This window comes from Lampetra planeri, chromosome 54 (assembly GCF_965212315.1).
Source record: "Lampetra planeri chromosome 54, kcLamPlan1.2.h2, whole genome shotgun sequence".
NCBI lineage: Eukaryota > Metazoa > Chordata > Hyperoartia > Petromyzontiformes > Petromyzontidae > Lampetra > Lampetra planeri.
Window position 1 is genome coordinate 7,662,791 of NC_136160.1, and position 141,979 is coordinate 7,804,769.

Here is a 141,979-nt window from a genome sequence, read left to right on the forward strand (position 1 = left end):
TTACAAACACCATGAGGGAAAAAGCCAATCGAAATTGTCCCTCCACCCATGGCACTGCTCAGGACAGCGTTACTGTCTGGCACCCAAGAGGAAATAGGGGGTTCTTTTGCCGGACTATAGACTCGCATAGAGACCATATAGACTCACAGAGACTGAACGCTGCCATGGCGGTAGCCGAACTCACCATCGGGGGTTTACAACAGCCCGCACCGGACGAACATGCACAGCTAGACGATTGAGGCAACCGGGATAACGTGTCAGCGTTGCAATGCCGAACCCCTTTACGATATATCACACGGAACGAGCAATCCTGCAGAATTTCAAGCCAACACGAAAGTTGGCCAGAAGGTTGTTCAACCTTCAAGGAGTACTGAAGGGCCGCGTGCTCCGCCGTAGAGGTAAGGCCTGTACTGTTGTACGAAATAAACCATGGCCAACAGTTCTCTGCGAGTAACACAACAACGCCGTTCAGCGGGGGACAGGATGCGGCTACCATACGCGACTACCTTCTCCACACCGTTCTTAACGTGGGACAGGACGGCGCCGATGCCCTTATCGCTCGCGTCTGTGTCAAGAATAAATGGCAGGGAGAAATCAGGGTACTCAAGTGCGGGTGCATCGGACAACCACTGTCGAAGGGCTAAAAATGCAGCCTCTTCTTCCACTCCCCACTGGAACCTCTGGTTTTTAGCTGTCGAGGCGTGCAAGGGCTTAGCAACCGTGGCAAATTGCAGCACGAACCTGCGGTAATACGACGCTAACCCGACGAAGCTGCGCACATCTCCCATGGACTTGGGGGTCGGCCAATCACGCACACAAGCCGTTTTCTCGGGATCCTTCGCTATGCCATTCGCGCTAACAATGTAACCAAATAGCGCACACAATTCTGCAGCAAATGACATTTCACTGGTTTAATTTCAAATTGGCTGATCGCATTCTAACAAAAGCAGATCGCAGCCGCTGGAGATGTTCGTCAAAAGTGCAGCTGAATACAATGATATCATCCAAATAAATGAGAAACGAGTCCCACTGCAGGGCAGCCAAAACGAGTTCCATAACCGTGGCCGAGGCTCCCGTGTCCACCAAGACACGAACCTCAACACCCTGAATAAAGCCAGATACTACCGAGGAACCCGCAGTCGCCGTGACCACTCGACGCACCAATTTCCTCCACTGCGTCCCCGAGCTAGGCCACCCATGCTTAACAAGATTTCGCTGCCCGGTGTCAATGTGTGTCATGTTGGATGGAGATGACCCCTGAATCCTTAGATATCTGAGATTGCAATATGGGCCGGGTGTCTGATGTGTCTCGACTCACCTGTTGGGGTTGAGATGTAGCTGTCAGTGGAGCTGTGGGCGCCGGAGTCGTGGTCGCTGTCCGAGGACGGTTCTGACATCCTCGCATGAAGTGCCTTGGCTGGCCGCGGCGGAAGCAGGTAAGTGAGGGCCTCCGCGCCATCCAATCTTCTTGCTGACGCCGTCTCCAGCTCCACTGACATCGCGCAGCATCCATCTCTCGTCCGATTCCACACCGGGTGTTCAGCAGCAACGTCCTCCTCCAAAGTCGCATCATTAGGCGGAAGCACCACGACTTTCCATGGCGACCACCCCTTTGGCTCCCCGCCTCGGCTGGGATCCCCTGTTCACGCCACCATTTGAGCCCATCGCTGCAGATTCTCGTGGGCCTAAAAACGCGAGAAATAGGAGTTGTCTTACATGTGTGTGACGAAGATGTACAGACGTTCCACTGGGACACGTCATGTAGAGGGGACTTCTTATTTTATTTCCCACACTAAGCACAACACAGGCAAACACTTATTCTTCTACACACAGCCGATCACTCGGTATGGTCCCACTGCCCTAACTTGGCTACGCTGCTGGCTGTCGGCGTAGACCCGCATCGAGACCCAAGTCTACCGTGACCCTTGACCCAGTTCCTCCGCCCTGCCTGCACACCCTGCGTACATGCTCAGCGGCGTGAGCGCTATGTCACTACATAGAGACCCACTGACTCACATATATACAAATAGACTCACATAGAGACCCAAAGACTCACATAGAGACCCATTGACTCACATAGATACAAAGAGACTCGCATTGACACCAATAGACTCATATCAAGACTCATTGACTCACATAGAAGCCCATTGACTCACATTGAGATGCATAGACTCACGTATTTACCAATATACTCACACAGAGACCAAATGACTCACATAGAGATCGACAGACTCACATAGAGACCCATTGACTCACAAAGAGACCCATAGACTTACATAGAATGAGTTGTAATTAAACTGGGTTCCCATGAACAGTGAGTTGATGGTCTCAGCTCGGTCAACAACGACTTACATAGAGACGCACATCAGAATCAAAATATTTATTTAGACTGGAAGAATCCGATGAGCTATAAAGCTATTTTTCGCAGATGTCAATTCGGGGCGGGTTAGAAAGTTACAACAAACAAGTCTAAAAAAACGATAGGAGTGCAAATTATAGGAAAGCTAAACATGTCACTAAAATAAAAAAAAGTATTTACGTGCGAATTGCAATTGCTGCTGATTTTTCAACAGCAAATGCAATCTTTGGTGGCGGTGTTACACCCATCCACTTGTATACCAATACCCGCCATTCGCCACGAAGTGGCTGTGACGTCACTACGGCGCCTGTGCCAGGCCAAGTGCACTGAGGCCACGTAAAGTGTCGAAGGCTCGCTAACAGGAGGTCATGGGACAGACCCAGCAGGTGCCATGGGTTGGTTGACTAAGAAGACTGGTAGATGCACCAGCTGTACTATGCCAACTTGCTGCGTTTTATCCACCCGGCGCTCCGCTCGTTGTGAACGTCGCTCCTCTGCCCTCTGTTGTTGCTGAAGCGGGACTGCCTTCAACTGCCAAGTAGCAGCGTCCTACACGAGCCTCCTCCGCCACTTGAATAGGTGGGGTTACATACACGAGGGGCGGGGCTTGCCACAAAGGGGCGGGGATACACTCGCGAGGGCGGGGCTTACTACTCAGGGGCGGAGCTTACTAATCAGGGGCGGGGCTTACTAAACAGGGGCGGGGCCTACTAAACAGGGGCGGGGCTTACTATTCAGAGGCGGGGCTTACTAATCAGGGGCGGGGCTTGCTAATCAAGGGCGGGGCTTACTACCCAGGGGCGGGGCTTACTAATCAGGGCGGGGCTTACTAATCAGGGGCGGGCCTTACTAATCAGGGGCGGGGCTTGCCAGCCAGGGGCGGGGCTTACTAATCAGGGGTGGGGCATACCAATCAGGGGGCGGGGTTTTTACTAATCAGGGGGCGGGGCTTACTACTCAGGGGCGGGGCTTGCTAATCAAGGGCGGGGCTTACTAACCAGGGGGCGGGGCTTACTAATCAAGAGGCGGGGCTTACTAATCAGGGGGAGGGGCTTACTACTCAGGGGAGGTGCTTGCTAATCAGGGGGCGGGACTTGATAAGCAGGGGGCAGGGCTTGCTAATCAGGGGGCGGGGCTTACTACTCAGGGGCGGGGCTTACTAATCAAGGGCGGGGCTTACTTATCAGGGGCGGGGCTTACTAATCAGGGGCGGGGCTTACTAATCAGGGGGCTTACTAATCAGAGGCGGGGCTTACTAATAAAGGGGCGGGGCTTACTAATAAAGGGGCGGGGCTTACTAATCAGGGGGCAGGGCTTACTACTCAGGGGCGGGGCTTGCTAATCAGGGGCGGGGCTTACTAATCAGAGGCGGGGCTTACTAATCAAGGGCGGGGCTTACTACTCAGGGGCGGGGCTCACTAATCAGGGGCGAGGCTTGGTGAGCGAGGGGGCGTCACCCCAAAGGAAGAGTAATAGAACTACTTTAATGCAATTTAGCAATTTTAGCCATTGCATAACTCAGATTCCACACGGGATTTAGGATAAAGACATCGCGTAAATTGCGTTGAGAGCTTAGGGGCCGGTGGGTCAAGACCACCCTTAAGTCTGCTCTATTAGTGCTGGTTATAGTCAAAAACGCATACCTGTCAACCCCTTTATCAGTACTGTCTACTTATTATAGACCAATTCAGGCTTGATGGTCACCCCGTGCCCTTATAAAGCTCTACCTTCATCCTACAGAAACACAAACAGACACTTTTTTTTGGCCGTATTGAAACGACTGTGCGCCGCATGGACCTGAAAACTCAATTTACCTGTACAAGAATTCTGGGTAAAACGTGTGGGTTGACACGGTATGCAAATGTGATTTGTAACTTTGATCCTTACCCGTGTAGTATCGATAGTTCAATGTTAATGTGCCATTGTGTTTAAGGACTGCTACTGTGTGGTGTTATCTTGGTGTGGTCTGGGACTGCTGCCTTGCCCAAGCTTGATAAACGGGATTTATTCAGTGCCGGATTATCCTCGTGGGAAAAGTAACTACAAATGCTACGGGCCCACACTTTCAAGGGCCCCGCGCTAAATGCTTTCAAGCTATCAATTCCGGTTCAGTGATTCTGCACTTGCTCTATTACTATAGTACTATACCGCCTTCAACTTGTATGAACGACAGGGTGTTTAAGGTTAGCGATTTGTCGTATTATCTGGCTATATAGTAATTGAAAAAATACAATTACAGTGGTAATAATAATGCAATTTATAACGCACGCAAATTTGCGGACATAACAGCCGCAACTCAGAGGCGCGGAGCCAAGCTCAGAGTCGCTCGAAAGCGTGGTTATAGAGGTGAGTTTTTTAGTGTCTCTTGAAGGAGGCAATTGAGGTGATGCTGCGAATGTGCAGAGGGATAGCGTTCCAGACTGTTGGGGCTGCCACCGAGAAGCGGTGCATAGACATGACCATCCTGGATCTTGGCATCAAGAGGAGGTTGTGAGTCGCGCTGCGCAGGCATCTGCCATGTGCTGAGCTGCAAGTTGTCAATAATGAAGAAAGGTACGGCGGGCAGGCAGATGTGAAGGCATGGTGGCAGAGGCAGGCGATCTTGTATATGACCCTGCTGGCGATGGGTAGCCATTTGAGGGCACGGAGACAGGCAAATGAGTCGAGACGGGGATGGGTGTGGCCAATGACGACGCATGCTAGGTTGTTTTGTAGTCTTTGAAGTTTCTTTAGGTTGCCAGTGGAGGTCCGGACTAGGATGGAGTTGCAATAGTCAAGGCGAGACCCAACTATGCAACATGCCAATGTGTTGGCAATTTCAATGGAGATGAGAGGACGTAGGTGTCTGTGAGCCCGTAGGTAAAAGTTACATGAACTGATGATATGGTTGGTTTGACGGTCGAAGGATAAAGTTGAATCTAGGATGACACCGAGGTAGTTGAAGTGATCGGTGAACCTGGTGCTGTGACCAAAGATGTGTATGTGTGTTGGGAGTACTGATGAGTTGAGACGTTGCTTGGTACATGATGGCCACTGACTTTTTCGGATTAAGGGCTAGGTTGTGTGCAGTGAACCACTGTTGCAAGGCGGTGGTACATTCCGAGAGCCTCTCGAATCCAGATGCATTGCTAGAATCGATGGCGGTGAATAGAATACTGTCATCCGCGTATGAGTGGTGCTTGACACCGAAGCTTGCGATGAGCCGGCCGATCGGGGAAGTGTAGGCTGTGAAGAGCAGGGGACCTAGTACAGAGCCCTGGGGAACCCCGCATAATGCTTTTGTTTCAGGCGATGTGGACGTACCCACCCTGACTGAAGATTGCCGGTCAGAAAGGTACGAAACTATCCACTTGAGTGCTAAGCCACATATACCGAAGTCGGATTTCAGGAAGGGAAGTAAGGAGCGAATGGTTGATGGTGTTGAAGGCTGACGAAATGTCCAGACTTACAAGTGCAACAATGGAGCCGGAATCAATAATCGTTAAAATGTCATCGATCACTCTAGTGAGTGCTGTTTCTGTGGAGTAGTTTTGACGGTAAGCTGACTGGAAGCAGCAGTAGTGGTATCTCGGTATACGTCGTTAATTCGTTCCAGAAGGTAAGACTTATTCCGAAAATGCCGTATACCAAACGAATTTTTCCCATAAGAAATAAAGGGAAAGGAAATAATCCGTTCTAGAGTATACATTTTTTTTATATGGCATATACATTAATGGGGTTATATAAAATAATGTAGACACTACTTATTACTAAAATGCATACATAAATTAAAATGAATGCATAAATAAATTTAAATAAATTGAAATGAAAATAAAATTTTACGTAACTTTACCTTGCTGAGAGGAGTTGATAGCCTACGAGGATGGTGGTGAAGAAGGGGAGGAGTCGTGAACGGGGTCTACGCGGGTACGCGGTGACTCATCCCGACCCATATAAGTTCTGGCAAGCGCGTCGTATCCCAAGCAAGACGTCGTATCCCAAGACATTTTATTCTCGTCAAAACACGACGTATACCAAATTCGAAGTATTCCAAAGCGGTCGTACACCGAGGTATGACTGTACCTTACTATGCAAGTGTAGTGTACTAATTCAGAGACACGAGTAGGGGGCACTCTCTCTTGTTTATTCCGGGCTTCATAGCCATAGGGGATAACTACATACCTGGTCAGGACAGCCAACATGCTTCCAGACCCACAGCTTGAAGAGGGGAAGACCACGACAACGGCAGCACGACAAGTTCCACTCCAGATGGCAGCAGCCCCGACTTTGAGTAGGAGCTCGCCTTTTATCCTCCCCAGCGTGGCCAGGCTCCGCCCTCGGCTCCGCACCCCTCTGGATCCCCCAGAAGGCTGCGTGCTTCGCCCACAGGTCCAACTGGTAGAACGGGCTGCTACCCCCAATCCCATTGTCTACCAATCTCCCAGGGTCACGCGCTACAGTGACTCATTCAATGTAACTACATCACACCCCCCACCCCCCCCCCCCATGAAAAAAACAACCGTCCTGACTGACCTTCATACGTCGCATAGCGGGACAATGAACAGAACAATATCCACGCAATATTCGCAATGCATGGCAAGAATCCAGCCCCCAAAATATACAGCAGCCAAACGACGAGTAGGGGCGTCATCTGAACCGAACCATCTTGGAACAGGTCCTTGTCGCCGGCTTCTCGTATGGGCCCAGAACGGGTCCTCCGGGGACCCCGGGGGTGACTTGAAGATGGCTCAATGGGCGCGGTCCCTCCCACGACGAAGATGGAGGAAAAGAAGAAGCGGGTGGCGGTCGTACCGTCCACCCCGGTCCGCCTGTGGTCGGCGCCACCGGCGGTTCCATGGACGTCAAGCCCTGGGATCCTGCAGATGAAGGAGCAGAGTCTCTCTGAGGCACAACCTCCGAAATCGTACGTCCGGCTCCGTCGGACACATCAAACACCTGGCCATCAGATGGTGAACATGAAAAGACCTCATAAGGTGGAAAATAGGGTTTCAGTCGTGACTGGTGCACATACCAACCTGGATCTGTACGCACTGCGGCCTCCTTACCTCAATTACCTCCACCGGGCCCTGCCATGCCCTATGTAATTTAGGAAACGTGTCCAAAGGCACCTGGGGGCAATGCAGTCAAGCTCTCTTCCCCAGGTTTACACGGTTTTCCGGATTCCTTAAGCCCAGCCAGTTTTTATTCGCAGCCTGCCGCTTGGCCGAATTGCCACAGGACACCTCCCGCGCTTCCGTCACAGTGACTTTCTTCTTGCTTGGCTCAATATTTAACTGGGCTTCCATGGGGGGGGGGGGGGGGTCACATTCTCTCCCGTACATTAGAAAAATTGGGAGAATCCGGTAGAGGCATGAGGTGCCATCCTATAGGCCGAAAGAACTCCCGGAACGTGTAGGTCCCAATCGGACTGTGCCTCGTTGACTTGTTGGCACAACATGGATGTAAGAGTCCTATGTAAACGCTCTACCATTCCGTCAGTCTGGGGATAGTAGGGCAAAGTTCAAATTTTCTTTGTATCCAACCAATCACATACCTCTTGTAACAATTTTGAAGAAAATTTTCGACCCTGGTCCGTAAGGAGACGTTCCAGGGCCCATTTATCCAATACATAACCATGCAGGAATGCGTCCGTAATGGACGCCGCCGACTGATCCAGAAAGGGCCATGCCACCGGCCACCATGACAGGAACTCTACCCCTACCGGCAATAATTTATTTTCTCTCGAAGTAGTGGGAAATGGCCCGAGGATGTCGAGGGCAACGAGCTCATTTACATGGGACACCCCAATAGACTGCAGCGGTGGTTGGGTCATTCTCAGCGGGGGCTTCCGACGGGCACATTCCACACATGCCTTAAGCACGTTGTGAACGTCTTCCCACATCCCGGGCCAAAAGAAATCACGCTTTTCTGTACCCCTAGGTGCATCAATCGCACATGGGCAGCTCTCGTTTCTCTACCCTGCAGAATAGTTGGCACCACGATACATTACCACTGTACCTCCGTATCCCAGCGCATCAGTAGCCCATCTCGGAGGACCATGGGGGACATACCCCCTGGACCCTTCCAATCGCTTGGCGTACCAATGCGGCGCCGTTTTTTCAGTAAGGAGGTGTCCTCTGCCTGGAAGCGCCCCCATTCCTCGTGTGCAAGACCAATAGTATTATCGCGCGCCACCCCTGGTACGGGTGGTGGAGCATCCACCAATACTACAACAGCGCCTGGCTCCCTCGCATCCACCTGCTTACAACGGCCGGTGCCCACCACACACGTGCACTGGCTCTTCGGCGATAACCATGACAAAGCGTCCGCATTACAATGGCGCAACCCTTCCTATAGGTGACTACGAACGAATAATCTTGCAGGATTTCTAACCATCGTAAGAGTTACGTGGACGGCTAGTCAAAGCGTAGCGCGTATAGCAAAGCCACGTGATCTGTGTGTACCATGAACTGCCTACCGTAAAGGTACGGGCGGGACTGCTGCACAAAGTGTACGATAGCCAACAACTGACGGCGCGTAACACAATAGCGCTGCTCTGTGGGAAACAGTACTCGGCTACCATAAGCGACCATGCTCTCCACCCCATACTCCACCTGCGACAATACGGCGCCAATCCCGGTATAAATGGCGTCCGTATCCAACGTAAACGGCAAGGAGAAATCGGGGTACCGAAGGGGGGGGGGGGGGGTGCGCAGCATGACAAATGCGGCCTCCTCCTCCTTCCCCCACCAAAACCTCTGGCCTTTCGCCGTGAGAGCGTGGAGTGGCTTCGCAATCGTCGCAAACTCGGGCACGAAGCGGCAGTAATACGACACGTATTACTGCCGCTTCGTCAGCCACTCACGCACTGCGGACCTCACCCACCAACGTGGGGGTCAGCCACTCACGCACACAGTCTTTGACGGGTCCGTGGTGATCCCGAACTCGCTAACAATGTGACCCAGGTAGCGAACCGACTTTTGCAAGAGGTAATATTTTGCGGGTTGAATTTCAAATTAGCCGCCCGCATTTTAACAATACCGCACGCAACCGCTGCAGATGTTTCTGGAACGTGCGTCCAAAGACAATCACGTCATCCAAATATATCAGACATGACTCCCATTGGAGCCCCAACAGTACCAACTCCATAAGTCGCTGGAACGTGGCCAGTGATAGCTGAGTGAAGCCCCATCGGAAGCACGTTAAATTGAAACAGCCCTTGCGGTGTCCGGAACGCGGTTTTAGGTTTGGAACTTTCATCCATGGGCAACTGTCAAAACCCCGATAAGAGATCCAGGGTGGAGAAAAACTGCGCCCCCGACAGGGCATCCAATGAATCGTCCATCCATGGGAATGGATATGTGTCCGCCATGGAGACTTTATTTAATTTCTGAAAATCCACACGAAAATTTTAACTCCAGTCCTTTTTAACCAGGACAATTTGAGCACCCCATAGACTGGTTGACGGGGAGATTATATCGGCGGCCAACATCTCGTTGACCGCCTGACGAACGTGGTCCTTCTTTTTCAGACTAAACCGAAATGAGTTCTGACGAATGGGAGCGGCGCCACCCGTATCAATATGGGGATGAATCAAGGACGTGCGGCCAACATCAAATTTACCCTTACTAAATACATTGGAGAATTCCCGAAGCAATGCCCGCAACTCGCCCCTCTGCTCCCACGACAAATCCGGATTACCCACACACAACGGTTCCATCCACGAGTCATCCGACCTCGCTTCCCGTTCAACCGCGGCCACGATCCTTGGTTTCGGCGCCGAAATTTGGCAAATGGCCTCTTTCGGCATACTTTCGGTTCGGCCTAAAGTCAATTTTTAACTTTCGGTCTGGTTTCGGTTTCGGCCGAAACTGATATTGACTTTCGGTCGTCATTCGTCAACTGAAGATCTATTTTTAGAATATAGCGCTAGTGCTACGTCTATCACTCTGCCTATCGGCCGGTCAGTCGGCGCTAGGCAATCCTATGCGATAGGCTGCAAACACACACACGTCAGCAGCAGCTTGGGAGCGAGGTTACAGCCGCAACCATGGTCTCTGCTAATGTGTATACGACCGGTCAACAGACGGCAGTCTGTCTGGCTGAATGCAGAAAAACTGTTGTTTCTTAACTACAACATTCGTTTGTTTGGATATAATTACTAAGCAAGTAACACCTAAAGATTTGATATTTAGCGACTCTTACTGCAGGCTCTGAATGATTAGTTCTAGATTTATTTTTCATTAAAGTCGCATTGCATCATGACATATTTCATAAATCTTGTGTTCGGTAATTTCGGTTATATACCTTTCTGTTTCGGTCTCCGTCGAAAGTCTAGTTAAACTTTCAGTTTCGGTCTCGGTCGAAAGTATAGTTAAACTATCGGTTTCGGCCGAAAGTCAATTTTTTACTTTCGGTCTGGTTTCGGTTTCGGCCGAAACCAGAAATTTAGTTACGGTCGGCCTCTAACTCACGTACACACATGGGCTCGCTCTCAGAAACACAACAACAACAACCATTCGCCAAGAATCAAGTGGTAGTGATGTCACCACGGCGCTTGCGCCAGGCTAGGTGCACTCCGAGGCCACGTCAAGCCTTCTTCTTCCGCAGGGCTGATGTAGATGCAGAGCAATGACTACAATTTCACAATTCAGGTTGGTGAAGCCCAGCCAACCATGTCAAGAGCAGCGGAGTCCATCATCGCTGTGATGTCTCCTTCGGGGTCATTGCGTCGTTCCGGTCTGTTCTAGATGACCACAGTCGCACACTACTACTGGAGAGTTTTCCATTTTCCATTTGTGTATCAGGTATCCGCATCTGCCATCGTGAGTGCAGTGGATGCTGTTTACCGTAGACCATGAACAGCTTCGTGGAAATTTAAACCACAAGGATCTTATGGGTCTTTCACACGTCGAGGAATGCTCGCTAGCAGGTCACGGGACAGACCCAGGTACTGTGGGTTGACTGAGTTGACTAACAGATGCACCACCTGTGCTACCAACTGTGCCACCTCACTGCGTTGTATCCACCCCACGGAACCGTTCGTTGTTGTGTCAGTTCTCTGTCCTTAGCTGGGGATGGGTAATTGCCTCCGAACGTTATATATTTAATTTTAAGGTCACGGTTAAATGTTACGTGTGCTTGTCCAACACTGCCAACGCAGCAGCAGAATCAGCAAATTAAGGTATTGGCGGTATACCGGTGCACGATATAAAAAACATTTATAGCAATAATTATTTATTTTACAAAACAACCGAAGCAGGATGCTTGTTGTAATGACTGGCGAAACGTCGTACTCGAATTGTACATGTTGTGGGTTTACTCTCCACACCGGTGTGCTGAACTAGTAACGAAATGGCACGTTTTGTTTACGTGACAAACCTTACTAATTGTTTGTGTCAGGTGGTGGCAGGTTTAACGACACATTTATATTTGCGCGATCTAACAAGCAAAGCCTCATGATATAATTCCCTTCACTCCTTTACTCACTGCGTTGACTACAGACGTGGACACGTGAGCTATCTTTATTTTGTCTTCAGTAACCTTAGTTATATTTTTAGTGGCGAATGCGGGGGGAGAAGCGGGGAATAATACCAAAAAGGTTGAGGCAAGCACGATTTTCGAGCACTTCGTCTTCGCCACGGTGATGGCAGCGCGCCCCGGTTGCCACCAGGTGGCGCTACCGGTCGGGACGAGGCTCCGTTTCAGAACACAGTGTGTGCGAGGCCCACCATTCCCCACGTGTGTGTGGGGGGGGGCCACCACCCCAACTCACTTGCGCCTCAACGTTCATTCCACTCACCACCAACCACAGGTGTAAGCTATGGCATGTTAACTAACACACGCCTTTCTTTCTGCTTTTAATTTTCGCTTCATTACACTATGCTTCAAGCGGCTGTTGGAAGTCGAAGGCAGTGGGTAAAGGTTCGTGCGCTCAATTTCATTTTTAGAGATTTGTTTCGTTAGGCAAGCCACGGTCGATCCACTGCTGGATGGAGGCTTGTCATCATCATGAGCTATCGTCCACTTAGGATGACGAAGGCCTCACCATTTGTTTCGTCATTCGCCATTGTCTCTTCACTGCGTGATAAATGACGCGCGCACGTGTGTTTGTGCCTTTGAAGTCTCGCTCCACGTGCTGGGAACCTTCAGCGAATGGAGCGAAACGTCGGACATCATAGGGAACAACACGCGGTCATGGGAGAGAGGCACACTACAGCCCAAAACAAACCACGTTTAATTTCTGTGCAGCAGCACAACCGAGAAAACTCCCTGCGGTAGTAACACGTCCAGGACATTTTATGCAACAAAGATTCTAGTTTTTGGTGGCCACTTTGGATTTTTTTGGGCACTGGCGAATTGCCTCCAAATCTGCGTCCCTCTCGTGCCGTGGCGGCTCGCGTCCTTTGCTGTTATAAGTTGGGGGGGGGGGTCACTTAAGGGATCCTTAGAGCGCCACCCCCGCCACCTCCTCCTCTTTAGCAGGGGTCGACAGGATCCTTTGAAACGAATTCTTGTTCAGAGTTTGTTTTGATCAACTCGTACTGACCGGCGTGGTGAAGAATGATAAAGGAACCACACACGACCCGCACAAACTTGTGTGAGGGCCTCATCCAGCAGTGGAGTGGCAAAAGGGGCTGTGCATGGTACGCGTTCAACGTTGTGCCACTGATGGCGGAAGGCCTTCCAGTAGAGGGAGCTCTAGAGAGCCCCTCTGGAGAGTTATTCTATCCCACAGTGAGTGGAGCGAATGGTGGAAATTCTAAATTTTCATGGCGGGGATCAGTGTTAAATGTTGTTCGTTGCTGGCACGTATTGTTGCTACCAATGCCTCTCTTAATGAGCAGTCAGTAATTGGCAAATGCACGTGCAAGTCAAACATAATTGGGCCACACATCCTCTCAGGGCTCTTGCGAGGATTTTCTGGATACATTTTAGTGACGCACTTTCTCAACCCACTGTTGGATGAAGGCATCTTCTACGTTATTTACGTTCATGGGGCTGGTTAGTGCGAGGCGGTGGGGGGAGGATGACACGCAGAATTGGTCCAGATGTCACTCGCTGGGATTAGCACATAGATTGATAATTATACGTTGCTTGCAAAGCCCTTTGTTGTCAATTACTTATTGTTATTGCGAGATACTGTATCATCGGGCATGTTCCGTCGCTTCGGCGTGAGAGGCGGCGGCGGCGGCTTGGAGAGGCCTTCATCACGCAGCAGATCCACCGTGGCTGCTGATGAGTTCGAAGGACTTCACTTGCCATTAATTCCCCAACACGTGCTCACAACAATGAGCACTTTAAATCTGCGACGCACGTGTGAGGGGCGGGGTTCCGGTTGCAGACTCCCCCCCCCCGCTACTACCGGAACCCCGCCTCTTAACGCCCCCCCCCCCCGCCGCGTTCCTCCGCCTCTCGGCGGACCCAAATTAAAATACCCTAGAGCGCACGCGCACCCTCGCTCTCACCTCGTCCAATCATCTCACGTTTCGCCTTACCACGTGATCGGGGGACGTGCCGGCCGCGGCGCCTGTTCGCTCTGGGAAATTAAATTAGATCCGAGCCCCTCCCACAACGGCTCACGTGACCACGCCCACCCACCCGACTCCTCCCCCACCCATAGCCCCTCCCCCTCCCCACAGCCCCCCCGCCCCTCACTCCCCGCGGCCCCTCCCCCCGGCTCCAGAGCCCGCGTCCAACTTCCCGACGGCGCGGCGCCTGGGAGCTCTGTCCGTCGGCCCTCTCGCCCTCCCGGGGCCCTCATGGGTAAGCGAGCCGGCTCGGCGGGGGGTACGAAGGTCCCTTCGCCTGCGGGGACAGTGAGGGGGGCCCTGGTTCCCCGGCCCCCCTCGGACGGGACCGCTGCCGTGCCTCTATCCCACCCCGACCCGGAGTCTTCTAACCCCATCTCATCCCGCTTCTGTTCTCCGTGTGGTGTCCCATCGTCTCCCACCATTGCCGCCTCCTGCCCATGCCGAGCCTCTCTCTCTCGACTTGCTCTCTGCTCTGTCTCTCTCCGTGTCCTCATCCTCTTTTACCCCCTCTTCGTCCTCCTCGTCACCATCTCCTCGTCCTCCTCGCCCGGGGTGTCCCAAATGGCGCTCGCCTCGACCGCCGCTCTTTTGTTGCCGTCCGCGTCGCTCCGCTCGCTCCGCCTCGCGACGATCTCGCCGGGCCCCTGAGCGGCCACCTCGTCGTGCTGCCTAGCGGCTCGCCTCTCCAATGGAGGGGTGTGTGGGGGGGTCCTCTACCCCCTCGTCTCCCCTGCGAGGGGGTGGAGAGCGCGACGAGAGAGAGAGGCGAGGGGGAGTCGCGCTCTGACAGACGCACGTGTTCGGGCCGCCACTCCACTCCTCCAACTCCCCCCCCCCTCCTCTCTCCCCACAACTCTCTAAGCCCCCCACCCCTGGTTTGTTCGTGCCCATGGGGGTAGAGTGCGCATTGAGGGGTTGTGGATCAAGGGGGGTACGGAGTTACAAGTGGGGTCGGCTTCCCGCGGACGGGACGACCCTGGCCTAACCCCGGCCGGGCCGGCATGGCCACCACCACCCCCTCCTCTATCCGAGGCTCGGCGTGGTGGCGCGGGGCCTACCGGCCTTTGTTCGCCCCCGAGGGGACACGAGGGGACCCCGGGGACTGGGATAAAGGGGGTAAGGGGGGGTTAGAGACGATACGAGGGGTCCTCTCGGACGGACAAAGACTGTAGGGGACAGACCCTCGAGGGCACGAGGTGGGGGTGGCGGGGTACTCGGGCGAGGGGGTAGAGTGACGAACCTCTTGGGGGTACTCCTGGGAGTCGGGAAAGGGGTGTGAGGGGACCCCAGGGAGTGAGGGGGCCCCATGGAGTGGGTCAAATGGGGGTAAGCGAGTCGGCACGAGGCGGGGGGGGGGAGACGATAGGGGACGCGGTGAGCGGGTGCCGGTGGGCAGACCCCAGGGATTGAGTCAAGGGGGGTAAGGGGCGAGTCGGGGGGGGGGGGTCCCTTTGGAGCGACACGGGGGAAGAGAGGGACCCCGGCGGGACCAGTGGATACCACGATCCCTCCGGAGTGGGGGGGGGGGTCGTCTGCCTTTGTAGTCAAATAACAAGACGAACAACAAGACTCGAGGTGACATCGTAACGGCGACGGTTGTAGCGGTGGACGACGCACACGGACGCGTTGTTGTGAGCGCGGCGTTGAGTAGGAAGGAGAGTGGCGGTGGTGGTGTTTGTTGTTGTTGTTTGTTGTTGTTGCTGTCTCTGCGCGCCGCGCTGAGGGCACTAAAATGGCAGCTTTTGTTTGCGCCGCCGCCTCCTGCACCTCGCCGCGTCCCCCTCTCCGCGCTCTCCCCTCCGTCTCTTCCTCCCGCTAAACACGGGGGCCACACGGCAAGCAGCAGCAGCAGCATTACCCCCCCCCCCCCGCTGGCTGATGATGATGATCACGATGCTGATGGACGCGGTTCTTGCTGATGATTGTGGTGATGGCGGTGGAGGGTTGATTGAGGCAGCTGCTGCGTTTTTCCGCTGTGTTTGAGCGAGTGTCTCTGTACGTGTGGGTCGCATGTCACACACATTGAACGGATCCGAATCTGAATGTTTATTTCTACCGGAGGAATCCGATGAGCTGTCAAGCTCTTTAACACGGATGACTGTGGTGATGTGTGATCGCGCTGATACGAGGCTGCTGTCGCTGCTGTGTTCGGTGACTTTGATGGCCTGTCTGCGTTTGAACTGGTAATGGGGACCATGACGATGGTGGTGGTGATGTCCTTGCCGATGTTGGAGATGGTGCCGCTCATTGGCGATGGTGCTGCTGCTGGTGATGCATCTTTATGGCCACGGTAGTGACGATCGCGATGGGGGTCATGCTCACCGTTGTGTTCCGACCAAGTGTTGCCGGCCCCTGCACACCGACTGATAATGATGGTGATGGTAGTGATTGTGATGCCGCTGATGGTAATGATGCTGATAGTATAGTTGATGGTGATCGTGTGGAGGTCTCCACACTTAACTGGTGGTTGGTGGTGGTGGTGGTTGTGGTGATGATTCTGCCGATGCTGACAGTGGTGGTGGTGGCTGATGGGTGATAAGGCTGCTGCTGTGGCAGCTGCTGTTCCATCGCCTGTCCACATGAAAATGGAGAGATGGTGACGACGGTGATGGAAGTGACGCCGGTTGGTTTGGTCGAGTGGGGACTCGACCTCAAACTAATTTTGTTGTTTGAGACCGGCCGAGTCGTCGTCATATTCGGAGAATCCTAGCCAGCTCGGGCCGAGGGGGGATTGTGACGAGGGGCATGGGATGTGGTGGAACACGACGGTCCGTACTTCTTGTGGTGGTTGTTTTGTAAGGCTTGGGGGGGGGGGAGGTTGCAGATCCCGCCTCAACACTTTCCTCACAAAGTAATGCTACCCCTCCATTTAAATACAATTGTGGGTGCCCCCCCTCGCAATTTTAACTTGCCCCCCCTACCCCGCCACTCACTGCCCCCCCCCCCCCCGCCACCATCTCTCGCACTGGTCTGGCGGACCCCGTTTAAAATTTAATTTAAATGCTCTTTGTTTTACTCCTTCCCTTTCGATGGCCGCCGCCGCATCAAGGACACCGAAGTCTGTGAGGCACCCTTCTAGCCGTGCGTCTGTTTACGAAAGAAAATCTGTTGTGTGTAAACACGCCTTGCCTGTGCCCTATCGGAACCAGCCCGCCACTTAAATATTTCCATAATGTCCCCCCAAAGTGGTAAGTTATGGGACACTTTTTATTATTCATAAACATTTTCCTTATCTTATGGCTTCCTGAGCGAAGGAAGAAGGAGGGGGGGGGTGGACGGTGATGTTGTTGACGGGGGAAGATGCACAACAACAAATTAAATTAAACCACGGTTGTTTATTTGTTCTTCCTCTTTCTTGTCTTTTCAGGAAATCGGTGAAATAGATGAGGGATTCCCCTTCCCCATCCCCTCCCCAAAAACATAAAAATAATAAATAACCTCCTCATCCTCCTCCCCACACCACCTCCCCACCTGCCCCACACACCCCCCCGGTCACCTCTCGAGAAAGTTTGGCCAGCAATGATGGCTTAGCGGCGGCGAGCAGAGGGGGCCTGCGCGCTGGCGTTGATGCCGTTGACTCGCAGAGCCAGCAGGAAGGCCAGTCGAGACGCGGACGAAGGAAGGAAGAGGAGGAGAAGGGAGAGGAGGGAGCCGTCCCACCACCCGCGCGGACGTGGGGAGGAGGAGGAGGAGGAAGAGGGACTGCGACGACGACGGGCATTATGGCCGACCCTATGATGGATCTCTTCGAAGATGGCAACATCTTCGACTCGGAGAGCCTGCCGGGGCTTGGCGCCGAGGCCTTCGCCGATGGTGGAGGTGCTGCTGCCGACCCCCTAGAGCAGCAGCTGCAGATGGAGCAAGGCTACGGTGGGATGCAGCAGCAGCAGTCTCAACAGCAGCAGCAGCCTCAGCACAAGCTACACCACTACGAGCAGTATGCGCAGTATCAGTCGCCCAGAAAGTACCCGCAGCAGGGGGAGCAGGGCAACGGGATCGCGGGGCCTCAGGGCCCGCAGTACCACCCCAACCCCCCCACCGGCCAGTACGGCCTGTGTCCACCCTACATGGATGCAGACCCTTTGTGGGGGGGGCAGGGCCCGGCCAGCGGGCCCCCTGCTCCTCCGCCAAACTCCAATGCGTACCACCAGGTTGGACATCCGCCACCGACTATGCAGACGCAGCAGCTTAGCTACATGCAACCTCACCACGACTATGCCTTACACCAGCAGCAGCAGCAGGGCCCAATGCAGCCTCCCCAAGGTGGGCCTCATCCGCCTGTGGGGCCGGGGCCACCGCCGCCACCCCCCCCAGCAGAGGATGAACCAGTACGGGCCGGACGGCCGCAACCCGTACATGGGCAGCGTGGCGGTGCCGCACTCGCATGGCATGATGCCGCCCCACCAGGCGTGTGGCCCACCGGCCTACATGCAGGCCCCGGGGGCGCCCCCGCCGCCACCGCAGCAGCAGTATCCGGTCAGGGGTCAGACGAACAGCATGCCTCCGCCACCCCCTAACCACGGTGCGAGCAACTCAGGGCAGTTCCCTCACCCGTACCAGTACGCCACGCAGCCGCAGAGGCCTGCCAACCCGGGCGCAATGGGCCACGACGGGCCGCCGGCGGGCCACGGCTTCGTAGGGGGCCCCGGGAGCCCCCAGTTCCTGCGGCACGCCCAAGGGGCCATGAATGTACACCCTCTGAACCCAAACCAAATGAACCAAATGTCGGCTATGCAGAACACTGCGAATCCTCAGAGCCAGCCACAGTCGCAGCACACTCAGGGAAACTTCAGCGCGTCCCCCATGAAGGGAGGAGGCCTAAGCCAGCAGCCACTGGGACCTGGCCAGCAACCGAGCGGATTTCCCGTTATGCAGCAGCAGTCTCAACAGGTGAGCTCCTCCCGTGATTGAATGGATGAACGAATGGAATTAATTAATGAAATGCTTGCGAAGCGTGGCTGGGAGAGAGAGAGCACACGGTGATAGTTTGTAACGTCCGGAAAGTGGGATCTGTGGGGCCGTGGATTGGTTCCGATGGCTGATCACTCCGCCCCGTGTTGAGGACTACCAAACCGACTGTGGTGGATGAGACAACAGTGTTCAGCCACCACCGCAGTGCAGGTCACAACAGCACGCTCGCCCACCCACTCGCTCGTAATTGTATACACTCGCCCACACTCATCCACGCTGCAGGGGTACAACCGCACACTCAACCACCCACTGGCACTTACACACTCACCCACTCATCCACACTGCAGGGGTATAACTGGACACCCCCTCACCCCCTGGTAATCTTGCACACGCACCCACTCTCTCATCCGCACTGCAGGTCACAACTCTTCTTGCTTGTTTCCCTCACGCTGTCCTTATTTGGAATTCCCTCCCATTGTCTCTTTCCCGAATTTCCATTCGTAACCTTGCCCAATTCGAGAAACTGTGTTCACTCTTATCTGTGACCCCTGTGGGCGTGATATTTTATTGCTGGCCGCCGTAAGGTGTGTTGGATAAAAAAAACTGAAGGCAGCTTGTATGGCACTGCACTGCTCAGGTGTCGATGAGTTTTTTTTAGCAAACATAGGCAAACAATTTAAATTCACGGCACTGGCGTTACACTCACAAGTATTGTGCCGCACCAACGTCACAGTTTTGTTAAAATATCCTGTATGGATCTCACTTTTAAACGTCTTGGTGCTGAATAACTTTATACCGTTGAGGTCCGTTTTTATATCAAGTTGGTTAAACTTAGGTTTTCAAACTTTTGCTAGAAATCTTACTTAAAAAAAAAATGCACGTGCTAAAAATCATCTAGATTTATTTACAATTGTTTATATTCGAATCTGGGCCCGTTCTTTTCATGGGGTTTTTTTTCCCCGCTTAATTCGGATTTGTGCAGCGTCTGAATGCAACGCTCCCGTTTCACACTGCTGCGGTCATAGATGGGTTCCAAAAACGTCTTCCCGGTGTCGCTAAAGTTCTACAGATCTGGTCGTACTTACCTATCGGGATTGTAAGAGTCACTCCCCCCCCCCCCCCCAACTTGATTATACAATTCCTTGGGGTAGGGAGGTGTGGAGGGCAGTTGCGTCTTATAATCCACCAGAGATTCCGGTGCCCGTGGGAGTTAATCAGCGGAGGTTTTGACTTCGGATGTGGATGCCGTGACCGGCGGAGAGATAGATCACTGGGGGGGAGGGGTGGGGTTGGAGGGGGGGTCGTTACCGGTGTCCCCAACCTTTGGCGGTGCTCGTGTGTGCCAGGTGACAATGGTGGGCACCGCTGGGCCTCAGCCTGCCTCCAGCGGCGGTGGCATGGTGGCGCTGTCGGGCCAGCGATTTGTGCTAGCGCCGGCCCACTCGGGCCCACCTCATCAGGGCCCACCTCACCAGGGCCCACCTCATCCTGGGCCACCCCATCAGGGACCTCCTCACCAGGCTCCCCACCCAGGACCTCCTAACCATGGTCCCCACCCGGGCCCTCCTCACCAAGGCCCCCACCCGGGCCCTCCTCACCAAGGTCCCCACCCGGGCCCTCCTCACCAAGGTCCCCACCCGGGCCCTCCTCACCAAGGTCCCCACCCGGGCCCTCCTCACCAAGGTCCCCACCCGGGCCCTCCTCACCAGGGTCCCCATCAGGGCCCTCCTCACCAGGGTCCCCACCCGGGACCTCCTCACCAGGGTCCGCCTCACCAGGGACCCCCCCATCATGGGCCTCCTCACCCAGGTCCACCTCACCCAGGACCTCCTCACCCAGGACCTCCTCACCAGAGTCCTCACCAGGGATCCCCTCACCAAGGGCCACCTCATTCGGGCATGACTCACCAAGGCCCACCTCACCCAGGATCTCCACATCCAGGACCTCATCCAGGTCCTCATCAGAGTCCTCACCAAGGACCCACTCACCTTGGTCCTCCTCACCAGGGTTCCCCTCACCCGGGACCCCCTCATCATGGCCCACCTCATCAGGGTCCTCACCTGGGACCTCCACATCATGGCCCACCTCACCAGGGGCCTCTACACCCTGGGCCACCTCACCCCGGCCCCCCTCACCAGGGACCCCTCCACCAGATGTCACCTCATCAGATGTCACCTCACCAGATGTCTCCGCACCAGATGTCACCTCACCCTGGCCTACCACACCCGGGCCCACCTCACCCGGGCCCCCACCACCAGGGTCCCCACCACCAGGTGCCACCTCACCAGATGCCACCTCACCCAGGCATGCCTCACCAGGGCCCTCTGCATCAGGATCCCTACCACACAGGCCCACCCCACCAGGGACCCCCTCACATGGGGCCCCTCCACCCGCACATGGGCCCCCACCACCAGGGGCCCCCCATGCAGGGCCTACCCCACCCGGGCTTGGGGGCAGCGCCGTCTTCGGCGGGGCCCGTCAACCAGCAGCAGCAGCCGCCCCCCATGCAGATCAAGCTCCAGATAAAGCTGCAGCCTAAACAAGGCCCTCCAAGCACGCAGGTGGGTTATCCGCGCATCGCGAGCGCCGGCGGTGACGGTGATGGAAATCTGCGCGGTCGTCTCTTCTTACGTAAATCTTCCCGGCACTATTTTTTGTTGTTGTATAAGTGAATATCAAGAGGGGAAAAATAAGCAAGTAACGGCAAAAATTGGTATTTGGTTTAACCGTTTGCGTGGGGGGGTTAGCGCGGTTGCGCCGCGCGGCTCTGAATGTTTTTGTTTTCTGGGCAGTCTACCGCGTGGCGCGCCGACGTTTCGACCCTCGTACGCACAGTTGTTGAAAAAAACCTGCCCTGCCCCCCCCACCCCCCAAAGTGTCGGTGTGCATTCCTCGTGAGCGGAATTCAGTCTTTTTTCGCTCGACGTTCTGGAATTGGGAGCTCCTTCAGGAACCGAACGGCGTGCGGCGGAATGAGCTGCAAGAATGATTTGCTGGGGTTTCTTTGTAATTTATATGAATATATCCACCCCCCTCCCCCCCTGGTCTTTGCACCTGATTGGCTCACAAGTGATGACATCGCATTTATCCCTCTAAGACTGAAACAGGAGGATTTCTCCAAAATTAATGGCTGCCGCGTGATGATGCCGGTTGTAATTACCGGCGAAACATTGTACTCAAATCGTAAATGTTGGGGGTTCACTCTCCATACACCGGTGTGCTGTACTGGTAATGAATTGCCATGTTTTGTTCACGTGACAAACCTTACTAATTGGCTGTTTCGGGTGGTGGTGTGTTTTACGACACATGTATATTCACGCCATCTCGCGTAAAATAAAGCTCTTATAGTTTGAGGATTGAATTTCTTCAGCTGCGTGAACATTTCTCAAACGTTTTCGGTTTTTAACCCAAAAGAAAAAAGAAATGTTTTCTCTTTTCCCCCATCGGTTGGTTTGTGAAATCTAACGCGGCGTTTATTTCGTTGAAGAGATTCTGCAGATTTCTTCCTCGGAGTGCTTATCACACTGCTGCTGCTGCTGCCTTGGCAGAGAGATTTTCTTTCACGATCAGCGGACAGCGATAGAAGGTTGGGGTGGGGTGGTGTGGGTGAGGGGGGGGGAGGTTTGTCAGCGTTTGGTTTCACGGCGGGTATGCAGCACAGCTGGCTGAGAGCGCAGCAGCGGCGTGTTTTTGTTGTGCTTAAACCACCTCACCCTCCCCCCCGTTTTTAGGTCACTTGTTGTCGTTTGTTTTCGCCAAAACTTCGGACGTTCCGTTCCGCCAGAGAGAGAGACGGAGAGACCTACTGCACAACGTCGCGTATCCGGCCCGGCCAATTATCCGCTGCCGCCCGCGCCCTCAGTGCGTGCCGCCACTCGTCCTTCTGTCGGGATGTTCGCAAATGTGACCTCGTCACGTGCGCTGCCATGTTGCTGATCTCGTGTGCATTGGCTGCTAATGCACAGCGAAGGATTTCCCGTTACCCCCCCTACCCCGTCCGGCGTCCGAAGCGGCGCACGCTTTATTTGTGTCCGGTAACCTGTTTGTTGTGCATGGCGGCATAAACCGTCGCATTACATGGATGTTCACGTGCACGCGGACCTTTCCGCATATTCGCCTATAACCCGTCCAACCTTGGATGACCAGTGGTGTGGGGGGGGGAGATGTAATGATGCGTCGAGCAACCGGCAGACGTAGCACGCCAGGGCGTGCGTGCGGATGAACGTTTTTTTATTTGAGTCGGATTTCACGTCCCCGTCGCATGCGTATGTGTTACGTTCAGGCCGTCGGAGGGAGCAAGGACTGTACAAACGGGGCTTCGGAGACTAAATGCTAACCAATCGAGTCTTGACTTGGGTTCGCGTGGTCGTGCCGTACGACCCTCCAATGGGGTCGTTAACCGCGGTTCGTTGCGGGTACCATGTCCGACTTTTTGCTTCCCATGCCCTCTCCCCGGTAGCTTCTTGCAGTGCTCAGGGGGGGGTGTGGGGTTCGATGGGAGGGGGGGGAATGTCTTCAGAAATGTAAAGAAGCTCCCGAGCACGTGGAGTGCAACGTTAGACGTGGTGGGTTCGAAATTGCGCCAAACAACGACATGCGCTCCAACGTGAGCCGCTCGCCTCGGAGCTGCGCGCGTCGTATAAGGACCCCTCAAATAGTTCTCTGTTTGCCTGGGAAGGCTTCACTGAGTCTCAAGGCTCTTTCAGGATGGGTTCTGCAGTGGCATGTTGGGACAGTTCCGTAACGAGTGTGTGCTTGCGTGCTGGGTGTGTGCGTGACTGTCCGGTGACCTCCTGTCAGCAGCGAGCCTTCGACACTTCACCTGGCCTCAAAGTGCACCTGGCCTGGCGCAGGCGCCGTGGTGACGTCACCGTCGCTTGGTGGCGAATTGCAGCTGTTGCTATTGGCGTTGTGTGTGTGACTTGTGAATGAGTGCGCGTGGAACTTTGGTTCTCGCGATCGGTGGTGAACCTGAACCATCGCGTGGTGCGGTGGAGGCCGGGAGATCACAATTGGCCGCTCTCTAAAAGAAGTTTAAATTTTTTATGATGTGAAACCCAGACAGCGACGTCCTTCTGGCCTGGTTTGTTACATTTTCGGATTTGACCGTGCGTGCCCAGGCCGGTTGTAAACAAAAAAGTTATATTTAAAAATACTTTTTTTAAAACACACTTTAATGAAATGTACCGTACGAGTAATGGCAGAACTCCACGACTCCAGGAAGTGGCCCCGAAGCTTGCCATAACGTAAGGGACTGTGGTGATTTATAGCCAACGTCAGTTGAGCGTGGACAATTAGACCCAAGCCAAAACATAACATATAAAACAGATGGTTTAAAAATATTTGTTTTATTTTTAATGATAGAATTTGTCATCAGTATGACGTAAGTATACCAAGTTTGCAGTCTACCACATTGGGAAGTGGGTTAAAATTGGGTTACAAGATTTGAGGATATGACAACAACAACAACAGAGTTAAATAAAAGCGTGTAAAAAAAGGGATGGTAATGTGGACGTCCTCCGCTGAGATGATTAAATCAATCCCCTATGCAGGTGCTAGATCTGCTGTTGCATAGCTAGATCCGAGAGCCTTGGGAGGAAGCATTCATGCAGCAGTGGATTGACCACGGTCTACGATTATAACAAAAAATGTGGATTAGACAAACACGGTTATATAAACAGATGCTGGTCACTGAGTGCTGTGAATTCTAGTGATGTTCTAGAAGGGAGAGCTGACATTTGCCAAAATTACAGCTGCTTAATTGGTTTTACTCATGGGGCAGGGTCAGCCTTAAGTTCTACACTGCTTAAGTCGAGTAGCTAAACGCTTAAACGTAGCAACCCCCATCATCACCAGTGAACCAAGTAATTCGCCTCCCGTGCAGTGTGACGCTGAAGCCAATGGAAAGCAAGGCTACGCTCACATCCGGTTACCAGTAAACAAAAGCAGCATGGGTGGGGGAAGGAGATTTTTGTTACCTGACCTCACAACATTTAAGTTGGCTGCCCGCTTGACCCCCTCCGGCACGGGGAGCGAAACGTCGGACACGGTGCTGGGCAACACGCGGTACAACCTGGAAACCCATCGGCGGGGGGGGGGGGGGAATGTTATAAAAAATAAATTCATTTGGCAGTCGGTGACACGCACACGCGCGGAGTGGTCTCGGCGTGTCCCCCGTTAGCTCCGTGTGCCTCGGGCGTGGAGGGCGGGAAGGCGGAACGGATAGCAATCGTTTCCTCGGGCATTCCAGAATCAGAATGGTTTTTTTCTTTATCCTGGAGAAATCCCGATGAGCTATGAAGCTCTTTTTCCACAGATGCCCAGGGGGGGGTCACCCTGTGTTGACACGGTCACTCTCTGGAAATGGCCTCCTCCTGGCACACGCTCGCAGAGCCTCTTTGTGACGGGCTAAGGGCACTTGCGCGTGCGTGCAAGTGGGTTTTTATTTTTTATTCCAGCTGTGGATGCGCGCGTTACGCATTTAGCACCCAAAGTCAATTAAAATTAAAAAAAATAGTGAAACGGTTCGCATTTCATTACGGGATTCTCACATTAAGGCCCTAATTAATTTACAAGCGGGCGCATGCAGGAGTGCTGCTGATTTAAAGGGTTTTCGCTCCCGTTATTTGCATTTAAATTGTGGAAGGGGGGCTCGCGGGAGGGCGGGCGTTGGGGTTTTAGCGGGAAAGTGAGTGTGAGAGGAAGGGGGGGGGGGTACGGTGTGCTCTCGTTATTCGTGAGGAATGCTTGAATTAATTACTTAATACGTAAATAAGCAATTAAATATATGGGGAATTATCGTAACGCAAAAATAAGAATTGGTTGTAAGAAATATAAAGTAAATAAAAATACATATTACATGATGAAATAATAGTTTTTGAATGAATTTACCTTTATCTCTCATCACTTTATCCCTGATCACTTTATCTCTCATCACTTTATCCCTGATCACTTTATCTCTCATCACTTTATCTCTCATCGCTTTATCTCTCGTCGCTTTATCTCTCGTCGCTTTATCTCTCGTCGCTTTATCTCTCATCATTTTATCTCTCATCGCTTTATCTCTCATCGCTTTATCTCTCATCACTTTATCTCTCATCACTTTATCTCTCATCGCTTCATCCCTCATCATTTTATCTCTCATCGCTTTATCTTTCATCGCTTTATCTCTCGTCGCTTTATCTCTCGTCGCTTTATCTCTCGATACAGCAGTCATGTAAAGTTCCATATGGGATTTGTGGATAACTGAAATCGCAGGTAGCCAAGTTCGTGAATGAATAGGGGAATTCTGTTGTCGTTTTGACAACTCTGGAGCTGGTTTTAAAGCTTCGGGTAATGACGGCAAACGCTTCGCGATTTTCAGAAAGCAGTAAACCGTTATTTGCATTTAAATTGCGGGAGAGTGCGCAGGTCAAACGGATTGAGGAGACTGAATGTGGAGCACCGTTTTGTTTTTGTCTTGGGGTGGGTGGCTGGGGGAGGGTGGGGAGTCAGGGGGGGGGGGCACGTGGGAAAGCGCGTCGGCGAGCGGCTAAATTTTTGCCAAATGCCGCCGCGTGTCGTTTGGCGTGACGTCCCGACGGCGGTTCGCTCCGCGTGCCGCCCCCCCCCGCCCCCCCAGGAGCTTTGCCCAGGAATTTGCTTTCCAGAAAAGCTCCCCCCAGCGCGCGGAGCAAAACGTTTGACTTCGCAGCCGAGCAAACGGGGGGGGGGGAGGGGGGGGGACAGCAGGTTGCACCCGAACACGCGATCAGCACGGTGCGAAAGAAGTTCTACATACATGCCTACACTGGAGCTATGGCCTTTTAAATCGGTTAGATGGAAAACTCATTTCTTAAGAACTGAATTTTGTGTTTAGTTTGTTGTCCTTCCCTTTCACCTCCGATTAGCACGGTTGGCCAAGTACGGCGTGAAAGAAGTTCAGCATACATACATATGTACGGCACAAACGCAAAACGTGTACGCCGGTGCTTCTGATTGCCCGATAAACGTTGTTGGTCTCCGTTGGCGGGAACGGGGAACGTTGACTTCGCGTTGCTTGGTTTTGGGTGAATTCTAACGTGGGGTCTCGTCGCTTTAACAGCGCGGTGCACGGTAACACCTCGGCACGGTCGTGCCACACACTTGGTGTGACGGTCGATAGGTCCCCGTGTTGGCGGACAGTGTCTGTTCAGTGCCGCCCCTCGCCGTTCTGAATTTGAGTCGGCGTGTCTCCGTAATTGGCAACTGTCTCGTTCAGGGCCCGTGCACGCGCATGTGTGCGTTTCGCAACATCCTGTGGGAAATGTTACATCGGATACTGGGGCGACCAAACAACGGGGGAACGCGTCTGACAGTGCAAGCTCCAAATATACAGCAGGCGACGGGGTCGGGATCGAACCCATGACCACCTGCATAGCAGGCGAGGTAGTTAACATCTCCGAGCCACCGCAGCACATCCAGCAAATGAAGATTTCAGCAGTAGCATCTTCTCACGTGTCGGCAGGCGCTCGCCCGGCTCCCAAGTTTTTTTCCTCCGTCAATCCTCCCCATGCGGCCCACTCCTCCCCCCGCTCGACTCTGCTCTTCAGAGCGTGCTAATTGGCATTCTGTCTGTCATTTGCACATCAAAGGGCTACGTCGCCCGTGTGTCCTCCCTGAGCATTCGTAGTGCGGGGGGGGGGGGCCGCTATCGCTGAGCCTCGGTGCCTCCCTTTGTCTCCCCCCCCCCCGCCAGCCTCCCACAAACTTCCAGTAAAAAAACTCGATGCCAGCCGTGGGTCTTGATGGGAAGAGGAGAGAAAGTGGAGAGGATGGAGGCAGGGGGAGGGGGGCGCTGCTTCCTCTGACCCAAAACAAAAGGGAGCCATAGTGCGCTCTAAGTAAAGGCAAAGTTGCAGCCCTGAAATTGCTCGCTGGCGTGTGAAGGTCCCTCCGCTCCGGGGAGCCTCCGGGGAGGGTATTTGGTCTACTCTTCCGCACGCCGGGTAGACGGTATTGTTGAAGAGGAGGGAGGGCTCCCGCTTCACCCTCACCGCGCACGACTAACCTGCCGACCGACGTAACCCCGCATCTGTGCGCCCACAGTTCGCACTGCTGGGATCAACAGAGGCACGGCGGGGGGGGATGTGGCGGCGGGGGGGTGATGAAAGTAACTCGCAACTGTCGCTTCGTCGCGCTGCGTCAGATCAAATCGGTGACCCTCCGCGTCCCAAGTCCAGCGCGTGCCAGCCACGGCCATTGCACCCGCGGCAAGCCTCTCGTGCCGCACAAGCGGCTCGACGTCGCTTGGCGTGAACCCGGCGCACGGATCCCGGCGTGTTCCTGAAAAGCCTCGTGTGTGGGGGGGGGGGTTTCTTTTTCCTCCTCGGCCGTGTTTATTTTTTTTTCTCGGAGTCCGGGGGCTGCCCGAGGTGCGTGGGCGATGAAAGACTCCACGGTCGCCACTTGGCGTAGCCTTCACCGCGAGCGCCGCGACCGCGCGTGCCGGCCGCGTTTGGTTTTTTTTCTCTACCTGCCGACCCGCGCTTGCTCCGCGCTCGCTCACTCCGTTGCGAGCTTGGCGGTGGACCGCGAGCTGTTGCGCTCTCGCGAGCCAAATCCGTCCTCGGAAGATAAACGGAGAGGAAAACTTAAAGCGGGGGGGGGGAGGGAGAAAAATGTAAAAACCCCAGGATTGATGTAACCGAGTTACTCGCAGTCAACAGCCATTTCATTTGGCCGTTTGGATCGTGATTGGAATTGGCGGGGAGGGAGGGAGGGGAACGCCGCGATGGCTCCCTGGGCGGCCGAGTGCGGGGCGAGCGGGGCGCGCGGCTGTGGGTTTGGCGGGGCTGTGGGTTTGGCGGGGCGCCAGTTGCTCGCGCCGCTCGTCTCGGGATTTGTATCGGGGTGCGGCGGGCAGGCGGTAGCCACCTCCGTCAGCGCGGCGTGTGTGTTCAGCGAGCTGGGCCGACGTGGGTAACAGGCTGGCAGGGAGGTGAGAAGAGAGTGGCACCACTGCGGGAAGATATCCGTGTTTGTTCGGCTGGCGCTTGAGTTCACTCGCGTTGCTGCTGCTGCTCAATGCAGGTAATCGGTGAGTGTAGGTGTGAATGTGTCTTTGTGCTTATGTGTGCTGCGCTACAAACCCAGCGACCCGAGTTGGATTCCCACTCACGGCCGATACAAGTGACTATTATCTGAACCAGTCCTGGGCCTCCCCTAGGTCGACTCGGCCTCAAATGAGTACCTGGTGCGCTGTGTAAACATCGGCACTGGGGAGACAAAGGCGGTCGGGCGTCGTGTTGGCCACCCACCCCCCTCGTGTGCCGTGCCGGCCTTCATAGGCGCTACACGCTCACAGCACTTGCCCCAACAGTCTGTTAAGGCTACACAGGGATCTTTGTGTGCTGATGTGAGTGTCTGCTTATTGAGTGTAGGTGTGATTGTTTTTATGCCAGGGGAGTGTATTTGCTAGGTGGGTGTAGGAGTGTGTGTGTGCTAAGTGAGTACAGGTGTACGTGGAGGTAACTGCAGTGCAGTGTGTCGCAGGGAGTGGTAGTATAGTGATAGAGGTAGGAACAACAGTTCCACACTGCCCACCAGGGTTTATTTGTCTGTCTGTCGTGCATTGCCACGCCCTCGATTTGTATTTCATAGAAGTCTTCGGGCGGGCTCGGCACCACGTGACGCGCCGCCCCACGCAGCTTGCGCCGCGTGACACGGATCGCACGGAATGTGCTGTCCAACCAAGTTCCTACCTGCCCACTCTGAAGGAACGTGTTTATCACACTGCACTACCAACCTGATGACACAAGTTGGATTCCCGCTTATGACTTACCTCGATGGCGAGTGATATTTCAACGTATCCTCCACCTCCTGTAGGTAGGCGTATCCTTAACTTAGCCTTAAATGAGTACCTGGTGTAGCATGTAAACATCTAACGGCGAGAGAACGGTGACCGAGGCATGCATGCATCGCACAGTAAAATGCAAGTCGCAAGTGGCCGCCTTCGTCGACGAAGTGTTTCTTCGTTGTAACCGTTGTTATTGGTCTCACTTGTGAGATTAGCCTCGGCTGGTAAACTCAAACGATGCCCTGGGACTCGTTGGTGCTGCCCTGGCTGCCCCGACTGTCCCTGGGGCCTGTCATCACCATCGTCGTCGTCGTCGTTGGTTGTTGGCGCTGGGCCCCGGTTGCCGCATGCCGCGCTGTGCCGCACTTTTCCTCCCCTCTCCTTCCGCCCGCGGTTCCTGCCCTTGCCGCCACCCCCTCCATGACCAAATGTCGACATTTGTTTTTGTTCGTGAAACGTCTTGAGATGCGATTGCATTTTGGCAGCGTGGACATGAGAACGGTTGTTGTTTTGTTGTCGTGAGAAGCCTGGTCTGCTTTTAGGTTTTTGAACACGACACCCACGACTATGGGTGTGCGTCTCATTTTAAATTTAACGGTTGTGCTGCGATGGAGCGTCGCACAATGTAACGTTAACTTGGCGCTGCCCGTGTGCCATAATAACAACCGGTCGTAGTCCGCGGCGGGATTACTCGGCTCGCTGGCGCTTGGCGTCGTATGGTCGCGCACGAGCGCTCGTGTGCCGAGCGCATCTGCCAGCCATCTCGGTCGGTCAACCCACGGCACCCGTGTGGGCCTGTTCCGTGACCTCCTGCCAGCAGCCTTAGCCACTTGACACGACCTCCAAAAGCGCACCGAGCATGGCACAAGCGCCGTGGGGACGTCACTGCCACTTTGTGGTGAACGGTTGTCTTGAGCGCGCGACTCGGAGCAATGTAGAACTTGTGCCCAATGAGTCGTGCTGCCCCTATTTGCGCCACAGCCATTCCGAGGTTCGCACGCTGAATTTGAAAATCGAGAGCTCCACCGGTTTGAGTTTTCAGTAAATCTCCCGTGCGCGGCAGTTTGAGACGATGATGTTGCAAGTGTTCTTAAATTCCCATCCCCCTCCTCACCGCATCTGTCCACCCGGCGGCGTGAATGTGTGCATCGTCGGTCGGTCAGTCGGCAGGCCGCGTGTGGTGGGGTAACGAGTGGATTATGCCAACCTCTTCCAAGGCTTCTGGCCATCGTGGAAGAGTAGGCCACACTACCCACCGACAGCTCCCTCCTGCCGGTAGGTGTTTGAGCAAGCAATCGCAGCGGCTGTGCCTTTTACACATTGGCTCCACTATATTTGTGGCAAATTGAAGCCTTCTCGACCATCGTTACAATTTACTTGAGCCAGTCGCTCGTCAGTCAAAATGGGCTGTCCGTATTCAGTCCTGTGTGTGTGTATTTAATGAACGATAGTGCGTGCCCTGTATGTAACTTCGTGAGCACGGAGCTGCGGTAGTGCCCTGTATGTAACTTCGTGAGCACGGAGCTGCGGTAGTGCCCTGTATGTAACGCACGTGAGCACCGAGCTGCGGTAGTGCCCTGTATGTAACGCACGTGAGCATGGAGCTGCGGTAGTGCCCTGTATGTAACGCACGTGAGCACGGAGCTGCGGTAGTGCCCTGTATGTGACGCACGGAGCTGCGGTAGTGCCCTGTATGTAACGCACGTGAGCACGGAGCTGCGGTAGTGCCCTGTATGTAACGCACGTGAGCACGGAGCTGCGGTAGTGCCCTGTATGTGACGCACGTGAGCACGGAGCTGTGGCACGGTGGAGCTGCGCAACCAGAGTTCTATTCCTGACCACGGCCAACGTCGGTGGCGAACGATATCCGGACCTGTCCTTGGCGTACGCCCCCCCCCCACTGCCCCTTGACCAACTCGCACTGACCCCCACGTGTGGTATTGAAGTGTGGGGCGCCACATCAGCGAGATGTTAACTACCTTGCCTGGTATGCAGGAGGTCATGGGTTCGATCCTGATGTCTGTATATTTGGAACGTGCACGTTCTCTGTGGTTGCGTGGATTTGTCTCCGGCTCCTCCGGTTTTTCCCTCCACGTTTAGAATCGTGCATTTAGAGTATTTGGCCGTTTTACATTTCCACGTGAGAAGCCGCTTCGTCGGGCGTTCATGTGTGGCCAGGTCCCTTCCGAAGAAGAGCTGTAGAACTCGGTGGGCCTTACCTGGTACAATAACAAAATATAGTTTAGTTTAGTCTTGGTCGGACAACCCCTACGAGTGGCAACGGCGTACGGGAAGAGGCCTTCTTCACCCAGCAGTGGATCTATATCGGCTGTCAATTATTTACTTTTTGCTTAAATGCTCGCGAGCGAATGGTGTTGGCGTTTTCGTTGGTCGCCCTGCGGTGAGCGCGTCATCTGGAGGAGGCGTCGCGATCTGGCACCGGTGACGTCCGTACGCGTTCGGCTGGCTTGCTCTACCCCGAAGTCCAACTTTCTGTGGCCACGTTTAATTTAAGCTCCGTTTAGCATTTCCTGCCTTTCGGGAATTCACTTCGTCGGTTCTTCGGATAACCCTGCCATCGCACAAATATGTTAGACGTGTTCATGAACATCTAAAGTGTATATTCGGGCCTTTATTTTTCCAATCTAGTTTTAGGAAACAACATCTGACGGGTCCATGAACTATCTTAACTAAATAACTACTAACCATTTTTATTTTACCAGATGAGGCCCACAAAGCTATATAGCTTTTTCAGAAGTAACCTGGCCGCAAACGATAGCTCAACGTAGTGGCTTATCACGTGGAAATTAATAGCAGCTAAATACTCTAAACACGACCACTAGGAGAACATGTAAATTCCAAATATACAGGCGTCAGGGTCGGGATGGCACCCACGACCTCCTTTGTATACCAGGAGGTCATGGGCTGCTTTTACATAGCCATCGAACAAAGACGGTCACTGCATCGTGTGCTTTTTGATGCGCTTCTGCAGCCGTCTGGAACGCTCTTCCTTCAGATATTAGGAAGCCACTGGAGCTATGCACTTTTAAATCTAGATTGAAAACTAATTTCTTTAGAACCTCTTTTCTTTTGTCCTTCCCCCGCACCTCCTGACGAGCACGGCTGGCTAAGTACGGTGCGAAAGAAGTTCAACATACACACGTACCAGGCGAGGTAGTTAACGTCTCGCCACCGCAGCGTTCCTGAACAACTCCTCCTTGCCCGACTCTTAATTTGCATTTTGTTATTCCCTCCATGTGTCGTCATTCCATTTTTAAAAATAGTTTTTGCAAGTTCTAGATATGTTTTTATTTATGTCTGGTGTTTGAAAGCTTGGTTCACTGCATCATTTTCCATCGAGTCATTCAGTCGCCTACAAAGACATTGGCATCGCGTGTCTGATTGATAGTCCGGCTGCAGAGAAACCTTTCTTAAACCTTCTCAGTCGTGCCGTTGGTTATCCTCAACGTTTTCTGATATTCTCTTGCTGATAACCTTAAGCGATCAGAAATACGTAAAATGTTAAAAGCGAGTAAGTTGGTGATTGTCAAGACGAGTCGAGCAAAGGGAGGCGGGGTATTATCCGAGGGCACGTCCGCTGCGGAGATGGAGCGATGATGGATCGTCACGTTGCCGTGAGAGATGGTGACGGCTTGTGGGGGGGGGGCCTTCATCCAGCAGTGGACTGGCCATGGCTGATGATGATGCTGACGATGAATGGATGAGCAATCGCTAATTAAAAAAAAAATGGGCATTGTTCATACGCGACGTGAGTCACGCACGGAGATGGACCTTCGGCGTTCGTGCAGCGCGAGGTCGCGGTGACCTACTGCTCGTGTTCCATCTTCACATGTAGATGCGCGTGCCGCGTGTGTGGGTCTCTTGTGTGTGTGATGTTTGAATTGGTCCTGGGCCTCCCCTAGGTCGACTCGACCGTAAATGACTACCAGGTGCGGTGTGTAAACATCGGCACGAGTCCGTCGGGACAAAGGCAGGCGGGCGGTGTGGGGGTGTTGCTCGCAAACACCCCTCCCCCTCGAGTGCCGTTCCGGTCTTAATAGGCGCTCGCTAACAGCACTTTCCCCGAGAGTGTGAATGGCTATATTTGTCTTTATATAGTGGGGCACTTCTATAGTACGGCAGGATGGAAAAGCAACGGTTTTGAAAGTTTTTCTTCAACCAATCAAAAAAAATAATGCGTTGCGGGGGGTTACGCTTGGCGTTTTTATCCGGCACCTGAATGCGCCTGCCTATCCAGATGCGGTGCCATGCAAGCGAGACGCGTGGAATTGCACGGTGGATGTGTGGTGAATGTCCAATGTTTGAAACCCCTTCATAGAAAGGCAACAGTCAAGAGGCCTCACAGAAGTCGTTCGTGTACTGCATTATGCAAAGTTGCGTTTAATGTTGCATTCGCATTGGGATGTTTGTAGTCTGCATTAGACACGCGGTTATGTGTGTGTATGTACGCGCGGGGGGCCTCTCCCGTAACCTCCCACCGACGAACCTCCCAACAGGTGACTTGGAGTGCACCTATCATGGCGCAAGATCTGCGGTGGATGGCGGCTGCTGCTGTTGTTGTTGTTGCTGCTTCTGCTGTTGTTGCTGCTGCTGCTTCTGCTGTTGTCGTTGTTGCTGCTGCTTCTGCTGTTGTTGTTGCTGCTGCTTCTGCTGTTGTTGTTGTTACTGCTGCTTCTGCTGTTGTTGTTGTTACTGCTGCTTCTGCTGTTGTTGTTGATACTGCTGCTTCTGCTGTTGTTGTTGATGCTGCTGCTTCTGCTGTTGTTGTTGTTGTTACTGCTTCTGCTGTTGTCGTTGTTGCTGCTGCTTCTGCTGTTGTTGTTGCTGCTGCTTCTGCTGTTGTTGTTGTTACTGCTGCTTCTGCTGTTGTTGTTGTTACTGCTGCTTCTGCTGTTGTTGTTGATGCTGCTGCTTCTGCTGTTGTTGTTGTTGATGCTGCTGCTTCTGCTGTTGTTGATGCTGCTGCTTCTGCTGTTGTTGTTGTTGATGCTGCTGCTTCTGCTGTTGTTGTTGTTGATGCTGCTGCTTCTGCTGTTGTTGTTGTTGATGCTGCTGCTTCTGCTGTTGTTGTTGTTGATGCTGCTGCTTCTGCTGTTGCTGCTGTTGTTGATGCTGCTGCTGTTGTTGTTGTTGTTGCTGTTGTTGATGCTTCTGCTGTTGTTGTTGCTGTTGTTGTTGCTGCTGCTGCTTCTGCTGTTGTTGTTGTTGTGGTCACCGCAGCCTTTTGGTGCCAAACTCTCGCCCGCTCCTTGCATCACCCACCGGTTTTTAGCGTTGCCCGAGCACAGAGGGCATGGAGAAATTTCATCCCGCGCCCTCCACTTGGCGGGATTTCTCTCGGGCCGACCCACTGCGGACGTTTGGGTTAAGTCCCTGCAGGTTTTTAGGGATGTACAAAGTAGAATCGATCGAGCTGAACCCTCCCCACGCTTCGTCGAACCGGGCACGGGCAGTAGCGGTGGAGGAGGAGGAGGAGACGCCTGAGCGAAACCGATGAGCGCAATGGACCGAAGGAAACGGCGTTAAAAGGGTTAAAAATAGCGGGCGAAGGTTGTGTGCTTGTGCGGTGGATGAGTTGGGATTTGCTCGAAGGCTCTGCTGTAAAGCGGCTTGCTGGCTTCTCCTTTGCGGTGGATTTGCGGTGTCTCCCTTCCTGCCTCCCCCACTCCCTCCCAAATCCCTCCTCGCAGGCCTTCCTGCTCTTCACCCCCCTCCTCCTCGCCACCCCACCCCGTCGTGCCCCCAATCCTTCACCCCAGCTCGGCCTTCCACCTCCCACCTTCCCCGCCCCCCACACACCCACCCAACTCCACTCTGGACAAATCTGCTGTAATGACCACGTTGGTGTGTGGGGATGGGGGGGCGGGCTGGTGGTGGGGGGGTTCAGATGACTCGCTTTTGTCAGACAAAAGATTCCCCCCTTCCTCCACCACCCGCCTCTCTCCTCCTGCTGTTTGGCAGATTCCGCCGTGGAGAACAGCGGCCCGTGGTCTATCGGCAAACGTTGCTCTTGCCGCACGCGCGTGGACCCTACAGAGCCAACGTGCAGTGTGCGCGCTCCCTTCCTTGTTCTGGTAACCCTTCAGAATTATTCAAGGAGAGCAAGCGGGCGCAGTGCTTTGCGAGCTGTGATCGCAATCCGACAAACCCCAGTTGGATTCCCGGCGAGCGTCATCTGAAACGTGATCCTGGGCCCCTCCCCCCCCCCCCCCCTGCTCTTCGCCGTCCCCAGCTCCCATGACCGACATGGCATCGTTTGAGGCCTTCATCGAGCAGTGGATCGGCAAAGGGACTGTAGGCTTGTGGTGTGTGTAGGTTATACGAGTGTAGGATGGAACGATACATCGGTTAATCGATTCGCATCGATTGGTCAGCTCATGGTAGCACACAATGGGATGGTGTGTGAAAGATGCTTCTATTCGAATTTGTTGTTGCGCTCAGTTGGGTTTCACGTGACCTCTGCAGCCACGAGAGGAGCTGCCGCTTCGCCGCGGCGTTCAAGAGAATCGATCCTCGGGTGGAATCGTGAGAATCCATCGATTTACCGGCGGGGGGGGGGGGGTGAATCGTCACGCCGCCAGTCACGAACAACCCACAATTTCGATATCTGAACGACCTCCAGAGAGAGAAGGAGAGAGAGAAACCACCAGCGGCAGATCCTCCAATTTCCCATGCTTGCCGGGCGGCGTGTTAATTTATCCTCCACGTGCTGGGCCGGGGCGATCCATCCCGGGTTTAGCCTCCCCGCCCACGTTAGGTGCGTCCAATACAGTTAATTGAATGATAGATGGCTGCCCATGCAAAACACTAAACATTTAACCTTGACGCTACGCGCCGCACACGCACGCTTTGCAGTGCGGGTACGGGCGCCCCGGATTACGCTGGCTGGATCCGAACCGACGTACGTTACGTGACGATCAGACGGGCGGGCAGGGCGAACAAACGTTACGGAGCAAATCACCCGAACGTTTATTTTAGAAGCCCGATGAAAAGGCCCGTCGAGCGAGGATCACGGTGGCCTCTTTAGCGAGAAGGGGAAACCTGGGGGGGGGTGGGGGGCTGAGCCCCACGAGCGTTGGTGGCCGTAGCAACAATGGGAACGAAGGGCCGGGGGGGGGGGTGAAGAAAACCCACCGGCGTTGACAGCGGAGTGAGCGAAGCGCCGGGTCTGATTTCCCGTTGTTTAGTAAAAAAAAAATAATGGGGGTTGGTGTTGGGCGGGGGGCGGCGGGGGATGGTATCCCTCCCAGCGTCGCCCTTGACGGCCGGCGCTGGCTGCGGGCGGGCCCCGCTGTACTCCCAGAGTGCACTGCTGTAATTGACATGTGCATTGAATTGTGCCAGGATTTATTTGTCGACCCAGCGAGGGGTGGCGACGCGGCGCGAGCGCCGAGCGGCGCCCAATTCCGTCCTCCGGGGCTGGAATTCCCAACGAGTCGCTCGCCTGCACCCTCTCTCCCTCGCTCGCTCCTGCCTTCACACGTGTGCCGCGTTCGTTCACTCGCTCACTTGCTGCCCCTCCTCACTTCGATCACGCCCATCTTCACTCACCGCCTCGCTCCCTCACTCGCTCACTCCCTCGCTCTTAGATTCCTTCTCTTTTTCGTTCCCCGGTTTGATATTTCTTTCTTGAACTCGCTCTCCCTCCTTGACTTGGTTGCCGACTCGTTCCCTCCCTCTCGCTTCCCTCATCTCCCGCCATCGCTCGCTCACTCCTCTCATTTACTCCCTTGCTTCTACCTTCAGTCGCTCCTCTGCTTTCTCCTTTTGTTCACTGCTGCACTCATCGGCCTCGCTCGCTCTTTCGCTCACTCCCTTGATCACACCGTCGCTCGCTCGCCAACTCATTTGCTCCGTTGCTCACTGCTGTGCTCGCTCATTCATTTGCTCGCCCCCCTCGCTCCGCCGCCCGCTGTCTGGGCCGGTTAGGCTCGGCGCGGTTCCCAGGGGACCTCCGTGGAGGGACAGGAAGTGGTTGTAGGTCACTGTTTGACACGGGTCCTGTCTTGCTGCTCGTGCCTATGTGCTCAGTGCATTGGGAATTTTCTGAGGATTGGGGTGGGGGGGTCCATAATGGCCAAGTCGCAGCACTGAAATGTCACTGCTGAGATCCTGGGTTAGGAATATGGATCTCACTAATCACTGACGTTTGCCCTGCCCGGGAATCGAAGTCGGGTCGGCGGACTAATAGCGCGGCCGCGCTCTAACTGCTGCGCCATTGCTCCAGCCGAAGTACACACGACCCTACTTAAAACACACACACACACGGTGGAACAACGGCATGCGAACGAACAGAACGAAACCCACGTCTCAATTGCGATTCTTCTTAGCTTCCACACCAGGCTGCATCCCGCCAAGCGGAACGTCCACGGATCTCCTAAGGTCTCTGGCAGGGCAGGGGAGGGGTGGTAGAGGGGGGTGGGGGAGGGGAATGGGGGGAGGGGGGCAACAGAGGAGGGGAGGGGGGCGGTGGGGCGAGGGTTGGGGGGGGGTGGTCGCTGTCTGTTCCTGTTTATCCGACTTCGCAAGATCTGTTCGGAACCCAGCTCACGCTCACCGCTCACTGCCCCGGCACGGGGCTAATTTGTCAGCCTTTGTCCCCCCCCCAAGCCCCCCACCAGCCCCCCCCCCCCTGCCGCCAGCCCCCCAGTAACCCTCTCCCCTGCGCCACTGTCACTGCCACCTTTCAGCACCCATCGTCCACCCTCCAACCTACGCCCCCCTCCTCCACCCGCCCTCCCGGGAGGCCGCCCGCTCACTCCCTCCTCGTTCCATCCTGCGTCGCGCGTTTACGAAATGTGTTGTGCTCGGCGCACGGAGCTGAACGTCGCCAGGCGCTCACTTGCTGGGGCTTAATTCGTTTGCGGTAATTATTGCGTAGGAGGTGGGGGGGGGGAGCGGTGGGTGTTGTTGTTGAAAAGCAGAGAAGTCCGTACAATGGAGTTGGAATAATGAGTGCCGTGTAACCCCGCAGACCCGTGCGAGTTATGGCATGGGCGTAACGAGCATTATTCAGCTTCTAAGCATCGCGGGCGAAGAATAAATAAATAAATAATAATGTAATATGCTCGCGACTCGCGATGTTCTGCGCTTCAACGTGCGTGCCGATTTAATGCCAAATTTAGTTGAGCCGCGCTTCCCTTGCCAGGGTTTAGAGGACGCCAGCGTCGCTGGCCGCTGGTGTTAATCCGAGGGTCCCAGATTCAAGCGGAGAAAAAAGTTTGGGACGAGCAGAGGCTGCACGACTCGGGACCTAAGCCGCGTGCGCGTGTTTGTGCGCGTGTTTGTGCGTGTGCTTGTGCGTGTGCTTGTGCATGTGTGTGCGTGCCTGTAGGGAGCGGTAGTGTAGCGGTTAGCACGCTGCGCTATGAACCCGGTGACCCGGGTTAGATTCCCGCTCATGGCCAACACCAGTGACGATTATCTGAACCGGTCCTGGGCCTCCCCTAGGACGACTCGGTCTCAAATGAGTACCTGGTGCGGTGTGTAAACATCGCCACTGGCGAGACATCGGCAGTCGGGCGTGGTGCTGGCCCCACCCACCCCCTCGTGTACCGTGCCGGCCTTTATAGGTGCTCGCTAACAGCACTTGCTCCTACAGTCTGTTAAGGCTATATGGGGGATCTTTGTGTGTGTGTGTTGGGGGGAGCGGTGATGCTAGTTTGAGTCCCGCCTCACGCCTACCGTCGGTGACAAATATCTGAACTGGTCCTTGTCCTCCCGTATGTCCACTCAGCCAAGTGACAGCACTTGCCCCAAGATGTATGTTTGTAAGAGCCTCTATAGGATACGCGTGGTGGTGGTGGGGGGGGGCTGTGGTGGGATCTTTGTCTTTGTGTGCGCGCGCGTGTCGACATGCCCGACGAGAAACCCGCACAAAAACTCGCTGCAGCAAAATCCTCGTGGTTACACTTCTCCGTTGGCTCTCGAGCTCGCCCCCCGCTCCTTCTCGTGTGAAACTAAACTGTCGAGGCACAGCGCTGGCAGCAGTGCACAAAGCGCAACCCAATAAGAACTCCCACGGCGCCCGCTACCGCGCGTGGCGCCGCGCGCGCGGCATCCGCAGCCAAACCCCCACGCCGCTCGTTTTTCTCTCGCTTCCATATACCCCCCCCTCTGCTCGGGAGGGGGGAGAGGGGGGATCGCTGTGGGTGGGGGGGGCGAGCTCGGGGAACCTCGCCAGCTCCGGGCGCGTGTGCGGCTCCTGTGTTGCCTCTCTCCGCTTGACAAATTGCGCAGCTGGGAAACGCCGCTGCTCGCGCTCGTGCCGGCACCGCGGGCGCCGCCGCGATCGCGTTCAACTTTCTGCCAAAGAAAGTACGGCGGTCCGTTTTTTTTACTTAAATTTTTTTCCCCCTCTTACTTTCTTCCTCTAAACATAATGCCGCTGCAACGTTACTCAATCGAAAGCCTTCTGCGGCGTCGTGTTTTGTGGTGAGTTGGCCGCGGGCCGGCTTGGCCCCAGCCATACGCATTGGGGAGACGCGGAGAAACGCTTCCTGGCGTTGCTGCTGCTACCCCCCCCTTCCAGCGCCGCCTCCGGTGGTGGCTTCGACGGCGTCAGCTCGTAATCGCTCGGTGTGAAAGCCTGGTGGTGGAGGTGTGTGTGGGCGCGAGCGGCTGTCATTGTTGCTAGGACTAGGCAAAAAAAATTAGGTGGCAACAATGCCTTTATTTAGACTCAGGTGCGAGCGTGTTGACACGTGTCCCCGTGTTTTCGCGAGAGCGACCTCACTTCCGCCGTGACAATCGGAGGGCCTCTCAAGTGTTTGGTGGTGCCAAAATCCGTTCCGCCGCCGCTGCTCTGCATCATTTGGCGATGTTTAAATTTCGAATTGAGGGCAGTGTGACCGAATCTCTTGCACACAATGCGTCCGATGTCATCGGAGCTCGTAAGCTAAGCAGGGCTGAGCCTGGATCGCGCTCGGGACAGGAGACCCCACCAGTTAGATTACGGGTTGTGCTACACAAATGCTGAACGAATACATTGAGGTCATGCTCATCACACACACAAAGTGCTCGCCACAGATGGGGCACAGTACCTTGATGATCTCGTCAAGGAGCATAAACCATCATCACGCAAACTCTGGTCATCCTCGCAGCAGTGACTTTTGGCTAGCCATCGAACAAAGACGCTTTCAGATGCGCTTCTGCGGCTGTTTGGAATGCTCTTCCTTCTGATATTAGGAGGCCACTGGAGCTTATGCACTTTTTAATCATCTAGATTGAAAACTCATTCCTTTAGAACGGCTTTTTGGGTTTTTAGTTTGTCCTTTTCCCTACACCTCCGATTAGCACGGTTGGCTACGTACGGTTTGAAATAATTCAACATTCCTACATTTTGGCAGACTATACCTTGTTGACGCACACCGCTTTCATAGCCTTGCACTAATCTGTTCTTGCGCCGTGCCCAACGTGTTTCAGGAGCTCGATGCCAATGTCGAGGTCTGCTGCTCGCCACGACGGGAGGAGAGAGTTTGTGTAGTTTTGCCGTTCCTCTTTTGAAGCAGCGCAGACTAGTAGTAGTATCCTGTAGGGTCCATAGTTTGCGTTGCATTGCCACAATCGCACGACTGTGGCTCGTGTGCGTTTACTTCTCCAATTATGGAGCTGTTGCAGTGCACAGAGGCCTACTGTTGATGTTCCCATGCAGTTGCTGGTTCCACCAGCGGTGTCTTCGGGGAGGAGGAATGTTAAAAGTGGTGTGCGATGTTTGTTTGGGTCTCGAATGAGGTGAGGCTTCCACTATAAAAATGCCGACCGCAATGAATCATTTTTCTGAAGCATTTTCTTGAGAATTTGAGACTCGGTCTCCTCGCCGCTTTGAACTTAACATCGAGGCGTATTCGGAGCTCCGAATCCGACTTCCTGCACGTGTTTGATGGGATGTTAAGAGAGCCTGCTAGGGTGCTAATTGCTTTGACCTGTGATATATTACGTTCACCCGTGTGGTCCAACCTTCTGAAAACTGGTTCTTGTATCACTCGCCACTGGTGATAGCCGTGGCCAGGAATCTAACGGTGTGCCAACCAGGGCTCCACCGCTGCATGCCTTGTGAGAGAGAGAGAATTGATGTCGGTGCATCGTAGAGCGGTAGTGCTGCGGTTAGCGCGCTGCGCCACAAACCTCGCGACCCAAGTTTGATTCCCGCTCTTGGCCAACACTGGTGACGATTATCTGAACTGGTCCTGGGCCTCCCCTAGATCGACTCCGCCTCAAGTGAATACCTAGTGCGGGATGCTCGCTAACAGAACTTGCTCCAACAGTCTTTTGAGGCTATACGGGGGGATATGTTCTTTTCTTTGTTTGGTGTATCGTAGATCCAGCAGTAGCAGCGTTCTCCGAATCTCGCGCGGACTCTTGGTGTGTGTGGTGTGCGGGGATTACTGAGGCTCCGTTATTGAGGTTTCCAGGTGCTCGAATTGGATTTGAGTAAACGAGTTGATCCGCAGCATCAACTGCGATGCATCCACTGCTGGATGAAGGCCTCCTCAAGCTGGCTCCATCACTCACGGTCCTGCAAACACAACGACAAAAAAAACGATAAACGATGGGAAGGTTGCGCATTCAACTCTGTCCCATCAATCCCTCTGGGGTCGATTAAATGAATCCAAACTTTTGGCGGACGTCAACCGTCGTTGGCCTGTGGATGGCTCGATCCCCGTCATGGGGATGTGGAATTTCCACCACCGGCTCTTACAGGGCCGTACGTAGAAAATGAGCACCAATGAGCCTCGATGCTCGTCGGAGCAGGGAAATTGCTTTGGCTTTGAATGCGTGTGCGTACGAGCGTTGAAGAGCGTGTCTGTGCATGTTCAGCCCTTTTGTCCACTCCGCTGCTGGATGAGGCCCCCCCCCCGCTGCCCGAATCGTCGACAACTCTCACGGCGCTGCGATGCAATAAAAACTGCACCGTTGCTTCGATGAGAGAGCCGTGAGTGGGCAGCCCCCCCCCCTCCTCCTCCTCGGCTATTGACGGCGGAGGGCAGATGGACTCCTGCTGCCCCCCCCCTCCCCCGTGTTTGCCTCCGTGAAAGCCGACCCCGAGCTCGCCTTCCTCACTTCCGGTTCCTCCCTCCCCCTCGGTGCGAAATTCAAAACTCTTGAGCTCTGGAGGGAAATCCTCTGCCTTGGCAGCGTCGTGCGGGGCAGCCTGCACCGGGCGAGGTGGGGGGGTGACTGGGGAGGTGGGGGGAGGAGGGAATCCCCCCCCCCTCCTCGCAGCTCGCGTCCCACTTGCGCCGCCCTACGTCACGACGCTTGGACGCAGTTTCAGTTCCCCCCCCCCCCGACTTGAGCGACTGCCAGGGGCCGGCGGCGCCACGCGTGTGCTGGGAGCGGTGGTGTAGTGGTTAGCGCGCTGGGCCACGAACCCGGCCACCCGGGTTCGATTCCCGCTCACGGCCACCACCCAGTGACGATTATTTGAACCGGTCCTGGACCTCCCCCCTAGGGTCCTAGGGTCGCGGTTTAGAGGACGTCAGCGTCGCGTGGCGCTGCCGTTAATCCGGCGGTCCCCAGATCCAAGCGGAGAACAACGTTTGGGGGCGAGCAGAGGCTGCACGACTCGGGACCTAAGCCGCGTGCTTGGGTGGGTGTGCGCGTGTGCGTGTTGGTGCGTGTGCGCGTGGGGAGCGGTGGTGTAGTGGTTGGCGCATTGGGCTATGAACCCGGCGACCCGGGTTCGATTTCCGCTCACGGCCAACACCCAGTGACGATTATTTGAACCGGTTCTGGGCCTCCCCTAGGTCGACTCGGCCTCAAATGAGTACCAGGTGCAGTGTAAACATTGCCACTGGGGAGACAAAGGCGGTCGGGCGTGTTGCTGGCCACACCCCCCTCCTCGTGTACCATTCCGGCCTTCATTGGTGCTACTCGCTAACGGCACTTGCCCCAGTCTCTGAAGGCTTCACGGGGAATCGTTGTTTTGTGTGCTGCGTGTGCTGCGTTGCGCCACCGCACCGCAGGGGGCACCCCCCAATTCACAGGGAAATAAAATCGACTCGCTCCTTCACTGCAGCACGCGTCTCGGCTCACTCCAGCACGCTCGCTCACCTGCTCGCTTACTCGTTGGCTCATTCACCCCCCCCCCCATCGCTCGCTCACTGTCACCTGATCGTCCCCTCCTCGCTCGCAGGGCAGGTGGCTGTGGGCCAGTTGTATGTGCGGCCCTTTTGCCCATCAAGTGCTGGACGGGCGATGGCCTTTATTTGGTTCGACGGAGACGACAAACGTTGCTCGCAACTCGAGCTGTGAAAAAACAAAACGCGACATCGGGCGGTTTGTCGTGAATTGTTCCGTGCGTCGTGATGTGAATCGTTCGGGTGCGTCGCTAACGCGAATTGCTACGTGCTTCGTCTAATTGCGTTGTGAGCGCGCCCACGAGCTGCTCGCGTGCGATCAGGCGAGAGAGGTGGCGCCCCTCCTGCTTTTGTCCCGTCTTGTTCGCTCACTCGGACGCTGTCGGGGTAGGGTGGACAGGGTAAGATAGCTGGGGTGGGTGGGTTGGTAGGACAGCGTGGGTGGGTGGGTTGGTGGGGTGGGTAGTGTGAGTTGGTTTAGGTGGGTAGGGTCGGGTGAGTCGGTGTAGTGGGTAGGGTGGGGTGTCGTGGGTAGGGTGGTTGTAGTGGGGTGTAGTGGGTAGGGTGGGTGGCGTGGGTGGTAGGGTGGGTGGCGTGGGGTGTCGTGGGTAGTAGGGTGGGTGTAGTGGGTAGGGTGGGTGTAGTGGGTAGGGTGGGTGTAGTGGGTAGGGTGGGTGTAGTGGGTAGGGTGGGTGTAGTGGGTAGTAGGGTGGGTGTAGTGGGTAGTAGGGTGGGTGTAGTGGGTAGTAGGGTGGGTAGTAGGGTGGGTAGGGTGGGTGTAGTGGGGTGTAGTGGGTAGTAGGGTGGGTGGCGTGGGTAGTAGGGTGGGTGGTAGGGTGGGTGTCGTGGGTAGTAGGGTGGGTGGCGTGGGTAGTAGGGTGGGTGGCGTGGGTAGTAGGGTGGGTGGCGTGGGTAGTAGGGTGGGTGGTAGGGTGGGTGGCGTGGGTAGTAGGGTGGGTGGCGTGGGTAGTAGGGTGGGTGGCGTGGGTAGTAGGGTGGGTGGCGTGGGTAGTAGGGTGGGTGGCGTGGGTTGTAGGGTGGGTGGCGTGGGTCGTGCTTGCCGGCTGTAAACGACGATGGATGACGTCCATAAGCCCGGGCTGCTAAACGGGTTTTGATGTAAACACAATTGATTTTTTTAAACGAGAAATTTGTGGAATTCCAAAAACCTGACATATGCAGATGTTTGAGCGGGGTTCTCTCGAAATGCGACCGTTGAAAAAAAACCAATGGGAATTTAAAGGGTTCCATCAGAGTTTCTGTAGGGGTGATGACGTATTAAATATTGTATTGTAACTAGAGGGGCAATGATGCATCGATTCATGGATTGACATTGACACTCAAGTTCACAGCGCATTGTGTTTTGAACAATCTGTCATCCATGTTGGGCGTGAGTGTTTGTGCTTGCGGGTGGTTAGCGCTACACTGTGCTACGAATTCGACAGCCCGAGTTAAATTTCCGCTCACGGCCAACACCAGTGACGATTATCTGAACTGGTCCTGGGCCTCCGCTATGTCGGCTCAGCCTCAAATGAGTACCTGGTGCGGTGTGTAAACATCGCCGCACCGGAGACAAAGGCGGCCGGGCTTGGTGTTGGCCACCAACCCCCTCGTGTGCCGTGCCGGCCTTCATCGGTGCTACTCACTAACATCACTTGCCCCAACAGTCTGTTAAGGCTCTCTTTGTCTTTGTGGTGTGGTAGTGTAGTGGCAAACGCACTCCACAATGAACCCAACAACCCGAGTATAATTCCTACCCACGGCCAACATCTGCAAATATTCGAACCAAGTCCTGGGCTTCCCTTAGGTCAACTCCGCCATAAATGAGTAACCCGGTGCAATGTGTAAGCATCACCTCTGGGGAGATGAAGGCGGTCGATCGTAGTGCTGGTCAGCTAACTTCTGTCGGCCTTCGTCGATGCTCACCGACAGCACTTGTCCCAACAGTCTTGAGGCGATGGGGGGGAGGGGTGGGTGTGCATCTTTGTTTGTGTGTTTGTGGGGAGCGGTGGCGTGGGTAGTGCTCAGCAGATTGCTAAGAACCCCTGCAAACCTGGCTTTGATTTCCGGCCATGGCTAACCACGGTGGAGAGTGACCCCTGACCTCGTCCAAGGGCCCCCCACCCCTAGGTCGACTCGGCTACAAATGAGTACCTGATGCGGTGGTGCGTAAACATCGGCACTCGGGAAACAGACAGCCGCGGTGTGGTGCCGACCTCACCACCTCCTCGCTAGCAGGATCTTGGTGTTTCTGTTTGGGTGAGCGTGCTGATGTGTGTATTCTAGGGTGTGTGTGGTTGTATGATATTTGGTGCGTGTTAGGTGGTGTGCGTCTGGGTTTGTCTTTGTATGCTTCGGATGCATTGTGTTGTTTGGGTGTATGTGTGGGGAACGGTGGTGCAGCGGTTAGCTCACTGTCCTACAAACCCGGCCACCCGAGTTACTTTTGTGCTCGTGGCCAACATCAGTGATGAATATCTGAATTTGGTCCTGATCTTCCCCTAGGCCGATTCGCCCTGCAATGAGTACCTTGTGCGGTGTGTAAACATCGCCACTGGGGAGACAAAGGCGACCAGGTGTGGTGCTGGCCACCCACCCCCTCGTGTGCCATGCCGGCCTTCAAAGCTACTTGCTGACAACACTTGCCCCAAGAGTCCGTGAAGGCTATATGGGAGATCTTCACCTTTGAGTGTGTGCTCACATGTTCTCTGGTTTAGCATGCGCTGTGGGCGTGATGGGCTCGGGTGTGTGTGTGTTAGTGTACAGTGTATGAGTGAGCGTGTGCGTGTGCAACACAGAGGCCGTCTGGTTAGCGATGCGATGCTTTGGGGTGGGGGGGGCGTGATGGGTTAGGGGGTGGGGGGGGCGCTGATGAAAGTGGTTTGCGAGGCACGTATCCGACATGTAAGCCCCTAAAGCTGCGCTTCGCCAAATTAAGTGCAATTACCAAATTAATGCGATGGGAAACTCGTGACCCACCCCAGCTGAGACCCCCCCCCACCACCATCACCTCCCCCCCCCATACGGGAGCTCGGTTCAATCCCGCGTAAGGATCCGAGTCCTTTGACCCCCTCCCTCCCATCGCTCTCTCAGCAGCAGTCGGCGATGCCTCCACGTCCATCCAATCGCTGGAGCGCAGTGCACAGAAGGGTTTTTTTGCATTCAGGGCCGGTTCTCAAGGCTGGCCCCTTCTTCCTTTGCCGTGTCCTGAAAGTGGCGTGCGGTGGTTGGAATTTTAACCAGTTTGATTCCTGTCGTTTGCTTTTGCTCGGCGTCGTTGCGATGGGACAAAGAGTGTTCCTCTTGGAACTCTCTTGGCAATAAGTGCGTCAACCCCCATGTGTTCAGAGAAAGCCCCCCCCCCTCCCGTGGAGAGAAATATCGCAGGAATATCTTCAGAGAAGCGATTGCTTATGCTTTACACGGGGGGGGGGGGGGGGGACAAACGCTGCACTTTCCCATGCGCCCCGATGTTGGGATGTCTCTCGCACGACGGTCAAACTGGTGTCTTGTTTTTATTCTTAGGCCTGGAATTTAGCCAAAGAGGTGACCAAAGAAAATGCTATTCTGGGCTTTTTGTTCATTCATCGGTGATGAGGCCCAGACCAACTTTCTTTCATGCGAGATCCCAGCAGAGTGGCAACTCGGTCGTCTGTGTAAGTGTCTTTGTGAGGCTGTTTCTGTGTCTCAGTGTGTCCACATGAGTCTGTGTGTCTCTCTGAAAGTGGTAACTTAGTCTCTACGTCTGTGTCTGCGAGTCTCCGTGTCTCTACAAGAGTCTGTCTCTCTGAAAGTGTTATCTCAGTCTGTGTAAGTATGTGTTGTTTGTGTGTCTGTGCGAGTCTCCGTGTGTCTCTCTGCAAGTCATTGGTGATCAGACTGACACCATCAACCAGCTTCTCATGATATCACAGTGGAATGGCAAATCCGTCAGTCTACTGTGAGTTTGTGCATTGTCTGTGCGAGTCTCCTTGTCTCTACATGAGTCTCTCTATGAAAGTGGTAACTCGGTCTCTGTAAGTCATTGTTGTCTGTGTGAGTCTCTCTGTGAGTGTCTCTGTGAGTCTGTGTCTCTACGTAAGTCTCCGTGTCTACAATCGTCGGTGTGCGTCTCCCTGCAAGTCGTTTGGCGATCAGGCTGACACACCATCAACCGGCTTCACTTGAGATTGCGATTGAATCCACAGCTGTGCAACCGAAGACCCAGACTCGAACCCAGCGTCGTCGGTGGCGCCGACTCTGCGTCCCTGACCACCCCTCCTGCCCGCCCCCCCCCAAGGCCACCTGGCCGCCTCGTCAGCCCCACGGGTGCGGCGGGGAGGGAGCTTCAGCCAGGCCTCAGCTACCCCCCCCGGGGTTTCCGCGGGAAGGCCCCGTGACCTACTAACCCCCAGCGCTGCCCGCCGCCACGGGGAAAGGAAGCTGTTGGGACGGGGAAGGAGGCCTCTGCTGCCTGGAGGAGTGGGGGGCGGCATGGGTTGGGGGGGGTGACAACTGCTCTAAATTATGCATAAATCTCCTGGGGTGTGTGGGAGAGTGGGGGGCAGCCCGGGGTGGGTGGGTGTTGTGGTGGTGGTGGTGGTGGGGGGGTAGGGGTGGGAATGCGGTCAATGTATGAAGCGCACTAAGTGCTGTGCCTCGTTTTAAATTATAAAATGGAGGCCGTGGTGTTTGTTTTTGTTTTGGGTTCTCCCCCACGCCTCGCGTGGTGAGTGGCGGCTGCTGCTGCTGCTGTTGTTTTCGAGAGCGGCGATTGTGTTATCGATTTCACTTTAAAAAAACAAAAAAAACATTTTCTTTTAAAGTTACGGCCCGTGTGGTGAGTCGTGCTTCGGGGGGGGGGAGCCGGGGGGTGGGGGAGCCGGGTGGAGATGGGGGGGGGCAGCAAGTCACGGATGGACAGAGCAGCGGAGCGGTGGTGGTCAGCCGGTCGTAGGGGCCCCGTTTAAGCATTTCCATCGTGCTCCCCCCCCTCCACCGCCACCCCCTCCGTTAATTGGAAAAGCATGGCAGGGGCGCGGGGGTCTCGTTGTGAAGAGGCTCTGGGGGGCGGGGGGGGGCGGCAGGGTGTGGGGGCTCGCTGCTGCCGCCGCTTGCTTGCTGGAGGTCGTAACAGCTTGCTGGATTGCCCCCCCCCCCGCCCGCCCTCTCCAGCCCTCCGTGGTGAGGGTGCCCGGTGTTGACTCGCACAGCGTGGAGTAGTGGCGCTCGTGCCCCCCCCACCACCCACCTCCCCCGGCTTGATGCAGAGAGAAATCAGAGCATCTCGTGAACCGTGGTGCGAGTGGTGCCTCTTAACCGGCTGTGACCGGTTTCTGGACCCCCAACCCCCCTCCTCCCTCCACCCCCACTTCAGCTCCCATCTCCCTCCCCCTCAATCGGAGCTTCCCTCCCCCTCCCCTGCTCTCCTCTTGCCACCACCACCTCCCCCACCACTTCCACTACCGTCGCCACCACTTCTCCCACCACTCCCTCCTCCCATCCCGTTTGCTCTATTTACATCATAATCAGCAGTAACTGCTCCCCCTTTCTCGCCCGGCCATTGGCCGGTTTCCAAGTAGCAGGTACCCTATAGGAACGCGCGCCTCGATGTGGTGTGTGGGGGAAGGGGGAGAGTTGGGGTGGAGTGGGTGGGTGGAGAGAGGCAGGCAGAGAGAGAGGAGCTTACAGGAGAGCGACGGGGGCGGGAGGGGAGTGTGTGTGTGTGACAGGGCGCGTTCAGGCAGGCAGGCGCAGTGGGAGGAGGAGGAGGGGCTCCGGGTGGTTGTTTGCGATGACCACATCTGATTACAGATAACCCGATTTTCGGTTGGTGGCTTAGCTCTGCGGCCAGGCCCGACCGGACGAGACTCCAGCGTCATCACGAGGACCCTAACAACCCCGACCCAGGGGTGGGGCCCCGATCCAGGGGTGGGTGGGCCCCCCGCCCACCCCCAGTGGGCCCCCCCGGTTGGCCCCCCCCCACGCGTCCGCACCACCAAGGTGTCCCCCTGCGTTTACCCAGGGGCGCGCGGGTACGGGCCTGGGCCCTTGCCCACCGGCAGGGTCAGCGCAGGTCACAGCAGGGTCTCTCGTCGCTAGCGGCGATCGGCCCTTTCCCATGTGCCGCTGCTGGATGGCGGCGCCGCTACTGGGATGATGTCCGGCGCCGCGGTGGGGCACGGAGGAGGGAACCGCTGGCTCGCTCGCAGTCACCGCGGCCACCCTGTTCGCCTGGTGTAGAGGTCGCTGCTATCTGCTCCCTGTCGTGGCTGCCGTGGCGGAGCTACCCACCACGGCTTGGAGATGTTGACTACCTCGCCTGGTCTACAGGATGTCGTGAGCTCGATCGCGAGCCCCAAGCCTGCTGTATATGTGCAGTTTGCATGCTCTCTCTCCCCGTGGTGGTCACGTGGATTTTTCTCCGGGTCTCCTGGTTTTTTCCCCTCCATTTATAAAAACGCCTTTCGAGTATTTGGCTGCAGTAAATTTCCACGTGATCCGCCACTTCGTTTAGCTTTCATCTGTGACCAGGTCCCTCCTGAAAAAGAGCAATAATATAGCTCAGTGGGCCTTACCTTGTAAAATCAAAATAGTTCAGTAGTTTAGGATGGCGGTGGTGACGGCGGTGATGGAGTGCCCTACTCGACTCCGCGTTACTTTGCAGCTCATCTCAAACACGTGAAAGGGCCCCCCCCCGCCTCAAATTGGCAGCTGTCCCCGCGTGGCACAAGGTGACTCGCACCTGGCCTGTACGTGGGGCATTAGTCTGCCTGAAGGGGACGATGATTGCTGCTATGTGTAATTCCAGTTGAGTAGCGTGCGTGTAATTTTCTGATTTGGAACATTTGAGTGTGTGTGTGTCTTGGTTTGGTGTGTTTCTGTGTTCAATGCACGCGATCTGATTGTGCATTTGTGTGTGAGGTGTGCACCTGGATCTCTCCGTGTGTGTTTTGCCTGTGTGCAGTACACTGTGGCTGCGTGTCTTTGTGTTAGTGTGTGGTGTTTAGTATGTGTGCTTGTGCCTTCGTGTGGTCAGTGTGCGTCTTTGTGTACGTTTCCGTGTGTTCGAGTGTCTTTATATTGTGTGGTGTATGTTTGTGACTGTCGTTGAGCTTGAGTGTCTGTTCTGGTCTACTGTGTGTGTGTGTTTGTTTGTATCTGAGTACCTTTGTGTCTGTGTGTGTATCCGAGCGGGTCAATGTCTTGAGTATCTATGTGTACATGTGTCTGTTTCTGTTTGTCTTTGTGTGTGGTGTATGCACATATCTGTTTTATCCTTGTGTGTCATGTGTGTGAATTTGTGTGCATCTGTGAGTGCCGGTGTGTCTGAGCGTTCGTGTGTATCTGTTAGTGTCTGTTAGTTTGTGTTGGTGAGTGTCGGTCTGTCTGAGTGGTCGCTATGTGTGTGTGTTTGTGTCTCTGAGTGCCAGTCTGTCCGAGTGGCATGAGTGTCGGTCGGTGTGTGTCGGTGAGTGTCATGTGTGTCTGTGAGTGAGTGTCTGTGATGTCGTGTGAGTGTCTGTGTCGTGTGTGTGTCTGTGAGAGTGCGTTTTTGGGTGGGGTGCATACACCACGCAATGCGCGCGTCCCAACATCTCATCCCCGTGACTTCCAACTCCGCCATCACTTTGCGAACGTATGGACCGACCGGCCAACAAACCGAATTCCCTGTCATCGACCACGACAGCTACAGGGATAATAACAATAACGACAACAGCAGCAGTAACAATAATAATAATAATGGCAATAATAAATTTTAATTGCGTATGAAATGGAGCGTAGGGGAATGGCCGTTATCGATCGCAGCCGCGATGGAGCCATTGATTGGACCGGACTTGGCGATATGAGCAACACGAGCACGATCCGCGACATCCCGGCCTTTCGGACCCGCGCCGATCAGCGCCGATCGGCGCTCGCTCATCGTCCCTGGTGGGCACGGCGGGCGCCACCGTGAAAAAGCCGTCACCGGGGAGCCGGCTGCGACGCCGATATTACTAAATCGGCGCTGTCGTCGCTTGCAGTGCTGCCGTCCTCCCGCTGTCCGTGCACTTGCGCCGATCATTTTTAAATCGTAAACATTTTTTTTCTCCTTGGGTAATGGCGACGGTTTGCGTTGATTAATTATGCAGGCGGCTCCTGTTTGCTGCTGCTGCTTGTTGTTTCCGCTGCGATGAAGGTAAGGGACCATGCGGATGTGGCGCGGGACTCGATGTTCTGTGTGGATACCGGGGGTCTGTGTGTGTAGACTGGGGGGGTCTGTGTGGATGGTAGAGGTCTCTGTAGATACCGGGGGTCTATGTGGATACTGGGGGTCTGTGTGTGTAGACTGGGGGGTTTGTGTGGAGGGTGAGGGTCTGTGGATGATTAAGATCTGTGTGGATACTGGGGGTTGGTGTGGATGGTAAGGGTCTGTCTAGACACTGAGGGTCTGTGTGTGGATACCAGGGGTCTGTGGACAGTGAGGGTCTGTGTGTGGATACTGGGGATCTGTGTGGACAGTGAGGGTCTGTGTGTGGATACCAGGGGTCTGTGGACAGTGAGGGTATGTGTGGATACTGGGGATCTGTGTGTGGATACTGGGGGGGGAGGGGGGTCTGTGTTAATGGTGGGGTTACCGTGGATGGTCAGGGTGGTGCCGATCCGTTTATGAATGGGGGGGGGGATAATCTGTGGGTAAAACAAAACAGTTTTGTTGTCTTCCTGCGTCGGAAGTGTCACACGAATATCAAACTCAACGTATTCGTTACCAGCACTGCCTGATGAATGCAAACTATGGGTGACGTTTCGGTTGATGGCCCTTCTTCATAGCGCAGAGGTCCGTGGGTTCAGCGCTCGTGTGGGGTGTGGCTGAGATCATCGGTCCCATTTGCCAAAGACGTCCGGCCTGTGGGAATCGACTTTTAAACTCCCGTTAATTAATCTCCGTTTTCGATTCTGCTCTCGCCGCCGCCTCTGCCACCGTCGATTGCGAGCGGGTCGTGCACGCGCGCGTGAGAGGGGGCCCGCGGGATTGATTTTCCCTGTCCCGACCGGGGGAGCGGAAGTGTCGTACAAAGCAAAAAATATTCCCAAAAATTTTTTTGGCGAAGTGGCAAATTTGTGCAGGGGATCCCACCCTCCTCCTGAAGATGAGTTTTGAGACTCGAGGCGAGAGCCTTTCTTGAGCAGGGTGGGCCGTGGAGATCGGTGGTCGATCCTTGCCGTCGGAAGGTTAAAAGCGTGTTTGTCTGTGACACGGGTGGGGGGGGAGCGCCACAATCGCTCTCGTAGCGATGGTCTCATCTCCATGAGACGTTAGTTTGGCATCATGTTTGCCGCATAGGGACTTTGCGTTTTCGGAGGAAGCCGGCCGCATCGTTGAAAAAAGGCCGTCGACTGCAACTCGGGAGACAAAACAAAGCCAGAGCGAGAATAATTCGGCAATAACCGCGTCATAGCGCGCACCGCGCTGCAAACGATCTTCTCCTCCCCCCCCACGCCCCTCGTTCACGACGAGCGTAGCTGCAGGAAACGCATCACCCTCCTGTCAGTTTGTGCGTCCGTCAGCCGCCCCCCGCGTGTTTCGATCGTAAGCGCCGCCAAACACTGTCGTCGTTTTATCACGCCGTACTGCACTGTACTATATTGTACAGTACACTAATATAAAACTGTATGGTGAATGCTGTGCACATGCACCCGTGTGTGTCGGTGGTGACGGTAGTAGTACAACTTTGTTGTACGACCCGGAGACCCCGGTACCCGTGCAAGTTTCTCTGCGACGTGGCGATGGTGCGTTCATGTTCGGATTGTCCTTTAAAAGCGGGACTCGTGAACGCCCCCTGATCTGTAGCGGTGAGAACTCCGCAAGCGGTTCGTCACACCGAGGTCGTACCCGCAGTTGCAAATGCGTGACCGCGGTTAACCATCGCGGCCACCGGTCAGCTTTCACGTTGCCTCAATCGGACGCTTGGGCAATGTCGTCGGGCAGCGCTCGGGATTCCATGCCCTACGCATTATTCTTCTTCCCTGTTTATGACAACAATAAAAACGACTAAACTATTAAAGCTAAACGTTTTTTTTTTACCATGTAAGGCCCCACTGAGCTGTGCAGAGCTCTTTTTCAGAAGTGACCTGCCTAGCACAAATGATAGCTCAACGAAGCGGCTTATCATCACGTGGATATTTATAGCAGCCAAATAATCTAAACGTGTGACGTTGATTCTAAATGTGGAGAGAAAAATTAAAGGAACCGGAGAAAAATCCACGTGACCACGCGCAGAGAGAGAGAGAGAGACAAACATCTCCTCCAAATATACAGGTGTCAGGGCCAGGATTGAACCCGCGACCTCTTGCATACCAGGCGAGGGAGATAACATCTCGCCACCGTCGCGCTCCACCGGCGTCGGTGGGCGGTTGGCGCGCGCTCGTCCCCCCCCCCCCCCGGGCAAGGCGACGATGCGAACACGCCCCGCGTTCATACGCAATCCACGGGGCGACGGTGAGTGGGATTCAGCCGTGAGCTTCAGAACCGCGGCGGTCGTGGCGCCAAGAGCCGGAGTGGGGAAGTCGCTGAGTGTGGATGAAGCAGCTTTGTGGTCTCCGTTTCCTCTTGTCCTCGGGAGCGATTATTAATAATTTCTGCCCGTGCGCTCGTTTTGATTGACCGCACGATGCTGATGAGCGCCTGCTTTGGCGCGGGGTTTTTTGCGAGTTCCTCCATTTGGGTCGGCGCGGTTTATTTTCTCATGCTTGCATTTGTTTTTTAAATTAGCGCCTTCAAGATTTCACGGTTGAAAGCGTTCACGCGGTGGCTCTGTTTTGTTCCTCCGTCCGCAAAGTAGGGGGTAACTGGGACTTGCTACAGCATAAGCTCCACGATCCGGCACCCGTGGGGAATGGAGGTGGTTATCCGAGAGTATAAAACTTTCAAGAAAGAAACTTAAGCCTACATTCTAACTGTGCCATAACAAATAATTGACTGTTTTACAGAGGTCACTTTTAGAGCATTCTAAATTGATTGCAGAGAGCAGTGGGGCCGTTCAGAGTGTACAAACTGCCACTCGCGCCACCACTCGGCAGCGTCCTGAAGATCCCGTAAACAACAACGGATCTACGATAAGCGCACGGCAAGATGCCAGATGGGCGTCGGAATTTTTCCAGATACGTGAAGGAAGACTTGTATTGCCGTCTGACAGATGCCCGTTAATAGGGCGTTCCGGATGGTTGAGTGCCGGATGACGGAGTTTTTGCTGAAAGGGTTGAGCAATACTTTGGCGATCACTTGAAAAAAAACAACACCGTTATATATGGATAAGCCTGTGGAGCCTAGGTGACGATGTCATTCAGTGTGACATCAGCAGTCTACGTTACTACATGCGAGCGTCTCTTATGCCGATGACATAATCTTGTGACTTCATCTCGTTGTGTTGCTCGGAATTTGACATCCCAATTAAAACACTTCCGAGGATAAGCGTGTGCTGGAGGAAGGGAGAGGGTGTTATAGAATCTGTGCATTTGTACGATTTTTCTTCCCCGGCTTTTACTGCCGGCTGAGCGATTCCTCTCTCGTCCCTCGTAAACGGCAACGTCAAGCCGGGGGCTGCGGGGGTGGGGTGGCAGCGCGCCGCCCGCGTCCTGGACGCACGGCGGAGTTGCGTGCGTCCACATGAAAATCGGAACGAATATAATCGGCACTTGCCTATGGCCGGCACCGGCTGTCCCGTCGACCACACCGCTCCCCATCCCCCGCCCGCCTCCACCTCCCGTGAAGCGCAAACCGGCACATCCCGTGGCGCGTGGTCTTTTTCGGGCAGGTGGATCCTGTGCCGCAGGGCGAGGGTGGTGAACTCGGTGCGCTGGGGTGGCCGTCGCGGCATGTTGCCCCGCGCGTCGTCGGGTGGTGGTGGTTACCCATCTTGTGGCTCTCCGTGTCTGTGTCAAAGTGTGTGGTGTTTGTGTCTTTCTCTGTGTATCCGTGTTTGTGCCTGTGTCTATCCATTAATGTGCAGATCTGTGTTTTCTGTGTGTCCTGCTCGTCCTTGTGCCTGCCCATGTGCGAGTGTGCGTGTTTCTGTGTGCGTGTGCTCACGTGCGTTTCTCTGCCTCTGCCCATCTGCGTGTGCAGGTATGCCCGTGCGTTCACCCGCTCACACGTTCCTCCATCTCTCTCTCTCGGTCTCCCACACCCAGGTCCTACAGATGGTCCCACTGAGCCACCAGGAGCCCGTCGCCACCCAACCCGACACGACCACGCTGAAGCCCGGCCGCAAGGGCAAGCGCAAGCGCGCGTCCCAGGACGACGGCGGCGATGCCGACCCCAACGGGCAGGGCCAGGGCAAGGCCAAGGGCGGCCGGGGCCCGGGCAAGGCCAAGGGCCCCGGCCGCAAGAAGCAGTCGCAGGAGAAGGCGAGCGACAAGGCCAGCCGCATCGTCGCAGAGGCCATCGCGAAGGCGCGGGCGCGGGGGGAGACCGACATCCCCCGCGTGCTGGCGCCGGCCGAGATGCACGACGGGCGTCCGCCGGGGGAGCCGGCGGGGCCCGACGCCGGCGGCGACCTCGACACCGCGCCGCCGCAGGCCAAGAGGCCCAAGAAGAAGGCCGCGGCCGGCGTCGCTGCCCCCCCCAAGGAGCCCAAGGCCCCCAAGGAGCCCAAGAAGCCCAAGGAGCCCAAGGAGCCGAAGAAACCCAAGGAGCCCAAGGAGAAGAAGGAGAGGAAGCCCAAGCCGGCCACCTCGACGACGCAGTCCAAAGCGAAGGGCGGCAAGAAGAACAGGTGGGCTGTTGGCGAGGTCAGGTGGGAGTAGTGGGGGGTAGTGGTGAGGTCAGGTGGGGGTAGTGGTGAGGTCAGGAGGGAGTAGTGGTGAGGTCAGGTGGGGGGGTAGTGTGGTGAGGTCGGGTGGGGGGTAGTGGTGAGGTCAGATGAGGGGGTAGTGTGGTGAGGTCAGGTGGGGGGGGGTAGTGTGGTGAGGTCAGGTGGGGGGGTCGTGGTGAGGTCAGGTGGGGGGTAGTGGTGAGGTCAGGTGGGGGGGTCGTGGTGAGGTCAGGTGGGGGGGTCGTGGTGAGGTCAGGTGGGGGGGGTCGTGGTGAGGTCAGGTGGGGGGGTAGTGGTGAGGTCAGGTGGGGGGGTCGTGGTGAGGTCAGGTGGGGGGGGTCGTGGTGAGGTCAGGTGGGGGGGTCGTGGTGAGGTCAGGTGGGGGGGTAGTGTATTGAGGTCAGGTGGGGGGGGGGTAGTGGTGAGGTCAGGTGGGGGGGTCGTGGTGAGGTCAGGTGGGGGGGGTAGTGGTGAGGTCAGGTGGGGGGGTCCTGGTGAGGTCAGGTGGGGGGGTCCTGGTGAGGTCAGGTGGGGGGGTCGTGGTGAGGTCAGGTGGGGGGGGTAGTGTGGTGAGGTCAGGTGGGGGGGTCGTGGTGAGGTCAGGTGGGGGGGTCGTGGTGAGGTCAGGTGGGGGGGTAGTGGTGAGGTCAGGTGGGGGGGTCGTGGTGAGGTCAGGTGGGGGGGTCGTGGTGAGGTCAGGTGGGGGGGTCGTGGTGAGGTCAGGTGGGGGGGTCGTGGTGAGGTCAGGTGGGGGGGTCGTGGTGAGGTCAGGTGGGGGGGGTAGTGTGGTGAGGTCAGGTGGGGGGGGGTAGTGGTGAGGTCAGGTGGGGGGGTCGTGGTGAGGTCAGGTGGGGGGGTAGTGGTGAGGTCAGGTGGGGGGGTCGTGGTGAGGTCAGGTGGGGGGGTCGTGGTGAGGTCAGGTGGGGGGGTAGTGTGGTGAGGTCAGGTGGGGGGGTAGTGTGGTGAGGTCAGGTGGGGGGGGTAGTGTGGTGAGGTCAGGTGGGGCACCGGGGGGTGAGAACGTGGGCGCTGTGCTGCCCTGCTTGGGGCCTGGGTAGCACCGTGTGGCGCGTCACCGCTTTGGGCGTAGGAACGTCCCTTCCTCAGTTGTGGTTATTCTAGGACTCGTTAGGCAGTGTTGCAATTTGCCACGCACTCTCTCTTTAGAGATGCCGTGTGGTAGAGACGTAGAGGATCTAGGAACAAAAAGCAAGCGATTGAGTTTGAAGCAGTGATACACGGCGCGAAGTGCAAACACCAGCGGAGGGGGCAGTGCATCGGAATCCAGCGTTGTTGCTGCACACTCTGTACCGCCTCTGGTCCCCGCCATCATCCACCCCCGCACTGACCGCCGTGGCGAAGCCGAGTCAAATAGCCGCCCACGTGCCGTCGGAGGCCTTCATCCGGAAGCGGATGATTGGACGCGAGTTGGCCGCTCTTAGTTTCGGTGTGCGTGTGTATATGCGTGGGGAGCGCGGTATTGCAGTGGTTAGCGCGCTGCACCATGAACCTCGCGACACAAGTTCGATTACCGCTCACGGCCAACACCGGTGACAATTATCTGAACCGGTCCTGGGCCCCCTCCCCTCGGTCGACTCGGCATAAAATGAGTAACTGATGCTGTGTGTTAAACATCACCACTAGGGGACAGTCGGCCGGCCGTGGTATTGGCCACCCACCCCCTCGTTCGTATGCCGTGCCGGCCTTCACAGGTGCAACTCGCTTAACAGCGCTCGCCCCAACGGTTTGTTAAGGCTACACGGGGGATCATTGTGCGTGTCGTGCGTGCTCGTGGCAGCAAACCTCCGGTGTCGCCCGGCTCGCTGAAGAAGAGCAAGAAGAGGAAAGGGGGGGAGCTCTCGCCGGACCACTCGGACATGGAGCGCACGCCGCCTCCCTCTCCACCCGAGGAGGAGAGCCTGATCGAGGTACCCGGCCCGTCCCCTCGCCGCCTCCTCGCTCTTCTCCTCCCGTCGCCGCCGCGCCTCTCACCGTCTCGCCCCTACTCCGTCTCTCCCTCTACTCCTCGAGTTGCCTTTTGTAAATTTCGGTCTTCTTCCAGGCGACGCAGCCGCCGCCGACGACCTGTGGAACTCGAATCGAGTCTTCATCTGGAGTGGTCCGATTCTCGTCAGCTCAAGCGGTCGCCCATGTAGTCCACTCTGACGGGTGTTGGCCAAACGTCCCAATGCAGGGTCGTCCTGAACAAGCGTCTTCGGACTCCTTGTGGCTTTTCCGCGTAGATAATTTGGCTGCAATAAATTTCCACACGATCAACCACTTTGTTGAGCTATCATTTGTGGCCAAGTCCCTTCTCAAAAAGAGCTATAGAGCTCAGTGGGCCTTGCCTGGTCAAATAAAAAGTAATTTTCAGTTTTCCTAATGGGGGCCCGTCTCTCGGGCAAGGCCTCAACCGCTAGTTAGGTTTTGAACATCGCGGTTCTCTCTTCTCCCCGAACCTCCTGCCCGACAATCGACGCTCACCCCCCTCTCAGACCTAAGCACCCGGGCCGAGCGGGGGCCAGCTGATGGTGGCAAGGCGGTGGCGCCGGTATCACAGCGGTGATTCGTGGTGAACGATATGAGATGTGACAGACACGTCGGGAATTATTGAAGCTTATCGCTGGCGGAGGGAGGGCGCGTAGGAGGGGCGGTGCGATGATAAGAGGCCGGTGACTGGGGAGCATGCGAGGTGCGTGTGTGCGGGGAACGGTAGTGCAGCGGTTGACCCGAGTTTGATTTCTGCTCACGGCCAACATCGGTGACGATTATCAGAACTGGTCTTGGTCCTCCCCTAGGCTGACTCGGCCTCAAACGAGTACCTGGTGTGGTGTGTAAACATCGCCACTGTGTAGCCAAAGGCGGTCGGGCGTGGTGCTGGCCATGCTGGCCTTCATAGGTGCGACTCGCTCGCAGCACTGCCTCATCTCTCTCTCTATCCTCGGTGCGTTATTGGGTCGTACCCACTAGAGTTGTAATTGGCACGATGCCCGACGGTTCGGCTCCGGCGCGAGGAACCAAACGTCGGACACCGCGGGCACGACCCAGAAAAGCCGCCGGAGGGATGTTGCATCTGTGCCGCGCTCAAACCGCGTTGTGGATGAATCGACCAAAGTTTGCGTTGAGCAAAAGTTAACTTCTGCACGTGCCGTGCAGAGTTCTTTACGGAATTACATTCTCGTACGGGGGCACAAGGACACGCGCGCTCGGCCCTTCCCTCCACCGAGTGACGGCGTCAGGGCTCCCACAAACTCCTCTCTCTAACAGCAGCGGTGGGCATCCCTCCGTCCCTCCCTCCCTTCTCCTCTCCCTCCCTTCTCCCCTCCCTCCCTTCTCCCCTCCCTCCCTTCTCCCCTCCCTCCTTTGCCTCCGTCCTTCCTTCCCTCCCTCCTCTCTCTCCTCCCTCTCCTCTCTGCTTCCCTTCCCGTAGAAGCGGCGCTCGAACCGGCACGTGAAGCGCAAGCGCTACACTGAGGACCTGGAGATGAAGCTAACCGACGACGACGATGGCGACGACGACGAGGAGGTGGACGTGACGGGGACCGGCGCCAGCCCGGTGGGCCGCTCGGCCCAGCACGGCGCGGTGAGCCACCATGCCGGCGCCGGCGGCGAGCGCTGGCGGACTCCGTGCTCCGCGGTCGTTCATCACCGGCCGTTGCCGCCGCGGCAGCAGCGCGGTGTCTAAATCTCCTTCCGTTCGATTGACCCGAAAGTTCGACTCGGAGCTATCGGCCTTTCCGCTGCGCCCTCCTTCCTCTCCCCCTCTCTCTTCTCTCCTCTTCGCTGCCCACTTTGTCTCTTTTTTTTGTTTCCCACCCCCCCCCACCCCCAGGTCGTAGTTCCCTCCGTTTTTATTTAAAGCTGCTGCCTCCTCCGTCTCGCTCAGCCCAGCTGTTGCGTGAAGGGTGGGGGGGAGATAAAAGACGGAGAGAGAGGAGAAAGGGAAATGTTAACGGCGGTAGCTAACGGGGGCCGGGGGGGGGGATGCATGACGGTCGGCAAATAGTCCCGGCGCATCGTGACATCTGCGACGAAGAAAGGGAAGGTAAAGGTCGCGGCATGGATTATACGGACGAACGGCGCGTTGAGCCTCTAGGGGTGGGGCCTGCGTGCGAGTGAGCGGGCGGGCGATCCTCGCTGATGAGTCTGATGACGATGATAACGATGATGATGATGCCTCCTGCCCTGCGGCACTAACGGTATCGACCGCCGCCTTCCGCGTGCGTTAGAATGTGGCGGGGGTGACGGCTGTGCGCCGAGCTGGGAGGGATGTGGGGTGGGGGGGATGCGGGGGTGGTGGGGGAGGGAAGCGCGGAGGCCACCCGGGATTGGAGGCGGTGGGGCGGGTGAGCGATGGCGTGCAGCGGCCACGGGGAGGGGGGGAGCAGGCTGCGGGGGATAGGAGGAGGAGGGGAGAGCGGGCTTCGGGCACGTGGGGGTGGCGAGGTGGGGGGGGGGTAGGTGATGACGATTCATGCCTGGCTTGTGGTGGTCGATAGACCCGTGACAAACTCGCTCCTCCGTGGGCTGCGAGTGGCCGGGTTCCATGCTACATGCGCCGCACGCTGCCCGCCCCTAGGTTCAGTTCCCCCACCAATCCCCCCCTCCTCACCAAGCAGTGCTTTTACAACAGCTGGAGTTGCACGTGCACACCGCACGCACGCATGTACGTGCGCGCGTGAGTGCGTGCGTAAGGCATGTGGCGTGCGCGGCGGTGATGAAATGTCACGACGCCGCTTGAGAATCCATCCTTGTTCCTCTTGTGTTTTTTTTCGTCTCATTTCTTTCGTTTCTTGTGGGTTTTTTTTCTTTCCTGTTTCCATTTGCACGTTTTTTTTTTGCTCTCGTCCCTTACCATCTTCTTTAAGTTATATTTTGCGGTTGTTCAGCGCGGCTCTGGGACGCGCCTTTCGCGTCTCGCTTCCGCCAATCGTTGCCCGTCCGCGACGTCCCACCACCGTTTGCGCTCCACGTGCCGGCAGCGCGCGGCAGCGCAAGCGGGCGTGCAGGGAGCTCTCGTGTGTTGCTCGCTGAAAATAAACAAACCGCGGGTACCCTGCGGCGTCGGAACGTCGTTCTGCAAGATACGGCGCCCGACCCCTGACGATGCCTGCTGTTGCTGTATATTTTGAGTTTGCGGTGTCTCTCTCTCTTTCCCCATGTTCGCGTGGATTTTTCTCCGGGCCCTCCGGTTTTTCCCCTCCACTTTCAGAATCGATGTCACGTGTTCAGAGTTATTTGGCTGCTGTGAATTTCCACGTGATGATGATGATAAGCCGCTTCGTTGGGCTGTCATTTGTGATGGCCAGGATTGCTTCTGAAAACGAGCCGCGTAGCTCAGTGTGGGCCTTACCCGGTAAAATAAAAAAAATACTTCAGTTTTCAATCACAAAAGCCTCGACGAGCCTTCAGAATCGTTTTCAGGAGGGTCCTTCCAAGTTTGGTTCGCGGTATGGGGAGGCGATGCTGCCGTGTGTGATCAAAATGATGTGGTTTGTCGTAATATTTTACACTTGATGTTTTTGCCCGATCCCGGGTTCATTGTATGGGGATTTAATCTTCGCTATGGCAGGAGACCTTTATGTGACAAGTAAAAAAAGATAGCATTGCTCTCCTTTAATAAATCGGTTACCCTGATAACCAGGTCAGAGCGTATTGAGATATTAGTATAAACTGGCAAGGGGGGGAGACCTGCGGGAGTGACTGCAAGGACAAGTGGAAATCATCCATCTGGGCTGAGCTGCGCTCAGACTTCTCATCGTTCAAGGCTCGGCTAATGACTCGTGAGCGCAGCACCCTGCCTCTGCCATCTCGCCTTAATTGCTCTCATTAATTAATTACCCTTATTAATGTCGGAACATTTCCGTGTACAATCAAATCGCCGCTCAACCGAGCCCGATCTCGGCGGATGTCGGAAGCTGTGCAGTGGCGCGAACCTGGATGAGTGGGCCCATCGCCACCACCACCACCACCGCCCAGGGCTTGCCAGGTGTTGTAGGCGCGGGGCTGTGGTGAGGTGTGGCCAGGAGGTGGCGGTGCTGAGTGTCACCCTCCTCCGTTTACAGTGTGGTGCTGACCTAATCAACTTATCATCGCGGGTCTAAATAGCGTTACTCTCATTATGGTTATCAATTGGACAACTAAAACAGCTCGCATTTATATCAGGCCCATAATGTAACAAATGTCTCCGAGTGCAGTATTTGGTCTAAGGGACTGCCCCCGGCGGCAGCTGTTCACCATTGTCGCGGGGCAGTGAAGGAGCTGCTCGCGTATGTAGTGTCAACGATTCAGAGACAGAGTTTCTAGGAGGCACCTTCTTCATGAATAACTTTCACGGTCTCGTCCACACGATCTCCACAGTAACTTAGCCCAGCCTGTACACAACACCAGCCGTCTAACACTGACAGCGCCGACTGAGATGGCCAACTCCTCTCCTACGGAGCGCAATGTCGAGCGGAGACGTTTAGTGACGACGGCGACGAGACGACAGCGACGACGAGACGAGTCCATTCCCAGAACCGACAGCCCCGAGCCCCTCGCTCTCGGCTCCTTTTATGCTCCCGGCGCGGCCTGGCTCCGCCCTGACCACGCCCCCTTCTCGAACCTACTAGCAGGTTCCAGGGGCCTCCAGACGGCGTCCTCCGTGACGCTTACCCCAGTTCCTCTACTCTGCCGACACCCCGTGCATGCCCTCACCGGCGTGTGCGCCGTCTGTCCAGCACAGCTGCCGCTGCTGTCCACCAGTCAGCGCTATTACACTACACGTGTGTGTCACGTGTGTCGTGTGTGGCAGTGAAGGAGCCGCTCGCGTGTGTCTTTGCTCGTACGCAGGAACACCTGGGCGAGGAGGAGGCGGCGGTCGTCGACAAGATCCTGGCGATAAGGACGACCCGGAACGAGGTGGGAGGCTGTTTTTTTTTTTTTACTCGTTGCCCGAACACGGCAGGAGATTGTTCGGCACACTCGCAGGGGCAACCTGTTGCTTGTTCGCCTGCGCCTGCTGCAGTCGGGTTATCGGAGCCGATTGTGCGACCCAGCCCCACCCCGTGTGACTTGTGGGTTAAACGTGCGGTTTTTGAGTGTGACGTTACTCTCGTCTGTCCACGTTTGGCGATTGCTTTGCTTTATGGCTGTGCGGTCTGCTCTCCTATAACGCGGCGGTAGTTGTTTCGTTCCTAAAGAACACCGCGTTATGGAAATATCGCGTTATAATTCATAATATATAATATAGGTTAAAGCGACAGTCTGCGATAACACGCGAGATGCATACGCAGGCCGAACAAAGACTGAGGCGTGTGGGTAGCATCTAAGAAGCATTCAGCAGCATGCCGCCTTTGTGTGATCCTTTGCCGAGGCAGCCGCACAACCGCGTATTCCTATTTGTGTGACGTAGTTCCGTTCACACGATGGCATTATATCTAATTCGCGTTATGTAAACACGCGGCGCTATAGGAGAACGGAGGGTACTTGGTTTTTGTTTGTTGGGCTTTTTGTCATTTTTGTGACAGCCTAGGGGTCACTCTTGCGAATGTGAGACTCCTCTCCTGGTCTTTCACGAGTTCTCGCACTGGGCACGCAGAATAAAAGTGCAAACTTGAGCCCACTCACATGAAACATCCACCCAAATCACTCGCTCATTCACTCGCTCATTCACTCATTCAATCACTCGCTTAACCATCCTCCCACCCAAACTGCTCGCTCGCTCACTCGTTCACTCAGGTCACGAGACTCCTATCCTGGTCTCTTGAGTTTTGACACTCGTTGAAATTATCTTGAAACTTTATTTATTTCACACAACCCAATTTCTAGACGGCACTAATATTACGTACTCCCACAAGGCCGTGTCGCTGATGGGATGTGTACAAAGTGCTTGGGTTCTTTTTAGGTGGTGGGAAGGAGGCTATAATCATGCGATGAATCTCTTCGATTGTGACGGTAGGATTGGGACTCTCACCATGCCTTGTATGTCACGTGACGTCACCACCCCAGGCGTGTAATGCGCCACAGCCATCCTTGATTTAGGTCATCGAAAGTCAAAAGTCAATGTCTTCATTATTTTAGACGGCAGAAACAGCAGGACAATTTAGACGCCTGAGAATCAGTTTAATCGCTGTAAGAAATCATCAGTACAGTATCGCCTTTGTTGCCTACTGCAGCCTTGTGTGTCAGGGGCTTTGTCTGTGACCATCCGGTCCGTGTCACTGTGGGGACGATCTGATTTTTACTGCCTGTGTGTGTCCGCCTGTGTGTTCACGTGGCGGTTACAAACCCACTGACCACCCACCCTCTAATGTGTCGTGCCGGCCTTTACAGGTGCTACTCGTTAGCGGCAATTGCCCCAACAGCCTATCAAAGGCTATACGGGGGTGGGGGTGGATCTTTGTGCACACAATGAGCAGAGTGCCGGGTGGCTAAAACACAGCAAGTTGGTATAGTAGGGTGCACAGGTGGTGCATCGGCCAGTCATCTCAGTCTACCCATGGCACCTGCTGGTTCTGTCCCGTGACCTGCCAGCGGGCGTACGACACTTCACATGGCCTTAACGTGCACGTGGCCTGGCACAAGCGCCGTGGTGATATCACCGCCACCTAATGGCGAATGACGGTTGTTGTTTGTTGTGTTTACACACTCGCATGCGTGTTCCGCCAGCTGCCTTCCGGCGAGGGTTCCGTCGATGTTGAGGAATTCTACGTCAAGTACAAGAACTAGTAAGTACACAACTGGGCAGCGCTGTCGTGTTACTTATCGCCCACGATTTTATCAACGCGCGAGAGTCTCTCTTTGTCTGGGCCTCTGCCGATGGGAGGATAGGACCCTGGGTGGGGGGGGGCGTGGGTGTCTCGTGGAACAACTGAGGGCACTTCCACGGATTAGGAACCTCGCGGTCAAAATTTCCAAATCCGAATGGGAGGGGCGGGGTGTCAATAATAATAATACGACCCGGGTGGGGGGTGGTTGGAGGCTGCGTCAGTGTGATGGTGTTCACGTCAACATCTACAATTGCACACGCAGAGGTTGCTTACGTGCGTGCGGCCTTATCCAGGCCACCAGCTCGGCAGGACTGGATGTGTGGCCGTTTTGTCATTTCGAACTACCAATTTTGTAAAGAGTTGAGGACATGTTACCGTCCCAACAACAGGAAGCAGAGTGGGACATGAACACGCTAATGGTACGCTAATGCTACTTTCATCCAGCGGGAGAAAAACGAGGCAGGGCAACCGCACAAACTTATCAATGAGACTGAAGACGAAAGAAAGTAACCGATCCTTGACTTATATCACAACCACTGGTCGTGACCTATTTGTGGAGTCGCCGGGCAGTGAGTTGTTAGCTGGGACCGTAGCCCTCTAATGGCTAAAAAAACAGATGCGGTTTTGGTGTCAGACACATGACAAGAGCGGTGCTTCAGGCTTGTTCTCGGCAGTGGCAGCAATGGCAGCAGCAGTAGCAGCAGTAGTAGTAATAGTCGTGGCAGTGGCAGCAGCAGCGGGCCGACGCGCGTGAACCGCCGTGCAGAGCTCAGCACTTCGAGCCCACGGTGCAAAACGATGAATGAAAGTGGCCAGAGAGAGTGATGTGGTGCTCCCCCCCTCCCCTAATCTCCCCCCTCTCCCCCTCCCCCCCGCCCTGTTTCCCAGCTCGTACCTGCACTGCGAGTGGGCCACCGTGCCGCACCTGGAGCGGGACAAGCGTGTCCACCAGAAGATCAAGCGCTACAAGGCCAAGCAGGCGCTGCTCAACAACTTCTTTGCCGAGGTGGGGAGGCCCGGTGGACACCCCCCCAACCCCCAAACCTTTATTGCAGGGCTTGGCAACCAAAATGACAAGAAGAGGCATTTTTTCCCCCCGAAATCAGTTTAAAAACCAAACAAAAAAAACCTCAATGTGTTCCAATTGCCGCAGTGCGCGATACGGTGGACGTAGAACCAATGTCAACTTGCTGACCCCTGCCCCCCCCATGGAAATCTGTTTTAAAAGAGCTTCATAGCTCATCAGATTCCTCTAGTCCCCCAAAAGGTTTTGATTCTGCACACTTGATTCGATTGGCTTTGTCAAGTGGCCGCACACTTCGGGCATCCTCGCAGCGGCTTCTGGCTGACCATGGAACAAAGACGCTTTCAGATGCTCCTCTGATGTTATGAAGCTACTGGAGCTTCACACATTTAAATCATCTGGATTGACAACTAATTTCTTTAGAAATGCTTTTGGTGTGCTCGTTTGTTGTCCTTACCCCGGTTGGCTATGTACGGTGTGAAATAATATCTGCATATCTATACTATTGATGAAGACAATTAAGTTTATTTGAGTTTAACTAGGTAAGAATTCGAGAAGCTCGAAGAGATTAATTTCGATGAGTAACTAGGATCGGCAAAATAACAAAAGCAAAACAAACAAAAGTAAACCGCAATTACGCAAAATGGAAATCGAAGGAAAAACAAGCGCGTCGTCCGCCCACGCAAGAAATAAACAATACTGCGCAAACACTAATCGGCGTTTAAATAACAGATGCCCTGCGGTGCGAATCAGCTCGGGCCGATTCCGTCCCGACCGCGATTGTCTATCACAATTACAAAGTTAGGTTTACAGAAATATTCCACGGAAATATGGGGGTGGGTGGTATGAACGTGTGAACAGAAAAGGGGATCTGACGCGGTCGCGCAAAAATACAAGTGAGCTTTTCGAGGTGGGAGGCCCTCTGATCTTCTCCGCCGAAGAGCGCGCTGGGCGCACGCGTTCCTGTCGGCCTGCGCTGGCCCACTCTCCCCACTCTGCGTGCGCATCTCGTCAGATAGGCCTGTGTGTGTGTGTGTAAATATGAATTTGTATAAATAATAGGTAACCTTATTGGGCAAATGGCTCGTTGACTAAGCGGATGCGATACGTAAATAATCGGACCGTGTCCTCCCATATCTGTCTATTTACATAAAATATAAACACAATATATGAGGGTGCCACGGTGGCGAAATGTTGTTAACTGCCTCGCCTGGTATACAGGAGATCCAGACCCTGTCACTTGTACATTTGGAGTTTACATGTCTCCCTGTGGTCGCATGGATTTTTCTTGGGGCCCTCTGGTTTTTCCCTCCACATTTAGAATCTTGGCTGCTATAGATTTCCACATGAGAAGCCACTTCGTTGAGCTATCACTTGTGACCAGGGGCCAGGTCGCTTCTGAAAAAGCCATATAGCTCAGTGGGCCTTACCTGGTAAAATAAAAATCCCGCACCTCCGATTCGGACGGTTGGCTACGTACGGTGTGAAAGAAGTTCGACATGCCACTGCTGCCAACGCGGTATCGTGATCATTAATATTGTCTCGGTGGAGTTCACTGTGCAGTGCAGCCTGGGCTTGAGATTCCGCCTCTGCTGCTTCAAACTCGCACACCAGGTTTCCCGGGGGGGGGGGGGGGGGTGTAAGTGGCAGGGAGAGGGGGGAGAAGGGGGGGAGTGCCCCCCTCGCCCCCGCCCCCCCCACACAGTTTTTACGAATTCATGCGGCGCACCCCAGCGGTGACCGAGATTGGAATTTAATCGGGCATTAATGATGGCGGTAATTGGATTGATGACATCAGGAAATTTCATTACAAGTGTCTGGAATCTGCATGCAAATTTTCGTCTTAATTTTAATTAATTTAATTTTGTTGGGAGTGATAATTGAATGGCCCGCGTCGTTGCCAACCGCTCGGTTGTAAGCGCCCTGCCGTCCGCTGCTGTGTGACCTGGCACGGAGCTCTGAGGAGTCGGACAAAACCTCGCGTGTGTGCGTGTGCGCGACGCCTCTGGGATTGCTACAAGTGTGCAGGCAAAGGTCCCCCCCCCATGTAGCGTGCCACAAGCTGTTGGGGGGGTCGGTGCTGTTAGACTATGTAGGCCGGCACGGCGGCGCAACGAGGCGACGGTGTTTTCAGCGCCACACTCGGCCTCCTTTGTCTCCCTCGTGGCGATGTTGACACGCTGCGCCGTGTACTCATCACACCAGCTATGCATTTTAAGCCGAGTCAACATTAGGTGGAAAGCCCAGGATGGGTTCAGGTATCCTCCACCCATGTTAATGGTGGGGAATCTAACTCGGGTGTCAGGAGTTCCTAGGGCAGCGAATTGGGACGTTGACCGATGAAGAGACGCGAGTGTCGGTGAATGTCTTGAGCGGGGGGTTGAGGTGAGTGAGGACACGTCCCGTGCGAGCCGTCACTGCACCCCGTCTGTAGGACAGGCTGCCCACTAATCTTAAGCGGTTTAACTCCTTCCTCCCCCGGGGGCCATTCTTGGCGAAATCTGGCGCGGATCGCACGTGCGCCAGCGATGCGCGCCAGCGACGCGTTGAGGAGCTTTAACCGCCCGCACACACGGCCGCGTCGGGGACGTCCAGCGGCCTCCGGCGCGACCCCGCGGTGACGGTTTCAATAGTTGCCGTCCCGGCGCTGGCGACGCCGACGCGGGTGGCGGCTTGCTCGCGCCAGGGGCCAAGCTGTTAACCCCCGGAGGCCCGCTTTGACGCGGCGTGCGTGCGCGCGCGCGACTGCTAATTGCTTCCTAATGGCGTCGATGCGTGGGAGCGGGCGGACCTGCCTCATTAGTAGGCCGATCAGGTGCCCGGGCGCCGTTAATTGGCTCTCTGCGGCCCCGGCGCTGTAATCGCCGCGCGGAGGCGACGGCGCCGGGCGGCAGGGGAGCGGTTTGCGGCGCACGAGAGCCGGCGAGAGGGCGAGAGAGAGTCTCGGCATTCTCAATCCCGGCACGGGGCGCTCCCCCCGGCCTCCGGGGGCGCCGGACCCACCGCGGTCATCCGGCACACTCGATGAACTCGGCGGAACGAGGGAGCGTGCGCTGGCGCTCGAGTCGACAGCCCTTTTTGGTGGCGTGGGCGGGGGGTGTGGGGAGTCCGGCTTCGCCCGCCTGTCTGTCACGCCGTTCCGATTGGAGCTCCCCCCCCCCCTCCCGGTAATCCTGCAACCGGCGCTGCCGAGTTGAGGTGGCTGCACTTGCGTTGAGAGGAGCCCATTGGAGCTGTGACGGCTGTCCGCGTCGTCTGCCCCAGCGGTTCGCCTGGGCGACTGGCTGGAGAATTCCGGTGTGCAGATTTGACGATAGAATTGCTGATCCGTGGCGGTTGTTTGTCTGTACTTCGCCACGCCGCCCATTGTGGGTTTGCGAGGCTGGGGAGCATAGACGTGCAGCACGACAACATTTTTGCACGTCGTGTAGCCACAGCCGGGCAGACCGCAACCACAGGCGTGGCAGGTTGTCCTTGGAAGGGCTGTCCAGGCACAAACCTGCTTGGCTTGCGTGATGGAGAGGGGCGTTCCGGTTGCGAGTGCTCGTAGCAACCCAGTTGGGGAAGTGAGCGTGCGTCGAGTTGCGTGGGCTGGAGAGAGTCGCGATCCGTCGATGATGCCCACAACAACTACGGGAAGTGGGGTTGTTTGGCGTAAAAAAAAGTCTGAGCGACTCCATCCAGGCGCTGGGCGCGAGTGAACACGAATCACGGGGTAGAGGAAGCAATCGCAACCGAGGTCCCGTGGCATTAATTCCTCTCCATGGCGGCGAGCCCCACCTCCCCTCCCGGTCTCCGTGGCCGGGCGAGGATGAGTGAAGCGTGAGTCTTAAGAGGGGCGGTTGTACGGCATCTGTTACCGATTTAATAACCGGGCGTAATGGTAGCCGGTAGGGCTGTAATGGTACAAACATTAATGTGGATTCTCGTGCAGCTCCCCCGGCATGTTTCCGCGTTTGTACCGTGCGTCGTTTGGCAATCGTCGTTTTCGCTCCACGTGCCCCCCCCCCCCCGCGGCTTCTCAAGCCCGTGGAGCGAAACTTCGGGACGTCCTGCCGATAATACTTGGCTCACGATACAGGCACACAGGTGGCTGCTGTGGATGTTGTTAAGGTTGGTCCAGAAACCGCAAGTGGTTGGTCAGAGCGCGCTTTCAGGCTACGTGTCCCTCTTGTCACACCATATGTAGGTGTTCATAATCAAGGTTTTTGTCTTGGGTTAGATGGCATAAACATATGCGTCCTTAACCCGCCACCGAAAATCGCCTGATGAGGCTGGATGTTTAAATTGCCAGCGAAACATCACGGTAATCAAATTGTAAATCTTATAGTGGGTTTACTCTCCAACACACCGGTGTGCTGAAGGAGTATTTTGCACGTTTTGTTTACTAATTGGCTGTGTCAGGTGGTGGCGGGTTTAACGACACATTCATATTTACGTGATCTAACCCAAACAACCGTCATGAATAATATTTGTCGCGAAAGCTCACGTGTTGTTAAATTGTATGTATGTTGAACTTATCTCGCACCGTACGTAGCCGGAGAGCGAACCGATAAACGGTCAAGTGTCCGATTAGTTAAACAACCGGGGCAGCTGCGCTCTGCACAAAACCCGTGGTATTGAGCCGCTCCCTCCAACGAGCTGAACATTCAGAATCAGAATATGCATTATTTATACTGCAGGAATCCGATGATTTCCCCTCTCGCCGCCAAACTCCCACGCCTGGCGGTCGCCCCCACTCGGGACCGCACCACTCTGGTGCGGCGAGTATCGGTCCCGCTGCGACCCCCCCGACCGCCACCCCCTCCCCCCACCGCGCCGGCGCTGCCGGTAACGCCCCGCGTGCCGCACGCCGCACCCCAATCGCCACGGTGCCATCGCTATCCCCACCCTCTCGGCGCTGTCGTCCCTTTGCCGTCAACCCCCTGTTGTCCACCCGCTTGTTGTCGTCACCTTGCCGACGTCATCCCTAACATCCGTACCCCACCCCCCGGTGCGTGTGTCTGCGCGTGTGCATGCGTGTGTGCATGCGTGTGTGCGTGCGTGTGTGCGTATGCGCGCGCCAGATGGACGACGAGCCGTTCAACCCCGACTACGTGGAGGTGGACAGGATCCTCGAGGTGTCCCACTGCACCGACAAGGACAGCGGGGAGGTGAGCGCGGAGGATGTGCGGACGCCTGGTGGTGTTCGTGGTGGTGTGGCATGGACGCCTGGTGGCGGGGGGGGGGGCACCTGTTGGGGGTGGAGACACCGGGGGGTGGGGTAGGTGGGGACACTGGGTGGTTGGGGGGAGATGGACCTACGTAGTGGTAGGGGAGGGGGGCGGTTACCTGGTTGGGTAGGGGGACCTGGTGGGGTAGGTGGGGGGGGGGTACCTTGTGTGGTAGGAAGACATCGCGTGGGGTAGACGGGACACCAAGTGGTGTCAGCTGTTTTTAGTGGGTTTCTCCTTCCTTGCACTCAACCACTGGAATCAACTTCCCCTGTACATTGATTGAGCATTCCCCCTCTTTTACCTCCATCTGTTCCTCTCTCAAAGCCTCCCCACCTCTTCTCCATCGCCTATTCTCTTCCTCTTCCCTCTCCTCGTCCCACCACTCCGTCCTGTCCCTCCCCGTCGCCTTACGTGACCCCCACGTGCCCTCTATTACGGTCACTCATTCCTCGACCCTTTTACTTGCCCCTTGCCATCTAAACCACTCGGCTATTGTGGCAGCTTTTAAACTACGCTATAGAGAGCGCTTTGAGCAGAGGAGCTCTCCATAAATATAAATAAAGATAAGAAAATAAGTTTATAATCGCACTTCTGTATGCTGCATAGAGTTTGTGACGTTAAGAGTAAGCACAGCCACACGTGCAGATCATCTCCAAAACACCAAAGCCGAGCGTGCCGTGCACGTGCCCTGCTGTGCGGTCACAACGACTCGCCTGCAACTTCAGGCCTTGACCGAGTCATCACCCCGTCGGACCTCGGAAGCTCTAAGCCGGCTTTGAGGCCGCCGCGTGCTTGGGGGCAGAGGGAGGGCTTGCCTGCAAGTGCCCGGGTGTGGTCGGAGTGGGTAGCGGGAATTGGTATTGGGAGTGCCCGTTCTTATTTTTCATCATTTTGGACCTGGCAAAAAAGTGTCCCACAGATATAACTGCTTGGCCCGAGCTGTAAGTGTTCTGTTACTTCTATTGCCTTTGTGCTGCTTGCCTTTTGGCGCTCTCTGATCTAACACTGGTGAGACTAGGCCATAAAGAAGGCTGTTTCTGGTGTAGGCCAATCAGTTACAAAGACGATGCATCGTACATTATCAGAGCATGTTTGTTGGCATGTTTTGCCACAAGTATGTGTGGTTAATACATACTTGATTCCTTGCACAAAAGGTTTCTATTTGGTGTTTGAACATCTTAAAGCCTTGTGTGTTATTGCCAGAAAGGGTAACGCACCTATTCTTCTGTTTCATCAGAGGGAGGTCGCTCGCTCCTCTGCTACCACGTGGCCCAGGAATGTACCCCCCACCCTGCAGTCCGTGCTGTTGGCTCCCTGCCCCTGTCCAAGACTCTCATGCTCACACAGGGGCCATAGACTCGCATAGAGACCCATAGTCTCTCATGCTCACACAGGGGCCCATAGACTCGCGTCGAGACCCATAGACTCTCATGCTCACACAGGGGCCCATAGACTCGCATCGAGACCCATAGACTCTCATGCTCACACAGGGGCCATAGACTCGCGTCGAGACCCATAGTCTCTCATGCTGACACAGGGGCCCATGGACTCGCATCGAGACCCATAGACTCTCATGCTCACACAGGGGCCCATAGACTCGCATCGAGACCCATAGACTCTCATGCTCACACAGGGGCCATAGACTCGCATCGAGACCCATAGACTCTCATGCTCACACATGGCCCATAGACTCGCATAGAGACCCATAGTCTCTCATGCTCACACAGGGGCCCATAGACTCGCATAGAGACCCATAGTCTCTCATGCTCACACAGGGGCCATAGACTCGCATAGGGACCCATAGTCTCTCATGCTCACACAGGGGCCCATAGACTCGCATAGAGACCCATAGTCTCTCATGCTCACACAGGGGCCCATAGACTCGCATAGAGACCCATAGACTCTCATGCACACACAGGGGCCCATAGACTCGCATCGAGAGCCATAGACTCTCATGCTCACACAGGGGCCCATAGACTCGCATCGAGACCCATAGACTCTCATGCTCACACATGGCCCATAGACTCGCGTCGAAACCCATAGACTCTCATGCTCACACAGGGGCCCATAGACTCGCATAGAGACCCATAGACTCTCATGCTCACACAGGGGCCCTAGACTCACGTAGAGACAGATGCCCGACTGTCTTCCCGTCTATCGGAAGAATGCTCCTCGCCGTTTCTGTGCACCGTGTGGAGGCGCGGTGCCGCTAGACGCCTGTGCGCCGGTCCACGCGTCCGCACCGCGTGTACAGACACGGGTTAAGGACCCTTGCTTTGGGGTTTTTTGGGAGCGCGCTTCGCTGATTAATAAGCCATCTGTCGCCCAAACACACGGTGCTCGCGCACGCGCGGCGCGTACAGGGTTTTTAATCAAGAGCAGGCAGCAGGGGCTCCCGGGGGGGAGGGGGGTGTAAACAGGGGGGGAGAGGAGGTGGGGGAGGGGAGGGGTGTCAGCCCAGCGGGAAGTGATGGGAGGAGGAGGGTGCCTGCGAAGGTTTAAAGGGGGGGTCACAGCGAGGCAGGGTTTGTTGTGCTGGGTGATGGTGGTCGGTGGTGGTGGTATTAGTAATCGGGAGAGCGGTTGCGTAGTGGTTAGCGCACTGCGCTACGAACCCAGCGACCCAAGTTCAGTTCCCGTTCACAACCAATCACGGTGGTGAATATTCAAACCGGTCCTGGTCCTCCCCTAGGTCGATTCAACCTTTAATCAGTACCTGGCACAGTGTGAAAACATCAGCCACTGGGAAGAGAAAAGCGGCCGGTAGTGCCGACTACCCACCCCCTCGTGCGCCATGCTGGCCTTCGTAGGTGCTCGCTTACAGCAGTTGCCCCAACAGTCTAATATTAGTTGGTGTGGGCAGTGAGTAGTATCGTTAGTGACGGTGGTATTGGTGTGTTTGATGATGTTGGCATTGTGACTGCTGTGGTGGTGGCAATGTTGGTGGGTGGTCGTGGTAATAGTGGTGGTGTTTGTGGTAGTGGTTGTGTACGAGGGCGATTTTGGTGAAATTGGAAAGTGGCTGTGTTTGGGATGATGATAGTGGGAGCGGTAGTATAGCGGTTAGCGCTCTGCTACGAACCCAGCTTCCTAATTTAGATTCTCAAGGCCAACACCAGTGACGAATATCTGAACCGTTTCTGGGCGACTCAGCCTCAAATGAGTACCTGGCGCAGTGTGTAAACATCGCCACTGGGGAGACAAAGGCGGCCGGGCGTGTTGTTGGCCACCCACCCCCTTGTGTGCCGTGCCAGCCTTCATTGGAGCTCGCTAACAGCACCTGCCCCAAAAGTATCTTCTGGTTATATGGAGGATCTTTGTCTGGTGGTAGTGGTTCTGGTGATGATAGTCGTGGCGGTAGTGTGGTGTGGGCAATTGGAGTGGGGTTGGCGATGGGAGTAATGGCGATGGTGGTGTGGTAGTGGTGTTGTCAGCAGTCATGGTGCTTTGGCAGTGGGTAGCAGTGACCGTGTTGGCGGCGTTAATGTTAGTGGTGGCAGTGGAGATCGTGATGGTCCGGTGAGTGGTGCTGGCCATGCCGGTGGTGTATTGTCGCGGTGGTGGTGGTTAGGTTGTCACGGTGGCTGTTCGTTAAACGTGGTAGTAACGGTGGGGTTGGTTAAGTTATCGTGGTGATGGTAGTGGCAGAAGCACTTGGCAGCCGCACGAGCAGCACGCGGGGCGATCGGAGCGCTCGCAGTGTTGGTGGTGTTGGTGGTGTTGGTGGTGCGCACGGCGGTTGAGAAACGAATTAATTAACCCGGCGAAGCTGTTCGCTTGCCACGTGCGCGCATATGCGCGCGCGTAAATTGTGTTTTGTCATGTGCGCGTGTGAGTGGGACCCACACAGTTATTTATTAAACGTTGTTATTAAATATTTAAATTAGCCGCCGTTTAGCGGTGTTTTCTCAAACGCAGCGCCGTGTTGTGCCGCTCGGCGTTGCTCCCCGGCGCTGTGGTTTTGGCGCCCTGCGTTCCTGTGCCTTTGTAACTCCGCGCTCAGAGCGCCAATTAAAATTTTTATCTTCTCCGTGGTTCAGTTTTATTTTTTGTGGAACGGTAACAATTGTCACCGGGAATCGTTTGACCATACTTCCCTCATGCTGGTCACGGGGGTTCTTAAAAACATTGCTGCCAGAGAGACAAAGGTGGCTGGGCACGGTGTTTGCCACAAACCAACCCCGCCCCACCACCCCGTGCACTGCGGCGGCCTAAATATGTGCTCGCAGACAGAGGTCGCCCCAACAGGCCGATGATTTAAACACGTGGAGACACCGTTACACAACCTCGGACGATCCTTCCGTGATAAACGACGCATTGCTACCTTGTGTACACTCTCTTGCCTTTTTTTAGTTATATAGTTTAGTGCAGGTGGTCATGCCAGTAACATGTGGCAACCCAAGCTTGGTTCAGCCGATGAGACCTGAGGAGGGCAAAGCAAATTTTGAAATTGCCTCCTTAAACTAATGCTGCTGCTTAATGTTGTATGCGTGTATGTACAACGTCTTTTCACACTGTACGTAGCTAACCGTGCTAATAGGAGGTGCGGGGGAAGGACAACAACACTACACACAAAACACAAAAAATATCGGTGTGGAAAGCCAGTTTGGCCGATGATTGAAAAACTTTATTATATGTAACAGGGCAGAACGGGGTTCTGTTTGCATGTGATATTGCCTTGCCCCAAAAGTCTATTCAAGGTTACACGGGGGATTGTTATGTTTATGCGCGCGTGTGTGTGTGCTTCTGCAGCCGGTGACGTACTTCCTGGTGAAGTGGTGTTCCCTGCCGTACGAGGAGAGCACCTGGGAGCTTCGGGAGGATGTCGACGCCACCAAAATCACTGAGTTCGAGCAACTACGCACCTGCAAACTGGACACCACCAGAATGGTACGCTCCAGAGTGGGGGTGGTGTGTGTGTGTGTGTGTGACCACCAGAATGGTACGCTCCAGAGTGGGGGTGGTGTGTGTGTGTGACCACCAGAATGGTACGCTCCAGAGTGGGGGTGGTGTGTGTGTGTGACCACCAGAATGGTGTGCTCCAGAGTGGGGGTGGTGTGTGTGTGTGTGTGACCACCAGAATGGTGTGCTCCAGAGTGGGGGTGGTGTGTGTGTGTGTGTGAGACCACCAGAATGGTATGCTCCAGAGTGGGGGTGGTGTGTGTGTGACCACCAGAATGGTACGCTCCAGAGTGGGGGTGGTGTGTGTGTGTGACCACCAGAATGGTACGCTCCAGAGTGGGGGTGGTGTGTGTGTGTGACCACCAGAATGGTGTGCTCCAGAGTGGGGGTGGTGTGTGTGTGTGTGACCACCAGAATGGTATGCTCCAGAGTGGGGGTGGTGTGTGTGTGTGACCACCAGAATGGTATGCTCCAGAGTGGGGGTGGTGTGTGTGTGACCACCAGAATGGTATGCTCCAGAGTGGGGGTGGTGTGTGTGTGTGACCACCAGAATGGTATGCTCCAGAGTGGGGGTGGTGTGTGTGTGTGACCACCAGAATGGTATGCTCCAGAGTGGGGGTGGTGTGTGTGTGTGACCACCAGAATGGTATGCTCCAGAGTGGGGGTGGTGTGTGTGTGTGTGACCACCAGAATGGTACGCTCCAGAGTGGGGGTGGTGTGTGTGACCACCAGAATGGTACGCTCCAGAGTGGGGGTGGTGTGTGTGTGTGTGACCACCAGAATGGTATGCTCCAGAGTGGGGGTGGTGTGTGTGTGTGTGACCACCAGAATGGTATGCTCCAGAGTGGGGGTGGTGTGTGTGTAATTGACGTCGTCGGGACTCCACGTGCGAAAGAAAGTCTGGCAGACGTGGAAATTGGGGGACCTCCGTAGGGAGGCGGTGTTGGGGTGAGGATGGTGGTGAGGCTGGTGGTGAGGCTGGCGGTGAGGAGGGGCGTTGATGGGGGTGGTGAGTGAGTGGAGGTCTGGCAGGGTGGCGCGCATTGTTCTCACTCTGCGGTGTTTGATTCTGGTCAGATCCGTGGTCTGTGATTTGAACTACCAAGCACTCGCCTATGTTTGTTTTTGCCCACGCCCGCACGTATGTATATATGTGTGCGTGTGTGTGCGCGGGTGCATGTGTGCATTTCCATTGCGTCCGTCTGTGCGCACATTCCTTCATTTATTCATTCATGGGCGTGCGTAAGTGTGTGTGCACGCATACATTGTGCGTGCGGTTGTGTGTGCTTGTGTGCACATAAATGCATTTGAGTGTATGTGCATGCTTACGAGCATTTGTGCGTGTCTGCACTGGAGAGACAGCTGGGTCGAGCATGCTACTGGCATCGTCACCTTCTCGTTTACCGTTCCAACGTTAATAGGTGCTCGCTAACCACATTACCCTCTGTTTAATGAGGCTATATGGGGATCTTTGTTTCTTTGTACTTTTGTGTTTGCATGTGTGCATTACCTGAGCACTTGTATTTGAGAATGTGTGTTTGTGATGTACGTGGGGAGAGGTGGCGCATCGGTTAGCGTGCTGCGCACTAAACCCAACGATCCGAGTTCGAATCCCGCTCAAGGCCAACACCAGTGACGATGATATGAACTGGTCCTGGGCCTCCCCTAGGTCGACTCGACCTCAAATGAGGACCTGGTGCAGTGTGTAAACATCGCCACTCGGGAGAAAAATGTGGCCGGGTGTCGTGCTGGCCCCCCCACCCCCTTCCAGTGCCATGCCAGCCTTCACCGGTGCTACTCGCTATAACAGCACTTTCCTCAACAGTCTGAGGCCATCCGGGGGGGGGGGGGATCTTTGTGATTTGTGCCGCACATACCTGTATCTACCGGCAGTCCCCGAGACACGCACGTCCCACTTAAAAAACATCCGCCCTTACGAACGGACCGCCATGAGGTGTGACTATTTTTGACCGTCCGACTTGCGGACGTTCGCTCGCACTCGCGAACCGAACCGCGGAACGATTTTGCTCGGCGGAGCTATCCTCCTGGCGGGATGTAATGAGTCCCCCCACGCCCTTTCCGACGAGCAAGCCAGCGTCAGGACTCGAGGTGATAAACCTGATTTTTTTCATGTCACTTTATTTTATGTATTTTTATTATGCAGTATTTATTTATTAGGCAGTCTTATTTCTGAGTTTATCGACGCTTCCCTTTCTTGACAGTTGAGTTTTTATTTATTTTGAAGGACCCTGTGAGGTAAGAAGCTCTTAAGTTCTGGTTTCATCAACAACAAAAAACACACTCCATGACAGACGTGACGCATCGGAGAAAGAAAAAAAAATTACACAAACTAATACATTTAAAAAAAGATAAGAAATCGTATAAATAATAAAACGAACCGTAACGCATTTTATAACACTGCCCCGTGTAAGTGCAATCAAACATTGAGTTCTGAGAGATTCTAACCGACTTACGATCACCTCTTGGGAATGTCACCCTGTTCGTAAGGCGAGGACTGCCGGTATACCACCTGTTGTGAGTGGGTGGGGGGGGGGGGTTTGCACTGCTAGATCCGCTCAGCCCTCAATGCGTTCCCGTGCCCCCCCCCCCCCCACGCCCACCGCCGTGCAGGAGCGGCCGCCGGCCAACGAGTGGGTGAAGCTCGAGCGCTCGCGCGACTACAAGAACGGCAACCAGCTGCGCGAGTACCAGCTGGAGGGCCTCAACTGGCTGCTCTTCAACTGGTACCAAAAGTGAGTGCCCCCCCCCCTCCTCCTTTCTCCTCCCCACGGGATGGCGGGGACGCCACGAGCTGTTGCTGCTCGCGTCATTAACACCGTGGACGTCCGTCTGTCTGTCCGTCTGTTTTTCCGTCATTCTGTCCATGTGTGTTTTTCCGTTTGTTCGTTTCATCTGTCTGACTGTCCATCCGTCTGGCCCCCATCTTTGCGTCGGTTTGTCGGTCTGCCTGGCTTAATTTCCATGCGTCTTTCCCTTCGTCCGTCTGTCCCTTCGTCTGTCTGTGTGTCTGTACATCGTTTCATCTGTCTGTCTCTGCATATGTCCAATTTGTCCATCTATCCGTCCATCCGTTCATACGTCCCGTGTCCCCCGCAGGCAAAACTGCATCCTGGCGGACGAGATGGGGCTGGGAAAGACGATCCAGTCGATCACCTTCCTGCAGGAGATGGTGTACGTGGGCATCCGTCGGCCGTTCCTCATCATCGCGCCGCTCTCCACCATCGCTAACTGGGAGCGGGAGTTCCGCACGTGGACCGACCTGAACGCCATCGTGTACCACGGCAGCCTGGCGAGTCGCCAAATCATCCAGCAGTACGAGATGCACCACCGCGACGAGCAGGTGAGTCCCCTGCCCGCCCGCGCTCGCTCGGCCGTCACTCCCAGTGTTCGTCGCGCGTCCCCCCGACGCGAGATGGTGCGATCAGGATGACGTGTAGAGGCGCAGCGCTGTCATTTGTTTTTGCTCGCACCACTGCTGGTGGAAGGGCCTACGCTCGAGGAAGCTATTTCTTTTTTTACTTTACTTACTACACAACGTGAGCCCCATACAGCGCAGCTCGCGTCACCGGGTATCGCGATCGCAATTCACGGCAGATGGTCACGACGCAACTGGACTTGCGCTAGAGGGAGCTCATTGAGGGTGCGCTCTAGAGCCCAACAACGAGAGCATTTCCCGCCGCCTGGGCTTTGTACCCACGCGTCACCCATGATGCGTCGTCGAAAACTCGACAAGAAAGATGGCGTCACGGAGTGGGTTGGGGTTGGTCAGAGCTCGTGGTGCCGGCAAAGGGTTGATTTAATTCGAGTCAAAATTATTTTGTAGATTCAAATTGATAATTAAGTTCACGATACACGGGATGTCATCGGTTCTCGTGACTCCTTCAGCCGGTAGTGGTCACTACATTAGCCGCAATGTGTTTAAACAAAATAAAAATAAAACTCCAGCGATTCGTAAACGGAATCGTGACGTGGAATCTCGGGAGTTGATCGAATCACCGGGGTCCGGGGTGGGCGAAGCGGGGGGGGGGGGGGAGCACCACGGGTGAATCGTTCCACCCGGGGATTCATTCCTCACCGATTATACTTTGCTGGTAGACTGGACTATGTTTGTACGTTGAACTTCTTTTGCACCGTCCGTCGCCAACCATGCCAATCGGAGGTGCTAATAGTATCCATAGTAACAGCGAGAGGTTTAACACGTAGGCTAAATGTTGTGGCTTTGCTCTCCAACACACCGGTTAGTGCTGTACTCGTGACGAATTGGCCACGTTCTGTTTACGTGACAACCCTTACTAGTTGGCTGTGTCGGGTGGTGGCGAGTTTTAACGACACATTTATATATTTACGCGATCTAACTCAAAACACCTCTATTATGAGCGAGAGGTTTACTGGATGTGGTTGCTGTGACCCCCCGTGGGACCGGGCTTTGCACAAATCGCTGGCGCGCTCGCGGCACCTTAACCGGCACGTGCGTTCCGTGGGCAGGGCCGCGCGATCCCCTGCGCATACAAGTTCGACGCCATCATCACGACCTTCGAGATGATCCTCACCGACTGCCCCGAGCTGCGCGACATCAGCTGGCGCTGCGTCATCATCGACGAGGCGCACCGCCTCAAGAACCGCAACTGCAAGCTCCTCGAGGGGCTCAAGCAGCTCAACCTGGTGGGTGGCCATCCTCCAGGGACCACCACCATCACAGGGATCACCACCCCTGCCCCTCCGAGGCCCTCTCTCCGTCTCACTCGTCGTACCTCTCCGCTATACAACCGAGCCACGCCAGGGCCAGCCCGGCACAGCTCGGGAGGCTTGCGGTTTATATTTCCACTGCCGCTGGTGCCGAGACGCCGTGATGACGCCACGTCCTCGCGTTGTCCTACCCACTGAGGTCTCGCAAGATCAACGCGTCACCCCCCCCCGCCCTTGGCCCTGCTTGGCCCCGAGCCAGGTTCCGGTGTCTCGTGAGGCCAGCGGAATCTCCATTAGCTTCTGGTTCGGCAAGAGCCAGTTGAAAACCACCCGCCGTGATGGCAACCGCACCGGCTCCTCTCTGGGCGCGAGATATTTCCTTTTCTCACGGAGACATTCCATGTCCTTCGTGGTTTTTCCGGTTTATCGGTGACCTTTTTGTAGATTCAACACCGACCAAAAGTCGGCACAACACTTTCAGCGTTTTTGGTTGGCGTATTTCGTGGTTGTGCTGTATACGTATGTTGAACCTCTTTCACATCGCACGTGGCCGAGCGTGCTAATCGGAAGTACCGGGAACATTCTCTGGCGTCTCGTCTAACTTCCCGGTCAAACCTTCCTTGCGCGCGCACGAATCCAGGAGCACAAGGTGCTGCTGACGGGGACGCCGCTGCAGAACACCGTGGAGGAGCTCTTCAGCCTGCTCAACTTCCTGGAGCCGGCGCGCTTCCCGTCGGAGCCGGCGTTCCTCGAAGAGTACGGCGACCTCAAGACGGAGGAGCAGGCAAGCGCCGTCGCCCCCCCTCCCCCTCCTCGCCTAGCAACGGGCGAGTCGTTAGGCACGACGTCCCGACGATTTGCTCCGCTCCCCCCCTCAGCGTGTGAAGCGACATGTCTCCTACGTCTGAACCAGGCCACTCCGAACTCCTAACCCGAACCAATTCGCCAATCAGCTACTCGTACATGTTCCTCCCTTACCATTACTCAAAACCAACGCGTATGAGTGGCTGGTGGGGTGCTGCGGTGGCGACGTTAGCTTTGTCGCCTGGTATGAAGGAGGTTGTGGGTTCGATCCCGACCCTGACGCATGCTGCTGTATATTTGGAGTTTCAGGTGTCTCTCTCTCTCCCCGTGGTCACGTGGATTTTTCTCTGGGTCGTCTGGGTTTTCCCCTCCACATTTAGAATCAACATCACACGTTTAGAGTGTTTGTCTGCTATACATTTCCACGTGATAAACCACTTCGTTGAGCTATCATTTGTGGCCAAGTCACTTCTGAAAAAGGGCTGTAAAGTTGAGTGGGCCTTACCTGGTGAAATAAAAATAAAATATTTGTTAAGGTCAGAGGTTTCATGAGAATCAATGGCTGGTCCTACCCTTGATCATAACGTGACCCCTAAACGTAACCTACCAGTCACTGGTACTCGAGCTCTCCCCTCGCTGAACATCATCCGACCTCGTTTAACCCCACCTCCGACGCTTCTCCCTCCGTGCCCGCTTCTTTGTCAAAAAAACGTCCGATTCAGTTCCCGTGCCGGCGTTGCCGTCGGTGTCGCCACGGCGACTCCGACTCTCCTTCCCCCGCCGGGGCGCGTCGCCGAGTTGACACAGACCCCCCCCACCCGCGCCCCCCCCCTCCCCTCTCGCCGGCCCCACAGGTGCAGAAGCTGCAGGCCATCCTGAAGCCCATGATGCTGCGGCGTCTCAAGGAGGACGTGGAGAAGAATCTGGCGCCCAAGGAGGAGACGATCGTCGAGGTGGAGCTCACCAACATCCAGAAGAAGTACTACCGTGCCATCCTGGAGCGCAACTTCTCCTTCCTGGCCAAGGGCGCGTCGGGCGGCCAGGCCAACCTGCCCAACCTCATGAACACCATGATGGAGCTGCGCAAGTGCTGCAACCACCCGTACCTCATCAACGGTACGACGCTGGCGGGCTGACGGTCGTCGCACCCCGGGGTGGGGGGTGGGGGTGATGGAGGGAGTGGGGGTGGTGGTGGGGGGGGGGGGTGGATGGGGGGCTGGTGGCGGGCGTGGGACGCTGACGCGGTGTTGACGGTCAGCGGCACGTAAATGCGTGCGCCACAGTCGGTCCATCGGCAAGGCCGCGTGTGGTGGTGGGGTGAAGTGTGGGTACGCCAGAATCTGCGAATACATCTGGTCAGTGTGGAAGAGTAGTTTGCTGTCCTTCCACCGTTTAGTTTTTTGTCCTTCCCCCGCACCTCCGATTAGCGTGGTCGGCTACGTACCGTGTGAAAGAAGTTCAACATGCAGACACATACGAGAGTAGAGCAAATACCCCCTCTAGAGTTTCCTGTTGTGGAGGCCCCTTTTCTCCAGCAGTGGCGTGAGCAAGCAGTTGCAGGGCTGCACTTTTGGCTCTTATTGCCTGTGGTGGAGACCAGAATCCCCGGTTGCAGCTCACTGCACTGGGATAGAATTTGGAGTAAAGCAGTCGGGGTGGTATCGCTCTTCTATCGCTACTGCCTTGGTAACCGTTGCCGTGACGTTCACTGGTTGCTGTTTGCACTCGGTCTACCAGCCCGCCGACTGTCATCGTCTCATCCGCCACACTGCAGGTCACAGCAACACCCCCACTCGCACCCACTCACTCATTCAACCCCTCGCCCACTCATTCACTCGCCCGCTCACCACACTCCCGGACATCGGATTCCTCCTGTACAAAGAATTATTCCAATTCTGATATTCTGATTCATTCCCTCGGACTGCTCTCTGCTTCGGAGTGTCCCAACGCCCTCACGGTGGTAACCCTTTGCTCAATTCGCTCTTTATCCATCACGCCTTGAAATTAGTGCTCTTTGTCACCGGCCACTTGGCTTTTCTGGTACGCAGAGGCCTGAGTACGGCAACTGTGATTTTAAATCATTAAAGGTACGATCCGCGGCTGTGTGTGGTGTCCCCTCCCCGTTGCAGGTGGTACAGCCTGAATCTGTTCCACCACCTTTCGATCCGTCAGATGTGCGTTAATTGGCTGTCGGGGGTAACGATTGGTGCTGCGTAACGGGTGAATTGGTTAACTCTTTGCAGCTCGTCTGCCCACCGTGGGTTCTAAACAGAAATAAACATTGTGGGTTTGTGAGTGTTTGCGGCGTCATGAAGAGCGCCGTGTGACTGGTGGGGTAGCGGCGCAATCGTTCCCCTACCGCGCACCGCGCTGCGACACCAGGTGGCCCGAGTTCGATTCCTGGCCATGGCTCATGTCAATGGAGAAGGACATCTGAACTGAACAAGCTGACCACCCCACCCCCCACTTCACCAACCCGTACTGACCAGCTGATGAAGTATGGTCAAACGGCCACCGTGACTTACACACACACTCTGTGGTGAGGTCATCTGGCAGTGAATGTGACAAGGGGCTATCTATATATATAAAAGGGAAATTTGTGATTATGGTTCTGTTTAAAATGTTTAGCGTACTTCCCGGCATGCAACAAACTTGAAATTTGCCATGTGGGTACTTTACAGACTGGACACCATGCAAAACTTATAAAAATACACTTGTTTTTTGGGGTGGGGGGGGCGCAATAATATATTTTTTTCACGGCAAGTGAGCTGTGACGTCACATCTGTCATGTCATTCCCGCAAATGTGGAAGCGTCACGCATTGTAGTGTAGTGGTTAGCGCGCTGCGCTATGAACCGAACCCGGCGACCCGAGTTCGATTCCCGCTCATGGCCACCACCAGTGACGATTATTTGAACCGGTCCTGGGCCTCCTGTAGGTTGACTCGGCCTCAAACGAGTAACTGGTGTGGTGTGTGAACATCGCCACTGGGTTGACAAAGGCGGTCATGGTGAATCCAAGTCCCGGGCGAAGCTGGGTAGTAAAGCTAGTATGCTCATAAATTAATAAATCAGACGTTATAAAAAACTATTTTTATGTTACCAGGTAAGGCCCACTGAGCTATATAGCTATTTTTAAGAAGCAACCTGGCCACAAATGAAAGCTCAATAAAGTGGCTTATCGTGTGGACATTTATAGCAGCCAAATAATCGAAATACTCAACGCATGTTTCTAAAAGTGGAGTTAAAAACCGGAGGACCCCGAGTAAAATCCACACGACGACGGGGAGAGAGACACGCAAACTCTAAATATACAGCAGCAGGCGTCAGGGTTGGGATCGAATCCACGACCTCCTGTATACCAGGCGAGGTAGTTAACATCTCGCCACGTTGCTATCGCTCACTTCTTAGCATTGTGTAATGATTCGCCTTTCCCGGCGGTTAATTGTGGCGAGTGTTAGCGTCTCTAGTTGCTGCGGGGGTCACCTGAGGACACATTTCGTACGGCACAGACGAACCGAGAAAAACAGATTCCTCGCGCGGCGATTCCGACACCACAGACCACTCCCTCCCCCTCAGCCACGACTCGCCGTGACCTTGTGACCCTGTGACCTTGCACACAGGTGCGGAGGAGAAGATCCTGGAGGATTTCCGCGAGTCGCACGGGGTGGACGCCATGGACTTCCACCTGCAGGCCATGATCCAGGCGGCCGGCAAGCTGGTGCTGATCGACAAACTCCTGCCCAAACTCAAGGCCGGCGGGCACAAGGTGCTCGTCTTCTCGCAGATGGTGCGCTGCCTCGACATCCTCGAAGACTACCTCATCAATCGCCGGTGAGGCTGCTGGCCCGTGTGATGGCTCACGCGATGGCCCGTCCGCTAGCCCGCCCTGCGATTAGCACGGTTGACTATGTACGGTGCGAAGTTCAACGTACATACGTACCCTCTAGCCCGCCCGCTAGCCCAGTCACGCTTGTAAGTGTGCTGTTGGCGAGCGCCTGTGAAGGCCGGCACGGGCATGCAAGAGAACGGCAACTGCTCCAACAGTCTGTAAAGGGTATACGGCTGATCTTTGTCTTGGTGCTTGTGCACAAAACATCAATGGGAGGAGGGTGGGGTGGGGGGTAACGTTGCGGCGATCGTCCCACGGCGGTCCGGTCCGCTCAAACTCCAGGCTGGATCCCTGCTCGTTCCCTGCAACGGCCCCTTGAGACGCGGTCGCACCAAGGACGCCGTTTAACACCCACATGCTATTGCCGTGTCGGAGCTGTGTCTGCGTTGGTGCCGACAAACGCGGCCGCCGCACAGCGCACTAGCCGCTTGCGTGCCAACTCTGCTCGCCGCCGTGCCAGATGGCACGCGCCTCTTTTAGCGAGCGCCGGCCAGGCTACCGATTACGCTCAGTTGGAGCGGGAGTTGGCAGGCGTAATGGTCGGGGGGGAGGACGGGGAGGAGGGGGTTGGGGGGGTGCGGCTGTGTCCTGGGTGCTTGGACTTTTGTAACCACGTGAGCGATGTCTTTCAAACGGTGGTCTCGTTCCGCAAGCAGCTGCTCCGGTCTCGAGGATTTTGGGTAAAGCGGTGGGGGGTGGGTGTGTGGGGTGATGGTGGTGGGTGTGTGGGGTGATGGGGGGGGGCTGGGTGGGGGGGGATGAGGGGGAGTGGGGGTCTGGGAACCGTGGTGGCAGCAGTGGAGGCGGGTGGCGCTGCGGATTGTGGGCACGCGACGGGCCGGGCGTGATGGCTGCGGGACATCTGCCGCGGCGCGCGCCGGTCGCCCCGGCTTGTCCGTCCGTGTGTGCGAGCGTCTGACAGTGCGCGCGCGTGCGTGTACCCTGGAGGCCCCGGGCAGCCACGTGCCGTCACGCCCCCACCACCCACCGCCCTCCCCCGGTGGCCCTCAGGAACCCGCACACCCCTTCGCCACCCCCACCCCCCCCTCTCTTCGCGAGCGACTTTCACTTTCTCGTCGGAACGCGAAAGACGTGATGGTTTTTCAAACCGATCTTGAAAGTTGGCGTCTTCTCCGGCGTCCGGGGCCTCACCCGGTCAGACCTCTCCTCTCCCTCTCTCTCCCTCTCTCTTCTCTCTTCCTCGTCCCCCCCGCTCGAGTTCACCTCGACGGGCACGGCGCCCCCCGCCCGTCTTGGAAGCCGAGATAATTCATCTCTCCCTGCCCCCGGCGCCATCTCTTAGACCGTAAGGGTGATGGAGTGCGGCGGAGGCCGGTGTGGGAAGGAGGTGCGGGGGGCGGCCGATCGTGGCGGGGGGGGAGGGGGGCTGGGGGGGGCTGGGGGGGGGGGCTGGGGCGGGGGGGTGCCGCCTGTCGGGATGGATCGGCCCCCACGATGCTTAAATGGCTTCTGCCGGGGTTAGCACCCGCGCACAGACTGAGACAAAGATCCCCGTGTAGCCTGAAACACTGTTGGGGTAAGTGCTGTTAGCGAGCACCTGTGAAGTATCGGCACGGTACACGAGGCGGTGGGTGGCCAGTACCATGCCCGGCCGCCTTTGTCTCCCCAGCGGCGATGTTTAGACACCGCACCAGGTACTCATTTGAGGCTGAGTCGACCTCGCGGAGGCCTAGAAGCAGTTCAGAAAATCATCACTGGTGTTGGCAATGAGTGGGAAACGAACTCGGGTCGCCCTGTTCATCACGCAGCGCGCTGACCGCTTCGCCACAGCTCCCCTACCGCTCCCCTTCACCACTACGCCACCGCTCCCACGCGCGCACACACACACAGACTCACACACAGACTCACACATAGGCGCACGTCCCACCTTCAATCCCTGCCAAGTTGGCAGCAAGCCAAGGCAGCTTGGCCATCTGCTGCGCTCACACGCACGCACACTCGTACACACACACTGATGCTCTTATACTCTTATACCCCCAATGCTACCCCCCTCCCCCACTCCATATTCTCCCTCTCCCCTGCCCGCGCCGTGCTCCTCGTGCAAGGCAATTGGCTATGGCCACTGAATGCACGTGACGGCTCTTTCAGAAGCAGAGGTAGTGGAGGGAGGGGAGGGATTCAAAGGGTAGAGTCGGGTCTCATCACCGCCCCTACCACCCGCCCCTCCTCCTCTCTCCTTTCCTCTCCCCGAGTCTCAGAGGACCCTGATGTGCTTTGCTTATCTCCTGTTCCGATTTTGATCCTTTATGATCGGGGTCACCGTTATACCTGCCAACGCCGCAACCCCCCCCCACCCCCCTGCCCTAGCACACCCCTCCCCCCCCTCTCCAACCCCGACTGTGCCCACTGCCAACACTGATGACCTCCTCCGTCCCTCTCTCCCGCCCCGGCCTCCCTGGGAGGAGAGGAAGGAGGAGCGGTGTGCGATGAGGGATGAGAGCGAGCGGGGAGGTGGGACTGCTGCCGCCACCGCCACCGTGATTAATGGCTCCTCTTGTCCGTCCGGCTGCGTCGTGGCACCGTCCGTGACCTGGAAGCTGAGCGGGGTCAACCGGGCCTGGCGCGGTGCATAGTACAGTGCGGCGCGTACAGTGTGCACAGGGTCACGAGTTTGGGTCGCGAGAGGCGACGGGCAGCTGCATGCACGCGCGCACACACACGCAGTACACACACACACGCAGTACACACACACACACAGTACACACACACACACGCAGTACACACACACGCAGTACACACACGCAGTACACACACACACGCTCACACAAACGCGCGCACACAAAGGCACACGCGTGCACACACACGCAGTACACACACACGCTCACACAAACACGCGCACACAAACGCACACACGCTTGCGCGTACACGTGCACGCACAGGCATGCACAGGCGTGCATGCACACACTCACAGACTCGTGCACACTCACACTCGTGCACGCGCACACACACATGCGCTCAGCGGTCCGAAACTGAAAATTGGAAAATTGCCAAGGGGGAAGACGCACACACGAGCGCTATTACGCCACGTCTATTTTTAGCCTCAGGTGGGCACTAACGTTTGCGTGCGTGTGTCACGACAGCATCGCGGAATCCCACTCCAAACAAAGCTGTCATTACTTGACCATGATCAATCCACTGCTGGATGAAGGCCCCTCTCCCCAAGGCGTCTTTCACCATCTCGCGGCATAACGATCCATCCGGCACATGAGAACGAGGCGATTTTATCGCTCCGTCTCCGTGAAAGATGTAGTCCTTGGCACATTCCCTCTAGCTGCCACTCCGACTGCCCCATATAGATGGAATGATTACAGTGGAGTTGTGACGGCGATTCATGATGATTTATTCTTTAATCTAAATGCACTGGTCAGATGGTAATAACGTTTGGATTGAGGCTCGTTCCCCATCCACCTGACATGTTGACACACGGGGGGGTGGGGGGGGGCAGCCAGAGGCTCTAGGGGTGCCACGGTGGCAAGATGTTAATTACCTCGCCTGGTATGCAGGAGGTCGTGGGTTCGATTCTGACTCCTGTATATTTGGAGTTTGCGTGTCTCTCCCCGTGGTGGTCTCGTAGATTTTTCTTCGGGCCCTGCGGTTTTCCCCTCCACATTTAGAATCAACATCACGCATTGAGACTATTTGGACTGCTATAGCAATCCACACGACAAGCCACTTCGTTGGGCTATTATTTGTGATAGCCAAAGTCGCTTCTGACAAAGGGCTACATAGCTCGGTGGGGCCTTACCTGGTGAAATAAAAATAATCGTTTAGTTTCTCCCTGTACCAGTCCTGTCCTACTTAACCCTTACCTTCCCCTACTCATGCCCTTCCCAGACTGCCTTGCCATTCCCTGTGCTGCCCGTACCTTACCCACCCCCTGCCTTGCCCGGCTCAGCCTTGCCCCCACCTGCTCGTGTGACTGTCCCCATGTCTTAGCTCAATCCTCACCACACCCCCGCCCCCTCCCCGTGTCCTTTCCACCACCACCACCGCTGTGTGGGCGAGGAGGTCGATTCCCCCCCGCCGACCGCTCCCCCCCCCACCACCACCCGGGCTGAGCCCATGCCGGTGGCGTGCCGGTGCCCTGTGTGCCAGTCATCAGGGCTCGTCAGGGATCCGGTGAAATTGGCAGCTGCCTCGGTGGCAGCAGCGCCAGTGGTGGTGATGCTGCTGCATCTTGATCAATCGGAAGGGGCAATGGGGGGGGCCTTGACAGCATCTGAGAGCTTTGCGGGTGGGGTAGGGGGGGGGAGCGGTCGATGCAGCCGAGATGCGGAGGAGCGCAAAGTGCGATTTGTATTCTTGCGCTCGCCCTCCCACGCCACTGCTGGTGCAAGGAGGAGGAGGCCTCCACTGGAGGGAGCTGCAGAGAGCCCCTCTAGAGGAAATCTTGGAGGGATCATGGCTGAGTCCCCCCCCCCCCTCCCAACCAGGGGTCACCCACCCCCCCAACCAGGAGTTACCTAACCCCCCCCCCCAACCGCTCTCTCCCGCTGGGCCACGTGACCCGGTTACGTTTCAGCCGTCGTGCGACCGTAACAAGGAGGAGGAGGAGCCCGTCGTGAGGGCCTCCCCCCCCCCCCCCCACCATGGGTCCCACGTAACGAGGAGGGCAGGCCGGCGACGGGCGCGTGCAACAAATACATCATCTTAATTAAAGTTCGCGCGCGAGCTCGACGGGCCCACGTGCTACACCTGGATGGCGGGAGAAACGGACGTGGAAAAATCCAATTAGGGCGGCGCGTTTACGCACGCGGTCGTCGCTCTTACTACCCCCCCCCCCCCGCCGAAGCCACCACGGATTTAACGACGCCGCTTTAGATGTTTACGGTGTTTTTTTTACCCTTGGCCACGCGCTCGCCTATCATTGGGAGTCTAGATGCAACGGCGCGTCGATGGCCTGGGCGTGCGGAGCGGGTGACCCCAGGGGGTGGGGGGGGGGTTAGGCGCTCCTAAGCGGGCGCTCGTTAGCCCGCCCGCTGTAAAGCACAGCGTCGCACGCCTTCCTCGCTCTAATTGCGCGCGGCGACGACGCTCTCTCGCCGCGATGAACCTCGAACTAACACGGACTCGAGCGCAGTCGCGCGGGGAAGGGGCGGGGGGGGAGCGAGGGTTTGATTAGTTGTCCAAATTATTAACGCGAGCGAATCGTGTTGTCCTTCCGATTAGCACAGCTGGGCTACGTACGGTGCAAAAGAAGTTCAACGTACATACGTGTAATGTATTAAAACGAGTGGGAATCGCGCGCAGCCATTTGTCAATCCCCTGCTGGGTGAACGGCTTCTCATGTCGGGAGTTGTTTGAGGTTGACCGTACTTCACCACGCCGGTCAGTGCGGGTTGGTGAAGTTTGACGTTGGGGGAGGGGGGATGGGAGGGTGTGCAGCGGCAGTTACAGGACTGGATAAATCCCCTGCCACAGTTGTAGCTGGGAATCATAAAATATTCAATAATTGTGTGACCTGTGTAATGGCTGCCCCTCCGAGCTGAAGGGGTCGGTGTGGGGTGATTTTTTTCCCAGAGGTCACTCGTGCTTTGTCTTGACCCCCACGGGTGTGCCACACCAAGGTAAGGCTCAATGAGTTCTACAGCTCTTTGTCAGAAGCGACCTGGCTATCACAAATGATAGCTCAACGAAGCGGCTTATCACGTGGACATTTATAGCGACCAAATACACACTTGGGGCCGTCTCCGCAACCAGAGATGGATCCTGAGAACGGATTCTTCACCGCTTCTTCCTCGCCCACTCCGATGTGTGTCCTCACGGGAGTTGACCACCACGCTCCTGTGACCTTGCTGCGGCAGGCGGTCGAGTCGTGAGCGTTGGACGTTGGACTCTGTCGCGCGTGGCGGTGGCGCCCCCTGCGGCCCACAGGCGCAACGCACGTTTCACCCAGCACCGCACCGCGTCTCCCCCCCGCGTCTCCCCCCCGCGTCTCCCCCCCGCGTCTCCCCCCCGCGTCTCCCCCCCCGCGTCTCCCCCCCCGCGTCTCCCCCCCGCGTCTCCCCCCCGCGTCTCCCCCCCGCGTCTCTCCCCCGCGTCTCCCCCCCGCGTCTCCCCCCCGCGTCTCCCCCCCGCGTCTCCCCCCCGCGTCTCCCCCCCGCGTCTCCCCCCCGCAGCAGCAGCGGTGCAATTACAATGCCGATCTCGAGAAGGACTCCGTCAACATCTAAGGCAGAAGACAACAGCGTACAAAGGAAGGGCCGAGAACAAAGATGATGGAGTGAAGGGCAGAGGGAACACCGGCGTAAGATGACCGAGCTGCAAGTCTTGTGACAGGGTCACCAGGAGGTGGGGGGAGGGGGGTAGGGTTTGGTGGTGGGGTCAGCCGGTGGCGCCGAGAAAGCGTTTGACGCACCCCACCCTCTGTCGTAACCGACGGACGCGACGGCAACTGAGCACGCGTCTCCAATGCTCCGCAGGTACCCGTACGAGCGGATCGACGGGCGCGTGCGCGGGAACCTGCGGCAGGCGGCCATCGACCGCTTCTGCAAGCCGGACTCGGACCGCTTCGTCTTCCTGCTGTGCACGCGTGCCGGTGGGCTCGGCATCAACCTTACGGCCGCCGACACCTGCATCATCTTTGATTCGGACTGGAACCCGCAGAACGACCTGCAGGTGAGAGGATGGTGCGCACGCGGGGTCCTAGCGTTTCAAGGGACAAAGACGAGGTTCCCCCTCCCACCTCGCCTCTGAAGCCTTTTCCCTCCCGAGACGTCTGCAAGTTGTAGGGTGGCGGGTGTCCGGTTCACTGGCTGAATGTGCGCAAACGATTTGCTGTTAATTTTTTCTTCAGAGAGCCGTTGTTTTTAAAGGCGCGACCGCACTCTACGGTATAGCTGGCACCAAACTGTCATGCTCCCTCCCGCATGGCCTTGTAGGACCTCAATACGTCTTCCAACCTGAACCCGTACCAATAAAGTTGTTTTAGTTTTTAGTCCAATTCCATTCCTATGATGTTCACGTACGTCATAGGAATGGGAAAAGGTTCATAGGTTGTTGGGGCAAGTGCTGTTCGCGAGCACCTACGAAGGCCGGCACGGCACACGAGGGAGGGGGTGGGTGGCCAGCGCCATGCCCAGCAATGGTGATGTTTATACAGTGTACTCGTTTGAGGCTGAGTCGACCTAGTCTTGCACACACACACACGTACCCCTGAGGGATGCCTTTCAGGTTATGTTTTTATGCCGGATTTTTTTGTTTCCAATTTGAGTATTTTCATATTTAAATGTATCACTTCTCTGTTCACGCAATTTAATCGATGTCATTAAACTTAAATATCTTACATATAGTGCCATCGTTAATTAGAATTATCTGTGACGTCCGTTTAGTCAAACCGATGTCATGAGGTGACTCACGTCATCGGATCCTCTGGATTGTTCTATCTCGGTCGGATAATTCCGAGTTTCTCGGATTCGGCGACCTATTTATTATTATTCCTTTATTTTCCCAGCCGTCCCGTAGAGTGCTCTCGGCTTGATTCGCGATATTGACGACGGTGACACCACGAGCCTCTGTTTTTCCGACATCTTCCTCTCCTCCCATCTCCCATCACCCCCCACCCAACCCAGGCCCAGGCGCGGTGCCACCGCATCGGGCAGAGCAAGGCGGTAAAGGTTTACCGGCTCATCACTCGCAACTCGTACGAGCGCGAGATGTTCGACAAGGCGAGCCTCAAGCTGGGCCTCGACAAGGCCGTGCTGCAGTCCATGAGCGGCCGGGAGAACGCCACCAACGGGGTGAGACGTCGGAGAAAATGGCACAGAAGAATGAGTGGGGGGCGGGCGGGCAAGTCCGGGCGGCAAGTAATTGAGCCCGGCGATTGAACGGGAGACGCGACGCATGTGGCATCTCTGCAAAGCCTCGTCTCGCCGGATAACTGACCCTAACGGTTGCGCGCGCGTGTCCCTCTCGTTCTCCTCGTCTGTTCCTCTGGTCCGGCCGCCAGGTGCAGCAGATGTCCAAGAAGGAGATCGAGGACCTGCTGAGGAAGGGCGCTTACGGGGCCATTATGGACGAGGAGGACGAGAGCTCCAAGTTCTGCGAGGAGGACATCGACCAGATCCTGCAGCGCCGCACGCACACCATCACCATCGAGACGGAGGGCAAGGGCTCCACCTTCGCTAAGGTGGGGTACGGGCGCGCGGGCACACGTGTGGCCAGTACCTGATTGCACGATTAATAATTAAAACTATTAAACTCTTAACTACGTTTATTTTACCAGGTATGGCCCACTGAGCTATGTAGTTGTTTTTCAGAAGCCACTGCGCCCCATATAAAGTGATAGCCCAACGATGTGGCTTATCACGTGGAAGTTTGATCGCAGCCAAATACTCTAGATGCGTGACGTTGATTCTAAATGTGGAGGGAAAAACCGAAGGGCCCGGAGATAAATCCACGCGACCACGGGGATAAAGACATGCAAACTCCAAATATGCAGCAGGCATCAGGGTCAAACCCTCGACCTCCTGCGTACTAGGCAGGGGAGTTAACATCTCGCCACCGTGGCGCCCCATGTAATAATAACATTGAAAGCCATTACAAGGGCACGGAGCAAACAGCATAACATTCAACTTTGGTCGATGTCCAAAGAGTTTAGCTCATACCTGGCACTGTTGGCCCCAGGCCTGGTGGTGCCCGTATCCTGTCATCGCTAGCTCGTCGCGTAGCCTTTGTCTGGCTTGTCACGAGATGAGAATAATGATGACTGATTATGATAATTATTATTGTTATGATTGTGTTGAAGATGGTCGTGGTGGCGGTGATGATGAATGATGAGTATGGTGATAATACTGATGATGATAATCATGAGAATACAAATTACTTTGGTCAAAGTTAAGTTGATTTTTGTGGTGGTGGTGATGATGATTTTAACGAAGTTTGTTGCCCCTAAGAATGAGGATCCATGGAGTGATGATGTCATCAGTGTTGATGATGATCGAATGATGAAAGACAATGAGAATAATGTTGACGACGATGACGAGGATGTCGGCGATGCCCGCCCCCGTGTGTGTCCACGACGGCAGGCGAGCTTCGTGGCATCGGGGAATCGGGACGACATCTCTCTGGACGACCCCAACTTCTGGGCCAAGTGGGCAAAGAAAGCGGAAGTCGACCCGGACGCATTCAGCCGCAGGGTGAGTCCACCAGCCGCTCCCCCCCCATCACCCCCCCCCCCGCTTGTTATTGTCCATGTGTACATTCAGCATCTTTCGCACCGTACGTAGCCAACCGTGCCGTGTGGCCCCGTCTGTTGTCGTGTGGTGGTTAGCACGCTGCGCTATGAACCCGGCTACCCGAGTTCGATTCCCACTCACGGCCAACATCAGTGACTTGCCTGAACTGGTCCTGGGCTTCCCATAGGCCACAAATGAGTACCTGGTGCAGTGTGCAAACATCAGGTGCCTGTGTGTGGTCCCGCCCTTGCCACAACTGCTTGTGTGTTGGCACCAGCATTAATTAACAGTTGATCACTGAAAGCACCTTCCCCATCTGTCTGTTTGGCTGTACAAGGAATCTTTATCTTATTATATATATGCATGTGTGTTCCACCATTAGTTTCCCCTCTCAATTGTACAGTTTTGTTCGTTCCGCGAGTGTGAATGTAACATTTGCACGTAATTTTCACATAATCATTGATCCTCACTTGCTATTCTGAGTGATGTGTGTGTGTCTAAGAATAGATGTACAGCACGAGCACTTTGTAAATTCACCACTTTATGAAGGCCTCCGCCCCCCCCCCCCACCCCTATCCGCACCATGTCAGTCATGGGGGTTGCTTGACCATACTTTACCACACCGGCCGTTCTGGATTGTTGAAGGAGGGCGGTCATAACTTGTTCAGATATCATTCGCCGCTGGTGTTAGCCGTGGCCGGGAATCGCAACTGGGATTTATTTATTTCAAGGGCGCCACGGTGGCTTGGAGATGTTAACTGCCTCGCCTGGTATGCAGAAGGTTGTGGGTTGGATCCCGACCGTGATGCCTGCTGCTGTATATTTGATATATGCGTGTGTCTCTCCTCGTGGTCGCGTGGGTTTTTTCTCCGGGTCCTCCGGTTTTTCCCTGCCATATTTAGAAAAATATACGTTTAGATTGCTTAGATTATTTTTCTGCTATAAATTTGTACATGATGAGCCAGTTTTGTTGAGCTATCATTTTGTGACCAGGTCACTTCTGAAAGATAAGTTAACAGCTCAGTGGGCTTTACCTGGTAAGTAAAAAAAAAGTTACATGCTTTTGTATTGTTTGTTGTTGTAACGTTCTGACCTGTCCCTACTGGACGTCTGAAAAAAAAGAGCTTTATAGCTCATCGGATTCCTCCTGCAGTATAAATAAATATTCTGATTTTAGATCCCTGAGTTCATCTCGCTCGGTGCACTAACTGCTGCGCCACCACTCCACCTCAATTCATCATTCCACACCCGCCCTTGAATCGTGAAGCATCTTTCACACGCCTGGTGTCGTCATTTTGTTTAACCCGCTGAGAACTCAAAAGACCAGGATAGAGTCTCTGTTTGGCGAGGGCGACCTGGGCCACCGGAAATGTTCGTCGCTCGTGTCGTTTGCGTCGGACTTGGAACTAATTACTTGTGTGTGTACATGTCCGTGCGTGCGAGCAGAACACGTTGGTGATCGACACACCGCGCGTGCGCAAGCAGACGCGGCACTACGACGCGGTGAAGGGCGAGGATCTGGACTTCTCGGAGGGCGACAGCGACGACGAGCGGGCGACACCACGCACGCGCCGCAGCCACGACCGCGCCGCGGGATACGCGCGCACAGAGTGCTTCCGCGTCGAGAAGAACCTCCTCATCTACGGGTACGAGCACTGGAGGGGACTGGGCCGGTGGGACGGTGGGAGACCACGAACGAGTCGGTCGGGAGAGATGCAGCGGATTGGTTTGAGGCCTCGCCGCGGTGAATGTGGTGTTCCGTCAATGCGAGCCGAGCGCTCCACGTGTGCGCCTGTACGGGGTGCGGTGATGTATTGGTGAGCGCATTGCGCTACGAATCCAACGTTCCTGTATCCCGTCCATGACCGTGGATATCACCAGTGGTACGTGGAATGTTAACGGATTCTGAGCCATCCCGAAGCAACTCGGCCTTCAAAGGAGTAGTACCTGGTGCGGTTTGTGTAAAGCATCAGCACTGGAGAAACGGGTGGCGCCCAGGCATGGTGCTGGCTGCAGCACGCGCTCGTGCGCTACACCCGCCTTGGTTGTGTTAATTCTCTCGCCTGGCATGCAGGTGGTCATGGGTTCGTCCCTTGACCCTGACGCCTGTATATTTTGACGTTTGCGTGTTCTCTCCCCGCATTTGTGGCAGTCAGGTCGCTTTTGAGAAAGAGCGACAGAAAGCTCAGTGGGTCTTTCCTGGTGAAATAAAAAGTTGTAGTTATTTAGTTGTAAATTGGTTCTCGCTAACAGCGAAAAGCACCTGGTCCAGCAACCTGCGTGGGCCACACCGTCGGGATGTTTGCTTGGGTGGTGTGCGTCACTCTGGATATCCTGCCTTCTGTGTGCGTACGGCCCCTACCGCTCGCCCGCTCAGCTGGGGCCGGTGGACCGACATCCTGTCGTACGGGCGCTTCAAGCGCCGGCTGGCGGAGGGCGACGTGGAGGCCATCTGCCGCTCGCTGGTAGTCTACTGCCTGCAGCACTACCGCGGCGACGAGAAGATCAAGGCCTTCATCTGGGACCTCATCACTCCCACGGCCGACGGGCAGACGCGCACGCTGCAGAACCACTCGGGTGAGCCGCTCGTTCGCTCTCACAGATCCGCTCGCAGCTCGTGCCCCGGTACGTCCTCTCGCCGATGCCGACGTTAGTTCCTGTAGATTTGGCCCTGTGACCGACGATTCCAGCTTCCCGTTAAAACCGACTGGGAAAGGGATCTTTGTTAATCGTAAGGGAGATGCGTAGTTGTGCCTCGTTTGTGGAGGAGCACCAGAATAGAAGGACGTTGCAACCAAGACGTCCCAGTTTTGTTTTGGTTAGCGAACTCTGTGGTGTCCCTACAGATGCGAGATTCATTATTTTCCGTTTATACAAAAATTGCGATTGCTATTTTAGTTTTCAGTTGCGCGCACGAAAAAATGCAGTCCCACGCGGGGCCAGCCGGGGCCTCACGCAACCTGACCTCGTGACCTCGTAACGCTCGCCTCTGACCTTCCGACAACCCCTCCCCCCGCCACGTCGACAGGCCTGTCGGCGCCGGTGCCGCGTGGCCGCAAGGGCAAGAAGGTCAAGGCCCAGAGCGGCCTGCCTGACCTGGAGAAGGCCGACTGGCTGACCAAGAGCAACCCGGAGGTCATCCTGCAGGACGAAGGCTACAAGAAGCACCTCAAGCAACAGTGCAACAAGTGAGAGGGACGGGGAGGAGGGTGGGTGGGTGTTTGAGTGTGGAGGGGATGGATGTGGAGGGGAAGAGGAGGTGGGGGGAAAAAACAGAAAACTCGGGAGAAAAATCCATGCGACCACGGGGAGAGAGAGACGCACGCAAATTACATATATATGTAGCGGGCTGTGGAAGGCTAGCTGCAGAGCGGAGCAGCAGTGCGGCTGCAGGGCGGAGCAGCAGTGTGGCTGCAGAGTGGAGCAGCAGGGTGGCTGCCGAGCGGAGCAGCAGTGAGGCTGCAGAGCAGAGCAGCAGAGTGTGGCTGCAGAGCGGAGCAGCAGGGTGGCTGTGGAGTGATCGTCGGAGGAGACGCGGGCCTGAGCGAGGACGCCGTGTGAGCGAGATTTATACGAACCCAAATAAAGGACAACGGAGATCGACACTGAGAAAGAGTCCTTTATTACATATACAACAGGCGTCATGGTCGAGATTGAATCTACGACTTCCTACATACCAGGCGAGGTAGTTAACTTATCGCCACTGCGGCACTCCCGAGAGAAGGGTATAGGAGGAGGAGAGGGTAGAGAGGGTTGGGAGAAGCGAAGGGTGAGCCGAACGGGGGGAGGTGGGGAGGGCTGTGTAATGATATGGAGTGGAGGAGAGTCACCTCACCCCCATGGTATGGTGCAGTCACCACGCATCGGCGATCCGTCACCGATCTCCCCGCGCCGCTGTGGGTCGGTGCCAAGCCATGATCTTAATCAGCCAGAATTTGTCAACTGCTGGATGAAGGCCCCCCCCCACCCAAATCCGTCGTCATGTAAAACCTACCCTTGTGTGATTCTCTAAAAGTGGCGATGTAAACAAACGCGCGGTGGAAACGAGGCATTCTACACACGCAGCACAAGCTTTGCGAGTCGTAAGCGTTCAGTTTATTCGGAGAGTCTGCAACATGCCGACGAGGAGTGTGATCGTCCGCCCCCCCCTCCCCCCCCCATTGCGATTCAAGACCTGGTTCTTTGGTTAATGTTGATTCTCCGTGCGTGTCGTGAGCACAGCAGTCTTATCATGATCAATAATCGATTGGACGCCCTGTATATTTGGAAGTCTGCATGTGTCTCTCCCCCGTAGTGTCGTGGATTTTTTTCTCCTGGTCCTCTGGTTTTCTCTCCATTTAGAGACATGCATTGAGATTATTTAGATTAATCTGCTGCTATAAATGTCCACGTGATAAGCCACTTTTGTTGAGCTATCATTTATGGCCAGGTCAATTATGGAAAATAAGTTAATTCCTCGGTGGGCTTAGCCTGGTAGGATGGGGATGGTTGTGTTTCACTCGTAGGCTTTTGGGTGATTTGTTTACCTGTATTCTTCGGGTCTTTCGGTAAAGTCACGTAGATAGGTTCAAAGAAAATAACAAAAAACTAAAATTCCTACAGTCACGAAAGCTTTAAGTCAAGATTACCTGTTCTTTGCACTACCATCCTGTTATTGTACCATTTGTTGTAACGTTCTGACCCGCCTCTGCTGGACATCTGCGAAAAAAAGAGCTTTCGGATTCCTCGGATTCCTCCTGCAGTATAAATAAATATTCTGATTCTGAATTGACGCATCGTTAATTTTGGTGAACGAACCATTCCGCTTACGGACCGGAGCGTCGGCAACGGCGGCTGCTGGCTGTGCCGAACCAATTGTTCCGGCTGCCCCTTGTTGAAGTGGGGGCAGCTCGCTTTCAAAGGTCGCAGCGAGAGCAACCGTCCCATTTTAAAGCGGGCCCGCCCACCCCGCCCTACCCCGAGGGCAAGGCGGCGTCCGAGTGGGACCACAAACGGAAAAGCAAGCGGTGAATGAGACAGAAATTGGGTTTCTTGGCGACTCGCGTTCGTCGATTTGGCGCCACCATTTTGCGTTACTGCGAGCTGCACACGGGGACCGCGGAGGATTCACCGAATGGTGGCTGCGGTGATGCCCAGACTCGCGAAGATCATTGCGAACAGTTGACTTGTCAACCGCATTACGAACAGCTGACTTGGACTTGCCAACCACATTGCTCGTCGGTGTGGCGGTGGTGGGAATTTGGGCGTTGCTGTTCAGTGCGACTGGTGGTTGGTGCTGTCGATTGTGGTTGGTGTTGTCGTCGGTGTGGCGGTGGTGGCGGTTGTGGTTGGTGCTGTCGGTTGTGGTTGGTGTTGTCGGTGTGACGGCGATGCCAGTTGTGGTAGGGGTGTTGCCCCTTAGCGTGGCGGTGGTTGTTGCTCGTTGGCATTGCGGTGGCGGTTGTGGTTGCGGTGTTGCTGTGCAGTGTGGCTACGGTGGTTATGGTGGCGGTTGTTGCCTGTCGTCGTGACGGCGGTTGTGGTTGTTGCCCGTCATCGTGATGATGGTGGTGGTTGTGCTGCCCTGCTGTGTAGGGTGTTGCTGCGGGTGCGCATGCTCTACTACCTGCGGCAGGAGGTGATCGGGGACCAGGCCGAGCGAGTGCTGCAGGGGTGCGACTCCAGGTATCATTGACAGTGTGTGTGTGTGCGTGTGTGAATGAGTGGATTTAAATGCATGTGAGCACATTCTCCCTGGGGCTGGTGTACTGCATAGAATCCAAAGTATGTGACTCATACGCGGTGCGTGTTTGTGCGTGTGTTTTCCTGCGCGTGTGTGCGTGCGTTCCCGCGTGCTTGTGTGTGCATTCTTGCGTGCGTGTCCCTGCCTGCTTGTGCGTGCGCACTGTGCCCCCAGCGAGATCGACGTGTGGATCCCAGATCTCGACCAGGGCGACCGTCCGGCCAGCTGGTGGAACTCAACGGCCGACAAATCCCTGCTCATCGGGGTCTTCAAGCACGGTGCGGTCGCCCCCCCCCCACCAAGCCTCCCGCCCCTGACCTTGACCCCTCCTGCGCAGTCAAACGGTCGCACCATCGCGCCGCGCTGCTTGTGCGCACGCCACGGGACTTTTGGTACACCGTTCAGTGGCAACGAGTTGGAGCGTATCGTTGACCACCTATGAAAACCATATTTAACGTGAGTACTAGTGTCTGGTGTTTCCGCATCCGCTTGCGTGTTTGTTCATGTGTGGTGGTGTGCGTGCGTGCGTGCGTGCGTGTGTGGGTGCGTGGATGTGGCCGTGTGCGTGTGGCGGTGCGCAGGCTATGAGCGGTACAACTCGATGCGCGCGGACCCGACGCTCTGCTTCCTGGAGAAGGTCGGCATGCCCGACCAGCAGGCCTTCGCCGCCGAGCAACGCGGGGGTGATCTGGGCGACGGGTGAGTGGTGGCGGCGGCGGTGCTGGTGGCGGCGGCGGTGCTGGTGGCGGCGGCGGTGCTGGTGGCGCCGCTCTCACCGTCGTTATTGTTCGTGGTTACCGATGCTTTCCCACCGAGATAGAAAGCGTTGATGCGTTGGTTCCGTCCGTCTGTTGTCTGTAGCGGGGAGGGCGTGGGGCCACGATAACTTTCGTAATTAGGATCCCGTATGAAAGAAACTCTCGTGCGAGGTGCTGTTGCTATTTGGGACTCGGGCCACGTGATCAGAGGGTTGTGCAAAACTTGGAGACGAAAAAAAACACTCCTTAAAGTACCTGTTGAAGCCAAACGGGCCAGGACACCGAACCGAGGTTAATACAATTTTAACTCTACGACTGAAAGTGCTGCCCAGCGCTCAACCAAGGACTGACAGTGTTGATAGTGTTCTAGTATACGAAGTAACGTGTTTCTGTGTTGAGCTGATTGAAGTGGTCATTAATTTTGTGCGTGTGTTTGCGTGTGTATGTCACCGGTGCTCAGCGGAGAGTTTGAGCGCGACGAGGGCGAGGATCCGGAGTACAAGCCGGCACGCGCCGCCTTCCGGGACGACATCGACATCGAGGTGAGAGGCGGCGCCACGCACCATCCACCACGGAGAGAACCACCACCACCACTCGCCACCACTATTATCTAGTCCCCACAGGCACTGATAATCACTACCACCGCTGCCACGACCACCACCACTTGCACCAAAGTCACTGCCGCTGGCATCACTTCCGTCATAATCACCAATGTAGCCACGATCATCGTCTCCACGACCACTGCCGCCAGGAAGGTGGCAACTTCACGAGCAAAGGAGAGACGCAAAACAAAATCCTGTCCTTACGGTGTCACTCCAGGCTGGTCTAACTCACGCCCCCCGCCCCTCTGTGTTGCAGGACGACTTCATGTCGTCGTCGGACCTCAAGATGACGATCTCCGATGGTACGCAGCACTGCCCACCTCGTCACAACCAATTAACAACCAATTAACCCTCTGACCAAATCACCGTCAATGCGCCCCGTGTCATCGTCGTCGGCACTTGTTAGCCAAGCAGGCTCCAGCCTGGCTTCTCCAGGAGTTCTCGGAGTGGGATTTGAGTGTTGCGTGTGATATCCTCCTATGCACGGGTGTTCTCGGGCTGGCCAAATGTCCCTAAGGTCGCAACAGTCTTCCCGGGTCAATCATTAACTCTTTTTTTTTCTAAATGCCACTATTGTATAAATGCTGAGCGGGTTGAGCGACCCCTAGCGAGGACAAAGGCCGCTGGCACACTCGTCAGGAGGCGTCTCTCTCCTGCCCTCTGCTGTGGCGTTACGGCACCTGCATGCAGATCGATGGTCAGGTCAACTCCCGACATAACAAAATCTCCAAACTCTCTCAAGGGGGCGTATCCCCTGTTTTTTTGTACAGCACAATATTTATACGCTTGGAAAATTGCAACAGGTGTGGAGCGGTGCCACGATGGTTATCGCACTGTGCGCTCTGTACCCAAAGACCTAATCTCGACATCCCCACCCCCCACCCCACCTTCTCCTCTCCCCCATGCGCCGCCTACAGACGCCGGCGGGGTCGGCGGCAGCTCGTGCGGCGACGGTAGCGGGCGGCCGGGCTGGCCGTCGGGCTCGGCGCTCACCACGCGCCTGCGCCGCATCGTCACGGCGTACCAGCGCTGCTACAAGCAGCAGCAGCAGCGGCTGCTGGCGGCGGCCAAGCCCGACCGCAGGCGGCGCCGCCGCAACGAGGAGCTCATCCAGGCTCGCGAGGCCGCCAAGACGGAGCGCCGGCAGAGGTGAGAGAGGCAGGCGCCGGCGAACTGACCGGTCCGGCCAAGAGTGACGGCGCCGGCCGTGACTTCTTGCCGCTTTCATTATTTTTTTTGCCGTTCCAATACGGATGAAGTCGTTTACACACCTCACGTGCCTGATGATTGATACGTGCATCCGCGAGACGTGTGCGGACGTGCGAGGAGCTGGTGGGTGCAGTGGGGCGCGAGACCGCAAGGCTGACATTTCTCACCGATTATTTTCCGGGTTACTGGCAGACTTTGAGTAGGTGGCGCCATGACTAGCGGTCACAGCCATCCGGCTGAAATTCAGCCCAGGTTAGAACGCTCGCCTCTCGGTCAAATAGGTTGTGAGTTCAAATCCCTGTTGGGGTAATTGGGCTACCATCGTTGCCGGATCAAAAGCTGAGAGCGCCGCTTCCAAGGGAAGTTTCTGGAGCGAGTGCAGTCACTCACCCCTCCCTTCCTCCCTCGTCACGGGAACGTGAACGCCCAGGTGGACGCGCCGCGAGGAGACGGATTTCTACCGCGTGGTGTCGACGTTCGGCGTGGAGTACGACCCCGAGCGGCAGCAGTTCGACTGGTCGCGCTTCCGCGCCTACGCGCGGCTCGACAAGAAGACGGACGAGAGCCTCACCAAGTACCTGCTGGCCTTCCTTGCCATGTGCCGCCGCGTGTGCCGCATGCTGCCGCACGAGAGCGACCGTACGTGTGGCCAGCACGCCCCCACCCGCCCGCACCGTAGTGGCCTTCCTACTGCCGCACCCTGCCTATTGCGTCCCGTCATCACATTACGCCGCCGCATCCTTCGCATTTGTGTCTTTCTCACCCTCCCCATGTCCTTCTCACCTTCTCTGTCTCGCTCTCTCGCCCTCCCCGTGTCTCTCACCTATCGCATCTCCCCCGCTCACTGTGCGCACGTCCCTTCCCCGCCTCTCCCTCTCGCGTCCACCTCCCCACCATCCCGGGCCAGGCCTCGTGGACCCGTCGCTGTTGCTGGCCCCCATCACGGAGGAGCGCGCGTCGCGCACCCTCTACCGTATCCAGCTGCTGCGCAAGGTGCGCGAGCAGGTGCTGCGCCACCCGCAGCTGGAGGAGCGCCTGCTGCTGTGCGCCCCCTCCTACGACCTCCCCGATTGGTGGGAGTGCGGGCGGCACGACCGCGAGCTGCTCATCGGCGCCGCCCGCCACGGGGTCAGCCGCACCGACTACCACATCTTGTGTGACGCCACGCTGCCCTTCCGCGAGGCGCAGCAGAGGTGAGCGCCGACGCCTGACCCCCGACCAGACCCCGTCACCGTAGCAGCAGCAGCGTGTGGCTGGGCACGGCACGGTCGGCATCTAGCAAACTGTGAAAAGGGTCAAATGCTGGTGCTACGGGCCGACGGGCCCTGCGGCTGAAGATAGCTGCTCGTTCTTTCTCACGTACTTGTTTATAGACCCGTAGCCTCTCATAGAGACCCGTAGACTTGTATAGTGACCCGTAGACTCACATAGAGACCCGTAGACTCGCATAGAGACCCGTAGACTCGCATAGAGACCCGTAGACTCGCATAGAGACCTGTAGACTTGTATAGAGACCCGTAGACTCGCATAGAGACAGACTCGCATTCATCAACATCAATTGATGCATCATTATGCCTCCACTCATAAGAAACGCTCTCGCTGCTGCTGCTGGTAGCGAGAGTGAACGCTACTCGGCGCCAAACCAATCGCGTCTCTTGCCCCAGGTACATCCAGTGCCAGACGTCCTCCTCCAGCACCAACAACGCCAACGCGCTGGCGCTGCTGCGGCACCAACACCAACACCGTGCCGCAGCCTCCCCGGTGGGGGGGGACCCCCCCGACGAAACCGCTAATGGGGCGACGGTGGCAGTGGCGGCGGTAGCTGGGCCGGACGGAGGGGCGGGGGGTCCCGACGAAGGGCTGGAGGAGGTCCCCGACGGGGCGGCGCCGGCCCTGGCCGAGGAAGAGAAGGACGGCGCCGTTGCCGCCGAGGAGCCGACGCCGGCGGAGGTGAAGTCCGAGTCGAGCGAGGAGAGAGCGGAGAACGCCGGAGAGGCCGTGGTGGACGTGAAGGTAGGATGAGCGTGGAGAGCGCGATGAAGGCAACGGGAGTGATGGTGGTGGTGGTGGTGGCGGTGATGATGATGATGGTGGTGATGGTGTTTTTGGGGGGGGAGAGGGGCGGGATGAGCAAGGGCCGTGTTTCCCAAGTTTATTTGTGTCTTTGGGTTTTTTCAGCATTTCTCCAAAATGTTATTCCCAATGGGCTCGTGCGGCACACACTGAGAGCCCGTTCGTTTTGCGCGACGTGTGAGCTCGCAACGGGCGGCGCGTTGCGTGCGTTTTATAAGTGGTCCGAGACGCCGTAGAACAGATTCTGAGATCTCTTAAAATGGTCTCTTTGTCTCTCCGTACACTGGGGGCTGCCCCCCCCTCCGCTCCCACCACCTACAGACACGTGTGGTAATGTTTGTTCGCGTAGTTGTTAAAAGAATGTGTGATTGTGTGATCCAAACTGAAGGGCACGGGTTGTTTGTGCGGTGAATGTACGTATGTTGAGCTGAATGTTGAGCTTTCATAGACTACCATACCCACTGGAGGTGCGGGGAGAAGGACAACAAACTAAACACAGAAAACAGTTCTAAAGAAATGCTTTTTCAATCTATATGATTAAAAAGTGCACGGCTCCAGTGGCTTTCCTAATATCTGAAGGAAGAGCGTTCCAGATGGCCGCAGAAACGCTTCCGAAAGCGACGCGTGATGATGCGGTGACCGTCTTTGTTCGATGGTTAGCCAAAAGCTGCTGCGAGGACGACCACCGGAGTTTGCGTGATGGTGGTTTATGCTCCTTGACGGGCTCAGCGACGTATCGCGGTTCATTTGTGGCAAACACTTGGTGTGTGTGTAATGAGCGCGACCTTATAATGTGTTTGTTCGGCAACCGGACGCCAATGCAGCTCGGTTGGACACGGTCGGGTCTTGCGGTACCCATCACGACACGTGCCAGAATTTTTTTTTTACACAAGTGCAGCTTGGCTCGAGAGCCCCATTGTCACCGTGGTGGTTGTTGTGGCCGAAACCCAGAATCGAACGCACCTGACCCCAACCGGACACCTTGCTCCCGCCCCACCCCCTCCATGTTTTCGTTTCAGTCGGAGCCGTTGGCCGAGGTGGCCGCAGGCGTCGAGGAGCCGTCGGCGCCGCCGCCCGCGGATGAGGTGGAGGAGCCGAGGCCTGCCCTGAAACTCGACGGCACCGAAACGAAACCGGACTCCGGGGCCGTCGCCGCAGAGCCCGGCGCGCCAACGAAGCAGGAAGCGTCGGTGAAGCCAGAAGCGCCCACGAAGCAGGAGGACGACGAGCCGGCGGTGACGAAACAGGAGGAGGATGTGCCTGTGAAGAAGCAGGAGGAGGTCGAGCCGGTGAAGAAGCAGGAGGAGGTCGAGCCGGTGAAGAAGCAGGAGGAGGAAGTGTTGGGCAAGCGGGTGGAGGAAGCTTTGGGGAAGCAGGAGGAGGAAGCGTTGGGGAAGCAGGAGGAGGTGCTTGTCAAGGTGAAGCAGGAAGTGCCGGTCAAGGTGGAGGTGGTGGTGGAGGAGAGCAGGACAGAGGAGGTGGAGGAGCAGGAGGAGGCGGCGCGTCGCGAGGAGGCGCGGAGGAAGAGCAGTGAGGACGGCGAGGAGGACGACGAGGAGACGGACAGCGACGACGAGGAGAAGTCCGACTTCGAGTTGAAGGCTCGCGGTGAGCGGCGCGCGCTCGCCACGGCACGAACAACCACGCACGCCACGCACACACAGGAGGAGACCGGTGCCCTACTGCCGCTTGCTGGCCACCGTGTGTTGTAACGTGACCGTCAGACGTGATGAGCGGAGGAGAGGCATCGTGAGCACAGACCCCCACTGCAGGGAAGCCAAAAGTGTTTTGGGGCACTTGGCTGGGGTCCTCGGCAGCGATCTGTGGCACGCAGGACCCCGCTAAAGGGCACCGATTCTCTCTCGCGTCTCGTTTTCGTGTCGTCACTTTCCTTGCGTCTTTTCCTTCCCCAACCCCCCCCGGGTCCCCCTCTGGAGCAGGCGTGACCGGGTCGTTGCGACCCCGGGCGTTCGCTGACGAGAGCAACGCGTCGTTCGGGCGCGGGGACGACACGCTGGACGACTCGGTGCGCGAGGAGGGGGAGTTGTGCCCACCCGGATACCCCGACCCCCACCAGCCCATCTACACCTTCTCCTACTGGCCCAAGGTGCGTGACTGGGGTCAACATTGTTCGTATGCATGTGCCTTGAACAACTTCCGCACCGTACGTAGCCAACCGTGCTTGTCGGAGGTGTTGGGAGGTCAGCAGATGTTGCCCTTCTAGGTAGTGGACTCCGCCCTGTCCACTGCTGCCCCTGCTGCGAGGGCTGCAAATGGGAGATGAGCATCAATGCCATCGATGCTCATTCGGGCAGCGGGAAAGCTCTTGAGGCTTTCTGTGCGATTATTTAGACACATTTTTTGCACAAACTCATGACGGGTGTTGCGTTTTGGGGGTTTCCGCCTTCGGGAGGGCAGCATTTTGCGTCGTTTCACATTTTTAAAGGTGGCCCCGAGTCACCGACTCTAACTTCTCGCTTTAATCTCCCCTCAATACCCCCCCCCCACTTGACCTGGCTGTTATCATGACCCGCTATACGCACCCCCACCTTGACCTTTTAGCAACCCATCTCTGATTCGATCTCTGCCGCCTCATTGCCGTGCCCGCCGACAGGACCGCGTGATGATCAACCGCATCGACCAGATCTGCTACACGGTGCTTCGAGGCAAGTGGCCGTCGGCACGGCGACTGGTGCTGGAGGTGGTGGCCTCGACCAGCGCGGTTGCTGCGGTTCCCGCGGCAACGCCGGTGCCAGCACCAGCAGCGCCCCCGGTGGCGACCTTTACCCCCAGTGGCACGGACAGCCCGTTGGCCAACGACTCGCCGGCTCTGAGCATCGCCGAGGAGACGGGCGCTCCGTCTCCGCAGCTCGCCAAGGTGGGGGGGGGGCGGTGGCGGCACCGACGCTAGCACCGGGGGGCGGGGGCGGTGGGTTATGGTGACATAGACAGAGTTTGTAACGATTTTGATGATGGTGATGTTGCAGAGGGGTTGGTAATCGTCTTGCGTGGATGTTCGCAGTTGTGCCGTGCAGCTCTCCGATGTGGTGTTGGGCTGTACCGCTGCGTGTCATTTGGCACGATGTCCGACGTTTCGATTCCCGTGGCTCCATTTGGAAAGAAAAAAAAACGACACCACGAAATAGAGAGGAGGGAGGGTGGTGGTGTGGGGGGGTGATTGTTACTCGCTTGGTAACATCGATTAATCAACGAAAGTCGATTCTTACGCTAGGAATCCGTTCGGATTCGTGCAGCGCGCTTAACAGTGGCGGCGTCGTGAGACGGATCGCACTTGGGGGCGGTGCCACGCAGCCCCACCTGCCACGGGTGTTTGAATCGAGCGAATGATCCGGCAGCGCGTCGGTCAACCGCGTCGCTGCGATCTTGAATCGTTCACAGTTTGTTCTTTTGAAGCGCTCTCTGCCGCTCTACTGCCCTTTCCACCGTCGGCTGCTGCCAGCGCTCGTCGCCACTGCTGCTGCTTTGAATCCTGTTCCCTCCTGTCTCGTGCTCCGCTAAAACGTTCACCCCCCCCCCGCTCATCGTTCGTTAGTTTTTCTGTGCGGATTTGTACCGCCGAATTAATGGTGGGACCGGCCAGCTGGCCGGCCACCCTCGCGGCTCGCTTGTTATCTGAACCCGAGAGCTGATCGAGCCGATTAGTTTGCCTTTTGTAATTGCTCCATTAGAAACTCGCGTGACTTGGTGTTCTGGGCTGTGTCGCCCCCACACCCACGTGCTGTGTTTGATGGCAGCAGCAGCAGCCCTGCCGGAGCATTTGAATCCCACGCCAGACTAAAGAGTCTTGGAACAGTTCCAGTTCAATTGCAGTTATTAACTATGAACGATTTTTATCTTATTTTACCAGGTAAGTTCCACTGAGTTGTATATAGCTCTTCACAAGCGACCTGGCCACAAATGATAGCTCAACATAAGTGGCTTATCATGTGGGAATTTATTTCAGCCAAATACATGCTTGGTGTCGATTGTAAACATGGAAGGAAAAACTGGAGGACCTGGAGAAAAATCCACAACCACGGAGAGAGAGATATGCAAACTCCAAATATACAAGTGTCAGGGTTGGGATCGAACCCCCACAACCTCCTGTATACCAGGCGAGGTCGTTCACATCTAGCCACCGCGGCACCCAAATAATGCAAGTGTGATGTACGTAGCGGTGTGATTTAGGGCTGGGGAAGACTTTTAAATAACTGTGGAGAGAAACGACACATTAACACGTGAACCTCCGCCACTGGCGTCACCGAAAGAGACCCGTGGTGCCATTGCTCACGGTGTGCGGGGACCCTACCCCCTCCATACGCTGGCTCAGACGCGCCTCCCCTCACCCCTCCGCTCCTTACAGTGCCTCCCCTACCATTTCCTGATCCCCAAGTACCCCTCTATCGCCGCTCACTCGTTCCTCAATACCTTGTAGCACGCCCCTGCCATTTAAATCATTCCATTCTGTCCACCGTTTTGTAAGCTCTGTCAAGTGCCTTGAGCGAAAGCGCTCTTTATAAATATAATGTACTCTTTGGTTCTTTCGGTCAAGTCACGTGACTTTACCGAAAGAACCAAAGAGTAATTCCTGCAGTCACAAAAGCTTCAAATATGTGTACACGAGTATTAGATTAGACGAGCGAGCGCTCCGGCCTGGGCCCCGACCCTAACGTCTGCCTCGTCGTGCAGGACGACGGCCTCAAGCTCCCCTTCCACAAGCAGCGGCGCAAACGGCGCAAGAAGGCGGAGATCGAGGCCGAGCAGGTGGCCAAGCGGCGCAGCCTCATGGACCTCATGGCGCAGGCCATGGACCCCACCAAGGCGCCGCCGGTGGCCCCGGCGGCGGCGGCGGCCGCCCCGGCGACGCTCGGCCTCCCGGACGAGCTGTGGCAAGACTCGGCCGTCGACCTCTCGTTCTTCGCCGCCGAGAGCGGCTCGGGTTCCGTCGGCGCGGAGGGCTCGGCGCCGGCGTCCAGGGGCAATGCCGGCACGGCCGCCGTCCCCTCCCGGGGGGCCCCGGCCGACGTGCTCAAGGCCCGCCTGGACGCGGTGCTGCAGGCGCGAGCGCTGGGCTCGGCCGGATCGTCGGCGGCGGCGGCGAGGGCCGGCCTCAACAACGGCGCTCTGACGGGCGGGGACGGCACTGCCGCCAGGGACACGCTGGGGGCCGGCAGAGTCGTCCGCAAGCGCCGTGGCCGCAGGAAGAACGTGGAGGGATTTGATCTTAGCCTCATGACGAGCCACAAGCACGGCGGAGCGGTGAGCGGGGGGCGGGGTGTGAGATGTCGCCCACGGGGTTAAGTGGGTCACGGGGGCTTATTTGACCATACTTCACCTCGCCACGCAACACGACGGTTAAAAATAAAAAAGAACGCATAGAATGAATCTGAAACCAAAAAATTCCAAATTCTGCCCAGTTTTCTGATTGTCCGTCATTGTGGAGCTGCCCTCTAACCTGATTCTTTAAGTAATGGATAACAATTTGGTTGCGGTTTCATTATTCAACCATTCGGGTGACACGAAAATATTTGGAATAAAAAGCCTCTCCTCTTCCCCACGTTTTGATGGACAGGATTTACAGAGAAGCAGGACGTTGGCCCGGCTGCTATTTGTTGGAGTGGTGCGACTCGTCACTCATAATATTGGAAGTTAATAAAACAAAAAAGATGTTGACCCATCGGCTCAATGGCCGAATCGTGCGTCCCAGCTGTGTCTCACTCCCTCTTGACACCACTTGCCACGCAGGACGACGCCGATGGCGCCAAGCCGGTGGACGAGGCGGCGGCCGCGGCGGCCACGGCGGCGGCGGCTGTGACGGCGGCGGCGAGCGTGCCCGTGGTGTCGGCGGCGGCGGCGGCGGCACCGGCCGAAACTTCGGAGTCGCGAGTGCCGGTGGTGAGCCTGCAGGATGGCACCCGCCTGGCGGGGCATGACGCGCCATCACGGCGCCAGCTGGAGGAGTTCCTCAGGCAGAACCCGGCGTACACTGTGGACATGGCCAGCCTGCTGCCGGTACCAACACAACGCCCCCCCCCCCCGCCCTCACCACCACCCTTCCTCTTCCTCCGTCCCACGTGTGACCTTTATCACACAGATGTGCGGAGGACTCCACACCTGTGTGCCACACCGACCATCAAAAATCATGTCTTTTTTTACGGAGATACAAACGCCCAATTCCCCTATTGGTTGCCAAACACGGCTTTCAAATTCCTTGGGAGGGTCCACGTGTGCCATTAGCGCATGTTACCCCACCACCAGCATGGTGGGGTACTCCCACCTCTTCCAGCACGTCCGGTACAGCGTGGAAGAGTAGGCCAAATACCCTCTAGAGCTCCCTCTGGTGGAGTAGGCCCTTCCGCCACCGGTTGTGGCTGGTGCCATTTTGTGTTCGCCACCGTCGTCATCGGGGCCGCCGGCCATGCCGTGCTAATTAGCCCGGCCCTGGCTCGTTCAATGGGGGCGGCTCGGGGTCAGAGGTTACGGAGAGAGCTGCCGTGGGCGAGGCTGTGTCAGGAGCGGGACCCCGCGGATGAGTCGATCGGAGAGAGGGATGACGCGGATTGATTGGAGGCCTCGCGTTGGTGAACGTTTTGTTCTGTACCATGGCTTGGTGGGTCTGATAAGGTATTGATTCTTGATGAGATGATGCTTGGTTCTGCTGTAGCCAATGTAACACAGCACTGGGAGTGCCCGATAATAAAACGACGAGAAATGGCCGAGTGTGGTGGAGCGGCGCGCCGGGCGGGTAAAACACAGCCAGTTGGCACAGTAGGGGGCACAGGTGGTGCATCGGCCAGTCATCTCGGTCAACCCATGGTACCTGGGTCTGTCCCGTGACCTCCTGCCAGCGGACGTTCGACACTTCATATTGCCTTAAAGTGCATGTAGCTTGACACAAGCGCCGTGGTTACATCCCCGCCGCTTAGTGGCAAATGGTGGTTGTTGTTGGCGGTGATGGTGTTTGTATTGATTTTGTTTTGATATCCCCTCGTTGTGGCTCTGCAGAGCGCCAGCGGCCTCCTGGTGGACCCCCTCGACAAGCCGAAGAAGAAGCGCCACCGCTGCAAGAACCCGCACAAGCTGGACGTGCGCAGACTCACGGGGGAGGAGCGCGTGCCCGTCGTCAACCGCCGCTCCGCCAAGAAGGTGGGCACAGGGGCGCCGTACTAGCAGTGGAGGCGGCGGTGATGAGGGTGGCTGTGGTGGTGAAGCAGGTTACTGGTAATGCTGGTGACGTGGTGAGCTGTGGCGCAGTGGTTAGCGCGCTGCGCTACGAATCCGGCGACAGGAATTTTTTAACCGATCCTGGTCTTTTCCGAGGTCGACACGGCCATAAATGAGAACCTGATGCGGTGTCCAAACATCGTCACTCGGGAGACAAAGGCGAGGCCGTCCGTAGTGATGACCACCGCACCTCGTGTGCCTTCCCGACCGTCATAGGTGCGCTAATATAGGGGATCTTTGTCTTTTGTTTTAGTTATGAGAGTGGTGTTGGTGGTGACAGTGGTGGTAGTGAAAGTGGTACTAATTGTATTGACCTGAGAGGCATGATATGCGCTGAATGACCGGTGATCCGCTAAAACACCACCAACCTCCCTTACACACAGCGACTGCTTGTTCTAGATATATATTACAAAAACAAAAGCCACACTTCCTCTCCCTATCACCAACATTCACTGAGTAACAATATTAACATCGATCTCTGGGAGAAACTGCTGCCGCATTGCCATCAGCGGGCAGCGATATGATGCCACGTTGTTCCTCCTCCGGCGTCCATTCCTCTCCTCTCTGTACCCCGCCCCCAGATGGGCGGTGCGATGGCGCCCACGCTCAAGGAGCTGGCACGGTGGCTGCAGGAGAACCCCGAGTTCGCCGTCCCCGACGACTGGGGCGAGGTCGTCAAGCAGTCGGTGAGTGCCGCCCCCCATCATCATCATCGTCGTCGTCATCACTTGATATTTACAATGCACCTCCCACACAGTGCATCTCAGGGGGCTCCCCCTTTGGGAGCTGGCCCTGTGTGTGGCACAAGTTGAACGGGACACTGGCTTGCAGAGTGGGCCTTCGGGGCGATGCTACACTGTTGCGTGTTTTTCTCCAATTAAGTAATTTACCGCATCTGGCAAAAATGGACCATAACACTCGCACGGGGGGGAGGGGGGGGGGGTACTTTTCAGATGACCGTTGTGAATGTTAAATGTCCGCTGTGAAGCGGATGGGGTGGGGGGGGAGCGTATTTGTCGGTTAATCCACCCTCATGGTATTAACCGGGGCGGACGCTGGCCCTGCACTGCGATTCTCGGCAGTGAGCGTGCTCCCGTTCGGCCATGTCGCCCCACCCTAGTCCACGCCGTTGCCAGCACCTGGGTTCATTTCGTCAGCATGTCCAATTTCGGTCGTGGTCTTCGTCTAGTTCAGGGGTCGACAACTTGCGGATCTTTAAGGACCGCTTCTTCGTGGCGTTATTTATTAAGGACCACCGTCTCCTATTCACATGCATTGCTGCTCTTGAGTTTTTTTTACCGAATTCGAAAAAAATGGCTCCCCTTGTTATTTTAGTTGCCGACCCCTGGTCTAGTTGATAACGTGTGTGGACTTTCAGTCAAGAACGAGTCTGCGGGGTTACGTTGGTCATTCTCCTACTAGTCTAGTCGGCTAAAGCAGTCGCACGTTTTGTCACCCGCACGCTCCGTGCCAATCTCTCAATCTGCGCGTTCTCACGCTCACTCTGTCCGTCAGGGCTTCCTCCCCAACACCATGTTCGGCCGCATCCTCACGGGCCCCGTGGTGCCGGAGGAGGGCGCGCGCCGGCGCGGGCGCCGCCCCAAGGCCTCCGCGCTCCTCAAAGCCTCGACCAACTCTCTCGTGGGCGGCGGCGGCGGCGCTGGTGGTGGCGCCGGCGGCAGCCTCCTTTCGGCGAGCACCGGCGACCTCGCAAACCTCGCAAACCTGCAAAGCCTGCACAGCCTGCAGCTCGCCAGCCTCATGGGCTTCCCGACGGCGCTGGGCGGCGGCGCCGGCTCGTCGTCCGACGACGTGAAGGCCGCGGCCGCCGCTGCGGCGATGCTGCCCATGATGCTGCCGGGGCTGGGGCCCATGTTTGGCCTCGGAGGGCTTCTCAACACGGCGCTGGCGTCCTCCGCCGGCGCCGACGCAAACGGAAAAGCGGACGGGGAGCAGGGGACTTCCTCTTCGGCGGCAGCCGCGGTGATGGCGGCGTTGCTGAACGATGGGAAAGACGGCGGCGTGGACGAAGACGGCGCGCCGGGCACCAGCGGCAGGTCGGCGGCCGCCACCGCCGCCGCCACGGCAGCATTCAACAGCAACCTGCTGGCGTCCATCAGCCCCTTCCTGCTGTCCCCGCAGCTGCTCTACCCCTCCATGTTCCCACTGTCGGGCCTGGGCGTGACTCTGCCCGGCTTTGTGCAGCAGCAGCAGCAAGAGCACCAGCAGCAGGAGGAAGAGCAGCAGCAACAGCTGCAGCAGCAGTCGGGAATCGCCGTGAGTTCGACGCCGAGTAGAGCCCGTTCGAGCGTGGGCAAGGGCGCCGGCATGACGGGCAAAGCCAAGAAAAAGGCTGCGCTGAAGCAGGCGGCAGCGGAGCACCAGCAGCAGCAGCAGCAGCAGCAGGAGCAGCAGCGGCAGGAGCAGGAGCGACAGAAACAGCAGCAGGAGCTGCTGAAAGTTGCGAAGAAGCAGGGGCGCGGGGAGATGAAGGAGGCGAAAGCACTTGCGGCCGCACGGGCAGAAGATGACGACGATGACGATGATGACGACGATGACGACGATGACGACGACGATGACGACGATGACGACGACGACAACTCGTCAGACGACAGCAGCGGCGAGGAGGCGCTCAACAAGACAGGATTGTCGTCGCTCACCGAGGACGACTCCACGTTGCTGGACGACTCCGACTCGGACGCCGGCGCCGAGTGAAGCGCCGTGTGCCCCAAGGAATGGCGGGGGGGGGCCGTGCGGACGTCGGCCCTTTGCCCCCGCCCTGTCGGAGCGGGCCCGGTCGGTTGCTCGCTGCGGCGGTGGGGGGGGGTGGTTGCAGTTTAGCAGGAGCGGGATTTAATTTCGGCGACGCCACGATGTGGCCGCCAGTTTTCCAGAAAAAATGTAAACTTCAGGAATCCTTTATTTTTTCTTTTTCCTTTTTTTGTAATGGACGACGATGGTCTTTTTTTCTCATTTTTGTTTATTACGTTCCCTCTGCGACTGCTCGGCACGTGTCTACCCGACCCAAATCTCCCCCGCCCACTTCCCTCCGGGCATCTCAGCTCTCCAACCCGTGCCCACCGCCCCCAGCATTTGTCGAATGAATAATTGAACAAACTGGCATCGATTTGGACGCACCGACTTGCCATTTCTTGGCTCCCGAGCGCCGTCACCGGACGCCGCCGCCGCCACCCACCGCCCTCCCGACCGCGGGAGCGAGCCAGGCGAGGGAACTTCACCGCACCCCGGCAAACGCAACGACGACGATAATTTTGGACGTGCGGAGGTTGCGGTGGCAGCGGCCGCATGGTCATTCGCCCGTGCCGCGATTGTGCCGGTACCGGTGTGTGCGAGTGTGTACAGTGCGTGCGCGAGCGTGCGAGTGTGTGAATGAGCGCAAACGTGCGCGCCGCGTAAGTGGCGAGTAAATCCGGGTTTAATCTTCCAACGGGCATTGCTGACTTGAGCCGAGCGTGCGTGCTTGCCCGCCCGTTCACTTGCTCGCCCGTCGCCCCCCCCCCCGCGCTCGTCCCATGCGTCACCCCGTGAGCGAGCGGAGGTGGACGCTCGGGTAATGTGCGAGCAAGCGAACGTCGCGTGCGCACGCACGCCCTTTCCGCTCTCACCTCGAGTATTCAGGTATATTTTTGTTTTAGTTTCTTATTTTTTATTTCGTAATACTTCCTTGAGTCAAACACTGTTAAAAAATAATAATAATAATCACACGAGACACTATCTTATCACAGGTAATAAAAGCGATGACGGCAAAGTCGATCGGCTGCGGAAATAAGAAGAAAAATACAAAACCAATGAACGAAAGGGGAGAGACGCAAACCTCTCTCCCGCGACCGCAGTACTCGCTTACGACGTGAATGTGCATGGGGCCGGCCACGTGCCTGCCTTTCCCTAACACTGATTGTACGCGACTTGACTACAATTCACCGACACGCCGCCGCCGCTGCTGCTGCAGCTGCAACAGCGGCGACAGCTGCAAGGAGGGTGAAAGTTTTTAAGTGAAACGGCCGAACGTGAAGGGGACTTTTTTTCTTCCCCAGCGATCCCGCCAGTAGCAGAGCCTGGCGCGTGTCTGTGCGCAACTTGTTACTAACGTCGACAAGTGATTTAATATTGTAATAAGAATAACGATGATGACGACGACGACAATAATGTTCATAATAATGAGAGGGAATCTGAGTCCCCCCCCCCTCTCCCCCACCGTGTGACTTTGTTAGTTATAGGCAAGTGGACACGAATGTTGATTTTTTTTTATTAGTTGAAAGTTTGTAAATCGGCATGAAGTTTTTGCAGTGTAGCCAAAACAAATGGGAGAAGAGGAAAAAAAACACAACACACAAAAAAAGATGTAAAACCTTTAAAAAATCTATAAAAACTGGCCCCTAGCGTGTTAACGACGATAGCTGTCTTTAGTTGACGTGCATTAGGATGACTTAGAGCGAATGTAACGTACGTCGGGGAGTTATATATCAGCGCCTCGTTGATTTCTCTATAGTTATTTTTATTTGAAAATCGACCCGGCCGTGTGTATTTTTTAAGTCGGACCATCAGAATGTGACTGTGGCCGCAGCAATAACCCCGGCAGCTATAAATCGGGTTACCGGGTCACTGGCGATCGCTTCAGAGGGACTTTGACCCTCGGGTTGGGTGACCTTTTTAAACAGAACAACCCGTTCAACTTTTCACCACTGACAAATAACGGAAAAAAAAAATCTGAAGTGATGGAATAACTCATCAGGTAGCACTACTCAGAGATCTCGCGATTTGTTTCGTTATTTTTTTAATTTAGGTTTTAATTAATTTGTTTTGTTTTTTCTCAAAGATGTATTTTAATAGAATTACTCGCGGTGCACTGTGTTGACTATTCAGGTACTCCTCCGTGCTCTGGCCCCACGGCCCCGCTGGTCTCCTCCAGGGTCCCGTTTCCCCGCGGGAAGGGGGCCGCAGTGTTGCATAAGCGCGGGGTTGGGGTTGTCGGGGCCGGTTGTGTTAAGGGAGCCCCCCCCCATACAGATTGGCGTAGTACAAAGAAAGAGCTCCCCACCCTCCCCCACCTTGCTTCTCCGCCACAGGGAGAGTGTCGTACGCTTGACCACCTCCAGCTCGCCTAACCTCCGACCCCCTCTCACCTCCTCCTCCTCTCACTCCCTATCTCCCGTCCTCTCCCCACAACCAATATCATATCCTCCGTGATTAAAAGACGCTCTGGAAAGTAAGAGGCACCGCAAACTGGTGCCTGGTGGCGGTTAAGCTTTTTTCAAATCTGGTCTCTCTTGCACGCACACAGCTCCCGGGGATTACAAGACTCATCCCTTAGCTTTTAAGCTACTCTATTTTGACGCATGATGGCAGCAAACATGTTCAGGGGCTGACTGTCGAGGTCTGCTAAGCCACAGTGAGAGGGCAACTTTAGCTTTAAAATACAGAGAGGAGGGAGGGGTGGGTGGGGGAGAGTGTGTCTTGCAATCTGTAGACTACGTCCCTGCAGACTGGAGATAAGACACAGATGTCGTCGTCCTCTCCCCGGAGGCGCCCGTGGTAACGTGCCGTGCCGATGGCCAGGCTTGTGCTCGGTAGAGCGGGAGAGGGGGGTGTCCACTGCTCCACCCTCACCTCTCACCCCCATGCCTCCACCCCACGCCCCTGGAGCCCCTCTGAGTTTTGAGTGGCTGGGGTGGGGGTGGAGGGCGGTGGGACAGAAGGCAGAAGGCCAGGATCAACTCCTCTGGGGAGTTGGAGCTGAGTGCTGGTGATGATGAGTGTTTGAGGGTGAGTTTGGGGGCGGGTGAGTGGAGAGAGGAGGGGGTGGGGCGCAGTGATGAATGAATCTCTCACCAGCGTGTCCGGTAGGGTGAGTGTGCGTGAGTGAGCGCGTGTGCGAGCTCGTGTGTCGGTGAGCGTGTGTGCGCGCACATTTGCTGTCTGTGTATTGAATGTGGTTTTGTGAGTGTGGGTAATGAGTGTGAATAATTGATTGTGTGTTAGGTGCGCATTAACTGTAGGGCTGTTTATCCTGCGACGGTGTGGCAGTGTGCGTTCAATGTGCTCACGGTGAGACGTGTGGCCCGCGTGGTTGCATCAGTGTTGGAACTGAGCGGCATTAATCAGTTTGTGGCAGCGGGCGAGTGTGATTACGGGCGAGGTGTGGCCGCCTGGGGTGTGACTTCAAGTGTAGGGGAAGTATGGAGGGGGAGAGGGGTGCTTGCCTGCAAGGCCGCCCTCCCATACTCCCCAAGTTGCTCTCAAACACTCAACCCCTCCCACGTACGCCACCCCGACCCACTCGCCACACCAATCCGGACTCGAACCTTAACGCCCTCACCACATGGCTCCTACACCCTGGAGGAACATCTGGCAAGACTGTAGCCTCCTTTTTGCCTTTCGGGACACGGCCCTGGTTATTTATTATTACCTCATGCTGAGCAGATATACGTATATTGATTAAAAAATAGAAAAATATAAAAAAAAATACAAAAATCTTGAAAAGACCGCCGCGTGCGTTTTACTGTGACGCGCGCCGGCCACGTGTAAAGGTGTACATTGTAGTTGCTGTAATCGCGTGTAGTGTGTAGCGACATGTAAAGTACAGACCTCGAGGTAACCTCATCATCATCGTCGTCATCATCCTCCGCGCGTTGCGCCACCGATGTTACAAACGTGCTGAATGTTGGAAGGAAAAAAACCACAGCGCACGCTCCGGTTGGGTTGACGTTTCCGTTTTTTGTTTTTATTTGTTGGTTTTGTTGTTTCTCTCTCTAGGTGTGCGTTTGCATTTGCTCCTCTGGAATATTTGTGTTTTTATTTTCCTTCAAGCACAAGGTGACTGTTTCAGAGATGTTGTTTCCGCGAGGCCGTGAAAGCATCTCTCAAGATTTCACAAATAATGTGGTGGGGACTGCTGCTGCTGGTAACATGGCAAATTCCGCTGTTCTGCCTGCTCCACTCATCGCATCGTGCTTGTCACAAACCGACCACGTAACACTACCATACTCGCTGCAATTTCATTTGAATCCCGCCAGACCTTACCTTCAACCCTCAAAACTCTGAAAAACCCTCAATAGCCTCAGCAAAACACACCACAACCCCCACTAATCCAACCAAAACCGCACCATAACTCCACCAATCCCACCGAAATCCCAGTCTTATCCCACCATAACAATCCATTCCACCGAAACCCCACCATAACCCTACCAATCCCACCATAAACCCTCACCAATCCCACCATAACCCTACCAATCCCACCATAACCCTACCAATCCCACCATAAACCCTCACCAATCCCACCATAACCCTACCAATCCCACCATAACCCTACCAATCCCACCATAAACCCTCACCAATCCCACCATAACCCTACCAATCCCACCATAACCCTACCAATCCCACCATAACCCTACCAATCCCACCGTAACCCCCACGACCCACGAATATCCCACCAGCTCGCTGTTACACTACCAAATCTATCCCATCTCACAGGAGCCCAACTTGATTGGCACTCCACCCAAACCCACTCGAATCACCAGCAAAATATATCCCCTTCTGACACTACCAGTTCCTCCGAGACTGCTCCTCCCAATCCCTAAAAAGAACACCCCCGACCCCAGAAAACGCCGACCGCACCCCCCGCGCGTCATCTCACTCGCGTTGCCGCCGCTGCTTCCTCGTGCGCCGCGCGCCGTCATCGCTGCGTGTCGTGTGCGCGCGCGCGTGCGTGTGGTTTTTTTTGCGTGCGTGTTCTCGTTGTGTTCGTGGACACGCTCTCGCTGTGTCCGCGAGTAACAGTCGCGGGGTCGTTTGTCCGTTAGCGGGCTTGCTTGTTGTTGTTGCTGCTGCTGCCGCTGCGGGCAGGCAACTCTGCTTCTCAACACAGCCGCGCCCGCGCTTTGTACAAAGCGAGAGAGAGCGGGGAGAGATGAGAGAGTAAGAGTACTAATCTGCGTGCTGCCCCCAAACCCCCCCATTGTGCCCCCCCCTCTTCCCACTGTGCCCCCCCCCACATCCTCCGCTTAGCCCCGGATTGGAAGCGGTGAGCGTGAATTTCTGCACCCGCAGTTACTGCCCCTGTTGTTACCCCCCCTGCCCCCCCCCCACGTCTCGTGTGAATTACGTCACAATGAAATGCAGTCCGATTTCCTCCTCATGATTGTTTGTAATTTATTCCTGAGTTGTAGATCAGAATTTGGGAGCCGATATTTTTATTAAAACTCATTCTTTTTTGCCAAACTGTGTCAATGGGAGTTATTTTGTTGTTAATGATATGTTTACAAAACACAGGTACCCCCCGTGCATACCCTTAGCAGCGTATGCACGGCGCACACACGACGGGGTGAGTGGCCGCCACTGGGCCCGGCCGCCTTTGTTCCATAGTGGGCGATGCTGATGTATCGCACCAGGTACTGGTTTGAGGACGAGCCGACCTAGAGGAGGATGAGCACCGCGTTTAGATAGATTCTTCACTGGTGTGTTGGTGGCACTAAGCGGGAATCGAACTCGTGCCTTCTTGGGCACGGTGCAAATGTGCGAGTGGGAATCTCGGCTTAAATCGCTGTGACCCCCCCACACTTCACCTTTCCTGACCCGCCCCCCCCCCTTTATTTCATCCCTCCCCGTGCCATCTCGCCGTGTTGACGCCACGGGGAAATATAATTGGAATGTCTCCCCTTAGCACGGCGGGGGCTCGCTGACGGGGATTGGTTTATGGGAGGGGGAGACCCCATCCGAGGAATTTAAACGCTTCTCTCAGAATTTCGAGGCATTTTTTAAAATGTTTTGGTTACGGCTGAGTGGCTTCCACCGTGGTAACCACAGCCGGTTTGTGCCGGGTCGGTGGTAACATCCTAAACGCGGGCGGCCTGCTGGAGGTGGTGGTTGGTTGGGGACGTTGTCGACCAGGGCTCGGTTGGGTAACACGGCCGAACGGTATCACGTTCGGCCGCTTGTTGCAGAGGTTTATGGTTCAAGTCCAGCGGCTGCCCTCATGGCCGCAGGTAAAATAATGATAACCTTTTAAAATACTGCGCTCCATCTGATTCACAGCCGATGCTAAAGATGCGGTGACGTCGTTTGGCAAGAGGCCATTGTGTGCCAGTGTAATGGTCCAAATTTTCCCATCAGATTTTTAAAATAAATAAAAATCCCGCAAATGGCTCGTTTACATCTATCGGACCCTTTTTGGTCAGTGTCAAAATGATGGGGAAAAATATGTTTTTACCCCTTTCCGGCAGTAATACAGGAGTTGTTAAGATGTTCAAACACCAAACAGAGATACCCACCGCAAGGCATCGAGCCTGTATTATCCACTCATGATTTTGTGGTAAAACATTCAAACAAGCATGCTCTGATAAGACATCAGAGCGTGTCTGATGGGAAGAACATGCTTGCACGTTTTGCCACAAGCACATGTGGTTAATGCGGTCTTTTGATGCCGTGCATTGGGGGTGGTGCCTCTGGTGTTTGAACATCTTAACACCTTCTGTATTATTGCCGGAAAGGGGTAAAAGTGTATTCTTGTTTTCATCGCTCGTTTAGGAATATAAATAGCGGTCATCTCTCCCGCTGCGGCAACTTGGCAGGACCCTGCATCGCCCTCCCCAACAAGTTGCGAAACCTTGGCCACAATATCTAGACTTGTCTTCATATAAATCAATGCATAGATTTCTGTTTATATGATTGTGGTCATGGTTGTACTTTATTAATCCCTAATCTATGCCATTACATACAATGAAACAAGAAATGGTAAAAAAAGTAAAAACAGAGCAATGTAATACAATACACTATTAGACATTGTAAAAAAATAAATTCCATCCCATGTGTTAGTGAATTTTTCAATATTTTAGGCAGGAAATTAGTTTTCAAATGTAGATATTTTTCTGGGTTGGGACCCCCCAGACACCCTGGAAGATTTGGTCCCCCCTAATGATGACTCAATGGCTACGGCCTTGGCATACATTGTTATCAGAGCATGTTTGTATGTTTTGCCACAAGTACGTGTGGTTAATGCAGACTTAATGCCTTGAAATATGTATCTATTTGGTTTATGAACATCTTAACACCTGATTATTGCCGGAAAGGGTAAAACCTGTTTTTATGCAACTGACAATCGCGCTTCATTTCGGACGGAGCTGCCAGGGCCCGAGCTCCAGCAAATCGCAGGATCGCGAGAAGTGGTTGACGGTCTGAGGCCTTCACCCAGCAGTGGATGGATCATGGCTAAACGATGCCTGTGCTGTTGCAGGTGCACACGCACTGCGCGGACACTGGGTGCCTTTTGATGCAGTACAGCAACGCAGGGCACGTGTTCCTGCGGGTCCCAAAGGTGTCCAGCTTGAAGCAACAATCCCATTGTGTGTGGAGGCGAATGAGTTGCATGGTTACGAGGCGACCCAGACCGGCACCTAACACTGACTGAAATGATTGTGAAGTATAAATTGTCTGTTGGGTTTGAAGGGTCGAGGCTAAGGTCGTTAGGGTGATGGCCATTGTGTTCGGGATGTAGGGGTGTTGGGTTTATGTCGAAGTGTTGTGGTCAGGGCTGCATGTCGGGGCGAAGGATGTTCGGTCGGTGTTAAGGCGAAGGGTCTGTGAGGGAAATGGCAAGTCGTTAGGGATAGTTGTTAGGGCGAGTTGTTATGGCTCGGGCTCGTTCTTAGAGAGATGGTTTGCTCGGGATAGTTATGGCTGGTTATCTCGGGGTGGTTGGAGCGAGTTCAGTTTGGTTGGTTAGTACTAGTTGATATGACGAGGTCTAGCTGCCTGGACCGGTAGTCCGGCTTGTTCTATGACTCGTTATGGTTGGTTGAGAGTACTAGTTGGAGGTGGTTGCTATGGGTACCGTAGTTTGGTTCGTGTTGGTTGCTATGGGTACCGTAGTTTGGGTCGTGTTGGTTGCTAGGGGTGCCGCAGTTTGATTCATGTCGGTTGCTATGGGTAACCGTAGTTTTGGTTCGTGTTGGTTGCTATGGGTACCATAGTTGGTTCGTGTTGGTTGCTATGGGTGCCGCAGTTTGATTCGTGTCGGTTGCTATGGGTAACCGTAGTTTTGGTTCGTGTCGGTTGCTATGGGTACCGTAGTTTGGTTCGTGTCGGTTGCTATGGGTAACCGTAGTTTGGGTCGTGTTGGTTGCTATGGGTGCCGTAGTTTGATTCGTGTCGGTTGCTATGGGTAACCGTAGTTTTGGTTCGTGTTGGTTTGCTCGGGTACCGTAGTTGGTTCGTGTTGGTTGCTATGGGTAACCGTAGTTGTGGTTCGTGTTGGTTGCTATGGGTACCGTAGTTGTTGGGGGGTGAGGGGGCTTTAGGCCGCGACCCCCGCCTTGCCGTCAAGTCTCGCAACGGATTCCTCGCGCATCGCCACGGGGGAGCCATGGCGACCATCACGACCATCCCTCACGGACATCCATCATGGTCATCCCGCTGGAATGCGAAGTTGACCGCATTCCGCTGCAGCCTCGCCGCCAAATTCGCGGCAAAGGACATTGGGGGGGGGGGTGAAAGCATCCCCCGCCACGCGTTAACATACAAACTGCGTACAGTAGCATTGCCTATACTAATTACATGAACGCGCGGGACTTTATTTACGTACACACGCACACAGACACCAACACACAGACACAGACACACACACACAGACACACACAGACAGACACAGATAGACACACAGACACACGCACACAGACACACGCACACAGGCACACACACAGACACACAGACACACACACAGACACACACACAGACACACACACAGACACACACACAGACACACACACACACAGACACACAGGCACACACACAGACACACACGCGCGCCAGTTGTGAATGTACCGCGTCCACGACACCCGCGACTTGTCGTTGCCGGAGGTTGCGCAACTGTTGTCGGTTTCATTGAAATTAGTCCCAAAATATCCCAGTGTTTGTGGCGTTGTTTGCTGCTGCTGCTGCTGCGTGCGATGGCAACACCGCGCACCGCGCTATAAAACACAATACCATCCCTTGTGTGTTATTTCGGAGTGAACGGTGAAGTTCATGGGAACGAGCGGCTCGGTGCCGTTTGGCTTTAGCGATCGTGCTAAACAACGTGCGCGTGCTGTGTGTTGTGCGTTCCCCTCACACACAACGACACACAAACCATCTTATTTAACGTGTTGTGTGTGTGTGTGATGGCAACCGTGAGGGGGGTGTAGTTCTGTGGCTCTTGCGGCGAGTTCCGCGCGCTCCCTTTAACCGCCCGCGCGTGTTGTTGTTGCGCGCGTTGCCACGGCAACCGCCAGGATGTTGTTCTCGGCGCGCGACCCCGGGGAGCGGGAAACACGCGGCGTTGCCATGGCAACAGCCCGCAGGGACACGGGGAGGGGCCGGCCGAGGAGGGGTCGGGGGGAGGGGCTGCCCCCGCGGTCTCCACCTCTTGCCTCGGCACCCCCCGCAGCACGCGGGGTCACGCGCTCATGCCCATATTAGGGAGGGGGAGGGGTATTTATAGACCCCCACCCACGTGTACCCCCCCGCCCCCCATCACCATCACAAGCCCCGCCCCCCTCAATTCCACATCCCCTTCCGCGCCACCTGAGTCAATCGTTGCCATGGTTACCACTATTACCTTTGTGACCAGGGTAACGAGCCGGTTCCTCACAAGGTACCCACTACCCCACACCACCTATACATTACCACGTGATAAGCCTCTTTGTTAAGCTATCATTTGTGGCCAGGTCGATTAAGAAAAATAAGTTAATAGCTCCGTTTTATTTATATATATATATTTTTAAGTGATTTGTTTACCTTTCCTATACTTTGCACTCCTGTCCTGTTGCGTGTACTGTTTGTTGTTGTAACGTTCTGACCCGCCCCTGCTGGACATCTGTGAAAAAGAGCTTCATAGCTCATCGGATTCCTTCTGCAGTCTAAATATTAGGATTCTGAAAATATTCAAATTCTGATTACCATGTCCGACGATTCTCACTCCATTTAGTCGATACAAGTTTAATGATTGCTCGTCGTTTGGCGTTGAAACTCGAATGTTACATTCACATTCTTGGTTCTTTCGTCACGTAAATAGAAATAAAAAATATATAAAGAATAACAATAATAAAAATTAAATAATAAAATTTTATTTAAAAAATGAAATAATACGTTCAAAATAATAAGAGCAAAAAAAAACCCACAATAAAAATAGTAAAATTAAATAAAAAAAACTGAAAATAATAAAGCAAAAAAACCCACGACGTTTCGATCACGCAACACAAGCGGTCTTCATCAGGCGCAGAGAAAAGAGGGGGCACGCCTCCAAATTTTAATTTTATTTTTTTTATCTTGTGTTTTTTTGCTTTTATTATTTTCAATGTACAGTATAACTTTTATTTTGTATTTTTTTTATTAATTACGTGACTTTACCGAAAGAACCAAGAATATGAATTCATGCAGTCACGAAAGTTCTAAGTCAAAATGTTACATTCACAATTGCGTGGTTGTGATGACGAGTGTTATTATTTAATAAGCTTGACATTTTAAGAAAGCCCCCTCCCTCCATCTCCTCCTCCTCCAACTTGGGAAGTTTCCAGCTCCCCCCTCCGCCCCCATCCTACGCCAAATGTTTTTTTTTTCTGGGTGGCTCAACCGGACACCCGGGTGCAGATAAGGCGATCTCCATGGTAACGGATCAAACACGGGGCCTGTGGCGTGGTGGGTTGCGCGCTGTGCCCCGTGCTCCAGAACGAGCCACGCAAAGGAGATTAATCGCTCGCTCGCTCGCTCAATCTGTCTCCACAGACTCGCTGGTGGGTGGGGGTGTGTATACTGGACGCGGTGTGCCGGGCGGAGAAAATATTTTTGTCCAGGTGTTCGACCCGAGGTCAGACCCGGCTGAAATGAAGCTCGTGTGGTGGTGCTTCGCAACTGGTCCAAAACAAATGAAAGTGGGTTTGTGGCAGAATTGTGCCACGTGCTTAAGCAACAACATTTTTTGTCTTGGCTTGACAGCCAAGGAATAGGAACGCGTCTTTAGAGATGAGGGCCGCCGAGGAGATGGAGCGATGAAATCAGTCTGTGTGCAAGGTGCTCGTTGGATTGCAGTATCGCAGGATCGTGAGAGGTGGCGGCGGCTTAGGGATACCTTCATCCAGCAGTGGATTGACCCTGGCTGATGGTGATGATGACTCGCAACTGGTATGCTCGCGGGCGTTGCTGGCTTTCTCTCGGCTCTCCTGTCTCACTCCCGCGGAGAATACCAGAGTGGTTGAGTGAGCGATCATTCAGATCTCATGTAAATTCGGCGTCCGTCAAACCGTCCCAGATACAAACTTCTATTGGCCTTGGTTACATAAATCGGCCCCCATCAACATATTTATTTTGGGTGGGGGTAAAATGTTGTTGCACACGGACACACACACACGCACGCACGCGCCCGTGTGTGTAATTCCCCACTGCCTCTACCCACCCAGCAGTATCAGCGAGTCCTGTACGACCACCAGAGGCAGCCAATTGCCAAGGTCGCGTGTGGAAGAGTAGGCCAAAATGTCCTCATCTAGAGGTGTTCTCTCTCTCCCTCTTGAGAGCCTCCTAGTGCAGGCCCCTTCCGCCAGCAGTGGCCGCGAGCAACAGTTGCACGCGAGAGCTGAGCTTCTCTTCACGCTTGATGATGATGATGGATGATGGTTTAACATTTGCAGCGAAACGTCGCGTACAAAAAATTGTCAACATTCTGCTTGGGCGTTTCAACAATCATCTTCCATCATTCCTCCTCCGGTTTTGCTGAAACCCCCCCAAATTAAAAGGGGGCACACCTGGCCACCCGATGTCAGTGGCTCTGTCGGTTAAACGAGGGATAAAAAGCTGACAATCGTCATTATAAACTCCACGGTGAGCTCACCCGAAAAGCAGAAATTGTGAATCGCCGCACACTTGGTTCGTGCTGCGCTGCCTCTGGATCGATTGCTTTTGTTCCGTTGAGGGCGATCGCACGTGGCAGGCTCTGTGCCACTGCTGGACAATGCCGTGGCTTGGAGCTGTCGTGGTCCCTTCGTTGCCGCCCCGCGGTGGAGCTGAGAGCGTTCATCCAGTCCCGAATCATTCGGGCGTTGCCAGCGACCAGGAGGAGATGGAGCTCAACGGCGTTTTGGTGTCTGCTGCTCATTCCCACGCAGACTCCCTCCGGTGCCGCGTGATTCATTCATTCCGTCGTTCGATAATAATAGGTCTGGAGAGTTACGAGGTGATGCATTCGCTTTCATTCATTCGCCGGTGTATGAATGTTCTCATTCATTGATGGAGCCGTTTTCGAATAAACGCCTTCATGTGTTTTCTGATTCATCCACCGTCATCGTTGTCGTCGTCATCACTTTGAGTCATTCATCCAACTTTTAGTTATTCTGACACAATCACGAATCTTTTTTACGATGCTTTCGTAAACGTTTGTCCTGAAAAGCGACCACGGGAGATCTTCATCCAGTAGATGATTGAGCAAAGGCTGATTTCGTTATTCGTACACGAGGTAACCGGGCAATGCCTTCCACGCGACGTGATTATCATCATCAGCAGCTTCCTCACACCGTACGATCATCATAATCAATATCCTGATATAACAAATCATCATCGACAGTAGCCTCGTCACACGCACACACCACCCATCACACACACAACTACCTTCAGAGCGACACACACACCCAGCCCTCATCCCATCATCAGCTCGTCCCCATCACGTCGTCGGCTGTTTGTTCTTGCGCTGTGTGGCTATCCGGTGTCGTTTCGGGTTGTATCAGTGCGCGTGTTGTTCGGCGCGATTTGTTTACAAAAAAAATATGACGTGCGACGCTTCGCTCCACGTGCTGTGAGCTTCTTCGGGAATGAAATTCCCAGCACGTGGAGGGCGCGAAACGTCGGACACAAGACCACCACTAGAATGGACCCACGGACGGAGCCCGATTGTATTCTCCTTCGCGGTGTACCCCGTCAAAGCGGGCTCCCACACAACATTGATACTGCCCCCCCCCCATACGAGAAGATCTGGAGCCAGGCCCCGTCCCCCACCTCCTCTTGCCCCCCCCAGCCCCCATCCTCCGTCGCGTGCTCAACAAATTCCCCATCGCTCTGCTGGGCAACACGAGAGCGCGTTGGTGGCTGTGGTGAGTGAGTCAACGCCCTCTGCGTCCCCCCCCCCTACTGTCTCACCCCCCCCCCCTCGTCCCCGTCATCTCGCCATTCCATCCCCGGGACGAACACTGACGAACACTCACGCCTCTCATAGCAAACAAAAACCTCCCACACATCATCAATGACCTCCTCCTCGTCCACCTCCTCCCTACAGCTCACCCTGTTCCTCCCCACCCGCCTCTGTGTAGGGTAAAGGGGCGCCACCGTGGCTAGGGGATGTTAACTCCCTGGCCTGGTATGCAGGAGGTCGTGGGTTCAATCCCGACCCTGACGCCTGCTGCTGTATATTTGGAGTTTCTCTTTCGCCCCGTGGTCGCGTGGATTTTTTTCCGCGGGTCCTCCGGGTTTTCCCCTTCACAAATAGAATCAACATCAGGCGTTTAGACTATTTGGCTGAAATACATTTCAACACGATAAGCCAGCCACTTCGTTGAGCTATCATTTGTGATAGCCAGGCCGCTTCTGAAAGAGAGTTACGTCGCAGCTCATTGGGCCTTCTTACCTGGTAAAATAAAAAAAATAGGTTTCAAATATCGATTTAAAGCTTTCGTGACTGCAGGGATGTTGGGGTTGTCTATGGCAGCATATAGTACGGGATAGACCCGTGTGATGTAAGGAAAAAGTTTTAAAAGTTTTGCTGAAAGCATACTATAATTTTTGCGACCTAGAATTGTAATGTATTACTTACGGTTAGTAGCTCAGCTTATTGAGAGTATATTTAGCATACTGATGATTCTATGTAGTTTATACTTTAGCTTTTTACGTGGTTGTTTAGTTACTGCAGCTACATACTATTAACATTCCTTCCCTTTATTAATGCTACCCCTACCCTCTCCCTTTGATGCTGCTAATCCTGCATAATGCATGGGCATAATATGACTTTGAAAACCCCCCGCCCACCTCCCACGCATTTCACAATTAGCACTAGTCGCATTCCTGCATTTCCCATAAATATGCTAAATTCCTCTTCATATGCAAACTCTTTTGTCAAGGCGCTCTTCCTCCTCCCTCCCAGCTTAAATAGACGCTCCAAGCCTCGGACGTGTCATTCAGACTCTGTCTTATCGACAGACATGTTCTTCACCTGAGGACGGCTGCTTGCGTTGTGGCCGAAACGTCGTGAGAATTATTTGATTATGTTTTATTTTTATGATTTTATTACTTCCCTTCTATGTGACTTTACCGAAAGAACCAGGAAGATAGGTTTTAAATAGTTTAGTTTTTAGGCACAGCCCTGCAATTGCTTGCTCCGTGCCACTGCTGGCGGTAAGGCGGTCCAACGAGAGGGACCTTTTAGAGAACCTGCTCTGGACTGTATTTGGCCTACTCTTCCACACTGACTAGACGTCGTGGAAGAGGTGGATTAAGGTTTAAATACAACTTGCACCAGTTTGAACTGCCGTTCCGGGAGATCGACTCGAATTAGCGACCTCTGGATTTTAAATCCATATCGCTGACCATGACTCCCCACCACAGTATCCCAATCAGAATATGTATTCATACTGGAGGAATCCAGATTAGATATGGAGCTCATTTTTCACGGATGAACCACCCCATCTCAAAGGTTACACAAAATCGGGTCAATCGACGTACCCGCTGTGGAGAGATGCAGAGCATGTAATTACACGGAGAGGCGGAGAAGGAAGACGTGGATTCGAGAACACACGCAGGATAATGGCAGCAGCATAATCATCATCCAAGCTGTTAACAATTGCGAGCGAGGCTTGGGTAGGGAGGGCTCGACAATGGTCGGAAGGGAGCGACTCCCCGTGGGTCAAGACTAAGAGCGGAGCGGCAACCAAGGGAATGGAAATGCGCCTTGAGTGAGGACGTCCACCGGGAAGATGGAGTGAGAAACGCCTCTCGGTGTTTTGATGCGCGTGCTGGGTGGATGATTGTTGTTGTTATGATGACATCGTGGGACCGTGAGAGATGGCGATGGCTTTTGCCTGCTGTCAACAAACATTTACGGGTTTTATTTTATTCCACTAGATAAGGCCCAGCGAGCTATTTAGCTCTTTTTCAGAAGCGATCTGGCCACAGATGATGTTGGAATTTAAAGCAGCCAAATACTCTAAATGTTTCTAAATGTGGATGTAAAACCCGGAGGACCCGGAGAAAGATCCACGTAACCACGGGGAGAGACACGAAAACTCCAAATGTACAGCAGCCGTCAGGGTCTGGATCGAACCCACGACCTCCTGGATACCAGGCGAGATGGTTAATAACATCTCCTAGCCACCATGGCGCCCTCTCGCATCTGGTATCATAACCTAACAACCGTCATTCACCACTAAGTGGAAGTGACGCCACCACGGCGCCTGTGCCAGGCTAGGTGCACTTTGAGGCTACGTGAAGTATCGAAGGCTCGCTGGCAAGAGGTCACGGAACAGACCCAGGTGCCATGGGTTGACTGACCGAGATGACTGGCAGATGCATCACCTGTGCCCCTTACTGAGCCAACTCTCATCCCTTTAGCCGCCTGGAGCTCTGCTCGTCGTTGTGAGCGTCCCTCCTCTGTCCTCCATTGTTGCTGGAGGGCTACTGCCTTCAACTGACCAGTAGCGGCGTCCTTCACGAGCCTCCTCCACAGAGGTCGATATTGACACAGCTGGTACCAGTCGTTGGCAAGTCCACTCAGCTCCACATCCTTCTGTACCACATCAGTCCACCTCTTCTCTCGCCCATGCGGCGCCCTTTTAGCCCCCTCTGGTATCACAAAGACAACACGGATTATAAGACGAACCCCAGACGTCTGCTTTAAAATTAATATGGGGATGGGAGGGGGAGCGAGTGCGTCTTATAATCTGAAGAATACGGTATCTGCGGCCAGGGCTGCGCTGTGCGTGGTAACGGGCACACGCGAGCTGTGTGTCACGAGTGTGGGCAGCGTGCGTGACACGTGTGTGTGTGTCAGGATGCCACGTGGTGTGAACTCCACGAGATTGGCAACCACAATGATTAGAACGGTGGGGTGTGGAGTGGATTGGGAGTGTCGGTGTGGGCGTGTGGGTGATGCTGCGTGTGAAGGGGAGCGGTAGTGTCGTGGTTACCGAGCTGCACTACCAACCCGGTGACCCGAGTTCGATTCTCGCTCAAGGCCAACACCGGTGACGATTATCTGAACCGGTCCTGGGCCTCCCCTAGGTCGACTCAGCCTCTAATCAGTACATGGTGCGGTGTGTAAACATCGCCACTAGGGAGAGAATGGCGGCCGGGCGTGGTTGTTGGCCACCCACCCCCTCGAGTGCCGTGCCGGCCTTCATAGGTGCTCGCTAACAGCACTTGCCCCTACAGTCTGTAAAGGCTACAAGGGAGAGCTTTGTCTTTGATGCTGCGTGTGATGGGTGTGCGCGTGATGGGTGATGCCGCTGCTACAGCAACTGCTGATGATGTTGCTACTGGTGATGGTGCGCCTTATGCTGCTGATGATGATGCTCAGGATGATAATCATCATCATCAGTGCAATATTGCTGCTGATGATGATGCTCAGGATAATCATCATCAGTGTAATACCGCTGCTGCTGATGTTGATGATGAAACTGTGACGGCACGCTTCGACGCGGTGACGTCACGGACATCACGGCTCTCGTCTTCACAGGGATGACCTCACCCCCCATCCTCACTGCCCCCCCTCACCCCCCCACCCCGCCCCTCACCCCGCCCCTCACCCCCCATCCTCACTGCCCCCCCCCTCACCCCCCCCCTCACCCCGCCCCTCACCCCGCCCGTCACCCCCCATCCTCACTGCCCCCCCCCTCACCCCGCCCCTCACCCCCCATCCTCACTGCCCCCCCCCCTCACCCCCCATCCTCACTGCCCCCCCATCCTCTCTGCCCCCCCCATCGCCCCCCCTCACCCCGCCCCTCACCGCCCCCCCCCTCACCCCCCCATCCTCACTGCCCCCCCCCTCACCCCCCATCCTCACTGCCCCCCCCTCACTGCCCCCCCCCTCACCCCGCCCCTCACCCCCCATCCTCACTGCCCCCCCCTCACCCCGCCCCTCACCCCCCATCCTCACTGCCCCCCCCCCTCACCCCCCCATCCTCACTGCCCCCCCTCACCCCGCCCCTCACCCCCCATCCTCACTGCCCCCCCCTCATCCCCCATCCTCACTGCCCCCCCTCACCCCGCCCCTCACCCCCCATCCTCTCTGCCCCCCCCATCGCCCCCCCTCACCCCGCCCCTCACCCCGCCCCTCACCCCGCCCCTCACCCTGCCCCTCACCCCGCCCCTCACCCGCCCTTCCTACTGCAGAAATAAACAAAACAACGCACACAAAGACAAAGGTCCCCCGTGTATCCTGCGCAGGCTGTTGGGGCAAGCGCTGTCAGCGAGCGCCTATTAAGGTCGGCGCGGGGCTCGGGGTGGGGTGGGGGGAGGGGTCCAGACACACAAATACAGACGAAGCGACCCGTGTAGCCTCTCGCAGGCTGTGGAACACAAACTGTCTTTGAAATACACACACACAAAGACAAAGCTCCCCCGTATAGCCTTTAACAGACTGTTGGGGCAAGTGCTGTCAGCGAGTACCTGTGAAGGCCGGCACGGCACACGAGGGGGTGGGTGGCCAGTGCCACGCCCGGCCGCCTTTGTCTCCCCAGTGGCGATGTTTACACCCTGCACAGATACACCACGCCCTTCTGCCCGGCGCACAGAACAACAACAACCACCACCAAAGGCAAAGCTAAAGCTCCGCCGTATAGCCTTTAACAGACTGTAGGGCAAGTGCTGCTAGCGGGCACCTATGAAGGCCGCCACGGCACACGAGGGTTGGGTGGCCAGCAACCACGCCCGTCCGCCTTTGTCTCCCTCGTGGCGATGTTTACACACCACCGCACCAGGTACTCATTTGAGGCTGAGTCGACCTAGGGGAGGCCCAGGTACCTGTTCAGATATTCGTCACTGATTATTGGTAGCCGTGAGCGAGAATCGAACTCAGATTATGGGGTTTGTAGTGCAGCGCGCTAACCGCCGCACCACCGCTCCCCACAACAACCACCACCACCACCGCTCCCGCGTGATATCTGCGGACTTCTCATTCTATGAGTGCTCGCGATTCAATTACAGTATCCATGTTACATTTATATTTTTAAAACACTGTGAATGTAGCAGCTTCAAGTGGCCGGATAAGGTCACGTTAATATATTTATATAACCATTATCATCAGCGGCCATGGTAAATTCACTGCTGTCACTCTAAAGAAGAACCATTGCCCTAAACGTCGCCTATTGCATATTTTATTTCTCAGTAGGGACGGGTACGAACGTCACAAGACATCTGGACCACACTGTTAAGTCGGATTGTTATTCGCGCTACGGCCCGTGCGCGTGTGTTCGTCTCGTCCGTGGGAAAAGCGCTTTATAGCTCATCGGATTCCTCCAGTGCAATCTGTGGAAGAACGTAATCAACCAGGTAGGGTGTTGACTGTTGTGTTTGCCGACTCTCTGTGACGGACGCTGAACTTCTTTCGCGTCGCACGTGGCCAACCGCGCTCGTGTCGGAGGTTCGGATGGCTCTTTCATTTGTACCTGATGATGATTGCGTGTGTTGCAATAGAAACGTCGTATGCTATAATTGTATTTATTGTTCTTTCTACGTGACTTTACCGAAAGAACCAAAGAGTAATTCCTGCAGTCACGAAAGCTCCAAATGAAGTTTTAGTCTCGATGGACTCGATGCGATGGACGAGTCCTGCGAATCGACGGGAGTCGATTCGCAGGAACAGGATCATTGCATCACGCGCTAAAGGTTGGTGGCAGTGGGGGAGGGAGGGGGGATTTCGAGGGCAAGGGGGGGGGGTTGAGAGGTTATTGTGTGGGGGCGAGATAATGGGGGGAGGGGGGGGTTAAGAGAGTGGTGGGGTGGGGGGTTGTTGGGGGGGAGTGGGGATGAGAGGCTAGGGATAGGGAGGGGTGGGATAATGGTGGGGGCAGACAATTGAAGACTTTGGGATGGCAATTGATGAGGGGGTGGAGAAGTCTGGAGGGGGGGGGGGGCATTGTGTGTGGGGTTGATGGAGGGAGGAGATGTGCGGGATATTGGATGGGAGTGCGGTGGGAAGCTAATGGACGGGTGAGGAGGAGGAGGAGGAGCGGGAGGTGGGGGTGGGGTGAGGGGAGGGGGGGTCAGGGTGGATGGGGGGCGTCACATCGCGCTCGCCGCTCTCATTCCGCGCACGTTCCGCCTCCCTCCCCGTGGCAGGTGCAGCAGCAGCAGCGGCAGCAGCAGCAGCAACGTCGCGTTTCGCTCCTCCGCCCGTGGGCCGCCTCGAGCTCGACCCGCCTCGAGCCGTCGACTGGAACGACGCCTCCGTCACGTGGTGCCCCCCCCCCCTCGCTCGTCCGTGCGCGGTGCTGCGCGCATCGCCATCAGCAACATCAGCACCGCCGTCACCACGCCCCACGCCTCTGTCGCGAGCATCTCCCCCTCCTCCAATCGTCGTCATCATCATCATCATCTCTATCACTGACACCTTCACCACCACCATCACAACCGTCAGGTCCATCACCAACCGCAGCACGCATCTCCGATTCACATCACCCATCATCCTCACTCACATCCTTCATCGTTACCGGCTTCGTCACACACGCCCATCATCCATACACCCATCTCCATCATCACCACCACCACCAAAATCATTCATCATCCATACACCCATCTCCATCACCACACGCATTCACCTCCATCACCACCACCACCGCCCATCATCCATAACCCCATCGCTGCTTCCTCGCTATATCTCATCTCGCTATTTGCCCGCGGGGAGGGGGGGGGGTGCCGGTCGAGACGCCGTGGTGATGTCGGCAGGAGAAGCGAGCCCCGCGCAGGTGGAGAATGGAGCCGAGGCGGCTGAGACGGGAGGAGCGGGAGGTGCATCAGGAGGCGGTGGGGCAGGAGAAGCTCCCGTGGACCCCAGGGAGCTGGAGGAGGCGTTCCGTCGCTTCGCGCTGCACGGTGACCCCAAGGCGAGCGGCGCGGAGCTGAACGGCAAGAACTGGGCCAAGCTCTGCCGCGACTGCCGCGTGGCGGACGGGAAGCGCGTGACGGCCACGGACGTGGACATCGTCTTCTCCAAAGTCAAGTGAGCGAGCGCCACGGCACCCGTGGTGATGCTGATCGTGATAATGTTGGTGCTGGTGGTGATGTTGATCGTGATGCTGGTGGTGGTGATGTTGGTGATGGTGCTGTTGGTGGTGGTCACCATGGGGATGGTGGAGGCGGTGTACGAGGTGATGGTGTTAAGATGGGATCATGGTTTGGGATGCTGATGGTGGTGCTGGTGGTGCTGGTGGTGCTAGTGGTGATGTTGGTGCTCGTGGTGATGTTGATGCTGGTGGTGGTGATGATGGTGGTGCTGGTGGTGATGTTGGTGATGGTGCTGTTGGTGGTGGTCACCATGGTGATGGTGGAGGCGGTGTACGAGGTGATGGTGTTAAGATGGGATCATGGTGGGGATGCTGATGATGGCGGTGATGTTGGAGGTGGTGGGCCAGGTGTGGGGTTCCGGTAGTGTAGCAGTTAGTGCGCTGCGCTACGAACCCGGCGACCCGAGTTCGATTCCCGCTCACGGCCAACACCCAGTGACGATTATCTGAACCGGTCCTTGGCCTCCCCTAGGTCGACTCAGCCTCAAATGAGTACCTGGCGCAGTGCGTAAATATCGCCACTGGGAAGACAAAGGCGGCCGGGCGTGGTGCTGGCCACCCACCCCCTCGTGTGCCGTTCCGGCTTTCATAGGTGCTCCTCGCTAACAGCACTTGCCCCAACAGTATTTTACGGCTATACGGGGGACCTTTGTCTTTGGTGTTGGTGGAAACGCTGATGGTGCTGGTGGAGAGAGCAACGATGGTGACGTTAGCCACCAATGACGACGTTGACATTAGACGATGGCTGTGGATGATTGATGATGACGATGCTTTTGACCTTATCCGCCACAAAGGTTGGCAGCTGACGACGATGTTGACGACGATGATGAGGATGACGACGTTCGCCATTATGATGACGGTCTCCCTGCAACGATATCAATGTGACACTCCAGCCATGAAAACGACAGCAGATGACAACGGAGGGGAGGCCTTCATTCATCCAGCGGTGGATTGACCATGGCTGATGACAACGACATCGACGTCGACGACGTTATCCACACATCGCAGTTTCAATTAATCGCTTCGGGCGCGCCTGATTGGTCGGCTGTCCGTGCGCGCACGGACGGACGCTGAACTTCTTTCGCACCGCACGTGGCCAACCGCGCTCGTGTCCGAGGCTCGGACGGCTCCGTCGGTCCTCGGGCGCCGCCCTGCGGCAGCTGGGGCTGAGCCTGCGTCACTCAGAGATCGATCGATCGCTGCGTCACTCAGAGATCGATCGATCGCCTCGCTTAAGCTCATGACGACAGCCACGTGAAATAACGCGCACGGCAATGAGCCGCAGCCGTAGGCGGTGGTGATGTTGGTTATGTTGTGGATGGCGATGTTGGTGATGTTGTGGATGGCGATGTTGGTGATGTTGTGTATGGCGATGTTGGTGATGTTGGTGATGTTGTGTATGGCGATGTTGGTGATGTTGGTGATGTTGTGGATGGCGATGTTGGTGATGTTGGTGATGTTGTGTATGGCGATGTTGGTGATGTTGTGGATGGCGATGTTGGTGATGGTAGTGGGGAGCGGCGGTGTAGCGGTTAGCGCTACGCTGCGCTACGAACCCGGCGACCCGAGTTCGAATCCCGTTCGCGGCCAACAGCGGTGACGATTATCGGTCCTTGGCCTCCTCCCCTAGGTCGACTCAGCCTCAATTGAGTACCTGGAGCGCTGTGTAAAAACATCACCACTAGGGAGACAAAGGCGGCCGGGCGTGGTGCTGGCCACCCACCCCCTCGTGTGCCGTTCCGGCCTTCATCGGTGCTCGCTAACGCACTTGCTCCAACAGTCTGTTAAGTCTATACGGGGATATTTGTCTTTGCTTGGTAGTGGAAGTGGTGGAGGTCACCGTGCTGATTTTGGTGGTGATGTTGGTGGTGGTGCTGGTGGTGATGATGGTGGTGATGGTGGTGTTGGTGGTGGTGATGGTGGTGCTGGTGGTGGTGATGGTAGTGGTGCTGGTGATGTTGGTGCTGGTGGTGGTGCTTGTGGTGGTGGTGATGGTGCTGGTGGTGATGATGGTGGTGATGGTGGTGTTGGTGACGGTGGTGATGTTGGTGGTGGTGCTGGTGCTGGTGGTGATGATGGTGGAGATGGTGGTGTTGGTGGTGCTGGTGGTGGTGATGGTGGTGGTGATGGTGGTGGTGCTGGTGATGTTGGCGCTGGTGGTGGTGCTGGTGGTGGTGGTGATGGTGGTGGTGATGGTGGTGGTGCTGGTGGTGGTGATGTTGGTGATTTCTATATATATCGTCCCTCACATTAAGCATCGTGGGTGCATATCATAAATATTTTTTTAAATTTTAATTATTGACTACTGAAAATAAATTAATGAAGGTGTCCAGTTTGCCCCGACCTCCCCCCAACAAACTCCGCCCATGACAGAACCAACGAGCGGACCCCTCCCTCGCCACCGGCCTCATCCCCGATCAGAGACCCTCGACTCTCTCTCTGTGTGCCCCCCACTATCATCCCTCTGCTCCCCTACCCCCCTCAATCTTCACTCCTTTCTCTCTCTCTACGTATGCGCCCCACCTTTATTTATATGAAACTAAAACTAGTTCTAAAAATATTTGATTTTAGCAGGTAAGTCCCCCTGCGCTACGTAGCTCTCTGCTATCGCAAGTGGCAGCTCAGCCAAGTGGCTTGTCACCTAAACATGGAGAGCAGCAGCAGCAGCAGCCAAATCATCTAAACGCGTGATGTTGATTCGAAATGTGCATGGACAAACCGGAGGACCCGGAGAAAAATCCACGCGACCACGGGGAGGGAGAGACACGCAAACTCCAAATACACAGCAGCAGGCGTCAGAGTAGGGATCGAACCCACGACCTCCTGTGTACTAGGCGAGGTAGTCAACATCCTTGCCTTGCCCCCCCCCCCCACTCCCCAGGGAGCGCACGGCGCGTGTCATCACGGTCCCGCAGTTCCTGTCGGCGCTGGAGGAACTCTCCCGCAAGCGCTTCCCCAGCCGTGAGCCGGAGCACGCGCTGAGGGGGGTCCACGGCCTGGTGGCGGGGGGAGCGCCCGCCATCGCGGGGGTCACGGTACGGCAACAACAACATCAACAACAACAACAACATCATCATCGTCAAGAATAACAACATCATCAGCAACATCATCAGCAATATAATCAACAATAACAACATCGACAACATGAACAACATCATCAACATCATCAACATCATCAACAACATCAACAATAACAACAACATCCACAACATCATCAACAACAACAACATCAACAACAACAACACCCGCCAGGGTCACCCAGAATGAGGGGGTCATTCTGTGCCCCTGGGTCTCACCCAACCGCCCTGCCCCCTTCTGTCGCTCATCAACGGGAGGGGGGGGAGGGGAGGGGGGGGATCTGCCCTTGGGGGGCTCCCAGAACCTAATGGGGGGCACTGACAATCACAACAACAACAACATGACAACAACATGACAACAATAGCACAACAACAAACAGCGGCATAACCGCAACACAATCACAACAGCGTGGACAACAGCATTACAAACACAACAACAACATCAACAGCACAATAGCAGCACCGTTACACGCTCAATAACATTACAAAACTAGTAAGTTAAACGATGTTTACCAGGTAAGGCCCGCTGAGCTGTGTGGCTAGTTTACAGAAGCGACGACCTGGCTTACTGGCTATCATCACCAATGATAGCCCAAGGAAGTGGAAATGTATCGCAGCCGAGTAGTCTAAACGCGTGACGTTGATTCTAAATGTGAAGGGAAAAACCGGAGGACCCGGAGAAAAATCCACAATACTTCACGCGCGATAATACGCGCACAATAATACACACACGATAATTAGTGATGCACGATTCATGTTTTTTGGGGGGCTAAGGCCACGTAACCATGCGACGCGGCCACCGTCACCCTTCACTCAATCGCTGGCGATGCTGAACGCCGGCGCGGCCAGACCCTGCAACTCCACTCACGTGCAACGCTCAGCAGCGTAGCGAGCATGGGGCAGGCACGGGGGGTGCCTTGATCCCCCCCCCCCGCCAGCGCCGGATGAAGCGAGTGCGGGGCCTCTAGCGAAAGTTGTTATGAAGGGGCCCTACGTAAAAAAAAACATAAATATTAAAACACATCCACTGGTTAACTTGCATAGTAAAGTAATTGTGTTTTTTCATTTGCTATACAGCCAGGTAATACGACAAATCGCTAACCTTAAACACCCAGTCGTTCGTAAAAGTTGAAGGCGGTATGGTACTATAGTAATAGAGCAAGTGCAGAATCACTGAACCGGAATTGGTAGCTTGGAATCATTTAGCGTGGGGCCCTTGAAAGTGCGGGCCCGTAGCATATGTAGCTACTTGCATTATTTTATACAATATTATATATGCATTGATTATACTTTCTGGAATCAATGTCTATATTGTACTACACAAAGTAACCACCAGATGGCGACATCGCATCGCTGCCCAAACCCCCGACTCGAATCTCTCGCTATCCTTAAATCGTCTCACCTGGTTAAATCATCTCTCCTGGTTAAATCGTCTCACCTGGTTAAATCATCTCTCCTGGTTAAATCATCTCTCCTGGTTAAATCATCTCACCTGGTTAAATCGTCTCACCTGGTTAAATCGTCTCACCTGGTTAAATCGTCTCACCTGGTTAAATCATCTCACCTGGTTAAATCATCTCTCCTGGTTAAATCGTCTCACCTGGTTAAATCGTCTCTCCTGGTTAAATCATCTCACCTGATTAAATCGTCTCTCCTGGTTAAATCGTCTCACCTGGTTAAATCATCTCACCTGGTTAAATCGTCTCTCCTGGTTAAATCGTCTCTCCTGATTAAATCATCTCACCTGGTTAAATCATCTCTCCTGGTTAAATCGTCTCACCTGGTTAAATCGTCTCACCTGGTTAAATCGTCTCACCTGGTTAAATCGTCTCACCTGGTTAAATCATCTCACCTGGTTAAATCGTCTCTCCTGGTTAAATCATCTCACCTGGTTAAATCATCTCTCCTGGTTATATCGTCTCACCTGGTTAAATCGTCTCACCTGGTTAAATTGTCTCACCTGGTTAAATCATCTCTCCTGGTTAAATCGTCTCACCTGGTTAAATCATCTCTCCTGGTTAAATCGTCTCACCTGGTTAAATCATCTCTCCTGGTTAAATAATCTCTCCTGGTTAAATCGTCTCACCTGATAATTGGTTTTTTACCCTTCTATCTGGCAACAAAACTGACACCTTTTTACAAGGAGTCATGTTTGCATAGACCGCAATACCTGCAGTCATAATACAAACAAAAGAACATAACTCTGATAATGTGCACTGTCCTTGAAGTTGATTGGTCCACACCCGAGACAGCTTTCCTTAGAGCCTAGTCTCACATGGGTTGGACCAGATGACGCCAAAAGGCGCACAACTCAAAGACAATGCACCATCAGAGTATGAGAGCTCGGGGCAAGCATCTACACTATGGGAACCTCATTTGCCAGTAAAAATATGATAATTGGTTTTTTACCCTTCTATCTGGCAACAAAACTGACACCTTTTTACAAGGAGTCATGTTTGCATAGACCGCAATACCTGCAGTCATAATACAAACAAAAGAACATAACTCTGATAAATCGTCTCTCCTGGTTAAATCATCTCACCTGGTTAAATCGTCTCTCCTGGTTAAATCATCTCTCCTGGTTAAATCGTCTCTCCTGGTTAAATCGTCTCTCCTGGTTAAATCATCTCTCCTGGTTAAATCATCTCACCTGGTTAAATCATCTCTCCTGGTTAAATCGTCTCACCTGGTTAAATCATCTCTCCTGGTTAAATCATCTCTCCTGGTTAAATCATCTCACCTGGTTAAATAATCTATCCTGGTTAAATCGTCTCACCTGGTTAAATCGTCTCTCCTGGTTAAATCATCTCTCCTGATTAAATCATCTCACCTGGTTAAATCGTCTCACCTGGTTAAATCATCTCTCCTGGTTAAATCATCTCTCCTGGTTAAATCGTCTCTCCTGGTTAAATCATCTCTACTGGTTAAATCGTCTCACCTGGTTAAATCGTCTCTCCTGGTTAAATCGTCTATCCTGGTTAAATCGTCTCTCCTGGTTAAATCGTCTCACCTGGTTAAATCATCTCTGCTGGTTAAATCGTCTCTCCTGG

General features: G+C 55.4%; 2 protein-coding genes across 6 annotated transcripts; both read left to right on the top strand.

The window, feature by feature from the left end:
* Positions 1-13,994: 13,994 nt before the first annotated feature.
* LOC144735182 (chromodomain-helicase-DNA-binding protein 7-like) lies at positions 13,995-120,790 on the top strand. 4 transcript variants are annotated; one of them, XM_078617635.1, is made up of 42 exons: positions 14,020-14,104; positions 16,386-16,495; positions 17,240-18,762; positions 20,130-21,344; positions 55,852-56,435; positions 58,273-58,402; positions 59,905-60,057; positions 63,306-63,374; positions 65,124-65,182; positions 66,113-66,230; positions 71,315-71,401; positions 76,217-76,354; positions 78,998-79,119; positions 79,484-79,727; positions 80,873-81,049; positions 81,714-81,857; positions 82,732-82,993; positions 85,499-85,709; positions 92,211-92,406; positions 93,360-93,527; positions 93,737-93,916; positions 94,815-94,925; positions 96,411-96,610; positions 97,342-97,541; positions 97,993-98,152; positions 100,539-100,628; positions 100,861-100,964; positions 101,268-101,385; positions 101,905-101,986; positions 102,303-102,348; positions 102,964-103,195; positions 103,686-103,894; positions 104,163-104,448; positions 104,920-105,268; positions 106,348-106,936; positions 107,269-107,435; positions 107,943-108,206; positions 110,018-110,587; positions 111,074-111,340; positions 112,334-112,474; positions 113,134-113,238; positions 114,068-120,790. In XM_078617635.1, the coding sequence occupies exons 3-42, from the start codon at positions 17,812-17,814 to the stop codon at positions 115,265-115,267; spliced, it is 10,698 nt and encodes a 3,565-aa protein (XP_078473761.1). In that variant the 5' UTR covers positions 14,020-14,104; positions 16,386-16,495; positions 17,240-17,811; the 3' UTR covers positions 115,268-120,790. The 4 variants fall into 4 exon arrangements, with proteins under 4 accessions (XP_078473760.1, XP_078473762.1, XP_078473763.1 ...); XM_078617634.1 differs by lacking the exon at positions 16,386-16,495 and having other exon boundaries at positions 13,995-14,104; XM_078617636.1 differs by lacking the exon at positions 16,386-16,495 and having other exon boundaries at positions 13,995-14,104; positions 93,743-93,916.
* A 12,138-nt stretch (positions 120,791-132,928) lies between these two features.
* LOC144735179 (uncharacterized) lies at positions 132,929-139,170 on the top strand. Of its 2 annotated transcripts, XM_078617632.1 has the most exons (4): positions 132,929-134,119; positions 134,320-134,455; positions 134,909-135,788; positions 138,734-139,170. In XM_078617632.1, exons 2-4 carry the CDS (start codon positions 134,374-134,376, stop codon positions 138,939-138,941), a joined length of 1,170 nt encoding a protein of 389 aa, XP_078473758.1. In that variant the 5' UTR covers positions 132,929-134,119; positions 134,320-134,373; the 3' UTR covers positions 138,942-139,170. The 2 variants fall into 2 exon arrangements, with proteins under 2 accessions (XP_078473758.1, XP_078473757.1); XM_078617631.1 differs by having other exon boundaries at positions 132,929-134,455.
* Positions 139,171-141,979: the final 2,809 nt, after the last annotated feature.

Coding starts and splice junctions, on each gene's coding strand:
- LOC144735182 (XM_078617634.1), top strand. CDS start 17,812: ATGCGCAGTATCAGTCGCCCAGAAAGTACCCGCAGCAGGGGGAGCAGG. Junction 56,436..58,272: donor AAGGGCGGCAAGAAGAACAG/GTGGGCTGTTGG, acceptor TGCTCGTGGCAG/CAAACCTCCGGTGTCGCCCG. Junction 103,196..103,685: donor AAGACGGAGCGCCGGCAGAG/GTGAGAGAGGCA, acceptor GTGAACGCCCAG/GTGGACGCGCCGCGAGGAGA.
- LOC144735179 (XM_078617631.1), top strand. CDS start 134,374: ATGGACTCGATGCGATGGACGAGTCCTGCGAATCGACGGGAGTCGATT. Junction 134,456..134,908: donor CATTGCATCACGCGCTAAAG/GTTGGTGGCAGT, acceptor TCCCCGTGGCAG/GTGCAGCAGCAGCAGCGGCA. Junction 135,789..138,733: donor ATCGTCTTCTCCAAAGTCAA/GTGAGCGAGCGC, acceptor CCCACTCCCCAG/GGAGCGCACGGCGCGTGTCA.